At 53.3% G+C, this 121,896-nt stretch overlaps 4 protein-coding genes across 7 annotated transcripts in view; 2 read left to right on the forward strand and 2 right to left on the reverse strand.

Moving 5' to 3' along the window:
• Positions 1–9,306, reverse strand: part of BEST1 (bestrophin 1) — an 11,227-nt gene extending 1,921 nt beyond the window's left edge. Inside the window, exons 1-9 of the mRNA XM_055311932.1 lie at positions 9,264–9,306; positions 7,769–7,956; positions 5,741–6,528; positions 5,054–5,208; positions 4,411–4,488; positions 3,720–3,872; positions 2,229–2,309; positions 1,773–1,924; positions 1–112 (exon numbers count right to left, since the gene is read on the reverse strand). The exon at positions 1–112 is cut by the window's left edge and continues 512 nt beyond it. Of these exons, the coding sequence (XP_055167907.1) occupies positions 1–112; positions 1,773–1,924; positions 2,229–2,309; positions 3,720–3,872; positions 4,411–4,488; positions 5,054–5,208; positions 5,741–6,074 (1,065 nt within the window). The 5' untranslated portion in view covers positions 6,075–6,528; positions 7,769–7,956; positions 9,264–9,306. The remainder of the gene's footprint in view (positions 113–1,772; positions 1,925–2,228; positions 2,310–3,719; positions 3,873–4,410; positions 4,489–5,053; positions 5,209–5,740; positions 6,529–7,768; positions 7,957–9,263) is intronic.
• A 25,172-nt stretch (positions 9,307–34,478) lies between these two features.
• Positions 34,479–56,483, forward strand: RAB3IL1 (RAB3A interacting protein like 1). 3 transcript variants are annotated; one of them, XM_055312001.1, is made up of 10 exons: positions 34,479–34,630; positions 45,447–45,681; positions 46,056–46,151; positions 46,248–46,325; positions 46,997–47,215; positions 48,831–48,959; positions 49,047–49,159; positions 50,794–50,893; positions 54,551–54,617; positions 55,414–56,483. In XM_055312001.1, exons 1-10 carry the CDS (start codon positions 34,479–34,481, stop codon positions 55,494–55,496), a joined length of 1,272 nt encoding a protein of 423 aa, XP_055167976.1. In that variant the 3' UTR covers positions 55,497–56,483. The 3 variants fall into 3 exon arrangements, with proteins under 3 accessions (XP_055167976.1, XP_055167984.1, XP_055167991.1); XM_055312009.1 differs by lacking the exon at positions 34,479–34,630 and adding an exon at positions 37,081–37,185; XM_055312016.1 differs by lacking the exon at positions 34,479–34,630 and adding an exon at positions 43,419–43,465.
• A 5,200-nt stretch (positions 56,484–61,683) lies between these two features.
• On the forward strand, positions 61,684–75,762 carry FADS3 (fatty acid desaturase 3). Of its 2 annotated transcripts, none has more exons than XM_055311989.1 (12): positions 61,684–61,993; positions 69,680–69,790; positions 70,309–70,506; positions 71,284–71,385; positions 71,521–71,643; positions 71,984–72,044; positions 72,634–72,710; positions 73,100–73,197; positions 73,601–73,697; positions 73,836–73,915; positions 73,987–74,138; positions 75,412–75,762. In XM_055311989.1, exons 1-11 carry the CDS (start codon positions 61,787–61,789, stop codon positions 74,102–74,104), a joined length of 1,272 nt encoding a protein of 423 aa, XP_055167964.1. In that variant the 5' UTR covers positions 61,684–61,786; the 3' UTR covers positions 74,105–74,138; positions 75,412–75,762. The 2 variants fall into 2 exon arrangements, with proteins under 2 accessions (XP_055167964.1, XP_055167955.1); XM_055311980.1 differs by having other exon boundaries at positions 61,687–61,993; positions 74,013–74,138.
• Positions 75,763–80,312: 4,550 nt separating this feature from the next.
• Positions 80,313–112,547, reverse strand: FADS2 (fatty acid desaturase 2). The gene is made up of 12 exons (XM_055311968.1): positions 112,268–112,547; positions 103,921–104,031; positions 101,961–102,158; positions 101,735–101,836; positions 95,896–96,021; positions 89,327–89,387; positions 88,951–89,027; positions 83,614–83,711; positions 83,303–83,399; positions 82,956–83,035; positions 82,369–82,494; positions 80,313–82,086 (listed from the first exon to the last, which is right to left on the reverse strand). Exons 1-12 carry the CDS (start codon positions 112,472–112,474, stop codon positions 82,035–82,037), a joined length of 1,335 nt encoding a protein of 444 aa, XP_055167943.1. The 5' UTR covers positions 112,475–112,547; the 3' UTR covers positions 80,313–82,034.
• Positions 112,548–121,896: the final 9,349 nt, after the last annotated feature.

The following is a 121,896-nucleotide window of genomic DNA, read 5'->3' on the forward strand; positions in this document are numbered from 1 at the left end:
CTTTGAGTTTGTCCGGGGGGGTTGGTGGTCGTGGGACTGCAGTCCTAGGAAGCGGCCAATGATGCCAGCGTGAGTGCCTTCCTCTTCCTCCTCCATGTCTTCCTTATGCAGACTGGAAAGAAGCAGGGGTTACTTGAGTAGGGGACAAAGGACCAAAGCAGGACTTGACTTCTCTTGTACCCTATCTTTTCCCTCCTTTTGGCCCAAAGCCAAGGACACACAGTGTTCTCACAATGCCTGGACTCCTCTCTTTCCTGACCCATCCTGCCCTGCACTGACCTCTTACTCCTTCTGGACCCAGCTCACCTTGAGGTTCTGTGGTTCCCTCTTGCCCATGTTTACTGAACTCCCTGGACTGGCACTTATGGGCTTTCTCTTTATCTCCATCTTCCTTTACCACCTCTCCCTTCAAGTGATCTGAACTACTGGTCCCCGGGTCAGAGGAGGCCCAGGAGTGACTCTGGGTTGGCCAGGGGTTTGTGGTTCCAAGCACCCACAAAGAAGTGTGGTTTCTTGGGAGCCCAAAGCCTTTCACTCTGCAGGAGAAAGCCCATTGTCCCGGAATGTGGCCTGCCCTTGACTGTGTCCATATTCTCCCCATGCTTTAAGGGTCCAGCTGGAGGCCACCTCCCAAGCCACAGATGGTCTCTGTTCTATGTTCTGTCTCTCTCCTAGGCATTCAGTACCTTGTACCTTGTGTCCAGAGTTTGGGCCTTGGGTTTGAGCTCCCTCACTAAATGGTGTGTTCCTTGAAGATGAGGTCTATTTATCATTATCCTCTGTTCCCCACCCAACCTTCAGCTGCTAAAGCACAGATCATATGGAATTCAGAAGCAACTTCCAGAAATGTTTCTGACCTAAGCAAGCCTCCATCCTTCATTTGATCACTTTTTCGAACCTTCCTCACACCCACTAGGGACTCTAGCTAATTCGAATTATGGCTTAACAGGCAGGATATTTGGTTTCTAAAGGATAACAGTGCTTAATACTGTGGAAGAAAACCTGGATGATATGGACCCTGACATGCAGAGGACTCTCCAAAGTCCTCTCTGCTGTCCTCCTGGGAGAGGGGGTTGTTTGGGATGGCCCAGCTGCAGCTCACAAGGGAATCAGACCAAATCAGGGAAATGGGAATCATGTGCAGGAAAGTTTGGCCCCTGTGGGTGACCTGAGGCCTGTACTCTAGCACAGAGTCTACCCAGAAGGTACCTGTGATGAATCAGTCTCTTGCTGGCACAGGCTTGCCTCTTCCCCAGCCAGGGACACCCTCCACCCCCTTTCACTCCCCATTTAAACACCCTGGCTTATCAGAAAGCGTAGTTCTGGACCAGAGTCAGGAACCAGTGTCCGACATTTCAACTGCATCACTGATAACTGTCAGCCCTTGGGTAAGTCCCAGTTTCCAATTCTAGACTTGGGGGACTTAGGCCTGAGTTACCTAAAAGCCATTATAGCTTTAAGAGTTATTAAGCAGTACAAGGTAAGGATTAAGGGGGTGGAGATAGAAGCAGGCATACATCCACAGGTGCGGCTTGCTAACTGTGTGACCTTGGGCTGAGCAACCTTCTTAACCTCTCTGAACTTGGACATAATCATCTGAAAACTGGAGATAACCAAATCAGGATTATTGGGAAGAAAAATACAGTTTATATAAAGAGCCTAGTGGAGCTCCCCACCCTCAGCATGCATCTGATACATATTAACTAGTGCTTTCCTAAGTCCTTGCCCTTGGGCTTTTCTACTAAACAAAGTGGTTCCTTGGCACTGCTCACTTGATGTTGAAAGTGGAGCCTAAAAAGGAGGCTCGACGATACTGGGCAGAAGCAGCGGTGTAGGGGGGTTGTGGTTCTGGTTCATTCCAGTACATATCCCGCTCCATCGGGGGCAGGTCCTGGTGCATCTCGTCCACAGCCAACAGGGACACCTGGTTGCCAGGCACAGAAGGAGAAGTCCAACAGAAAAGTCAGCCCAAGCAGGACTGTAACCTTGCTAGATGACTTGGAGAGGTCACTTCCCTCTCTCTGGGCCTCAGTTTCCCTACTTGTAAAATGGAGAGACTAATGCTTATCTGCAGCCTTATAAGTTGGGGTGAGAATCCTGTGAGTGAAGAGTGGGCCAGGAGGTGGGGGGCAATTCACTATAAGGCCTCCCTATGGAACTGTGGGGTCCCCTCCCTGGGTCCAATTCAGGGAAGGCCCACAGGACAGGCTCCCTCTCTCCCCAAGTACCTGGAAGCTCCTGTCGACAATCCAGTTGGTCTCAAAGTCATCATCATCCTCTCCAAATGGGTTGATGAGCTGTTCTGCCACCTTGGGGAGAGGTAAGGCTTTGGAAGTCCTCAGGTAGACTCCCTGCGGTCTTGCTCCTTGCCCTTAAACTTCTGTTCCTGCTCATTACACATCCCACCCCATCATGCCCCTCCTGCCTGACCACCATCTCCAAAGCCAGTATGTAAGGCCTCCAGCCACCCACGCTCCTAGGCACCTGCACACAGTCCCCTTCTCTCAGGACACTGAGCCTGAGCCCCTCTCTGAGCCAGCTGCTCCCTGAACACCCAGAGCTGTTCTTCAGTCTATCACGTGGCAGAGTCACCACTGGTACCTCCCCTCACTGTATCTTCCCTGGAGTTCCATAATCTATGCATTCATTCATTTATTTACTCATTCAAGTCTTCCAACATTCATATATTCATTATTTTCAAAGCCACAGAGTTTATATGTGGGAGGCTGTGTTCAATTAAAGGGTGGCCCAGGCAGGCAGAGTCCTTCCTAGTGCTAACCTCTGAGGTCCCCTGACAAATCTCCACAGTAGTGATGGACTGTACTAAGCATTCAAGGGACATCCTATAAACCACTAGGGGATTTTGAGCAGAAAAATGGTGTGATCTGGTTTGATGTGCAGCGGCTGAAGATGACTGCTGGGACGAGGGTGTGGATAGGGAGGGACTGCACACATGCACACATGCTCCATACATGGACAGGAGGGATAGAGGGAGGAGGCAACCTATCATCACTGCCAAAAAATACCATCCTCCCAGCACCACTACCAAAAAAAAAGAAAAAAGAAAAAAGGGAGAGAGAGTGGGTAAGAAACAGGAAAGATAAAGAGATGGAGAGAAAACTGTGTTATTCAGAACTCTTGTTAGGAAGAGCCCTGGATGTAGTGGGAGTAATACCTGGAAACACCACTTAGGGTGGGGATGAGGCACCCCGCCCCTCACCCCCATCACAGATGGATATCTTGAGTAAGGAGAGGTGGTGCTAATCTGCCTTGAAAGGGTGGGGGCTGGGGCAGTTAACATCAGGACTTTGGTTTTACTAAGCAAAGGGGACAAATTTGGGATCAGAGCCTAGGGCACAGAGAGGAATTGCCTCACCAGCAGGGCCTGCCACAGACATTCTCAATCCATGCATTTTCCTTTTTTCTGGACAAATATTTGGGGAACATTCTCTTGAGGGGGCATCAAACGGTTTGACAATTGAGCTTTCCCTGTATCTGCCCAGCCTGCTAAATTCGAGGACTGTGGTGCAGCACTGGGATCAGACACCAGCCTCAAGCTGGTCCCACTCCTCTCTGGGTCTCAGTTTCTTCAAATGTAAAGACACGGGGAAGGAGTACACAAGAAGGTCATGGTGGGGGCCCTGAGATCCTCCTTTCCTGGTCAGCCATGACCCTTCTAAAGCCATGACCACAACCAGTCTGGTTGCAGAGAATCTTACCTTCAGCCAGCCAGCATAGAAGAAGAACTGCAGAAATGTGAAGACAGGCACAACAAGGTCCAGCTCGTGGCCAGGGTAGGCCTTGGCTGGGTTCAGGAACTGCCGCCCAACCAGGCAAGCCAGGAAGAAGCTGTATACAGCCACGGTCACCACCTGGGAGGAAAGGAGGTGGCAGCAGAAATGCACTGGCTGGCAACCTGGGGTCAGGAAGCTCCCTAGGCTGTGAGGATGAGCCCTTGCTCTGATTTGCACAGTCCTGTGACTTTGGCCCTCTGTGATCTCTTTATTTTCTTAAAATTGTATTTATTTATTCATGAGAAACACACAGAGAGAGAGAAGCACAGACACAGGCAGAGGGAGAAGCAGGCTCCATGCAGGGAGCCCGACGTGGGACTTGATCCTGGGTCTCCTGGATCACGCCCTGGGCTGAAAGCAGCGTTAAACCACCGAGCCACCAGGGCTGCCCTGTGATCTCTTTAAAATGGGGATAATTACACTCTCTCCCCTGGGCTGAACCAGGCAGGAGCCTGGACTCTTCAAAGTTGTCACTAGAGAGAATCTGCAAAGTCCAGACCTAACTCCCGGGATGGGCCTCCTAGCCCCCAAGTGAGCCCTTCCCATCACAGGCTGTTTTCTGAGTCCTCCCAGTCCCGGCTTCCCTAAGGGGCAGCTTCACTGGCTTAGTCCTCACCTGCGTGTACACCAGCGGGATACTGATCCAGTCGTAGGCAAACAGGTGTCCACACTGAGTACGCAAGATGTTCATCTCCTGGGGAGCAGGAGGGAGGGTTGGGGTTCTGACCACCACCCATCTGCTCTCCCAGGCTCAACCCCCAGCTCTTCCCAAGGTACTGGGGTCTGGCTCTGTGATCATGGGCAGCTCACTTAACCTCTCTGTGCTTCAGTCTCCTCATCTATCAAAAAGGAATCAGGATAGGGTACCTGGGTGGCTCAGTTAGTTAGGCTCTGCCCTTGGCTTAGGTCATGACCCCAGGGCCCTGGGATAGAGCCTGCATGGGGCTCCCTGCTTAGCAGAGAGCCTGCTTCTCGCTCTACCCGCCCCCCCCCCACTTGTGCTCTCTATCTCAAATAAATAAAATCTTAAGAAAACAACAACCCAGGAACCAGTATTTCTGAGGCTCACTTTAGAGAGGAAGTAGGAGAGGAATTTAAGGGACCGGCCACCATGGGTTGTGGAATCCCCTCGGTCAAAATCCTCCAACCCCAAAGCAGGTTCTAGGCAGACTCTCAAGCCTGCTCTTTGTAGGAAACTGTTCTACCCAGGGCACAACCGTCCCCACTCTGCACCAGCCCCATCTGTGTGGTGAGCTCACGTCCAGCAGGCTCTGGAGCAGGACAGGGTCCCGGATTCGACCTCCAATCCACGCCTTCATTGACAGGTTGGCAAACCACACCCAGGGCACCCAGAACGTGTTGTGCGGCAAGCTCAGCTTTTCTAAGTGCTTACATTCCGCGGGGGTCATAAAGCCTGCGGGATGGAGTGAAGAAGGCAGTGGATGGGGAGAGCCCGCAGAGCGGCGGGTTGGCAGGGCTGGCCAGGATTCAAGCCCCAGTTCATTGGCACCACCGAGCTCCTTTGCCATTCAATAGTTACTAAGCGGCCACTAGACGCTGTTCTGGCCTGAGCACGTGAGAAGGCTCCGTTTTACCAATCAGGACCGCGTTAGGGAAGGTCGGGGACGGAGGTCACGGATGTGCAGCCTGAACACCGCACCACCAGAAAGGGCAAAGGGAGGAGGACCCTTACGCTCTCATCAGCTCCCAAGGCCCCGCCCCCGGCCCTCGGTCCCCACTGTCCCCCCGTCCCTCCAGGGTCCTTAGCCCCGTCTGAAGCCGCGTTCCCGCGCGCTGTTCCAGACCTCGCCCCTCCCACCTTCAGGCACTCGACTCCGCCCCGGCCGGTTCGACCAGGTCCCGCCCCTCCCCCCGCCCGCTCCTGGCCCCACCCAACCTTCAGCCGGGAGGCCTCTGGCTCCACCCCCTGCTCCGGCCCCGCCCACCTGCTTTCACCAGGTGCTGGGAACTGGGAAAGCGCTTGTAGACCGCGGCGCTGACGCTGCGCAGGATGAGCACGTTGCCCAGGTTGGCGTAGCGGATGAGCGTGCGCCGCAGCAGCCGGCCTTGCTCGTCCTTGCCCTCCACCAAGCCGGACACCAGGTTCATGAGGCGGTCTGGCCACGGCAGGTTCTCGTACTGGTTCCACCAGCGGGTCACGACCAGAGTCACGTAGAAGCCTGGGCAAGAGAAGCGTGGGGGAAGGGGGCGAGGGGCGGGGGCCCAGGCTGCCCAGGCTGCGGCCAGAGCCGAGCGAGGGCGTTGCCTCCGCGTCTCCATCTTCGTTGATGGGAGCGCGCCGGGCCCCAGCCCTCCTGGAAGGCGCTCGGGAGGGGAGGACCAGCAGACCCGCGGGAAGGTGCAAGATCCTCCAGTTCTCGCTCCCAGGGGCCCCCTGTCTATCCCAGAAGTCTGCCCGCCCTCCCCTCCTGCGCAGACGCTCCAGGGACTGTCATTGCTGCCCTCAGAAGCAGGAGTCTTGGGTGCTAACAGCAGGACGTCCTTCCTAACGTCTGACCTCCGTCTGGCTGCAGCCCTGAACTGCTGAGAGGCACTGACGTGCTACTCTCCGTAGTCCACCTTTCTGGAGCCGGCAGCACCACTGGGATCCCGAGACGCGGGGGGGTCGGGGGGCTCACCCAGCACGAAGGAAATGGGGATGAGCTGGATGTAGCTGTCGCAATACAGAGTCAGTTTCTCAAACATCACCTGCTGTTCCTCCGTGAGGGCCATCCTGGTGGCGGGGGAGGGAGGCGGATGTGTACACACTGGGAGCACATGGCTGAGACAGGTACGGGGACCAGCCAGGCCTAGGGTGGGAGTGTGGCTGCCTCTTTGCTACCCCACCACTTCCCTGTCTCTTTCACTGGCCCCGCCTGAGGGCCCCTCCTCTGGCCTGAGCCAGGTCCCACTCTAGCAGCCCCAAGCCCCAGCTGGGCCTCTGCTCTGTGGCTGCAAGAGGTTTTCTGTGAGGTATAGGAAGGAAGCTCCTGCTGAAGGACTTACTTGTAGGCACCACTGACCCTTTTAAAGCATCCAAAAAATAGTTTGAAAGCAGGTTCAAACAAAGAGTGTTTGGTCTTTAAAAAAACTTATAGTAAGGAGAGATGAGTAAGTGTAGCCCAGAGGGTTTTTAGAGTAGTGAAACTACTCTGTATAGTATAATGGTAGATACATGTCATTATACATTTGTCCAAACCCATAGAATGTACAACACCAAGAGTGGACCCTAGTGTAAGCTATGGACTTTGGGTGATAATGGTGTGTCCATGGGGATTCATCTTTGATGACAAATGTGCCACTTTGCTGTGGTATGTTGACAGTGGGGGCAGCTGTGTGTGTGTGTTTGAGAGGGTATATGGAAACTCTCTACGTTCTGCTCAATTTTGCTATAAGCTTAAAAACTCTAAAAAATGAAAAAAAAAGTATATTGGTGCCTGAGTAACAACTAAAGAAAACTGATGTGCTTTGTTATTGGTATTGTAATTTTGAATTCAAGAACTTTCTGGATTTAATAGTTTTTCAATCCATTGCAATCATTAAGGCTTTTTCCATTCAAAATGCTTTCATATATTCTGTGGTTTTTATCCGTCCTTTATTTTATTTAAGTAAACACTTTTATTGGGGTACAAAAAAATATGTCCTGGACCTGTGAGCTTGTGTGGAACTCAGGAGAACAGGATGGCGGAGTGGGACCAGGTAAGGCCCTGGTGCCAGCGCCTCTCCCTGGGTTGGAGGAAAGACACTCTGGACTGCACTGAGCTGTCTCCCAGGCTGCCTTCTTTGATCTCCTCCCCAGCCACAACCCCCAAACCCCGCCGCCGCCCCCCCCCCCGCCCCCAGGGCTTGGCCAGGAGGAGCTCAGATCAGCCTTACAGGTCTCTGGTACGTCGGCCCCCCTGAATGGCTGGCTATTTGTTCCAAGACCCAGCTGTACCCCTCCCAGGCCCTGGCCCCAGCCTGTCCCCCTGCACCTGTAAATGAAGCGAATAGTATAGTAGCTGAGCAGGAAGATGAGGAACTCGCCATAGAGCAGCTTGTAGATGCTGCCTCGCCAGCACAGCAGCAGGCGGGAGAAGGAGCCTAGGCGGGCATTAGCCACTTGGCTTGAGTAGGTGACGGTCATGGCCGGGCACTGGGCTGCAGCAGGTGCACTTGGGTCCTAGTAGACAGACAGGGAGGTACACTGGGGGGCTGGGAGGGAGCAGGGGCCTTGGTCGAGACTTGTCTGGGCCTCATAAGTGATCTTAGCCAGGACTCTTCCCTGCTCTGGGCTTTAGCTTTCCTGTCTGGACACTGGGAATGGGATGAGGTAGCCTGAGAGGCCCTTTTGGCTCTTACTGCCTGTGGGACATGGGAAGCCAGTGAAGTGAGCCCAGAGCTGTCCACAGCCTTGGCAGAGGAGACAGATACGTCTGTGCCCTAAAGTTATGACAAAGGCAGTGACAACAGTAATAGCAAAGTCCACACACTAGGCTTAGTCCTCTGAGCCAGGCAGTGTTCTGAGCCCCTCCTGTTCATTAGCTCCCCAGGCACCCTCAGCCATCTTGGAGCAAGATTGGTAAGGGGCCTGATCAGTCTTGTCCACTGCCCTGTCCACAGTGCCCAGAGCAGAGTCTGGCTGGTAGAGATGCTCAAATCACTTTCACTGAACAGTGACCCCAGGGCCTTTCCACTTGCCAATCCTTCCACCTGGAAGATTCTTTCTTTCTTTCTTTCTTTCTTTCTTTCTTTCTTTCTTTCTTTCTTTCTTTCCTTTTCTTTTCTCTCTCTCTCTCTCTCTCTCTTTCTTTAAGAATTTATTTATTTATTCATGAGAGACATACAGAGAGAGAGGCAGAGATATAGCAGAGGGAGAAGCAGGTTCCATGCAGGGAGCCCAATGTGGGACTCGATCCCGCCACTCCGGGATCATGACCTGAGCTGAAGGCAGACGCTCAACCACTGAGTCACCCAGGCGTCCCGAGGATGCTCTTTCTAATCTAACTGTATGGTTCATTCCCACTTCAGGTCATCTGCTCAGAAAGGATGTTCCCAATGACTGTCCCTGCAAATAGCATCCCAGTGCTACTGGTACTCTCTGTCCCCTCATCTTGTTGATTTCTCTACATAGTGTTTATCTTATTATACTTGAAATCATGTTTTGCAGGATGTCTGCTTGTTTACTGACTATTCCCTCCTTGTGTTCTCATAGGAGAGATGTGCGATAAAAACTTCTTGAAGCAATGACGGACACCCACCCTCTCCTTGCTCACTCTGACAGAGCTGCAGTGGCTGGGCTGTCTTTGTGCCTAGTGCACACCAAGCTCATTCGCACTGCAGAGAGTTTGCACACACGCACAAGTGCCCCCACACCTGCACACACACTGCCTGGCTGCGCACATCACATGCACTAATGCAGGGATGGCCATCCACCCCACAGGCCCTCAAAACCCCAGCGCAGCCTGCCTGGGCTGATAGCCTACTCACGGGAGGGGCTCTGGTCTTCTCAGGTGATACCACAGCAGTTCTGGCCACTGGACGGGTGGGACTCTTGGGGGTCCTGTGGCCAGCACCCCTGCCCACACTTAGGGGCTGGCCCTGCCTACGCTTTTGTTAAGCAGTCACTTGACTCCCTAAGCCAAGGCCTCCACAAAGGAGCCTTGTCTGGCCCCTTCTTATAATCTGCACAGTAGCAGCCGCCAGCACGGCCTGGCCAGGGCCCATCTAATTCCTGCTGGGGCCGAGGGGGGTGTTTGGAGGGGCTGGAACCAGGGCTAGAATTTGGGGCAACTTCCCTCCACCGTGGGCCCAATCCTGCCATCGTCTCTGGGCCCTCAAATAACAGAGATCGAAGGGTCTGTTCCTGACCATTAAGGTCTTGCGGGGAGAGCTGTGGGGGGGGGGGTGCTGGTCCTCATCTCTCGTGCCAGGAGCTGCGCAAGAGAGAGGCCCTATGGGGCTTCGGCGGCAGTGAGGGCAGTGGAAAGAACACTGAAGTCCTGGCTTCTAGTCCTGGCCCTGCGACCCGTGTGTGATGACCCTAGAGGGTCTCCGCTCATCCGTAGGTCTCCGAGTCCCAGTCTCCAAAAAGGCTGGACGGCGTTGCTCCAGCCCTCGGCACCTGTCTAGAGCGGCGGCGGTCGGCCTCTGCGGCTGAGGAGCTCGGATTGGCTGACGGTGACGTCATAGTTGCCCAGGCTGTGATTGGCTGGCAGAATCCAGTTGGGAGGTTGGGTCGCGGCTCTGGAAGCAGGCGGGGGGTGGGGGGGAGGGGGCCCGAGGGCGGCGCTGCTGGGTGGGGGCTGGGCCTGGTGAGGGATGACGCCGCAGCCCTGCTGTTGTGCTGCGGGAGTGCGGACCCCGGGCCCCAAGGGCCGCCCGTTAGCCCCCGATTCCAGACATTGTGATACATCGATCCATACGCTAGGGCCCTCGTGAGCCACTGGAAGTGATGGGTGTCTAGGACGGGCTCCTCTTGTGAAGGCTTGAAGCCGCAGTGGCTATTGGTCTTCCGTGAACGGCTGTGAGAATGATCTGGAATGTATAGGAGACGTGCCGCTTCTCAGGGTCTTTCTCCAGAGTCTGATTCCGCCACCTGGTGGGAGGTCGGGGGACGGGGAGCGCTGCGCTTCTAATGAGCACCTCGGGGATCATAATGCCCGTGGTTTTCAGATGGCGCTTTCCGAAGCCTTGATTTACAATATGACCTTCAGCCTGGAAATGAATCCACTCCTTCCCTCCCTTCCCCGTCCCCATCCCCCTTCCTCCCTTTCCCTGACACACTCCTCAGTGTTATCAATGAGATCGCAGGTGACTTCTGTGGACACCACTTTTGCCTTTATAATTCTCTGTCCTGGGGACATTATTTCACAACAACGCCTTGGATGCTTTTCTGATCACAGCAAAAATAATGCCATCGCGGTTGTGAGGGGGTCCCTTCAGAGATCAGGAACAGCCTGGTAGGGATATTTGCCACACCCCTGCTGCCTGTGCTGTGGGAAACATCTTTCCCATTGCTGTCCTTAACTTGGGCCTCAGGCTCCTCGTCGGGGAAAATGGGACATTAACACCTCCCTCAGCAATGAGAATGCTGGGTAACAATTTAGTCGACTCTCCAAACCAGCAGTTCTCATGCCTGGCTGCCTGCCGCTGATGCCCCTACCCCATTCCCCCAGATTTGGTTGGACCTACTAGGGTCCCAGACGTTGATATTTTCTCAAGGTGCCAAGGGCAGCATAGTTTGAGAATCACTGCTGTAAGGGGCAATTCCCTACCTTGTATTCCCTTTTCCCCCACCAAAAAATATCAACACTCAAGAGACAGCTTTCTACTTAGCAGAACGATCAATAGGTTTTTAATTAAAATTGAAACACGCCTGGCACGCCGATGCTCACTCCATGTCCGTTGAAGGAATGAATGAATCACCTCTCTTTTTGCCCGGTCAGGTTCCTGCCTCGCCTATGGGGACCACCGGAGGGCGCCCTTGACTAGCTGGCTCTGGCCCTGGAAGCCCTGTTGGCTGGTGAGTCTGTAGGGACCCCGGAGCTGATGCTGGATGTCTCCTTCATCTCCTTGACCCTGACCAGCAGCTGTAGAGCCAAGAGAGGGAGTGGGAGACACGGTGGCAACTGAAGTTCTCCTCTCTTTTCCTCGGATATTTTTCAATATCCCAAAAGGCCCACTAGAACCAGCTGACAGTGCTGTACCATCCCCCTTCTCCTCCCAGACACCCCAGGACATTCACAGAGACACCCCATAGGAAGCTGCTCCTGGCCACACCCCAGTGCTAAGACAGACCCCAGGTATAAGCCAGGGTCTCCTCCACTGGGTCTTGGCCATGAAAATGTCCCCAGCCAGCCATGTGCATCTCAGGCACACAGCAAGGCCACGGCAAGCACTGACTGACCCACACCATGCTTGGACAAAGGGCCCCAGGATTGACCCCTGCAAGGATGGTGTCCAACCCAGTCAAGGTCAGCCTATTCTGATTTCTCTTCCACAAAGCAATCATTCAACAAACCATTTCTGATGCCAAACTAAGCCTAATCTTATTCTTGCCTCCCAAAATTCATGGTCAAATAAAAATGAAGCAAACAAATAACATTAACACAAAATAGCCAGTCTTAATATTCTGTGTCAAGTCTACAGAACTCAGAGAAACGTTTACAGAGAAGGGAGCATCTGAGCTGGGTCTTGAGGCATGGGTAGGAGTTGGCCTGAGCTGAGAAGGATGGAAGGGTATTATGTAGAAGGAAAGCCACACAGGCATTCCTGAGGGACAGTTCAATTGGGTATTGTCATCTACATTTTACAGAGGAGGGCACTGTCTTAACCAGGGTCACATAGCTCTAAAAGGCCTGGCTGGAACTGAAGCCTGGGTCTTCTCATTTTGAATCCTGAGGCTTTTCCCGAGACTTACCATCACCTCTCTGGTGGAGGTCAGTTTCTGAGGGGTGGAGGCTTACCTGTTAGGGTAGTGATTTCTGCTGGGGTCAGAGGGAGGTCCAAAGGATAGGGGATATGCAGAAGACACGTTGACTGCAGCAGAGCCTGTGCTCTTGAGGACACCAGCAAAGAGCCATCTCTGGGGGCAGGCAAAAGAGAACTGGAAAGATGTGTGGAGGTTCTAGAGACAGAATGCTATGGCCTTCTCATCTAGGATCACCATGGCAATAGGAGCATCACAGAGGGCCTGCTACTGTGCCCTTCCAGACCCTGCCTCAGCTGGGCAGGAAGAAGAGGACCCAGCTTGACTGGGGGCGGTGGGTAGGGGGCCTTTGGGTGAGCCAAGCAGCCCCAGATGCTGCCTCCGGACTCTATGTAAGGTAACTGCCAGCCCACACTCCCCTCTTCGGGGCAGAAATCAAGAGAGTAAAGGAGGGGGCTTGGCATATCTGGTCAAGGGGCAGGAGGGACACTGCCAGCCTGGGGCCTGGAAGCAACACAGACGATAATACCTTTATACTGGGGCCAGCAGCCCTGATCCCTAAAAGGCTGGATAGACTCAACATCCCAAGGGATGAACACATGAGCTCTGGTTCCTGCAGAGAGACAATAAGGACTGGGAGGGACCAGGACACACTGGGTCCAGCTTCACCGAGCCCAGTCCTGCCAAAGACAATGAAATAGCATGGAATAAGCCAGAGCCGGCCCAACTAGAAACAGAGGATTCACCGCAGCCTCAGGGAGAACACTGGAATCTCCAAGCTGCCCTCTCCCCATGGATTCCACCCCACTGAGGCCAGCCAGGTGAGGCACAGACCCCATCCACAATCCCCCTACCACCACCACCCCCCTCGTCCCAACTCAGAACTGGGGCTAATGAGAGGCTGCTCATTTTGCAAAGATACCAAGGCATAGAGAAAGAAAGGACTTAACCTCAAGTCACAAAAAATTAGAATCAGAGCTGGAAGGTGTAACGAGGTCACCTATGTTGGTCAGAGCACGTGACTCTTCACTGTTCCAGAATGTTCCTGCCGTTTAGCTCTGTGAGCACACACATTGGTGTCAGCTGTGCTCAGCACTGTGCTGGGCATTGTGGGAGGGAAAGAGAAGAAAAACAATGGTTTCCCCAATATGTCGAGCATTTGCTGGGTGCCAGACAGTGCGCTAAGCTAAGCACTTTTTAGATAGGATTTCATCCTCATCAGAACTTGGGAATGTCATCTGTTAACAGGTGGATGTCGAGGCCTAGACACAGTTACTTACTCGTCCATGCCTCCTCTCAAATCTAAGTCAGCCTGGTGCAAATTCCTTGCAGTAGTGACTGTGCAAACTGCCTCCTATAGTTACTGGCCATGGGTTGGTCAGTTGGTAAGCTGCCCTGTAGTGGTGACCTGGAGGGGACTCCTCGCTGTGCGGTTGGACCAGGTAGCCAGCCCGTTCCAGGAGCCTTCCCCGGGAGGTGGCCAGGCAAGTGAAATGGATCCAAGGGCAGTAGGGGAGGAAGGCACCTGGGGTGAGCCGTGGTGGTGGCTGCCCATTAGGTCAACCAGACCACCTAGCAAACTGCTCTTACTTTCCTTGAAGTGCCTTGGGAACAGGTCGCCTGGGCAACCACAGCTCCAACCCTACCCCACTCGGGGCTTCAGAGTTAGCAAATAAAAAATAGAGGATAGTCAGTTAAATCTGAATTTCAGATAAACAATGAATACTTATTTTAGTGTACATATGTCCTACCCAACCCAGGCCCTGACGGGAAGGCATCCAGAGGCCACCGTCTTTTCTATGTCGGCAGCACAGCTTTGGGAACTGCTTGCTCCATCTGTCCACCCCCTAGGGCTGCGGACTTTTAGAGCCTGGCTGCTCAAAGGGAGGTCCGGGGGAGCTTGCTGGAAATGCAGATTCTCAGGTTCCTCCCTACACCACTCAATCCAAATCTGCACTTTAACCAGCTCCCTGGGAGATCTGTGTGCACTCGGGACTTGGAGAGGCTTGCTTTACTCAATGACTAGAGAGATTTCAGTTTATTACTATACTACATGTTTATTGTAGACAGATAGGAAAATGCAGAGCAGTGCAAAAACAAAATCACCAAAGGTTATCATTTTGATGTATTTCCTTCCTGTCTTTTTGTAAAAACATTGAGGTAAAATTCACATACCGTAAAATTCACCACTTTAACCATTTTGAGTGTACAATTCAGTGACTTTTACTTCATTGAATCATCACCACTAATTCCAGAACATTTTTGTTACCTGAATGGAAACTCAGTACCATCATGCAGAGTCTCCCTATTCACCCCTTTCTCCCATCCCTGCTAACTATCCATCTGCTTCTTCTATCTCCCTGGATTTGTCTTTTCTTGTCATTTCACATAAATAGAATCATATGATACTTGTCCTTCTATATCCTGCTTCTTTCACTTGGCATCACATTTTCAAGGGTCATCCATGTGTCAGTGCTTCATTCCTTTCTGGGTTGAGTAATATTCCATTGTATGGATAGACCACAGTTTGTTTACCCATTCCTCAGTTGATGGACATCTGGATTGTTTCCTTTCTCTTCTCTTCTCTTCTCTTCTCTTCTCTTCTCTTCTCTTCTCTTCTCTTCTCTTCTCTTCTCTTCTTTCTCTTCTCTCTCTTCTCTTCTCTTCTCTTCTCTTCTCTTCTCTTCTCTTCTCTTTTCTTTTCTTTCTTTTCTTCCTTTTTCTTTCTTTCTTTCTTTCTTTCTTTCTTTCTTTCTTTCTTTTTTTTGGTCTACTATGTATATACGGGGCAAGTTTTTCTTTACACATGGCTTTGGTACTTTTGGGTATATACCTAGGAGTGGAGTGGCTGGGTCATATGGTCATTCAATGGTTAACTTTCCAAGGAACTACCTGTTTTCCACAGTGGCTGTACAATTTTATACTCCCACCAGCAAAGGAAGGAATTTCAGTTTCTTCACCTCCTCACCAATGCTCATTATGCCCCTACCCTGCAAAAAGCCATCCTAGTGAGTGTGCTGTGGTATCTCATTGTGGTTTGCATTTCCCTAACAATAAAGGATTGTTGAACCTCTTGTGTGCCTGTTGATTATTTGCATGTCTTTATTGGAGAAATATTTATCCAAATCCTTTGCCCATTTTAATTAGATTATATTCTTATTGTTGAGCCATAAGACTTGTTTATATATTCTGGACAATACTTATAGGATACATATGATTTACAAATATTTTTCCTCATTCTTTAGGTCATTTTTTCACCTTCTTGAGAATATCCTATGATGCACTAAAGTTTTTTTTGAAATTTTGGTGAACTTCAGTTTATTTTTTCTTTTGTTGTTTGTTCTTTGGTGTCCTAAGAAATCATTACCAAATCCAAGGTCATAAAGATTTATTGTTAATTTTTCTACAGTTTATAGCTCCAGGTCCTACATGTGGGTCTTTGACCTATTTTGAGTTAATTTTTGTATGTGGTGTGAGGTAAAGGTCCAACTTCATTCTTTTGCATGCAGATACTTAGTTTTCCAAGCACTATTTGAAAAGATTATTCCTTCCCCATTGAATGATCTTGGTGTTCTTGTTGAAAATCAATTGACAGTGGATGTATGGGTTTATTTTTGGACTCTCAATTTTATTCCATTACTCTATATGTCTATCTTTATGCCAGTACCCCACTGTTTTGGTTGTGTAGCTTTTTAGAAGTTTTGAAATTGGGAAGTGTGGGTTCTCCAATTTTTTCTTCCCTTTCAAGATTTTTTTAAAAGATTTTATTTATTTATTCATAGAAACATACACAGAGAGAAGCAGAGACACAGGCAGAGGGAGAAGTAGGCTCCATGCAGAGAGCCCGACATGGGACTCGATCCAGGGTTGCAGGCGGCGCTAAACCGCTGCGCCACCGGGGCTGCCCTCAAGATTGTTTTGACTATATATGGTCCCTTACAATTCCCTATGAATTTGAGGATCAACTTGCTCATTTCTGCAAAAAAGACAGTTGGAATTTTGATAGAAATTGCATTGAGTCTGTAGATCATTCTGTTTTCTTTACAATATTGTTTCTTAACAATCCATGAACACAAGGTGTCTTTTCATTTACTTAGGCCTGTTTTAATTTCTTTCAACAATGTTTTGTAGTTTTTGGGGTACAAGTCTTATAACCCTTTTTAAATTTTATTCCTAAATATTTTATTTTTTGGTAATGTAAATGAGATTACTTTTCTAAATTTCATTTTCAGGTTATTCATTGCTAGTGTGTAGAAATACAACTGATTTTTGCATGTTGATCTTATATTTTGTAACTTTGCTGAATTCATTTATTAGCGATGATGGTTTCTGTGTGGGTTCTTTAGGATTTTCTATATATGATTTCACCGTCTACAAATATAGTTTTTACTACTTTCCTTCCAATCTGGATGCCTTTTACTTACTTTCTGCTATGGCTAAAACTTCCAGTAAAATGTTGAATACAAGTGGCAAGACCAGAGGAGCCTGAGGGGCTCAGTGGTTAAGCATCTGCCTTTGGCTCAGAGTGTGATCCTGGTGTCCGGGACTGAATCCCGCATCAGGCTCCCTGTAAGGAATCTGCTTTTCCCTCTGCCTATGTTTCTGCCTCTCTCTCTGTGTGAGTCTCTCATGAATAAACAAATAATCTAGAGAGAAAGAAAGAAAGAAAGAAAGAAAGAAAGAAAGAAAGAAAGAAAGAAAGAAAGAAAGAAAGAGAAAGAAAGAAAGAAAAGAGGCAAGACAAGATATCTTTATATTGTTTCTGATCTTTTTATATATATATTTTTTAATTGTTTCTGATCTTAGGAGTAAAGCTTTCAATCTTTCACCATTGAGTATGATATTAACTATGGATTTTCTTTTTTTTTTAAAGATTTTATTTATTTATTTTTAAAGATTTATTTATTTATTTACTCATGAGAGACACACAGAGAGAGGCAGAGACACAGGCAGAGGGAGAAGCAGGCTCCATGCAGGGAGCCCGGTGTGGAACTCAATCCCAGGATCCAGGACCACGCCCTAGCCAAAGCTAGACCCTCAACTGGTGAGCCATCCAGGCATCCCAGATTTTATTTATTTTTATTTGAGAGAGAGAGTGAGCAAGAGAGAGAATGAGCGTCCGTGGGGGGAGAGACAGAAGGAGAGAGAGAAGCAAAATACCCTGCTGAGCAGGGAGCCTGATGCAGGACTTGATCCCAGGACCCCAAGATCATGACCTGAGCCGAAGGCAGATGCTCAACCACTGAGTCATCCAGGTGCCTGTTTTATATGCTTTAAAGGACAACTACAATAATTATAAATCTGGGTCCTGGCGTCTTGTGTCCTGAAAAGAGTAATAAAATTGATGCATTTTTAGTTAGAACAATAAAAAGAGAGAGAGAGAAAGAGATAAAAGACTCAAATTACTAAAATCAGGATGAAAGTAGGGCATCACTATCAACATTACAAGATACAAAAAGGATTACAAAAGAATATGATGAATAATTGTAAATCAACACACCAGATAACCTAGATGAAAAGAAAATTTCCTAGAAACACACAAATGACTAAGACTGACTCAAGAAGAAACAGAACATCTGCCTTCAGCTCAGGGTATGATCCTGGGTCCCAGGATCAAGTCCCACGTTAGGCTCTCTGCATGGAGCCTGCTTCTCCCTCTGCCTATGTCTCTGTCTCTGCCTCTCTGTCTCAGTGTCTCTCATGAATAAATAAAGAAAATTCTTTTAAAAAAGAAAGAAAAGAAAGCTGAATAGACCCATAACAAGAGATTAAATAAGCAGGATGCCTGGGTGGCTCAGTGGTTGAGTGACTCCTCTTGGCTCAGGATGTGATCCGGGTGGGGGGATCAGACTCCCTACAGGGAGCCTGCTTCTCCCTCTGTCTATGTCTCTATGCCTCTCTTTGTGTATCTTTTGTGAATAAACAAAAATCTTTAAAAAATAAATAAATCATATAAGAAAAAATATGTTCTAAAAATACACAATTGCTGACTTTAATCTACCTATATGCCTGTTATCAATGTTCATTTCTTCATGTGGATTTGAGATACTTATTTAATGCCCTTTCATAGTAGCCTGAAGGACTCTCTTTAACATTTCTTGTCAGGACAGTCTACTAGTGACAAACTGTCCTAGTTTTCACTAATCTGGAAATGTTTTGGTTTTTCCTGAACTCTTGAAGGATAGTTTTGTGAGATATAAAATTTCTGGTTGCCTTGTTTTTTCCTCTCAGACTTTCCAATATATTATTCCCTTGCATTCTGGCCTCCAAGGTTTCTGATGAGAAATCAGCTGTTAATCATAGTGAGGTTGTCTAGAACATGATTAGTCACTTTTCCTGCTTTAAGGATTCTCTTTTTGTTTTTGGCCTTTTGCAGTTTAATTATGTCTTGGCATGGATCTCTTTCTTAGTATATGTGCTGCCGAAGCGAGCACTCTTTGAGTTTATCTTACTTGAAGTTAATTAAGCTTCCTGAATGTGTAGGTTATGTCTTGTACCAAGTGTTTAGCCATTGTATCTCCAAATATTCTTCCTTATCTCTCTCCCACCTCTCCTGTTGGACTTCCTATGCATATGTTAGTATGCATGATGGTGTCTTACACATCTCTTAGGTTCTGTTCATTTTCCTTCATCCTTTTATTCTTTTTGCTCCACAGACGGGGTAAGCTCAATTGACTTACCTTCAAGTATGCTGGCCCTTTCTTCTGCTTGCTCAGATCTGCTGTTGAACTGCTCTACTGAAATTTTCATTTCAATTAATTCTCTTCAAATCCAGAAGTTTTGTTTCTGTGTTATAGCTTCTGTCTTCTTATTGACAGTCTCTGTCTGGTGAGATCATGTTTTCCTTTAGTTCTTTGCACATGGTTTCCTTTAGGTCTCTGAGTATATTTTAAATAGTTGATTTATTTTTTAAAAGATTTTATTTATTCATGAGAGACAGAGACAGAGACAGAGAGACACAGGTAGAGGGAAAAGCAGGCTCCAGCATGGAGCCTGATGTGGAACTCGATCCTGGGACTCCAGAATCACGCCCTGGGCCGAAGGCAGACGCTCAACCACTGAGCTACCCAGGTGTCCCTAAAATAGTTGATTTTAAGTCCTTGTCTACCATATCCAATATCCAATATCTGTGCTCCCTCAAGGACAGTTTTCTCCCCATGTATATAGGCCATGCTCCCTTTGCATGCATCATAATTTTTTTTTTCTAAACTAGACATTTTTAGTATTAAAATGCAACAACTCTGGGAATAGGATTTCTTACCATGCTAGTACTTGTTGCTGCTGTTGTTGAATTGTTTGTTAGTTTAGTGACTTCAGGAACTAATTTTGTAAAGCCTATTTTTTGTAGTGTGTGGCCACTGAAGTCCCTGTTATATTAGCTTGGTGCTCTGCTAGTCATTTGACTGAGATTTCCTTAAATGCCTAGAATAGCAACAACAAAAACCTCCCAGTCTTCGCAGATGAGCTCTGTATGTGTGTTGGGAAATTCCTTCAACACTTATGCAATTTAGAACTCTGCTTTAGCTCTCATTTCCTGCTTGCACAGAGCCTGATCACCAGCTAGAGATAAGATCTTAGGGCCTTCTCAGATCTTTTCTGAGCATGTACCCAGCCCTGAGCATGCATGTGGACCTCTACTCCCAGGAGTGTGTAGGAAATTTTCAAAGTTCTTTTCCCTAATCCATTTCACCTCCCAGCTTTTCTTCCTAAGGTTTTTTTTTTAAATCATTATTCATTTGTTGTTTTCTCCAAATGTGGTCCCTTGTCCTAGATGGTAGCAGCTAATACAATTGCCTTTATGTATTTTCAACAAATGCCCCCTTGGTAGCCACATCAGTCCTGTGAGAGTTCTGAATTAGGCAAAAAAAGGCAAGCCCTTTGAACTAGACATTCAGAGGGCCATTAGACAGGTCAAAACAAACAACCACAATGCTTTCAGTAGCAGGTCTGTCTAGAAACTTATACCATGAACATTGTCTTCAAGGCTGCTGCAGAACTGGGGGATGGAGAAGATAAGTGAAATTATAATGGAGTTTTCTTACTGAGATTCAGTGGTTTCACTTGGTTGATGTAAACTTTGAGTTGTTTCCAGAGTTCTGATAAAGCTGATTCTGACAGTTTTTTTTTAAGATTTTATTTATTTATTCATGAGAGACACCCACACACAGAGGGGAGACATAGGCTGAGGGAGAAATAGGCTCCCTGCAAGGAGCCCAATGTGGGACTCGATCCCAGTTCCTGGGATCACAACCTGGGCCAAAGGCAGAAGTCCAAACACTGAGCCACCCAGGCGTCCCTGATTCTGAAAGTTTTGCCAGTTTATTAGCTGTGTTTGTGACAAGATGGACTCTTGAAGTTCCCTACTCCATTTTCACTGACATCCCCAATATTTTTGCGTAGTATTTTTCATGTAAAAATAATTATTTGATAATTGAATTTTGCATTTATTTAAAAAAAATTTTTTTTAAGTGGGGGTTGATTCACAATCCTAAGATCAAGACCTGAGCTGAGATCAAGAGTTAGATGCTTAACCAACTGAGCCACTCAGGCACCCCCACAATGATTTGATATTAAAAAAATTGTATGCTGTTTTTTTTCACCTGATGTTATACCATAAAATGTTTTATTTATCTGTATTATTCTTCATATAAATATCCATTTTAGTAGTTCATTCAGCAAATATTTATTGGGTACCACTTACCTGGTGGTCACTTTTCCAGGGACTGAGTATACAGCAATGAGTGAAGTAAGGCCCTGCCCTCATGGAGCTTACATTGGAGTAGGGAGAGAAATGGATGGCATATAAATATTCATTGTTACTGCCGTTTAATGTTCCATCATAAGGACGTAACTATGATAGGACGAAAAATGGCCCCCCAAAGATATCAGATCCTAATCCTAGAAACCTAGAAACCTGTAGATGTTACCTTATATGGAAACGTGACACTTGTAGCTGCGATTAAGTTAAGGATCTTGAGGTATGTGGATATTATCCTAGATTATCAGAGTGGGCCCCAAGTTCAATCACATGCCTGCATATAAGAGGGAGGAAGAAGGAGATTTGACATGGACAGAAGAAGAAAAGACAATGTGACAATGGAAGCAGAAATCATAGTGAAGCTAAGGCTGCCATAAGCTGCCCCAAACTGGAAGAAGCAAGGAATAGAGTCTCCCCTAGAGCCTCCAGAAGGAACCTGGATCTATGAACATCTTTTTTTTTTTTTAAGACTGTATTTATTTATTTGAGAGAGACAGAGAATGCCATGATTCTGGAGCATGCACAGCAACGGGGAGGGACAGAGAGAGAAGCAGATTCTCCACTGAGCAGGGAGCCCAGTGATGTGGGACTTGATCCCAGGACCCTGAGATCATGACCTGAGCAGAAGGCAGATGCTTAACCCACTGATCCACCCAGGTGCCTTGGACCTATCAACTACTACTACTTCTTCTTCTTCTTCTTCTTTTTCTTTTTTAAGATTTTATTTATTTATTCATGAGAGACACACACAGAGAGAGGTAGAGACATAGGCAGAGGGAGAAGCAGGCTCCATGCAGGGAGCTGGATGTGGGACTTGATCCCGGGGGCCCCAGGATCATGCCCTGAGCTGAAGGCAGATGTTCAACCACTGAGCCACTCAGGCATCCTGGCCTACTATTTCTCCTCCTCCTCCTCCTCCTCCTCCTCCTCCTCCTCCTCCTCCTTTTTAAGATTTTATTTATTTATGAGAGACACAGAGAGAAAGGCAAAGACATAGGCAGAGGGAGAAGCAGGCTCCACGCAGGGAGCCCAATGTGGGACTCAATCCGGGACTCCAGGATCACACCCTGAGCCAAAAGCAGATGCTCAACCGCTGAGCCACCCAGGTGTCCCTACTAACTTCTTGGTTTGGGCACGTGATAGTAATTTTGGACTTTGGGCACCCAGAATGGTATGAAATAAGTTTCTGTTGCTTAAAGCCATCTAGTTTGTAGTAATTAGTTACAGTTACCATAGCAAACTAACACAAATTTTGGAACCAAGAGCGATGTGCTGCTGTAACAAACACCTTAAAATATGGATATGGCTTTGGAATTGGATAAAGGGTAGATGCTAGAAGAATTTTGAGAAGCACAAGAGAAGTACTTGTACATGATGAACTTGGATTTTAGCTGAGGTAGTTTCCAAGCAAAATGTTAAAGTTGTGCCCTGGTTTCTTCTTGCTGATCATCATAAAATGAGAGAGGAGAAAGATATACCAGGGAAAGAACTGTTACACCAAAAGGAACCAACAAGATGATGGGGGAAATTTGCAGCCTCTCCAGATTGTGAAATATACTAAAATTAGCTGATTTATGTTAGAAAAATGTGCTCTGGAGAGAAGGCCATGGGTGTGGTTGAAATAGCCTTTTGCTGGTGTTGAGGATATTAGGTGTGTGACTCATGGATCCACTCAACCATCTCAGCAGAAGCCAGCAATAGGGATAGAATTATCCAGGAAAGATATGTGGAGGACTCTCTTGTTTAATGATGTGAATCTATGTGACATACAGAGGAGACCTAACAGGGTTTCCAAAGTTATATCTCTCAGCAGAAACACTGCCATCTTGAATGGAAAGGGACAGAGACAGAATGGAATGAAGGAAAGCTGTTGGACTACCACAATTCTAGAGGCAAGAAATCGGTTTATAAAACAACTCAACTTCAGATACGTGCCTACTGTTAAGAAAAAGGAAGCATGGGATGCCTGGGTGGCTCAGTTATTGAGTGTCTGCCTTTGGCCCAGGGTGTGATCCTGGAGTCTCGGAATTGAGTCCCACATCAGGCTCCCTGCATGGAGCCTGCTTCTCCCTGGCCTCTGTCTCTGCCTCTCTATGTGTCTTTCATGAATACATAATTTTAAAAAAAGAAAAAGGAAGCATGACAAAAGAGAATAGCCTCAGGCCCAGAGGGCAGAGCCTTGGACCTGGAAGTCAGAACTATAGATGCAGAGGCTGGAACTGTGGGCGACAGAGGATTAGTCCCAGATCTCGAAAAGTAGAGGAATTTGTCCTGCTGGATTTTGAAATTGGGACTAGCGATCCCTTTCTTTCTTTTTTTTTCTTTTTTTTCCCCTTTCTTCTATCCTCTCCCTTTTGGAGTAGAAATATCTATAACTGTTACCCTATGCCTATCCCACCATTATGTTTGGGGAACACATAACTTATTAGTTTTACAGTTCCGGAGATGGAAGGAATTTTTTCCCCAGCAAGGATCATATCCACAGTCTTATCATGCTTGGTTTAGATGATGAGATATGGGGCTTTGAGCTGATTATATTTAGGTGAGATTTTGGGCTTGAGTTTATATTATAATGGGTTAAGACTTCTGGAGATGTCAGGATGGGGTGACAAACTGATGGCCGACTGTAGAAAACTGAAAAAGAAAATGTCCCCCCATATCAAATTCTAATCCCTGATCTTCTATAAATCCTGTGAATCCTGCCTTTTATAAAAACAGGGTCTTTGCAAATGTGATTAAGTATCTTGAGGGCAGCCCTGGTGGCTCAGCAGTTTAGCACGCCTACAGCCCGGGGCCTGATCCTGGAGACCTGGGATTGAGTCCCATGTCAGGCTCCCTGCATGGAGCCTGCTTCTCCCTCTGCCTGTGTCTCTGCCTCTCTCTCTCTCTCTCTCTCTCTCTCTCTCTCCTCTCTGTGTATTCTCATGAATAAATAAATAAAATATTAAAAAAAAGAAGTTAAGTATCTCGACATGTGGAGATTATCCTGATTTTCAAGTGGGCTGTAAATACAATTACAAGTGTCCTTATTAGAGGGAGTTAGAGGGAGATTTGTCACAAACAAAAGAGGAGAAGGCAATGTGAAGATAATGGAGAAGTGGTATGGCTACAAGCCAAGGAATACCAGACCAGCTACCACCAGACACCAGAAGAGACAAGGAACAAACTCTCCCCTTGAGCCTCCAGAGGGAGCATGGACCAACTGACATCTTCATTTAGGTCCTCGTTTTGGACTTCTGGCCTCCAGAATGGTGGGAAAACAAATTTCTGTTGTTTTAAGACTCCTAGTTTATGGTAATTTGATACGTTTTCCATAGGAAACTAATACAATAATAACAATGCATTTATCCAATTCCTGCTCATTAGACATTTGGATTATTTGGGTTGCTATTTTTTTAAGATTTTATTTATTTATTTATTAGAGAGAGAGAGAGCGAGCGCACATGAGCAGGGGGAGGAAGAGGGAGAATCAGACTCCCCTCTGTCATCCCAGGATGGAGCTGGAGGCAGACATTTAACTGACTGAATCACTCAGGTGCCCCTGGATTTCTATTATGAACAGTTTTGTACATGTTCCCTGGTGTAAATGTGCTAGACTTGCTCTAGCACATATACCTGGAAGTGGAATTGCTTGGTCATAGTATATGCAAATATTTGATTCTACAAGGTAATGAGAAATTGTTTACCAAAGTGGCCACAAATTTACACTTTTACCAACACTATAGTTCCTGGGGATACACATTTTTGTTCATCACTTGGTGTTATCAGATTTCTTTCTTTCTTTCTTTCTTTCTTTCTTTCTTTCTTTCTTTCTTTCTTTCTTTCTTTCTTTCTTTCTTTTTGTGTGTGTGTTATCGGCTTTTACTGTGAGCTACAAACCTTACCTAGCCAGAAACCTTCATATTTAGGATGGTAGGAAAGACATTCCTCATTTAGGCAAGTAGAATTCTATTTCAATTCTTTTCTTCTGAAATTTTTTTAGAATCTTCTACTACCATATCCACCACTTCCACCATCAGATCCATAACCACCACCATAGGGACTGCCCAAGCTTCTTTCACCAAATTGGCCCCTTCAATTTGGTCCATAATTTGATTTCTGTTGTCCACTATAATTTCCAAAATCATTATAGTTTCCACCACCACCATAGTACCACTTCCAAATTTTCCTCCTTCATTGTAACCATCATATCCTCCATCACTACTACCATATCTGCTTCCTTGGTTTCTATATCCTGGTCCACCACCATTATAGCCTCCTCTACTATTCTAACCAGGACCACCACCATACTTATTATGGCCACCTCCAAATCCATTATGTCCACCATCACCTTCTGCATAACTACCTCTGCTGCCACCACTGCCACCACCATAGCCTCCTCTTCCACCAAAGTTTCCACCATGGCCAAAATTACCACCACCTCCAAAGTTTCCTCCATGACCCATGAGGTTACCAAATCCACCTCTATGACCTCTTTGTGATACAACAAACTGCATTTCTTGTTTAGAAAGGGCCTTTTTCACTTCACAACTATACCCATTAATAGTGTGGTGTTTCTGAACAACAATTTTTATCAACTGTATCATGATCATCAAAAGTTACAAAATTAAATCCTCTCTTTTTTCTACTCTGCCTATCTTCCATAACTTCTATGGTTTCAATCTTGCCATACTTTTCAAAGTAGTCTCTCAAATTATAATCTTCTATATCTTCTTTAATACCACCAACAGAAATTTTTCTGATAGTGTGAGATAGGGTTCCAATTATTTTATCCACATAGGCTTGATCAGGTATTAAATGGTCCCTTCCTTTCCCCACTGATCAGCAAGACTGTATCTGAATATCAGAGCTCCAACTATGTGTGGGTCTTTTTCTGGATTCTCTATTTGATTTTGTCAATCTACTTAGGTTCATTCTTTAGCTAATATCATACTGTTTTTATTACTACAGTTTTATTAGTCCTGATAGCTGGGGAGTAAGCAACTGCCTCATTCCCCTTCAGGGATGTCTTAGATATTTTTACTCTTCTATGTGAATTTTATTTTATTTTTTAAAGATTTTATTTATTTATTCATGAGAGACATACACAGAGAGAGAGAGACACAGGCAGAGGGAGAAGCAGGCCCCATGCAGGGAACCAGATGTGGGACTTGATCCTGGGACTCCAGGATCACTCCCTGAGCTGAAGGCAGATGCTCAACCGCTGGACCACTCAGGCGTCCCTCTATGTAAATTTTAAAATCAGCATGTCAGTCTCTTCAATAAATGGTGCTGGGAAAATTGGACAGCCACACATAGAAGAATGAAACTGGACATTTTCTTACACTGTACACTAAAACTCAAAATGGGTGAAAGACCTAAATGTGAGAAAGGAAACCATCAAAATCCTGGAGGAGAACGCAGGCAGCAACCTCTTCAACCTTGGCCACAGCAACTTCTTGCTAGACACATCTCCAAAGGCAAGGGAAACAAAAGCAAACATGAACTACTGGGACTTCATCAAGATAAAAAGTTCCTGCACAGCAAAGGAAACAGTCACAACTAAAAGGCAATATACAGAATGGGAGAAGATATTTGTAAATGACATAGCAGATAAAGGGCTAGTATCCAAGATATCTAAAGAACTTACCAAACTCAACACCCAAAGAACAAATAATCTAGTCAAGAAATGGGCAGAAGACATGAACAGACATTTCTCCAAAGAAGACCTACACATGGCCAACAGGCACATGAAAATATGCTCTACAGCACCTGGCATCAGGGGAATACAAATCAAAACCACAATGAGCTACCATCTCACACCAGTCAGAATGGCTAAAATTAACAAGACAGGAAACAACAACTATTGACAGGATTGTGGAGAAAGGGGAACCCTCTTGCACTGTTGGTGGGAATGCCAGCTGGCTCAGCCACTCTGGAGAACAGTGTGGAGGTTCCTCAAGAAGTTAAAGATATAGGGCAGCCCGAGTGGCTCAGCGGTTTAAGCGCCGCCTTCAGGCCAGGGCCAGATCCTGGAGACCTGAAATCAAGTCCCACGTCGGTCCCTGCGTGGAGCCTGCTTCTCCCTCTGCCTGTGTCCCTGCCTCTCTCCCTCTCTGTGTGTCTGTCATGAATAAATAAATAAAATCTTAAAAAAAAAAGAAGTTAAAGATATAGCTACCCTATGGCCCAGCAATTGTACTACTGGTATTGACCCCAAAGATACAAATGTAGTGAAATGCCGGGACACCTGCACCCCAATATTCATAGTAACTATGTCCACAATAGCCAAACTGTGGAAATAGTCTGGATGTCCATTGACTGATGATGAATGGATAAAAAAGATGTGGTCTATATACACAGTGAAATATTACTCAGCCATCAGAAAAGATGAATACTTACCATTTACATTGACGTGGATGAATCTGGAGGGTGTTATGCTGGGGGAAATAAGTCAACCAGAGAAAGACGCTTGTCATATGGTTTCCCTCATATGTGGAATATAAGAAACAGTGCAGAGGATAATAGGTTAAGGGAGGGAACCCTGAATGGGAAGTCATCAGAGAGGGAGAAAAACCATGAGAGACTCTTGACTATAGGAAACAAACTGAGGGTTGCTGGAAGGGAGTGGGTGAAGGGATGGGGTAATTGGGTGGTAGGCATTAAGGAGGGCATGTGATGTGTTGAGCACTAGGTATTATATACAACTGATGAATTATTGAACACTATATCAGAAACTAAGTGTGTACTATCGATTGCCTAATTGAATTTAAATTAAAAAAATAAAAGCAACACGTCATATTTAAGAAAATCCCTATTAGAATTTCTTTTTAAAGATTTTGTTTATTTATTCATGAGAGAGAGAGAGGCAGAGACACAGGCAGAGGGAGAAGCCGGACGGACGTGGGGCTCGATCTCGGGTCTTCAGGGTCAGGCCCTGGGCTGAAGGCGGCACTAAACCGCTGAGCCACCCAGGCTGCCCCCTATTAGAATTTTGATTGCAATTGCATTGAAGCCATAGATCAAATTGGAGAAAATTGACATTTTTGTGAAATATCTAATTTTATAATTTGCATCATTTTGATATTTTTATTATTTAAATAATTTAGGTTATATAATAATTCTAGATTATATAATAATTGTATAATATACATACAATAGTGATTATAATTTTATTTATTTTTATTTTATTTATTTTTTTTTTTTATTTATGATAGTCACACACACACACAGAGAGAGAGAGAGAGAGGCAGAGACACAGGCAGAGGGAGAAGCAGGCTCCATGCACCGGAGCCCGACGTGGGATTCGATCCGGGGTCTCCAGGATCACGCCCTGGGCCAAAGGCAGGCGCCAAACCGCTGCGCCACCCAGGGATCCCTGATTATAATTTTAAAATTTATATCCAAAATTAAAATTTTCTCTATAATAAATATTGCACATATTTTATTAGATTTATTAGGGGATCCCTGGGTGGCTCAGCGGTTTAGTGCCTGCATTTGGCCCAGGGCGCGACTGTGGAGTCCCGGAATCGAGTCCCGCATTGGGCTACCATGGAGCCTGTTTCTCCCTCCTCCTGTGTCTCTGCCTCTCTCTCTATGAATAAAAAAAAATTTTTAAAAAAGATTTATTATAGGGGCAACCCCGGTGGCGCAGCGGTTTGGCGCCGCCTGCAGCCTGCGGTGTGACCCTGGAGACCCAGGATCGAGTCCCACGTCAGGCTCCCTGCATGGAGCCTGCTTCTCCCTCTGCCTGTCTCTGCCTCTCTCTCTGTGTGTGTCTATGAATAAATAAATAAAATCTAAAAAAAATAACATTAAATTAAAAAAAAGATTTATTATAGGTGCTTATCATTTATTGCTATAATAAATAATGTATTTTTAAAAAATTCTAATTTGCTAACTTTTACCAGTGTACAGAACTGCAAATAATTTTTTTTTGCAAATAATTTTATATTGATATTATGGCCAACCTTTTTGCCAAGTTGTCTTATTATAATAATTTATCTGTGGAATCCTTTGGATTTAAAATGTAGATAATCATCTGTGAAAAAGAACAGTTCCAGGGATCCCTGGGTGGCGCAGCGGTTTGGCGCCTGCCTTTGGCCCAGGGCACTATCCTGGAGACCCGGGATCGAATCCCACGTCGGGCTCCCGGTGCATGGAGCCTGCTTCTCTCTCTGCCTGTGTCTCTGCCTCTCTCTCTCTCTGTGACTATCATACAAATAAAATAAAATAAACAATAAGAAAAAGAACAGTTCTGGTTTTTCTTTTCCAAATTTTATGTCTTAAATTTCTTTTTCTATTCTTACTGAACTGGCTACAATCATCAATACAGTGTAGAATAGAAGCAAGGATAGCAGCCATGCTGTCTTCGTCCTGATTTCAAAATAATGTTTCTAGCATTCCACCATTAAGAATGACATTTGCTGTGGGGTTTTAGTGGGTACTATATCAGTTTAACGAAATTCCCTTTTATTCTCAGATTTCTAAGTATTTTTTATTTTTATTTATTTATTTATTTTTAATTTATTTTTTATTTTTTAAATTTATTTTAAATATTTTATTTATTTATTCATGAGAGACATAGAGGAATGAATACAGGCAGAGGGAGAAGCAGGCTCCATGCAGGGAACCCGATGTGGGACTCGATCCCGGGACTCCAGGATCACGCCCTGGGCTGAAGGCAGGGGCCAAACCGTTGAGCCACCCAGAGATCCTCTGTAAGTACTTTTTAAAAATAATTTATGTCTGGGCAACCAGGGTGGCTCAGCGGTTTAGCACTGCCTTCAGCCCAGGGTGTGATCCTGGAGACCCAGGATCGAGTCCAGTGTCAGGCTCCCTGCATGGAGCCTGCTTCTCCTTCTGCCTGTGTCTCTGCCTCTCTCTCTGTGTCTCTCATGAATAAATAAATAAAATCTTAAAATAAAAATTATGTCTTATCCATGAATATCTTCTCAGCACCTGGTTCAGGTGCTCATTACATGTTGCTTGAATAAACGAATGAATGAAGGCACAAGCATGTTTATTGCGCTGTTTTTTTTTTCTCATTGATTTTTGTGAATTCTTTACATATTAAAGATGTCAACACTTTGCCATTTGCTGGAGATATTTTCCCTAGGCTATTTGCCTTTTAATTTTGGTTATTTTTTGGTGGAAGGAGGATGATGGAGAAGTTTTAAATTTTAATGTCAACAGATCTATTGATTTTTTCTTTTGAGGTCTCTTCAAATGCATCTAAGTTTAGAAACCCTTTACCTCTCTGGATATTTGATAAGTGTTCATTTCTATTTTCTATGCACACTGCTGTCAATTTAATCTTCTCTTAGCAGGGTTTTGATCACGTCACCCTTCTGCTCAAAAACGTTTAACTGTCTCCTTGGAGCCTTTGGAATAAAGTCCAAACTCTTTAACTAGGCCACTAATTCTCTTCATGATTCATCCCGAGCATGCCTGTCCAGTCTTTTCTCTAGTGTTCCCCAAATCAGCTTAAGCTCCAGCCAAAGCGAAGCATTTGCTTCTGTTTCTGTGCCCTGCTCTGTCCCTGCTTTGTTTCTCGTGTCCCTGGGCATAGAATGCCCATCCTCCATTCTATATATTTAAATCCTGCTTAGTCTTCAAGCTCTCTTTTCTAAAAAACAAAAACAAAAACAAAAAAACAGCCTCACCTTACCCTTTGAGAAGGTGAATGGTGAAGGGATAATAACACGAGCTTTTGGGGTCAGACAGTGTGGATTAAAATCCTAATTCCTTACTTGTTCCCTGTTGCCAAATCCCTTCCTCTTTTCCTAGTCTTCATTCTTTTATCATTAAAATAGGAACAGAAAGGAATGAAGGACCATCACATCAGGTGGTTTGAGAGTGAACTAAATGGATCAAACTAAATGGATCAAAGGAGCATGTGAGTCTTGGTTATGAGTTTGAGCCCCATGATAGGTGTACAGATTACTAAAAAAAAAAAAAAAAAGAAAGAAAGAAAGAAAGAAAGAAAGAAAGAAAGAAAGTAAACTTAAAGATCCTACCTCCATTTTCTGCCTTATCCTGTCATTTTGGAAGGGAGTCACCAGCTGTGGGGTGGGGACAGACCCACCCTCCTCTAGTTCATATCTGACTCTGAAGGTTTGGCTGGCTAAACCTTGGGTGGGTAAAATATCCTCCACAGGACCTGGGAATGGCCAAACAGGTTCCACCTCAAGGAATCCAGCCTAGGCCCCCAGGCACCTTGATGAGACTCCTACAACCTTCTGGGCTCAAAGGAATCCCCTCCCTCCTTTCTTCACATGAGCTCCAAGGGCTTTATTTCTAGGACATATTTAAGTCTCCCAAGGGCTCTACTGGAACCTTCCACTCCTTGCCTTCAGCAGCCACAATATAGTGGTGGGTCAAGTAGAGCAAAGACAATCCAATTTTAAGGTGGGTAAACTGAGGCTTCAACTCTCTTCCAAATAGTTGGTTCTAGAACTCATGTGTCTTCTCAACTTTAGTCAAGGGGCTCTGGGAGGCCTGAGCGGCTGTGTTGGGGAATCTGGTAGAGCTCTAGCCCTAGAGTCAGAGATGGTGCCAGAATCCTGGCTCTTGGGGTCTCCACCTCTTGTCCACAAGTAGGTTAATGCTCTCAGAGGCTGGCAGTGAGCTTAGCGTTTGTGCATTCTCTTTGTGAACATGGACTACTCAACTTACATAGGTTATTTTGTCTATGTCTTCTGCAGAAGAGCAAGGATGGTAATTCACTGGCCGGGGTGCATGTGTCCCTGGGGCTGGAGGTGAGGGTAGGAACAGCCTGAATAATGAGAAAAGCGAGCTTAGGATCTGGAGCCCTGGATTCTAGCCCAGCTCTACACCCATCATGCTGCTTCACTGAGGTTGATCTCCTACTCTCTCTGGACCCCAAGAGTTCTATCTGTGAAACAGAGATGGTAGAAGATGGACCCATTTCTGTTACAGAATCTTAGCAATCTCAATGATGTTCTCAAAGTGCTGTCCTGGGCCCTGCCCCTCCCTGAGCCCAGACTGTCTACAGAGCCTGACTTCACCAAGTTGGCCTCACCAGATCTCTGACACCATTTGTCTGCCTCTACCCTCTGTCCTGTTCTCCCAGGGGCATGAGCCTGACTCCAGCTCTCCACCACACTGGGGGCTGGGTGGCCAGTGGCCTCCCTCAGGCCCGGGGTGGGCTGGGAGTCCGGGTGGGGAGTGGGGAGGTGGGCTCCAGACTCACCTTTGACCTCTTGAGTCTCCTTCCCTCCCCCTGGAGCCAGCATCCTCTCCCTCCCCTCTTGAAACCTGAGCTCAGGGATCCTGGGAGGGCTGTAGTTGCAAAACATTCCATCCAGTTGTCCAAACATTCTGCACAGCTGGCAGAGGGAGGGGCGGCCAGAGCCCAGCCCCCAGGGAGCCCCTGTGCTGTTGCTTTGGAGTCTGCGGAGGGCCCCGCAGGAGTTCAAGGGGCTGAGTTGGTAAAGGCAGAGCCCCCAACGGGCACACTCCTGGGCTCGCCCCCGGCCTCGGTCCCCAGTGCACAGCCCCTGGCGGGGAGGATGCAGGTCTGCCTGGCCAGGTACTGCGGCTGGCGGCGGCCTTGTGAGCATCCTCGTGACTGTGACCGCCTGGCTAGGCTCCGCGGCTGGGTGGGGGAAGGGCAGCGGGAATGCCGATGAGGTAGCAAGCCCGGGAAGTGACTTCAGTGACTTCTTCGAGCCGCTTTTACTGGCAAGCAGTCCCAGGCCTGACTGTCTCTTGGCTCTGACTCACAGGTGACCCCGGAAGGACAGGGCTTGGGTCTCTTCTGGCTCTGATTTTTTTAAGTCACAGCCGCTGCCAAAGCCCTACTAGCTCCCGGTGAAGTTCTGGCTCTGCCTAAATGTCCAGAAAGTAGCATTTTTTTTCTAGACACTCCCCAGGACAACTCTGACTCAGTTTCCTCTCCACTCCACCCCCCAGGGGCGGGCTGGTGCTTGGCAGTGGGGAACTAGCTTTCATACGCTTTGTGAGCAGCTGGGCTGAGCTCCTTCCCCTCCTGCCAGGTCGTGGGGTGATGGGGAGACCCTCCCCTCTTTCATACTTCCTGTTTTCCATCAATTGTTTCCAGGTGGGGGGGGGTGGTTGCCCTGCAGAGGAAGGTGGGGGCATGGCAAGAGAATTTCGCAGGGTATCAGTGAGGAGCAAAAACAGGAAGGGGGTGGGAGCCGGCCATGAAAAATTCTCTGCCAGGAAAGGCAAGGCCAGCATCTGGTTTGCATTAGGCTGAGAGCTTGGAAGCCCGAAGCCTGAGTGGGAGATATCGTTATCCGCAGGGTAAGGCTGGCTGGCGGGGGTGTGACTGCTCTGCAGGAACTGGCAGCTTCTCCCGCTCAGGAGGTCGGAGGCTGACAGGAAAGAAGAGGGAAAGGGAGGGAGAAAGCCAGAGAACACTCATGTCAAGCGTGGCAGACCCTTCCCCGGTACAACTTCATTGAAGACAGTTGGTCCCCTTTTACAGATGAGGAAACTGAGTCCTAGGGAGGTGAAGGGACTTGTCTCAGGTCACACAGCCATAGACCAGCAGAGCTAGGATGAGTTTTCAAGCCAAATGAAGCAGGGTGGAACGTTCAAACCATCCCGGTGGACTGATGCTAACCGTGTCCCAGATAAGGGGGTGCTGAGGATTTGGAGGTCAGTGTGGGCCAGCCTCTGCCCACAGGGTCACTCAGTTCTTGTGGGGGTGTCAAATAGGTCTACTCCGTCATGACGCAGGTGGATATGTGCCTGAGGGCTTCACCCCTGTGCTATGGGGGGAAAACAGTCCTCAGGGCAGAAGGCTTCCTGGTGAAGGGGTGGTATAAACAAAAAAGATTTATCTGCAGGGGGTAGGACTTGCGTGCGCAGAGGGTCTTGTGTGAGGAAAGGCGTGGTGTAGGGCATGTCTAGGCAGTGGCAGCTGGCTTGGTGTGCCTTAGAGGGTGAGATTTCCTTATTATAGTTGGGAAACTGAGTCACAGAGAGAGTGGCATGCCCGAAGGCTCATAGTCTGGAGTGGGGTTGAATCCAGCCCATGTGACACCGGGCCTGTGTTCTTAACTGCTACACTGAATTGTGCCTTTTTATTGGTGGTTATAAGCTTTAAGGGGTTATTGAGACCAAGGACGGGGCCTGGAGCAGGCAGAGGTGCTTGCCCAAAGCCACACAACCAGCTAGTGATAGTGTCTGTGCTGGATCTTTCCAACTGGCCAACCTGGCCAGGCAGGGGACAGGCAGCTCCTCCTTCGGGCCTCGTGGAAGCTGGAGGTCTCGGGCATGTGGAAGAAAGCTCCCACAACCCCTCAGGGAGTCTCACCTTCCCAGGGAGAAGGGCCCCAGCACCTTCTGCTGCCCGCTGAGCCATAGGAGTTAATAATTATGGGGCTTCAGGAGATAGAGGCTTGCTGGGAGGGGCCTTTCTCCCAGACTGCTGCTCCTCAGAGATAGCAAAGGTTAGCGTGAGGCTCTGCGCAGGGTTGGGGAGAAGGCTTCTGCCACCTGCCTGCCTGGCGGTCTCCAGAGGGACCCTCGGGCTGGCCCTGGCATGGATGACCCCAAGGAGCACAGCAGGTGCCCTGCCCGAGGATCATGCCCCGTGTTCCTGGCACTGAGCTCAGGGGCTGTCCACTACGCCCCATCGGTTCTGGGCCCCACACCAGAGGGTAACTTGGAAGAGGAGCCCTGGGACACAGACAGGTGAGCCAGTGACCTGGGGCACAGAGGAGGGGTTGGCAGGCGGGGAGTCTTGCCACTCTGGAGAGACATTGGGGGAGGAGGGAAGAAGAAGCCAGGCTTGGGACAGGGGACGGACTGAGAACTCTGAGGAATTTCATGAGCCTCCTACAAGGTCAGTGTTGAGGAGTGACCCTGATTGTCTAACTTGGTGTGGTACAGACACAGAGTCTGAGGATGAGAGACGGCAAGACAAATACCCTGAGTCATACGGTTAGTTGAGGAGAGACTGAAGTCAGAATTGGGGCCCCGGGTCATCCAGGCTGGCAGTTTCCTGTTCCTCATCTGCCTCCAGCCAAGGCTCTGTGGTCAAGGCTGTCAGGTGGGGAGGGGGAATATGGGGCGGTGGAGTAGGACCATGGTTTGAAGCCTTGACCTTTTACTTCTCCCTCCCCACCTGTTGGCCAGGCCCCTAGGAAGCTTCCCTTTTTGCCTGACAGCATACTGCTGCAGCTTCAAGTGAGTTCTCTAGTTTCTGGGCTATTTAGAAAATTAGTGTAAGGAGGGGTCACAGGCTCACCGCCCCTGGCTGTGTGACATGGGGTGAGTTCCTGAACTTCTCTGAGCCCATCCTTCTCAGCTGAGTAGAGCTCACTGGGCTGTGGGAGGAGCTAGTGAGGCCTGGGAATTGAAGGTCACTGGATGTATAGATGATGTGATATTTTTAGGTAGTAACTGGGATGACAGCATTCCCAGAGTGGTGACCCCACATTTGTCCTTGGAGGCCTCACTTAAGGGCCTCCCACAGCCCACTGGCCCTCCCCTGTCCTGCTAAGGACTCTTCCTCTGGGGCCTTCGCCTGGGCTGACACCCCCTCCATGCCTTATCTCCCACCAGTCTGGGTTACTATGACTTGGACCAATCTTATCTCCTGCCCCGGCTTGTGAAGTCTTGGAGGGTGAGGGCCCTGTCCTGAGCGCCTTTTCTTCTCCCCTTCCCCTAAATAATGAACAGAGCAAGGGCCAGGAAGATAGCTGTTGCTCAAGACTTAGATGGTATAGGATTCAAGTCAAACACAATGACATCTGCTTTGGGCCAGACCCTGGACTAGGCTGGGATAGGTCGAGAGCCCCACTGCACTGAGGAGATGGCCCTGCCCTTGGGAAACCACAGTCTGAGAAACAGTTGCCCTGTGGAGTGAAGGGCATTGGAGGTCTGGGCAGAATGATTCTGGTAAGTCAGAAGGGATGTCACAGTGGGCTGCTCAGGTTGCTGGCACCTTGTGCAGTGAGTGAGTTAGCAAAGTAAGAAATCCATTTAGCCTATCCTCCACTCACCAAGTCCTACACCTTGGCATGGGCTATGCTCATCTAGGAAGGCAGTACCATCTTACATTTTTGACAAAGACACGTGCACTTAGTAGAGTGTGTCCAGGGTGGCCCTGGAAGTGGAAGCCCTTGTGAGTGTCTCCCACCCCCACCTCCTTAGCACATTGGAACCCCAGGATGACAGGGCATGTGTCTGTGCAGTTTCCCTTTGGGTCCCCAGGCTTTTTATGGTCCATAGTTTGTGCCCCGGAGGGATGGATGAATGGATGACCAAACCAACAAAAAAAAGGATGAATGAAACAAATGTGTGTCCCCAGTGAAGACCTGACAAATTCAAGCCTGGGGTCCCAGCTCTGTGGACCTGGAAGAGTCCTGTCTTGAGTTCTGGTAGCATCTGGAAGGGGTGCACCTTCTTTCTCCTGGCCTCCTAGGCCTCTCTAGACACAGAGGGTGGGAGCCACGGTCCCTGGCAGAAGATAAAAGGAGCTATACTCATTGGATCCAGCCCCAGGCTGAAGATGAGGCCAGTAGTCCAGGCTCAGGACCGGTGACAGAGGGATGGAGGGACAGGAAGACAAGTGGTCTGGGATGCAGGGAGAGGTTTTGCAGAGGACCTAAAACCAGACCGCTGTGCGCTGTGCGTGGTGGGGGTGCATCCCCCCCCCCAGTAGATGCTGGGCAAAGGCAGGAAAGGGATGGGCAGGGGGTGTTCAGAATAGGAGGGGTGGGGGTGAGGAAGGGCTGGGCTTGAGGCTGAAGACTTCCGCCGAAGGTGCGTCCATCCTCCCGGGCGCTAAGCACTCAGAGTGAACCCAGGAAACTTGTTCTGGGGACTGGCCCGTTCCCCGCCGTTCCGGAGCCAGCGCACGGGGGGGCAACGGGGCCGGCGGGCGGGCGGGGGGCGGGGGGCGCGGGGCGCGGGGGCGGCGGCCGGCTGCCGAGGACCGCCCGCCGAGGTTCGCGAGCCGCCGGGTGCAGGGGCGGCAGGGGGACCGCAGGCGCCTCGGGGCGGGGCCGCAGGACGCGCCGCCCGCGGGCTCCTCCCCTGCTCCAGCCTTCGCCCGTCCCGGGGCGCGCGGCCGGCGGAGGGCGGGGCCGGGCGCGTGTCCTCGGGCCACCCCCTCGGCCACGTGACCCGCCGGGTCGGGGACAGGGCGCGGGGGGCGCGGGCGGGCCCGACGGGCGGCGGGCTGGGATCCGGCCCGGGGCGGCGGCGCGGGGAGCTCGCGGCGGCGCCGGGATGTGGAGCGGGTAGGAACGCGGGCTCGCCGCTCCCGGCCCGGGCTGCGGGGGCCTCGGGGGCGGGCGGCGCGGGCACGCGCGGGCCAACCGGCGGTGGAGGTGGGAGGACGCCCGGGGGAGCGGGGAGACGGGGCGGGGGGCGGCAGACCCCAGACCCTCCCGGCGCGACGGCGCCTGCTCCCCGCGCATCTGGAGTGCGAGTGAGAGAGACGGGGAGGGAGTGAGTCTGGGGTGCGCACCTGGAGGAGGGGACCTGCGAGCCCGGAGGAACCTTGGAAGGCAGCGCAGTTGGGACAGGGGGCGGGCTCTGTCAGGGTCTCGGGTAAGCTGCTGAACCTCCATCTGGGGCTCCTGGCTCCGGCCTGGCACCGAGGTGTGGGGCAGTACTTCGCTGCAGTCTGAAGGAGGGCACAGCCCTGGGTCCCAGCGTAGCGGCCCCTGTCCCCATGACTGTTTTGTTGGCCCTCAGGGGTCATCCCAGTACCCGGCCAACCTGGTGTGGGTCCCCTGCCCTGTACATGCAGAAGGTTGTGGTCTTCTCTGGGACTCCAGCAAGCACTTCCTTTTCCCCAGTGGCCTGGAAAGGCCAGGTCCTGGAAGATGTGGCCAGAGTGGGGTGGGTGGTATTCCTGAAAGTTACTGGGTCAGCTGGGTGAGTAGGGGGTCCCAGGACAGGGCTATTTCCCAACCAGAGCTGGGGAGTGAGAGAAGGTCTGGAGGGGGGCAGATGCGCTGGCAGGCTGGAGAGGCTTCTGATGCAGGCAGGTCCACATGACTCCATGGCCCCTAGCAAAGCCTCGGCTGACATGCTAGGGAGTAGTGGGGCTTTGTCCCCAGCAGGGGGTGCTGAGAGAAAGGGCTCCTAGGAGGGGTGAGGTGTGGAGAGGCATGAGATCCTTTAAAGGGTGAAAGGTGAAGCAGAGCCTGTGTTGTTTGGAGAAGTTCTACACCCCCCTCTTGCACCCCCTCCCCCTCAAGAAGACTGAGTTCAGGGAGAAAGTTGTTGTGTGGGACCTGGTGGGGTTAGCACAATCCTGTGTGGGGCTAACTGTGCTTACGGGGCAGTGCCATCTGGAAGAAACTTCTGACTCCATGTGCTGGAGGCACCCAAGCAAAACAGTCACTGAGTTGCTACGTGATCTTGAGAGTATGGCTTCACTTCTCTGGGTCTCTAGGTGAAATGAGAGTGTTGTGGGGTGTGGGGCAGGGGCTGACCCATGCCCAGAGTGCCCCTCCCTGGAGGTACCCAGGTCAGGGCCAGACAGACAGGACTGGGAGTCATCAGTAGATAGATGCTCTCTTTAAGGACAATGTCAAAAAGACTTGGGGTCCTGGAGAAGATCCCCCCCCCCCAGTCCAACCTCCCTGCCCTATTCCCAAGAGCCTTCTGGATAAACCAGGCTGCCAAGCTGACCCCTACGTGATCCTCAGTATAACTCATTTCATTTTTTTTTTCATTTCATTTTTTAAAAAAGATTTATTTGAGAGACACAGATAAGGAGATAGCACAAGTGGGGGGAGGGGCAGAGGGAGAGGGAGAAGCAGGCTCCCTGCTGAGCAGGGAGCCTGATGCGGGGCTCAATCCCAGGTCCCTGGGATCATGACCTGAGCCAAAGGCAGGCACTTAACTGACTGAGCCACCCAGGCGCCCTATAACTCACTTCTTGCCTATATGTTTGGACCTCCAGGGCCTAGTCAGGTACAGAGCACCTAGTAGGTGATTTATAAATGCAGATGGAAAGCATGAGGGGTGGAGGAGGAGCTGGACACCTGAGAGTGAGAGGTAGAGTTTGGGGGTTACCTTGAGCACTGCATTTTAATGGACCCCCGCTCAGGTATTGGAGGCAGGGACTGAAGGATCAGAGGCCAAGCTGCCAGGATCCACTGGGGGCCTAGTGTCCTAGGAGCTCATCTAGACCCCAGCAAGAGCCAGAAAGGACCCTGCTTGGGTTCACACTTGTCCATGTAAGTCTAACTGAGCTGCTTGGGCTTGCAGCCCCTACAGGCTCAGGATAGTCTGGTAGGTGTATATCTGGACCTTTCGTTCTAGACTATGAGGAATCTGGCATCAGGGGTCATTGGCCCTGGCTGAGCTATATCAGTGTCTCTAGGGCTTCTTTCCTCATCTGTAGGTGAGGGATGGTTGCTGTTAATGGCTGGGTCCTGGTGCACTGGACCCAGGGCTGCTCCTCTAGAGTGAGTGACAGTGGCAGGACTCTGTGGGATCCCAGGTGGGCCCTCTTTTCTCAGGACTTCTTGAGCAGGAGCCCTGAATTCTGAACCCACAGGCAGCTCCCCCAAAAGTGGGATGCTCCCCACCCCATTGTTTCCTGTGTCCATAGTCTTGGGTACTAAGCCTGCTCCGGGTAGACAAAGGGGAGAGCAGCCTTGGGTGTCTTCAGCTGACAGTGCTGGGCACTTGGGGCTTGATCAGCAAAGGCCAGAAATTGAGTTCTGCCACTAAGTGGCCACATGACACTGGTGCAAGCCCCCTGGTCTCAGTTTCCCTGTCTGACAGATGGGACTAATCGTACCAATCTCTAGGGAGGGCCAGGCTCTGATGACCTGCTCAGGAATGAAATGAGATTCCCCACCCTCCCAGAGATGGAGCACTGTGTCTTTGTAGCAGGCAGGATTTTGGGGAAGTCCAAGGCTGCCGACAGGCTGGGTCATCTTGAGGAGGTCGGTTAACTGCTCTGGGTTGTAATTACCCTAAAGGGCTTGGATTTGTGAGCTCCTGCCTGTTGGGCCTAAGTCACAGGGGTCTGTTGGCTCAGACTTTGTCCCAAGTATGGCCTGGGGGCTTCAGGGGCAAGAAGGTAGACCTGCCTGGGGAGCAGTTGTGCACCTTTCCCAGCTGTGTCTTTCTGGAAACCCTCCTTGATCTAACTACCTACCTTGCCCCCTCAGCAGGTGGAGATATATCTCCTGCTGCGCCTTAATCTGTACAGGTGTGGAGCTCAGACCCTCATTAGGATCCTGCCTATCCTAGACTCTCCCCATGTCTGCCCAGGATTTGTGCCCAATAGCGCTGCGGGGGGGTTGGAAGTGGGGAGCAAAAAGATTTAGAATGTGATCAGAAGGGGGCTCGGTGATGTTGCTGCTAGAATCTGTGCAGTCATGCAGATGCGGCAGATTGGGGTTGATGGGGTGCCTAGCATATCATAGGTGCTCACTCTGAGGTGTGAGACTCTTCTAGGGCTGAGCAGGTGGGTGTGAGGCACGTGCTGGATGCCCTGCTCCGCACCAGCACAGAGTGAGCCCCCACCCTCCCAGGCCTTGTGCTGGCTCCCTGTGGAGATGCTGGGCTGGCAGCCCTGAGGTTGTGGTGAGGAGAGTCTGGCTTGGCCTGGTCCACCTGATTTCAGGTGTTCCAGCCTCCCTGCCTTCCCTCCTGAGGCTGTTCCTGACCTCTGCCCTCCTGTTTCATGTTCTACAAGGCACACACCTGCGTCCCCCTTGCTGGAGTTGTCTGGATGCATCTGCCGCCACCCCCTCCCAACCCCTGGGGGGTCCTGCTTTGCTTCTGTGTGTGACATATATGACACTGTTGTCCCATACTGGAACCCTCCCTTCCAACCCTGGTGATGGCTGCTCCAGGCTGGCTCTCTGGCCCTAGGCTCCTCTGTTACTCCTCTTCTGGTGCAGGCTCAGACTGCAGCTGCTTCCTCTGGCTGGGTGCCTCCCCTCAACCACCTATAGGACATGCCATTCATCAGATACCTCAGCCACCCCTTTTCCTTTCCCTGAAAGCTTCCCTTCCAGTTCCTATTGCCATCATTGGCACCATCTCATTATGTTAGTTAATTACTGTAGGTTTGTTACCACCCCCCACCCCGTCACCCTCTCCAGCTCCTGGTCCTGCCGCAATACCCCCCTCAGTGTCCCCTCTGCATGCCCCTTCCTAGCCTGGGGCCTGCCTGGCTTATGCAGCAGCCTTGAATGGAACCCTCCATCCCCACCACCACCGCCACTGTCTCAGGCACTATCTCAAACTTCTCAAATCCCATCTGCATCCTGCCTCATTTCTCCAAAACCACCATTCATCCCCTTTTCCTCCCATCTGGATCTTCTCTGGGTGACAGGTCACATGATACAAGAAAACTGCAATTCTGGGTTCTGTTCCTACCCTGCCACTCTTTGCTGTGTGTTCCGGTGAGGTCGTCATACCTCTCTGAACATCAGGTGCCTCACTGTCTAGACCAGGGCTGGGGAGAGCATCTGCCTGCCGTGGCATCATGAGGTTGGGGCACTGGAGTACTTGAGGGTTTGGAGCTGAAGACTTCGCCCCTCTCTGCCCTGTGGCCCCTGGACAGGACAAATCACTTGGCTGTCAGCTTCAGACCATTCCAGGCTTACTGGAATGCCTGTGGGTGCAGAGGTGTGAGTCTGAACGGGATCCCTGTGCCATGGCACTGCCCTGTAGACCAGCTCACCTTCAGCCACCCTGTCAGCCCCAGGTGGAGGGTGAGTGGTCCTAGGTGCCCTCCCAGCCTCTCTGTCCCCCAGCTTCAGAGCTGCCCTAACTAGTTCCTTCCTTTTTCTTTATTTTTTTAAAAGATTTTATTTATTTATTCATGAGAGACACCGAGAGAGGCTGAGACACAGGCAGAGAGAGAAGCAGGCTCCCTGCAGGGAGCCCGATGTGGGACTCGATCCCAGAAGCCCAGGGTCATGACCTGAGCCAAAGGTAGATGCTCAAACATTGAGCCACCCAGGCTCCCATTCTTCCTTTTTCTTTAATGAACCCATTGTGCGCATTAGCACAGGGATCTTTGATTCCAAGAAGTGACCTGGGCCCTGGTCAGAGGGACAGAAAGACCTCATGGCAGGCAGGTCAGGCTGGATATGGGAAGAGGTAGGTCCGACCTAGTAGCCTCTGGTCAGGCCCTCCTGGCCCAGTGGGGGTTGTTGGGTGACTGGGGACAATAGAATCTGCGGGTCCTCATTCTCATTTGTGCCATTTTTGTGTGCTGGGACTCCCAGGGCAGGACAGGGGGGGTGAGCATTGCTGCATCCACCCTCCCTTGTGTGTTTCCTGGGGAAGTGACCCGCTGGGGCCTTTCCTGTGTAAACTGCTGTGGGCTCTAGGCAGCAGAGCCAGCTTCAAGGTGGGGGATGTTGGATGCTCCCACTTTCCTCTGACCTTGACTTTTATAGTCTCCTGCCCCTAACCTCTCCCAGTGGCCCTGGGTCCTGCTACAGGCCTTCCCTGTAGCGTATTCTGAACTCTGGACTCTGTTTGTGTAGGAAGTGGGGGCTGAGAAGGTCCGAGCAGAGGCCCGTGGACCTGGCCTGAGGGGCAGGGAGGGGATGTGGTGCAGAAGAACTTAAGTGGAAGCCCATGCTTGTCTGAGGAGTGAGTTCCCCAGCACCACGGGCATTCCATTCGAGGTTTTCCAGCCCCTGGTCCAGGATGCTGAAGTGTGTGAAGACAGAGGATACTGGCTTGGCTGGATCTATGGGGCTTGGGGTCCCTCGTTCCTCTGAAATTTCTGAGTTGCCTCATGGCCCAGAAGTGCGAGGTGGGGCCTGCAGATTCCCACTTCCCTCCCAGTACAGGGCAAGCCCATCTTTCCTGAACCCCCAGCCCAGGCATTGAGCAGTTGGTGACTGCCAGGTGGTCCTATTCTACCCACGCTTTCTGCCATTAGGATTTTCAGGTTGGGCTTTTATGCTGGGGATGGGGGCAGAGCCTGTTGTCTCTGGCTGCAAAACTGGGCCCTATCTTTCCCAGAAGTGGGCTGAAGTGAGAGCCTGTTGGGAAAATGATGGGGGACAGTCCAGCCATGACCCCAGCCCCTACCCTCGGGACCAGCAGGAGAGTTAGTGTCTTTCACTCTAGTGGGAGGCCCAGACCACACTGGTGGCCCTCGTGGGAGGCACTGGGGGTCTTTTTCTCCTAGGCAGGGGCGTGGGTGATGTCTGGGATGATGTCCTTACAGAGGAAAAGACACCAGGGCTGGGTGTCTAGAACCTGGGATCCTGCCCTGTGGCCCATGCTGTCCCTGCTGGTTACCCCTATCCTTGGCCCACGTTTCTGGCTCATCATGTTGAAGCATTCAGCTCCTGAGTTGGAGTCTGCTGTCCCTATCAAACCTGAGCAACTAGGGCCATCTAGCCTCTCTCACCTGAGGGATTGGCCCTGGTCCCCTGCTGAGCTGGGAGCCTGATGTGATGCAGTGCTGGATCCCAGGACTTGGAGATCATGACCTGAGCCCAAGGCAGACTCTCAGCCATCTGAGCCACACAGGAGCTCCTCCTCCAGATTTTTACTCACATCCCACAGGTAGGAAGCAGCTTCAGAGAACTATAGTGCCATTCATAGGGCTGGTGTGTAAGTACCCAGCTCAGAGCCCAGTGTGGACCTGGCCTTGTCTGCCTCTGGCCTCTGCTCGCAGCCACAGCTCCCCCAGTCTGGCCTGCCCTCCTGGGAGGCAGTTTCTGGGCCTGAGCAGAAGCTGAGAAGTCAGTCGGGCCAGAATTGGGTCAGATTTCCCTGCTGCAGCCAAGGAAGAGTCTCCCAAGTCTGCCTAGGACCAGCAACTCTTGATCTGGAGACAGATGCGCTGATTCCATCCTCAGCCCCCACCTACCAGGCGGGGGATGCTTTGGGTCTAGACCGAAGCCCTGGCTGCCTAGACAAGTTTTGCACCTTTCAGACACTCTGTCCCTCATCTGTAGGATGGGGACAGTCCCATGAATGACATCAAGAGCTGTAAATGAAGGACATGAGCAGAGCAGCCAGGTGGCACCTGGCACAGTGTGAGTCCACTGGGTGTAGACCCCAGTCCAGGGCCACTGTAGCACTGCCGCAGCTCCTCCTCGAGCCTCAGGAGCCCCTTGCCAAGGGAGGACCCTCTCCCCCTCCCACCACACACACACGAAGGTGTTAGGAAGCATCCCTGTCTGGATAGACACTGTAGATGGAGAAATAGATGTGTTTCCCCACGTCATCTGTCAGAGCCTTGGGTCCCTGCCGGTCAGGACCCAGCCAAGGAACCATGAGGCCGCAGTCTGGGCCCGTTCCAGAGCAGAGGGCAGGCTGGGCTGGGTGTAGGGACAGAGCTACATGAAAGGTTGGGAATGGACTCATTGCTGGGGTCCCTGGGCACCCAGTCCCTTTGTGTTCCCTGGGGGGGAGACTGAGGCTTAGGGGCAGCTTGGTGACTGTCTCAGGGTCCTGGTGACAGGAGGGACTGCTCTCTGGTCTTGCTTTTCACACTTTTCCCTGAGAAAGCCTGAGTCCCATGACCCCTTGGCCTTGTCTTTCCTTCCCACTGTATGGGCCCCCCCTGAGCCCCCTCCACTCCCCCCCATCCCCCACCCAGCCCCTCACCCTCACCCTCAGCATAGCCACAATGGCTCCAAAGCTGCTGGCTCAGGAGCCACCAGCTTTTGCTGAGTGAGCAAGTCCAGAGGTGCTGTCTTGGCACAAACCACTGTTGGCTGAGCCCTCTCCCTTCCTGTCTCCCTCCCTCGGCAGGGTCTGTTGCAAAGGGGGAGGGTGGGTGTGGGGGTTTGTGGATGGACAGTGTGTGGGGGGGAGGCGGGGACAGAGGCTGCTGGCCGGGGCACCACCCCTAGGGTCTTCCGCTTCAGGGAGAGGAGGGTCCTGAGGCCCAGAGTGGGGTGTTTGAGGTCATGAGGCCAACCGGCGAGCGCCACCCGTGGAGGGCCAGGACCGCGCCCCGCCAGGTTCAGGGCACAGGAAGGCAGTGGGCCCCGTCCCGGCTGTTTGACAGAATCTTCCTGCCCCATCTCCTGGGCCTGGCTGCGTCCTCCCTCCCCTCCTGCCCACCCTGAGTGGGGTAGGATTTGCATCAAATCTGCATTAACAATAGCCTAGAAGGCAGTTCCTTTAAGAGCCTTGTGTGTGCCAGGGTTTTGTGCACGTCAGATCCGCTTGGTGACCCTCGAGGTAGAGCCGTGGCAATGGTCCCCCGCCTTGTAGAAATGGAGACCCAACGCATTTCATCATCTGCTGGACGAACACAGACTGAGCACTGGCTCTGTGCCGATCCCAGCCCTAGGCCCTGGGCTGGAGAGGGGGCTGGCACAGATGAAGGAGTCCTGTCCCTGCCCCAAGGAGACCCTGTGTTGGGTCATCCTGCCCTGGTGACAAGCCAGTGGCAGCCTTGCGGGTAGGGTTGCTGTTTTACAGAGGGGCCCAGGGCAGGCTCAGAGTGGCAGGCGTGTTGCTCAGGGCTGGTCCTTGGCCCAACGCTGGGGCTCCGAACCCCACCCTGTGTTTGCTATTTGCCTCACAGCCAGCCCCACCCAGACGAGGGCCACCCGCCGCCCCTTGAAACCGTCCCGGTCTCCTGGAAGGGCTGCAGGGAGTCCCCAAGAGGCCTGGCAGAGAACCCTGTTGGGGAGGAGGCCCAAGGTGAGGAGAGCCCCACGGCTGCCCAGCTGGACGTGTTGCGCCTGCGAAGCTCTTCCATGGAGATCCGTGAGAAGGGCTCAGAGTTCCTGAAGGAGGAGCTGCACAAAGCCCAGAAGGTGGGGCTCTGGGGGTGGTAGGGCTCGGGGCCTACCTGGAGGCTCCCTGAGCACCCAGGGAGCCCAGCCTCCCTGTCAGGGCCACCTGCCTGCACAGATGCTGGGGCTGGGCCTGAGGGAGGCACAGAGGAGAAACAAGTGCTTGTGACTTCTGGAGGATTTTTTAGGAGTCTTGACTTCTCCGAAAGCCCATTCTAGGCAGTTGGGGTTTCAACATCATGCCACAAGCTAAGTGGGAACTGCGTCGTCAACTGCAGGGCGACAGAGGAAGGGGGGTTGGGGCCCAGGGCCAAGGAAGAGGACCCCCTGGTGGAGCCTGATCAGTCGGCCTGGAGCCCCAGGGGGCTGACAGCCACTCTCCCCAAACCCCCCAGGAGCTGCAGCTGAAGGACGAGGAGTGTGAGCGGCTGTCCAAGGTGCGGGAGCAGCTGGAACAGGAGCTGGAGGAGCTGACGGCCAGCCTGTTTGAGGTACTGTGGCCTGCTGGCTGGGGGACAGGTTGGGGAGCAGGTCTGTGGGGGTGCGCTGGCCCCTCATCACTCACGCAGAGCCTCCCTTCTTCCCAGGAAGCCCACAGAATGGTGCGGGAAGCCAACATGAAGCAGGCAGCGTCAGAAAAGCAGCTGAAGGAGGCGCGGGGCAAGGTGAGGTCCCCACCACTCAGGCCCAGCCAGAGCCCCTATCTGGCCTTCCAGCCCCTCGAGTCAGCTTTGGCTACCTGATCGGACCCTCGCACCCTTGCATGTCCCAGGGTTGTGGGGCAGTGGGGATGGGCAGACCCTGCGGCCTAGGAAAGTGAAGCGGGGGTCTGAGATGCTACGGCTGAAATCCAACTCCCCAGCACTCGGGCAGTATTTCCAGTGCACCAGAGACCTTTCTGGGGCTTACAAGGGCGGGGAGGATCCTGTAGTCCTTACAATCTCTTTCCTGCCTGCCATACTCTCCTTACAAAGCAAAAACCTTGTCTGGCCATGTGAGCCAGGGCAGGGAAGTTCTTCCTCTTTTCGGAGTCTGTTTGCACGTCTGTCAAATGTGAGGGCTGGGTAGTTCCTGGCTCCTGGGCCCCTTGGTGGGAGGCCCAGCCACCTCCTGGACAGGTGCCTCCCACAGAGCCCTGGCATACTATGTGACCTCGGGCAGGCCACAGTTCCTCTCCAAGCCTCCCTGGCCCTCTCTAAAGTGGAGGTCTCATGCTGTTCTAAGGATGACAGGCCGGGTTACATGCCAGTCACTGCTGGGACAGGTTATCCTGAGCTGGGGTGGCTGGCGGTTGGCAGCCCACATTAGGCCTTGACAGCCATCTCATCCCGGCCAGATCGACATGCTGCAGGCTGAGGTGACCGCCTTGAAGACCCTGGTCCTCACATCCACACCAGCCTCTCCCAATCGCGAGCTGCACCCACAACTGCTGAGCCCCACCAAGGCTGGACCCCGCAAGGGCCACTTGCGACATAAGAGCACCAGCAGCGCCCTTTGCCCCGCCATGTGCCCCACTGCCGGACATCCCCTCACCCCGGACAAGGAGGGCAAAGAGGTGAGGGGTGGCAGGAAAGGGAGACACGGTGTCAGTGTCAGCCAGGCAGGGGGGCCCAGTGGGGAGTCCTGACCCCTCGCTGTGTGACCTGGAGCCTGGCCTGCCATCTCTGGGTCTCTGTGACCCCTCTCTGGGAGGGCTTGGCAGGTTTTTTGTGATAGGAGGTTTGGCCCTCAGCCTATGAATGTACCGTGTGTACCCCTCCTGTGTACCATGAGGGCCTGGTAACCCCTCCACAACCCTCCAGTAGTAGGTGGTATTCTGTGCACCTGAGACTGGCCTGGAGCCTGGGGGTCTGGCCTAGGTGAGGGGGATGGGGAGAGTTCTTCAGGAAGACATATTCACTGAGCCTAAAGAGGCCACTGCTGGGCCTCTGGGGACAAGCTGCTTGGGCCCTGCATGCCCATAGCCCTGAGGTCCAGGACCGGCTTGTGACATCCCTGGATTTGAAGGTCCTCAGTGCCTCTGGCTGTGGTACCTGGACAAGCACAGACTTTTGGGGCTGTCTCCCTCCCTGCCTCTGAGCTGGGTACATGGGGTACTTGGTCCAGGCGGGCAGTGGGCTCTGATGTCCTTGGCCGTAGGTCTTTGGGCAAGCAAAGGCACCTGCCAGAGCCTCAGCTTCCTCACATAAGTAGCGTCTCCTGGGGCCATGCAGACCCACAAGACCGGGGTGTTGGTTGCTCAGCTTAGGGCTGCACCCAGTGAACCCTACCAGGGCTGCAGGGGGACCCAGGCTCCTGTGAAGCAAGGCGGCCACCATCTCCATGCTGCCCCTTGTCTCTGGGGCTTCCAGGGAGAAAGCGCAGGCTAGGCCTCTCCCCCATTTCTGAGTCCTCGGCTTCTAACTGGACACTAACATCTCCTCCCTACTGTCTGTTCTGTCTCTGCATCTGTCCGTCTGTCTCTCTGCATCTGTCCGTCTGTCTCTCTTTATCTGCCCCTCACCCCAGCCTGGGCTGCCCCCCTTCCTCTCCCTGCTCCTCTGCGTGGTCCCCAGCAAAGCTGTTCAACTCACCTATGAGCCAGCCTGGCAGCTCCTGCCTGGGGAGCCACCTACGGCCCCCTCCTCTGCTACCTCTTTCTCCTTTTCCCAACAGGTAATAGCTCTGGAGAGGGGCCGCCCCTCTGCCCCCCGCCCAGCCTCATTCTCGCTGCACATGCCCCAGGGCAACCAGCTAGTCATCCGTGCCCAAGGAGGCAGCCCGTGTGTGTTCCTTCTATGTGCGTGGGCCTGTGTGTGCCATGGTACCTGCGTGTGGGGGGTACCTGCAGGGCCAGTCTTCAGCTTTTCCTCCTTCAGGAGGCAGAGAGGTTGTTAGGGACGAGGCCCTGGACCAAAGTCTGTAACCTCATAGAGCCGAGAAGCTAAAAGCACACCTAGATATGAAAGCTTGAGTTCTGAGGCCTTCAGTGCAGAGGGAAGGAAATAGTTCTTCTTTGGAACTCTGCCCCCCTGCTTAGCCACTGGGGACAGACCCGCTGGGAGGCTGGGGCCTGCCCTGCAACCCTCCTGGCCCCTTACCTCATTCAGTTCTGCCTATCCCTGCCATGCTGCCCCCCTGCCCCCCGACCCGGCATCTGACTGCCCCATCAGGCTCACCCTCCCCCACAGGTGGACACAACCCTATTCGCAGAGTTCCAGGCCTGGAGGGAGTCACCCACCCTGGACAAGACCTGCCCCTTCCTCGAGAGGGTGTACCGGGAGGACGTGGGCCCCTGCCTGGACTTCACGATGCAGGAGGTGAGGCAGAGGGCAGCTGGCCCCAGGCCCAGCCCCTCACGGAGGCCAGCCCCTCACTGACCCACCTGCTGCCCTGCTCTGCCACAGCTCTCAGCACTGGTACGGGCCGCCGTGGAGGACAACACGCTCACCATCGAGCCCGTGGCCTCGCAGACACTGCCTGCAGTGAAGGTGGCTGCAGTCGAGTGTGGCAGCACCAAGTGAGCTTGGCGTCCTTCCTCCTTTCCTGCCCGCCATACCTAGCCTGATGCTCTGCCAGCTGGGGACTGAGCCTCAGGCCTGCCTCCTAGGGTCCTGGTGTGGGTCCTGCAGAGGGTGTGGCTGGGGACTGAGCCTCAGGCCTGCCTCCTAGGGTCCTGGTGTGGGCCTGCAGAGGGTGTGGCTGGGGACTGAGCCTCAGGCCTGCCTCCTGGGGTCCTGATCTTGCAGGGAGTAGTGGCTGAGGACTGAGCCTCCTGGTGTGGGTCCCCCGTGGGTGAGGGGGCGCACAGGCCTGGCTGGGGAGGATTGCAGAGGCATGCAGGGTGGGGAGGCATCTCTGGCAGAAATTCCTGCCTCTAGTCATAGATCCTCGGGCCTTCCGGGGAGCCCGGGAACTGGAGCCTCCCTCTTCTTGGCTGGCCTGACAGGCATCTCTCTCCCACAGTGGGTTCTGGGCTCCGACTGATGTGTAAGTGATGTCAGCTGCCAGCCCCCCTTGTGCTAATAAATAACCAAACAGCCCTGGCATCTTGTCCTTCCTGCCATTCAGCTGCCATCGAGCAGGACTCACAGCAGAACAAAATAGCTAGGGTGGGGCAAGGGGCAGAGATGGGGAGCACTTTACTTCGGCAGCCCAGGATTTGACCTGCCAGGGATGCCCCACTGGGGTAGACTTGTCACAGAGGGGAACATTTGAGCTGGGTTTTGAAGGATGGATAGGAGTTTGCCAAGTAGGGAAGGGCCTTTCAGGCAGAGGGAAAAAAAATGAATGAAGGTTTGAGAAGCTGGGGTATTAACGGAAACATCACTGGATTTGTGGGCAGAGCAGTAGGTGGGTAGGGAGATAGGGCTGAGGCTGCAGAGGCTGTTTGGGGCCAGAGTGTAAAGGGCCTTGAATGGGGTTTGGGCTTTGACCCATTAGGCCAGCATTTCACAAAATCATCAATAGACGTTTCCTGAAAAGAGGGCTGCTGAATCCAATCAGAGTCCCAGTGAACCTGGAGACAGCAAGGCACTGACAAGTCCTGCAGCCAGGAGCCTCCTTAACCTTCCTCTGCTCCAGAGTCTCCATAATGGTTTCCTGGGCAGTAGGAAAATGGCAGGGAAAGATGATGAGCTAGATGGGAGCTTTTGAAGGAGCCCCTGGCTGTAGTGCAGAGAAGGGGAGAGGCAAGGCAAAGGGCTGGTTGGAGGATCCGAAAGGATTCAAGCAAAAGCCCCTGCTAGCATGACCTTGCCTGAGGACTTGCTAGCCAAGTGGAGGAGAGAGTGGACTCGTTCAGTTGGGGAAGGAGTGACGAAGTCCAAGGGCCCCAGTAAAGTAGGAAGTGTGTTTGGAGGGCCTGCAGAGAGTGGAGCATTGGTATACCTGGCATGAGGTTGACAGAGCTCTCCTGCCCTCCAGGGGCAGCATAGGTGGTTGAGGGGTGGGATCCAGCTTAGGTCAGAGGCCTGTCCCAGGTCCCTCCTTGGCCTGGCCCTGGGGTCCTGGGGAAGCTGGGGTCGAGGGAGAGAATGCCAGACTGCACACCTCAGTCTGCTGGCCTCTCCCTTCCTCTGTGCATGCTTGGTGCATGAGCCGGGCAGGCAAGCCCCCCCCCCGGCCCTCATGGCCCCCTCTGCTTTCTTCTAGCACCTGTGCCCTGAGCGGACTGGCTCGTGCCTGTCGCCACCGAATCCGGCTTGGGGACTCTGAGAGCCACTACTACATCTCGCCGTCCTCCCGGGCCAGGGTGAGTCATCCAGAAGGAGTGTCACCTGGCTTCTTAGGGGCAACTGGGGCTGGGACGCTGGTCCCTAGGCCTGAGAGCGCAACCTTGATCTGCAGAGTAGGGCCTGGGCTCAGAGAGATCTGGAGACTGGCTCAGACCACGTAGCCAAGCCTGGTGAATTAGTTGGTGCATAACCAGTTACCGTAAACGGAATGGCTTAGAACAACCCCCATGTATAACTGTGGTCTCCCCAGGGCAGAAGTCAGCCTAGTTTCGCGGGTTCTTCTGCTCAGGGCCTCATGGGCTTGCGGTCAAGGAGCAGGTTGGCCGCGTCCTTCCTTGGAGACGGTGGTCCTCTTCTGAGCTCACACGGCTGTTGGCAGGATTCAGTCCCTGTTGGCTTGCCGAAACCTAATCGTGGGAGTGACATTAGAATTCAGGTTAGGGCAGCCCGGGTGGCTCAGTGGTTTAGCGTCGCCTTCAGCCCAGGGCGTGATCCTGAAGACCCAGGATCTAGTCCCACGTCGGGCTCCCTGCATGGAGCCTGCTTCTCCCTCTGCCTGTGTCTCTGCCTCTCTCTCTCTCTCTTTCCCCCCTCTGTCTCTCATGAATAAATAAATAAATCTTAAAAAAAATAATAATTCAGGTTAAAGTTCCAGGTTCCTGCCTCCCAGCTCAGGCTCTGGCCCCAGGCTTTTGGGAAGGTTCTGGGGCATGTGTGTTACTCGAACCTGACAGCCAATGGTGGGTGCCACAAGGCTTCCAGGAATCCCAGAGTCTGCCCTCACTTGCCAAGTGGCACAGGTGGGGTCAGTGGACCTCACTGAGCTGGGGGGTGAGGGGTGATAAGGTGGGGTGGTCTCCGTTCCTCTGTCCCCTGAGAAACTGTGAACAGGATTGTGAAGAACCAAAGAGAATGCATTAGAAGATTTTGAAGCTTGGTGCAAAGGTGACACTGCATGGGGCCCTGTTTGAGGAACCATCTCCCATCCTTGACCTACTAGAGAGTGCTCATTGAAGGGACAGATGGCCCCATTGTTGGGCAGCTTGTATGGTCCTGACAGCTTCTGCAGGGCATCTGGAATGTTGTCCTGACACATCCCACAGCAGTGAGCCAAGCTCCTGTTTGTGGGTGGGGAGTCTGTGCCTTAGAAAGGAGGGTGTGAGGGATGCTTGGGTGGCTCAGCGGTTGAGCATCTGCCTTCAGCTCAGGTCGTGATCCCGGAGTCCCAGGATCGAGTCCCACATCAGGCTCCCTACATGGAGCCTGCTTCTCCCTCTGCCTCTCTCTCTCTCTCTCCATGTCTCTCATGAATAAATAAATAAAATCTTAAAAAAAAAAAAAGAAAGAAAGGAGGGTGTGTGTGGCCTAGACCTGGGGCCTCCCCATTCTGCACTCAGTCTGCCTTCCCTTGCAGCCTCTGCCCTGCACTTCTGTGCCCCGAGCCCTTTCCAATGGTCTCTCTCTGATCCCTACCAGGGCTCAACAGAAGGAGCCGCGCCATTCGGTCCCTGGCAAAATTATATCTAGAACTGTGTTTCTTCCAGGCCTGCTTGTCTCTGCCGGGCAGAGCTAGGATGGGAGATGAGGATGGTATGAAGTTTTAGGATGTAGTCTCCACCCTAAAGAGACTAAGGAATGTGGCATTCTTAGGGAGAAGAGGTTTCTTTTTAATATTTTTTTCAAAGATTTTATTTATTCATGAGAGACAGAGGGAGAGGCAGAGACACAGGCAGAGGGAGAAGCAGGCTCCATGCAGGGAGCCCAATGTGGGACTCGATCCTGGGTCTCCAGGATCATGCCCTGGGCTGACGGCTCCAAACCGCTGAGCCACCCAGGGATCCCTCTGTTTAATATTTTTTTTAAAAAAGATTTTATTAAAAAAATAATAAAATAAAAAGATTTTATTTATTCATGAGAGAGAGAGACAGAGGCAGAAGGAGAAGCAGGCTCCTTGCAGGGAGCCTGACGTGGGACTCAATCCCGGGACTCCAGGATCACTCCCTGCACGGAAGGCGGATGCTCAAACACTGAGCCACCCAGGCATCCCTAATCTTTTTTTTTTTTTTTAAGATTTTTATTTATTTATTCATGAGAGACACAGAGGGGCAGAGACACAGGCAGAGGGAGAAGCAGGCTTCCCACGGGGAACAGTACAGCCCTGGGGAAAGAACTCAACTGCTCGCTGCCACTGCTTGCTCACCAGCCTCCTCTCATGGGGGCCCATGGACCCTTGGGAAACACCACAGCCTGACACACAAGCTTCTCCTGCCCCACCCTCTGCCCCCCACCCCAGCCCACTGCAGCCCCTCCTGAGCCACACTGGGTTAGTCCCTTGACTTGGGCACCCCCCCCCACCATGCTTCCCTGCTTTTGCCAGGGCCACCAATGCCCCTGCACCCACTTCATTCTCCTGGCAAGGATTCCTATGTGTTGAGGGCCTCCAGGACTGTTGCCCCCTTGCTGTAACTCTGGACCCCGTGGGCTCCCACACACTTGAAGTCTCTCCCCAGAGTGCTGATGTTCAGTCAGTGCTGTCGTGGGCACAGCTGCCAGCTGCCTTCTGCCCTGTCTTACATGGGGTTCCCTAGAAGCTGAGCCGAAGATGAAGATCTCATGCCATTCTTAGGAGGAGGGAGGGAAACAATAGGGGGTCGGGTGGGTAAAGGAGGCTATGGCCTCAGCTGGAGTCTGGCTGCAACCCGCTCCATGGGGGCTCTGGAGCCCAGGGTGGGTTCCACCCTGAGACAAGGGAGCTGGCCTCTTACATGCTGCATGCCAGCCAATACGTGGTACGGAGGGATACTGATGAGCCGCCAGTGGCCGGCAGGCTTCAGCAGTGGGAAGAGGCCTGGGCAAGGTACCAGCAGCACCCTCTTTGCAGTAGGAGAGTCTTCATGGAAGGGCCCACGTCTGAGCCAATGTGGGGTCCATGGTGCCCAGCACAGGGCCTGGCATGGAGCGGGCCTCCGGCCAGGTTGAGGGCTTCAGGCCTGGGGATCCAGGGCAGCCCCAGGGAGCAGCTTCTGATCTCCCTGGAGCAGCGTTCCAGGGAGGCCAGGGCCTTGGGCACCCAGAGCAGGCAGGGCCCTCAGGATGAGCGGGGACTCTAGGGCAGGCTGCTTGGTTTCATTTTCCAGCTCAGTCACTTAACTATCTCTGTGGCCCCTGTAATTGTCATCTGGTAGCTCTGTTTCTGGAGTCTGTTTTCCTCATGTGTAAAATGGGAATGATATGCGTGTCTGCCTCCCTGGGTGCAGGTGCTGGATCAAATGTTAGTTGCTGCTATTGTTTTTATTGGGAGTGGTAATAACAGCACTGTCAGTAATTAAATTATTTTAAAGCTTTTTTGTTTTGTTTTCTTAAGATTTCTTATTCATTTGAGGGAGAGAGAAAGAGAGAGCACAAGCAGGGGGAGGGGCAAGAGGAGAAGCAGACCCCCCACGGAGCAGGGAGCCCAAGGCAGGCTCTGTCCTGGGACCCTCGCATCATGACCTGAACCATCCAGGCGCCCAATAATCAAATTTTAAAGCCCAGCCCCGTTCAACTCAGGGAGCATTATCTAGCTCTGATGCAACGTGAGGTCTCCCACTCTGGTCTCCGATCTGCCCTGGCTCTTGGGGGGGACCCTGAGCGTGAGAGCCTGCGGGTCACAGTCTCCCGGCTTCTGCTCACAGATCACCGCAGTGTGCAATTTCTTCACTTACATCCGCTACATCCAGCAGGGCCTGGTGCGGCAGGAAGGTGAGCGCCCCCTGGTGGCCCCTGGGAGGGAGCGGGAGGGCCGTGGCGGTGGGGTCAACTTGGGGCGGGCTGGGGAGGACTCTGCTAGGACTCCGTCCCACTGCCTTCTCCACCCAGAAACTTCTCCAAGACACCAGGGCCCGTGGGGATTGCTCCCTATGAGTGGCCTGGCCTTGGAAGCCTGCACGATGGGGTGTCCCTTGTGGATCTCCCCACTGGGGGCGGGCTGGGCTCTTCATGCTGCCACCTCCCACTTCACCCTTGACCAGCAGGCCCTCCATCTACTTGTTGTCCCCTCTACCCCTGTTCTGCAAGGCTCAGCATCCCGCTCCTTTCCCAAACTTGGTTTCCTGCTGAGTCTTCTCCCGATTCAGTTTTGGAGTCAAGCCTCTCTTTCCTGGCTTGGGGCATCAAGGCCCCAGAGAGGAACTTGGACACATCCCATGGCTCTGCTGACTGCTTAGGGTCTCTGAGACCCCAGGGAGACAGGGTTGGAAGGCGTTTGTAGCCTGCCAGATGGGTATCAACGTGCTTGTGCATGTTGGTATTGGGCTGTAGGGGTGATGCCACCTCGGCCACCAGTGTGGGGGTGCATAGTGTGCTCAGCACTCCACAGTTTTGCAAGGCCTCAGTGTGGAGCCTCAGAGAGGTCCAGCCATTCACAAGGTCACCTGTCCTGGGGGACTGGGAAGCCCTGGGTGCCTGCCAACTGCCCTGTCTGAAGCCAGGGGAGAGGTGCCAGGCCATTGGCCTGAGTCCACCATTACTAAGCTATCCACCTTCTGTCTACCTGCAGTGGAACCGATGTTTTGGGAGATCACGAGGCTGCGGAAGGAGATGTCACTGGCCAAGCTCGGCTTCTTCCCCCAGGAGGCGTAGGGCATGGCCCAGGCCTGGAGGGGAGCTCTGATCCATAGCCAACACCTGCCCCAAGCACAGACAGACAGGAAGACAGGGTCCCAGAGCCAGCCCTGAGCCAGAAGCTGAGCAGATGGACAAATGGCCAGGCCACAGAAGCCTTGCTGAGCTGGTACCAAACCTTCAATCCAGGACAGACGACAGGAGCTCATGAACTGACCCTTCTCTCTTCACCAGTGGCCCTGTAGCCACTGGGAGACCTTCAGGGAAGCACTGAAGACCAAGGATCTTGGGCCCATACTCGGGCTCAGCCCTCGGGAAGGGAAATGTGCATCTGCACCCCCTTTGCAGGCCTGGGAGCTGCTGCTCACAGTGCTTTGTTGCTGCCTCATCCTCAGAAGAGGACCACTGAGGACCACACTGGGTGGCCTGACCTCCAGGGTATCGCCCCCACCTCAGTTCCCGAGCCCTGGGGCACCAGCACCCCCTGGTTGCCATCCCTCATCCATTCCCCGTGGCCTCCCTGTTGGACTGCCTCAATGGGCCCCCGCTGTGTCCAATGTCCGTCAGGAAATGGGGCTGTCAGGGACTCTCACACCAACCTATATCTGCTTGAGGACCATCCCCAAACTGTTCTTCAGATGGATCAGGCACTGATCCTTGCACTTGACCCCATCCCCCACCTGAGCCCATGCCCCAGGAGGCTCTGAGACCCCCACCACCATTGGAAGGATTAGGATGGGTGGGTTTCCCCCAAAGTAAAACTCAGGGCCTCAGGACACCCATGTCTATGTTCAGCTGTGAGTGGCCATTCAGACAATGGGGGTTGAGGCTGCCTTGCCCTGCACACAGGACTGGGGTAGGGTGGGCACACCCCAGGCCCGCTCCTCACCCCGCACAGCCCATTTAGGACTCAGGTCCAACCTGGACACATCCCTCACCACAGCTGATTTCCTTTGAATGGAATGTAACACAATCTCTATTTAATAAAGGAAGGCTTTGTTAGTAGAGGCTGGGCAGCCACGCGCCTTCACTCCTGCACCCCGGGGCTCGGGCCAAGGCTTGGGCATCTGAGGGAATGAAACCAAATCCTTCCCTAGCCTGACCTCGTGCTTGGGATTAGGCCCAAATCCTGAAGGGATTGCTGGAGGGAGTACCACTTGAGTCGTCCCCAGCCGTCTGTGGGGCTGTGGGCTATCAAGGCTGAGCCCGGCTTCCTCTCCGCCACGGGGTGGCCTGCTGTGGGGAAAGCATTGGTGCTGAGGCTGGCTCTCACGCTGTCTCGGGAAAACCTTGAGCACATCTCCCCTCTGGTCCCCTTGTCTTTGACAAAGAGTTGGAATTCAGAGGCAAATTCTTGAGGCTGCTTGGCGAGTGCAGGACAGTGGCAGGATGGGTTGGTGATGTCTGCTGGCAGCAGGGGCAGGGATGTGGGGACTCTGGCTTTCCCAGGCCTGCTCCTAGATGGATTCCTAGCAAGAGCCAATAATCACCAGGTGGACCTGGGGAGGTAGCTTGTGGTTCCAGGTCCCCCCTCCACCTGTGGGGGTATGGGTCCGGGCCCAGGGGTGTCCTGGGAGAAGGGGAGCATAGCAGCTTCTAGGTCAGCCTGTGCTGGGACTGGCAAGGAGGTCCCCACTGGCCTGAGGCCTAAGGGCCACCCAGCTGGGAGTCCATCAAGGCCACCCAGCCTAGCCCTCTTGCCCTCTCCAGCCTTTCAGCTCATGGTCTCCTGCCTCGAAGATTTCCCTGTCTTTCCCTCCCCAACACTGCCTCTCCCCCTCCTCCCTCTTCATCTGTGACTTGAATCCCCTCCCCCTCCTGGCCCCTCAGATACCCATGGGGCAGGTCCCCTGTTACAGACATCCGCTCATCCCCTTGGGGCAGCTCCTCTGCCCCTGATGCTTGTGCAGGAGCTGGGCAACTCAGCAGGGGGGTGGGGGGTGGGGGGGGACACTACATGGCAGGTTGTGTCTCCAAGCCGTCTTTGGGTGGGGCCCGGAAGCGCTTGAGGGGTGTCAGGGAAGGACAGGTGCAGCTGTGTTACCCGGGGTGATCCTGGCATCCTTGTCTGCATACCTGCCTCTTTCTTACTCTCAGTCTGTCCTGGGTCTGCTGGGGGAGAAAGACAACGAGGGTCTGGGCCTGGAGCTGCCCAGCCCTGCCCCCAGCTCCTGTGGCCCTGGGCAAGATACACCAGGGCCTCAGAGAACCAGGCCAGGGTTCAGAGCCCTGGTAGAGAGTCCCACACCCCAGACTCACTGTGCCTGCCCCTGGGGGTAGGGGGTGGGGATTTCCTGTCAGGACGAGTGGGCCGTGGTGGGAAAATAAGAGTGGAGATACTGGGGTGGGGTGCTTGTGAGGGACCCAGGGCCACACAGTCTGGCCTCAGGACCTCCCAACAGTGGCTAATATCTGAGCACTAATATCAGCAGCCCCAGGGCTGGCTCCATGTCCTTTAAGGGACCCAGTGCACTTAACCCTCAGAGCCATCCCGGGAGGTACTACTATTATCCCACTTTGCAGAGGAATCCCCTGAGGCTGCAAGAAGTCACACAGACAAGGGTGCCCCCAGGATAGGAATGTGTGGGCCCAGCTCCAGAGCCAGCATCCAGGACTCCTTTTACTAAACACCTGTCTTGTGCCTGGTGCTAGATGAGTCCCCTCCCTGTTTTTCAGAGTCTCAGGCAGTAGCAGAATGGGATCTTCATTAGGTTTGTTTCCCCCATTTTTATCTGGTTTCAGCTGCCCTCACCCCCCACTCTTCAGGCTGCTGGGGTTGGGGGTGAGGCTTTCTGGAGGGAGGGGCTCAGGGCTATGGCTCTTGGAGAGGAGGGTCAGCCATCAGCCAGACAGGAGTTTTTCCCATAAGTGCATTTTCTAGAGAACTCAGGCCTCTCTTAAGTGCACCTGGCACATGTGGCCACATCTTAAAAGCTAGCTCCAACAATGGCCATTGAGCCTGAGCCTAGCTGCACAGCGGCCTTCCATGTTCTCCTACTGGGTCACGTTTTACAGCCTTCCACACCTGCCCTGATTTGATGCTGCCCGGACTGTGGACCTGGGCAACGGGCTCCTCTCTGGGCTTCAGTTTGCTCCTCTGTGAGTTGGGAAGACGACCACATGACCTTGCAGCAGCTCCCCACCCCTTCTTCACTTACTGTGGTAAAAAGAACATACGATTTACCTTCTCCATCCATCCACCCCTTCCTTGCTGGGCATTTGGGTTGCTTCCACCTATCTGCTACTGTGAACAATGCTGCGATGAACACAGGGGTGCAGTTATTTGTTTGAGGACTTGCTTTCAGTTCCCTTGGATATTAACTGAGAGGTGGGAACGCCAGATTATCTGTGGTCGTTCCATCTTCAATTTTCTGAGGAACCTCCACACCGTCTTCCATAGAAGTGGCACCATTTTATGATCCCACCAACAGGGTACAGGGGTTCCGGTTTCTCCACATCCTCACCAAAGTTTGTTATGTTGGCAGTTTTTAAATAATTTCCATCCTACGAAATACCATATTGGATGCCTGAAACTAATATAACACTATGTTAACTACTTGGAAATTAAATAAAAAATTTTTAAAAGCCAAACAAAAAGTTCCCATCCTAATGGCTGTGAGGTGATACCTCATTGTGGTTTCAATGTGCATTTCTCTCATAATTGGTGGCATTGAGCATCTTTTCAAATGCTCATTGGCTACTTCCAAGCAGCTGGTTCTCACTAAGGGGCATCATCGGGAGGAGCCCTGTGTACCACAGTGATGCCTTCAGGGAGAGACTTGCGTGGCTGCTTGTAATTCTGTGGCTCCCGGCCCCCCTCAGACGGCACCCTTTACAGAAAAGTCATGTCCAGGGACTAATAACCAGGCCCACAGTGTGTGGTGAGCTTTAAGTCAAAATCAAGTTGCAAAGCTCTGACTTCAGCCCACTTTTTGTCTGCTGTGGAACACATGCCTAGATTATGTGACTGTTCTTTCTGGTTGGCTATAGAGCTCCCCGTGCCCCCACCCCCCGCCCACCTCCAGACACACAACGGGCCTCCTGCTGCACCTCTTGTCTGAGCCCTGCTGGCCTGCACAAATATTGTTTGGTTCCTTGGCAGTGGCTAGTGGTTCCGTGGGGGTGGGGTGGGGGGGGTGGAGACTTGAGCGTGTCCAAAAGGAGGCCTGTGTGCCAGCCAGCTCATGGCCAGGAGAAGCTCTGCAGGGGCTGGGCCAGGGGCCAGCCACTGGTTTGAGGGGCTCCCCTTAAACCTCCAGCACATGATGCCCGCCCTCCCTTGCCTTCTGGTTAGTTCTCCCCTCCCCCTGCCTCAACCCGATGCCAGGCTGGCCCAATGGCAGCTCAGGAATGTCAAGTGGAGCCTCTCCCTTTCAAGTGGTCTGAGAGGCCTGATGCCCTGACAGGGAGGGTGCAGGGATGGGGATAACAGAGTCTCAACTTCTCCCAGACCCCCTGATTTTAGGAGAATTGCACGGTCCACTGGGTTGAAGCCTGGAGTGGTAAAGTCCCCTATGGAAAGCCCCTAGGCCTGCAAAGAAACGCTGTGGGAAGCTGCTGGTTCAGCTCCGAGAAAGAGGGAGTTCAGGCCTTAGAGGAACACAACCACAGGCGGCCAGGAGAGCTCGACCACCTCTCCCTCCTTGCTGGGATCAAGTGACTGGAGGGGTGGCAACTCCCCAGGCCCTGCTCTTGCTTTACCTCCTGGGGGACCCTGTGCAGGCTTTCATCTGCCTCATCTGTCAGGAGCAGCTGCGGTAAGTGGAGGTTCTAACCTACTCCAGTCCCCCAGCTGCCTTGCACAGGGCTGAGACCAGGTCAGGGTCCAGGGAAGGTGTTAGAGGTCAGCATCTGGATATCCGGGGCCGCGGAAGTGAGGGCTGCCCCCCTTGTGTAGGGGCAGATCAGTCCAGGAGGTTCAGTTCCTGTAAGAGCCTGCCCCCCCTTATCTTTGTGCTCTCAGAGGCGAACATGGTGGTGGCCCAGGTATCCGCAGTCACCTCCCACCCTCAGCCACCAGCCACACACCTCTGCCTGCCACCACTGCCCACCTCCACCCCCGCCTCCCAACACACTCTCAGGGAGAGGGTTCAAGGACACAGTGCTCAGGCAGCCCAGGGCCATGGTGGCAGCAAGGCCTTATTGTTGTCTTGGCAACTGAATAGAGGTCTCCTGGTACCAAGGAGAACCCAGAGGCCCCTTCAGCGTTTCTTGGCGCCCTGGCCCTGCTGCCCCAGAAATAATGACTTCCTATAAATTGTTAAACCAAGATGAACGGTTAGCATATCAGAGAAATATACTTAGTGTTTTCAAAGTGCATTCCCTGAAACAGCACATCAGCATCACCACTCTGCGAACTTGTTCCAAATGCAATTCTCTGCCCCCAAACCAGCTCTCGCGGATCCCACCCTGGAGGGGGTTGGGGGTGAGCGCGCCGGTCCTGCCTGAACAGGCTTCCAGGTGATTGCGCAGTGCTCAGGTTTGATACCTGCTGCCCTGCAGCGGAACCTTGGCCCGATTTCATTCCATGTTGAGTGCCAACGCTTCGCTTTCGGGAACAGGTGTCTTTAGCTCAAAAACACACAAAAAGTAGTTTGGGGAACACCTTACGCTCTCAAAAGGACTTGGATTTATTTAAGGAAAACTGGGGGAGGTCCCGATCCAGCAGAGCAGCCAGCGAATGCGGGCGCCCGGCTGCCCGTTCCAGGCCCCCACGCCCGGGTCCCCCAGCGGCCGCCCTCGCACCGCACCGCACCGCACCCGGCAGGCCCCGCTGCCCCGGCCCGACGGCGGCCCCGCTGCGCAGACGAGGCCGACGGCCGGGAGCGGTTCACGGGCGCCCGCAGGCGACTCGGTGCGCTCGGACTGGCCGTCTCCGGACGCGGGCCTGGAAGCCCCGCGGGCCGGCCGGGCGGCCCCGAGCCGCGAGCCCCGAGGGCGCAGCCGCCCCGCCTCGCCCCGCCCCGCCCCGCCCGCCCGGAGCCCGGGGCCGCCCGCGTCGCCGCAGCGCCGGGCGGGGAGGGCCCGCGTGGACCCCGCCCTCGCGGGCCCGGAGCGCGGCGCAGCCAATGGAGGCCTCGGCGCCGCGCGGGGTTGGGGCGGGCGCGGGGCGGGCGCGGGGCGGGGGCGGGCGCGGGCGCGGGGCGGGCCCGTCTGCGCGGCTCCAAGGGAGGGAAAAGTTCCTGCGCCGAGTCGGGCGGGCGCGCGCTCTACGGCGGCCGCGGCGGCAGGGCGGGGCCGCGCCTCGCTCCCGGGCTCTGCGGGGCCTCGCGGACTCGCCGCGGCGCGGGGTTGCGGCGCTCGCGGCCATGGGCGGCGCCGGGGAGCCCGGCGAGGGGTCGGCACGGCCCGGGGCGCCGCTGCCCACCCTCCGCTGGGAGCAGGTCCGCCGGCACAACCTGCCGGGCGACAAGTGGCTGGTCATCGAGCGGCGCGTCTACGACATCAGCCGCTGGGCTCAGCGGCACCCGGGGGGCAGCCGCCTCATCGGCCACCACGGCGCCGAGGACGCCACGGTAAGGCAGCCGCCGCGGCCCTCGCAGGTCCGCACCCTCGCGGCTCTTCGCTGGCCTTCGCTCTCCCGGCGCGGGGGCCAGGAGCGGATGGACGAGCCAGCGCCCGATGCTGGCGGGGAGGCCCCGTCCCTGCGTGGGGAACCTGCGCACCAGGCCCGGAGCAGGGCTGGGCTGAGCGGGCCTGTACGGGAGTCGGAGTCGGAGTCGGAGTCGGAGTCGGGGGCTCTGGGAGGTGGGCGTGCCAGGGCGGCCAGCCTGCCCGAAGAGCCCTCCCCGCGCCTCCCCCCGAGCCTCCCCTCTCCGTTCTGGGTCCACCAGACCAGGTTCCCTTGGCTGAGTGTCAGGGGTAGGGCGGGGTGCCCCGGGGGACTGGCCAGGATGTGCCACCAGAGGCAGAGGCTGCGGGCTGGGCAGCAGAGCTTGGGCAGGGCCCAGAGGTCTGTGGCCTTCCCAAGAGCTGCTGTAAACTGCTCCGAGGGGCAGTGACTCGCCTCTCCTGGGCCGGCAGCCGGCAGCCGCACGTGGGAGAACTTGGTGAGCCAGGCTGGGTGGGCCTCCTTGGGAAGCACAGCCACCCCAGGAACAGGCTGGCCCTTGGGGACCCTGGCTTCCCCTTCCCAGCCCATGTCTAGGCAGGTCTTGCCAAGAAGGGATATGGCCTGCTCCGCTGGGACTGTCTGGCCATTGTCCAGGGGTAGAGCGGGCTGTCGTGGGGGAGACTCCTTTCTCACCATAGTCCAGCGGTGCCCTATCCTGAGACTGGGAGTTGTGATGCTCTGATCTAAAATTCTAGGTCGACCGTGCTGGGTACTAGGAATCTTAAAGGCTCCAGGAGCTGAATCCCTAATTGGCAGAACTTTAAGGAGCAGAACAGCGTGTCCTGCCCCATGAGGTCCAGTGTCCCTGTTTACCAGGGCTGCCGGGTTGGGCAAGCTCCATGGACTCTTTAAAGGGAAAGGTTTCCCTTCCCCACTTGCATCCTAAGAAGCTGAGAGTTTAGTCAGAAGCCTCCTGAGAAGAGCCACAGAGCTGAAGATGACTGTGGGTCACCAATTGAGTGGCCACGCACGGGCCCATATGTGTGTGAGCACTGTACACATTTGCATGCTTGGTCGTCCGGGTGTGCGTTTCTGCCGGGGCATGGGGGGGGGGTGGTGGCGGTGGTATGAGATCCCACGGCCCTGGCCGCTCCTCGAGGATCCTGTGGGTGTGTGCTCCAGCCTCACTGAACTTGAACCTTGGGGCTGAAGGGTGGGATGGATGCAGGAGAGAGGAAGGATGACGCAAGGTATTTCTCAATTAGTGGTTCTTTCTCAGTGCCCAGGCCACTGCTGGGGGGGGCTCCGACGTGGGAACCCCATCGTACAGTTAGCTCTTGACCCTGACACCTCCATCTGACAGTTTTCTCACTGGTTCGTCACCAGTGAGGTCTTTTGCCCATCTCCAAAAAGCAATCTGTCTGCTCCCTGGCTGGGTCCTGGCTCTGCCACCTGAGACTCTGAGTGACCTTTACAGGTGTTCCTCCCCTGAGCCTCAGTTTCTTCATCTGTAAAGTGGAGACAGCTGGGCCGGCTACAGGCAGGACCGTGCCTTCGCAGCTCTGTGGCCCCAGGGCTGCCATGTAATTGTTCCTGGCTGGTGTCTGTTGCTGGTTGGGAAGCATGAGTGCACCCTGCAAACCACACAGTGTAGTGGAACAGCCATGGTGTAGCCACCCCCTTGGCTGGATGGCCTTGTCTATCCATGTCTGTAATGGGCAGGAGTTGCATGCATTACGGCCATGTTAGCTTCCTCAGGGCTCCAAACACTGGGCTGGATGGAGTTGCCAGAAATACCTGTTCCGTTCAGGCTAAATGGGCTGTGAGGTGGTTGGGGGGTGAGGGACCCCAACCTTTGTCTCTGATGGGCCCACAGCACAGATGACAGATCAGACCAGCCCAGGGCTGTGTGTGTGGTTGAGTCTAGGCCCCAGGTACCCCATTCCATGCCCTGGAGTGCAGGTAGGGGTGGGGTAGCTGTCATGCCAGGGCTGTGTTCCCCGGGCCACCACTCACTAGCCCCAGCCACCCATCAGCTGTTCTCATGTCCAGGCAACAGAAGCCTTCCTGCCAGGAAATTCCCAGAGTTCCTGTGCCATGAAGTCAGCCTGTGGCGATCCTGGGATACAAAGCTGGGTACCCTGGGGAGAGTGCTCTGGGCACTGATCCAAGTCTGCCTAAGAGTCAGAGGCAGCTTGAGACTAGCTAAGGCAGCCAGGGAGGGGCAAGGCCTGGCTGCTGCCGATCAAAAGCATATGGGCACTAGGCCCTGAGAGCCTACTGTGTGCCACGCTCCAAATGCAGCAAAGAATTTATGGACACTCTCTTAATCCTCAGGTTACTCCTATGAGGCAGGTGCTATTAAGTGATTTTCCCACTTTACAGATGGGAAAACTGAGGCTCAAAGAGGTAAGTGACTTGAAATTAAGTGGCCGGTCCAGAGATTTGAACCCATAGACCATCCTCTTAAGCACCTGCTGCCCTGTGACTTAACTGTTTTTTTTTTTCCCATTCATCCATCCTTCAATTACTGAACCATTAAACCCATCAGCAGGTATTCAGTGAGCATACCCTATCCACCAAACTCTGTTCTAACCTCTGAAGACATAGCTGTGAACAAAACATGGCAAGGATGAAATTCCTTGGCAGAGAGGGGGATGAGCTGGAACAGAGGCTCCAAGGTGGGAAGGTACTCAAGAGACAGCAAGGCTGTCAGTATGGCTGGAGCACACAGTGGGGAGGGGGCAAGCAGTGAGGTCCAGAGGTGACAGGAGCTGGCTCCTGCTGGGCTTCTCTGTCCCTTCTGTGTCCCTTCCAGGGGTCCCTGGAAGCAGGACTTTGGTTTTATTCTAAGGGGATCTTGGAGGGCAGAGCTGGGAAGGAAGCCGAGGGAATCTGATATACATTTAAAGGGACCCCTAATATAGGGGGGAATGCAGAGCCCTCCAGTTCTCCTTGGCAGGAGGCCAAGGGAAGAGATGGTGGGGACCCACCATCTCCCAGGGGAGGTCACTCTGAAGAGCCAGGGCAGAAGGCAGGAGCTGGTGGGGCACAGGTGCACCAGGGGGGAGCATTAGGAGATAGCTTTGGCACAATAACCCATTGAAGGCAGGTATGAGTGACAGGCTGAATGTGGGTGATGTGAAAGAACCTTCTTGGGGCCTTCAGGGGGAAGGCGGGGCAGATCGGAGGCCCTGGAGGAAGGGTGAGGCCTCAGACAGGGCCCAGCCAGGAACACAGGCCACAGGACTCTGAAGCCCACGCTGCTTCCACCCACCACTGGCTGCCTGGAAAGCCCTGCTGCCTAGTGGCACTTCCCATGAGTGTGACCTCCCTGGGCTCTATAGGTGGTTTCCCACCCACTCAGGCCCCTTCCCGGAGTAGTTGCTGTGCAGGCTCCTGCCCTGGGAGAGTGCTGGGCAGGAACACAGTGCAGAGGAGGGATGCTATCACCCCGGCACCTGGCACCCGGCAGCCCTCTGCTTTTCTTCCTGAGGGCGCCCAAGCCTTGCGGTTTCACATGTAACAGCAGGGAAGGGCCAGAGCTCGTGGGGTGAGCCGGAGAGTGATAGTAGAGAAAGGACCCAGTGTCAGAGCACCTGGCTGCTTGGGGGGGGGACGGACTGACATTTGTGAAGCTAAGGGCCCTGAGTGGAGCCCTAATGTGGCTGCCAGCCCGTCCTCAGGTTCACCAGGAGCAGCTTTCCAGCAGGGTCTGCCCTTGTGCTGGCTCGGCTGGTCTGCACGGGGACTTGGATGTGCTGTGGGCAGAGCTGTGTGTCCTTTGACCTTTGTGTCCTCGTGTCCGCATCTATAAAGTGGGGACATGCTAGCATTTCCCCACTGGCTCTGATGAGGAATGCAGGCAAGGGATGGGAAGGAGCAGGAGTGCTGGGCATGAGGGCCTGGGAGAAGTGGGGATGGAGGGATTCCTGGGGTGGCTCCTGAAGCTTACCTCTCTGCCTCCTGTCGTCACAGCCCACTGCTGCCTCCTCAACAGAGGCTTATGCAGCACGGACAGACCCAGACCGCCTGAGCCCCCAACAGCCCTGCTCCATTCCCTTCCCGATCTGGAACACTCCCAATTCTTTGGGGAGTGACCAGAAGTTGTCCCCATTCCCCACTGTGTCTCAGTTGCCCAGCCTCAGGCTGGCCAGGGCTTGACCGGCCACTCTCCTGCCTCACACCCGCAGCCTGCACCCTCCCCCCCCTTCAAGGCCACTGTATGTGAGTGAACTCAGGAGAAGGGTGAGTCAGGCCAGCGGGGGCTCTCCCAGCCAGAGCTGGATGCCAGCCCCTTCTAAGTGCACTTCTACCTGCACTGACTCAGTCCTCCCCGCAGCCCCAGGAGATGGGCAGCAGTGATTTCTGCTATGCTGATGAGGAAATCCAGAATGGAGGGGCATACGATCTTGTCTGTGGCTCCGATCTTGTCTGTGGCTCCGCAGTTTGGCTCAGATTCCATCCCCAGCCAGCTGGCTGCAGAGCACCCCAATCCTGCCCCTTAACCGGGCTGCTACTCAGGGCTCACAAGGGGCTGTGGAGCAGGCCAGGAGCCACTCTGGGGGTCGAAGCAGGGCTGGAAGGGCATGGACATCACAGATTTACTTGGGTTTAAATCCCAGCTCTGCCATGACAAACTCCGACTTGGGCCAGTATCTCTACCACTCTGAGGCTTTGTTCCAGTAAAATGGTTTTTAGCCCTTCCTTGTGGGCTGTGGGAGGGTTGGCTCTTTTCCACTTATACACACCTGCTGTCCAGCCCCTGCTCTGCCAGATTCGGGACAGCCCTGTGGACACAGCCTGTCACTGCCACCAACAACTTATGTTTAGGGATACCAGCAGTCTCCCCCAGCTCTGTTCCAAGACCTCAGGAGGGACCTGGAGTGCCACCCTTGATATGTTAAGTCGGGGAGGATCATAGGATGTTTCCAGGTGTGCCCGGTGTAGGTAAGGGTGGGGTCTCCTGCAGGGCCCTGAAACCCTAGCAGCCCAAGAAATGCCAGGACCACCTTCCTGTTCCTCACAGTCCAGTCTCCAAGCAGCCAGGTCCTTGGCTGTGTGGGATGGTGGTCAGCTTCGTGGCAAGGGCCACCCTGCACACCCCCTCCTGCCCCCTGCCTGGGAGACCCACTGCACAGTTTTACAGTCAGACTGGATTCTGATCCGATCTCCATCAAATGGAGCTGTGTGACCTTTATAATGTGGCTTAACCTCTCTGGATCTTCTTAAACAGTGGCCCAGAGAGGATCTGGTCACATGGCCCCAGCAAGTTCCAGCAAAGGCTGTCTCCTGGTACATTAGGTTTGGGTGTGAGGCCAGCAACCCACCTTGTTGGTACTGAGAGCATAAGAAGAACAGGCTGGGGGCATCTGCATGGCTCAGTCAGTTGGGCATCTGACTCTTGGTTTCGGCTCGGGTCATGCTCTTATGGTCATGGCATTGACCCCCGGGTCGGGCTCCACACTCAGTGTGGAGGATGCTTCACATTCTTTCTCCCTCCTCCTCTGCCCTTCCCAGCTTGTGCTTGCTCTCTCTCTCTCTCTCTCTCTCTCTCTCTCTCTGTCTCAAATAAATAAATACAATCTTAAGAAGAACAGACCCAGCAGTGCCCACCTGCTTTCCAAGGCCCTGCCACAGCCCTGCCCATCTCCTCCCATCAGCCAGAGGAGCCTTGTCTTCGAGCTTTGGGATTGTCTCACTGGCCCTTCTGGGACTCCCACTTCCCCTTGTCACACCAGGAGATAGACCTGGCTGGAGGTCCCTCGGTGGCCCTCTCCCTCAGTGCATCTCCAGGCCTGACCTGGGTGCATCAGGACCCAGGGAAAGAGTCTGGGTGGCTGGCCTGCTCCTGCTGCTCCTGCAGCTCCTCAGCTCAAGGGCATGGCCTTGGAGCATCTGGGGGGTCTGCTGGGTGCCAGGGTGGCCCCAGAACACACAGAGGATGGGGGAGAAATAAGACTGGAAGAGGGGGGAGGAAATCCTGGTGTCGCAGTCATGTACGCACGTCGGGGGCCTCATGTGCTGCCAGGGGAATTTCAGAGGAAGCCAAATGGAATCAGAGTCCGTGCTCATCAGCCTTCGAAAGGAAGGGAATTTTGCCACCTGCTACCACAGGATGAAGCTTGAGGACATGATGCCGAGTGACAAGTTAGTCACCAAAGGATGAATATGTTTGATTCCTTTTATTAGAGGTCCCTAGAGTAGTTGAATGCATAGAGACAGCAAAGTGGGGAGCTGCGAGGGAGTTGGGGGGAGGAAGTGTTTCAAGGGGGCAGAGATGAAAAAGTTGTGGAGGTGGATGGTGGTGGTGGTCGCCCAGAAGTGTCAGTACACTTAGTGCTACTTAACTGTCTGCTTGAAAATGGTTAAAAGGGTAAACTAAGAGGAAAAAAAAGTTAATGCTCTGAGTCCATGGAGAGCCAGCAAGGCGCTGGAGGCTTGGCCTCTGCTGCCTGGTCCCAGCAGGAGGACAGGCTTGCTCAAGGTCACAGTGAGTAGGGGCAGCCACCCCAGAGCAGGCCCTGCTAGCTCCCCAGGAGGACAGGGCCAGGCAGCTCCCTGCCCCCCATGGGGCCAGCCCTCCCTCCACCTCCTCTCCCAAGTCAGGGTCAGCCCAGAGAAGGGGAGATCTGATCAGTGCTCTCCCCTCTTAGGAGCTCAGGGAAGGCCCCAAGTCTCCTTCTCCAGAGCCTAAGGTACTCTGGGGGCCAGAGGGGCTCGCAGTGCTTCCTCCCCACAGGACCACACGGGATGTCCAGTAGCAAGTGTAGGGGCCCAGCTGTCTGTCTGAACGCCCACCAGAAGCTGGAAGGCTCGTTAGCAAGAGAATAATAGGAGCCCCCCTGTTCTCACAGCCTTCTTCAAAGCTGTTTCCTTTGGCAGCCGGCAGCCGCTTCCCCAGGCCCAGGGCACAGCATCACCCACCCCAGTCACTGCTTATTTCTGTACTTCAGGCAGCCGGGTGGCTAGGTAGGGCTCATTCCTTCAGAGAGAGCCTCTGGAAGTTCAGGGATAAAGATCCAGGGAAGAGCTGGGAACAGTAACAAGCCAGTGTCCCTAGGATGAGATCAGCACGCCCGAGGGAACCCGGAGGCACAGGTCAAGTTTGTTCACATTTCCAAGCTGCGGGGCAGTTTCCCAACTGGTCCCTGTCCCTAGCGCTTTGTCTGTGGACCTCTAACCCTTGCGGCCTAGCACCCCACCCCCACCCCCAGCTGTTACAGAGAATCCTGAGAATGTTCGATATTTAATTTGCTTTAAAAAAAGTGATATTTTCCACTTCTGCCTTTAAAATTAAATGAGTTTAACTGTTTGTGAGTGTCCTCTCAAGCCTAAGAACTCAAGTTTCTGTGGCCTTTGACTGATTTTTGGAGAAGGGGCCTTCTGTGCTGCGGAAGGCAGCTGGAGCCCGGCAGGCAAGGCGGCTCCAGGCAGGGCACCCGAGGCCTAGGGAGGACCCAGCTGGGCCAGTGGGCAAGGCTGACCAGTGCGGCCTGACATATGTGACCACTGAATAGTCAGCTGAGTCTCTGCCCACCTGCGCCCTGCCCTTCCGTCAGTGCTCCTCCTGCCTTGTCTCTGCCTGCCGCCTCTGGGTGCTGCTACTGCCGCCTGCCTGTCCACCTGACTGTTGGCTCTCCCTCAGGATGCCTTCCGCGCCTTCCATCAAGACCTCAATTTTGTACGCAAGTTCCTGCAGCCGCTGCTGATTGGAGAGCTGGCCCCAGAGGAGCCCAGCCAGGATGGACCCCAGGACGTGAGTGGGGTTCCAGGGTGGAGGCCAAGCCCCCAGTGGAGGGCTGATGGGGTGGGGGGACATCGGCAGCAGCAACTCTGTCCCCATTACCCCCAGGGGACCCAAGGCTGGGTCATCCCTTTGCCATCCCTTCCTGGGTAGGCAAAGCAGAGCTGGAGGGAGGGAGACCTGCAGGAGCCCAGGGCCCCCGGGGCTGGCTGGGTCAGCATTTGCTGTGGCAAATGCTGGGCCCAGTCTCCCCATCCACACGGAGGGTTTTGACACACGAGGCTCTAAAGGTTTTCCCCGCTCTGGCTTTTCTGCTTCTCATGTACCACAACACCTTTTGCGGGATGAACCTTTGCCACCAGCCAGCTCCCCAGCTCAGACCCATGTCTGGTATTCTCACCCCTCCATCCTCTGACCGTACCCCTGGGGCCTGGCACAGGGACTGGCTGAGGCATGGGTCACTGTCAGGGGCTCCTGGGGGATCACTGGGGCCTCGATCCTGTAGCCGACCAACCGTTCCACCGTGGCAGGCACAGCTTGTCAAGGACTTCCGAGCCCTGCGCCAGGCAGCTGAGGACATGGAGCTGTTTGAGGCCAAGCCAGCCTTCTTCGCTCTCCTGCTGGGCCATATCCTGGCCATGGAGGTGCTCGCCTGGCTTATCATCTACCTCTTCGGCCCGGGCTGGGTGCCCAGCACCCTTGCTGCCCTTGTCCTGGCCACCTCGCAGGTAACTCCAGCACTGTTTTGCCACCACCTAAGCTGTCCAGTAGACACGGGGCCTGGCAAATGAGGGCACTCTGGACATATTTGCTGAATCAATGAATAAATGAATGAATGAATGAGTAACAAAGGCTCCATAACGCATGTAACTCTAGGTCAAGTTGCATTTTATTGTATTATATTACGTTGTATTTTTTTTTAAAGGTTTTATTCATTCATGAGATACAGAGAGAGGCAGAGATATAAGCAGAGGGAGAAGCAGGTTCCCTGTGGGGAACCTGATGTGGGACTTTGATCCCAGGACCCCAGGATCACGCCCTGAGCCGGAGGCAGACACTCAACCCCTGAGCCACCCAGATGTCCCTTATTTTATTTTTTAAAATATTTTATTTATTTATTTGAGGAAGAGTGAGAGAGAGAGTATGAATGCAGAAACAGGGGAGGAGCAGAGGGAGAGGGAGAAGCAGGTTCCTGGCTGAGCAGGGAGCCTGACTCGGAGCTTGATCCCAGGACCCTGAGATCATGACCTGAGCTGAAACCAAGAGTAGGTCGCTTAACCAACTGAACCACCCAGGTCTCCTGGTCCAGCTGCATTTTAAATGAGCTCCATGACACACTTGCAAGCCCCTAGGCCTCCCAAGACGCAGTTTCCTTATCTGTTAAGGTCCTCAAATGCAGCATTAGCTGTGGGTGAGCCTCGTGCGCTGGGAGGACACCTGGGGCTCCAGGGCTGGGGCCCCCATGGTTCCCTCCTGCCAGCTCCTGATCCTGCTTCTGTCCACAGGCCCAGTGCTGGTGTCTACAGCACGACCTAGGCCATACCTCGGTCTTCAGGAAGTCCCAGTGGAACCATGTGGCCCAGCAGTTTGTGATGGGGCAGCTGAAGGTGAGGGTGGTGTGGGCAGTGGGGAGCCAGGGGCTGAGTTGGGGGTGTCTCTCATTAGGTCTGCCCAAGTGTCCAGATGCGGAGTCGTTGACCCCGCCTGGTCCCTGCCCTGAGAGCCCCTCGCATCCCCTACAGGGCTTCTCTGCCCACTGGTGGAACTTCCGCCATTTTCAGCACCACGCCAAGCCCAACATCTTCCACAAAGACCCAGATGTGACCGTGGCGCCTGTCTTCCTCCTGGGGGAATCATCCGTTGAGGTGTGTGGGAACATGGACTCTACCCAGCTGGGCCTGAAGCTCCAGGGGGACCTACCTGGCTGGGCCTGCAGCTCCAGGGGGACCATGGCCACTGAGTCCCTCACTGTGGCCCAGGCCTGGGCCCTGACAACGCCCCCTACTCTAACTCCAGGCTGAGTCCCTGCCCAAGGGGCGCGCGCCCCTTCCACACTTGTCAGCCTGCTGGAGGTGATGGGCCCAATTGCCAGAACTTGGGGTTGCCTTTGCCCCTTGGCTCCTTGGCCCCAGCCAGTCCCCTGACCCTAGCTGGGAGGAAGAGGGCCCGGAGGGCTGCTCTCCTCAGCCCCGACTGTCTCCACAGTACGGCAAGAAGAAGCGCAGATATTTACCCTATAACCACCAGCACCTGTACTTCTTCCTGAGTGAGTGTCTGTTTGTCCTCCTGGAGGTGGGGGCACAGCTGGACCCCAGACCGTGCCTGAGCCTGTACTGCCTGCCCACCCTAGACAACTTCTAGCACCGGGTAGGGGCAAACTTGTCATACCTCCCTCAGTATGGCGTCCCTATGTGCCTCTCCCAGCCCCTGCCCTGGTCACCCCACTCGGCAGACTGGGCTGACTCTCCCACGGCCAGAGACAGCCTCGGCCCTGCCGGGGGGATCTTCAGAATTCCTTCCTATACTCCCATCAGAGCAGTCCCAAGGCCTGGAGCACCCGGGGTAGTCGTTGGGATGGCTCAGGTGAGGATTTAAGGGTGGGGACGTGTGAAGCTGGCTCCGGCCTGCAGAAGGAACACAGAGATGGTCAGGTGAGGGCCAGCCTGGGGAGGCTCAGACACTAAGGGAAGGTCATGGACCAGGCCTTGTGGGTAATGTGGGGTCACCCAACTGGATGGGACCGGCACCGGGCCCCACAGGCATTCCTGGGACACCTGCGCCTGGCTCCCCAATTTCCTGGGCCTCCTGCTCGGCACCCCAGCCCCGCTTCTGAGCTCTCTGGTGCCCCCTTGCAGTCGGCCCACCACTGCTCACCCTGGTGAACTTTGAAGTGGAAAATCTGGCATACATGCTGGTGTGCATGCGGTGGACGGTGAGTGGGGGCCCTGCACATGTCTCCCAGGGAATACCGCCATGCTGGCAAGAGGTGGGGCCCAAGGGGACAGCCCTGCCCACGAATGCAAACAGGTGCACATGTGTGAGTGTGCACAGGGTGTGCTGGGGGGATCTCTCTGGGAGTGGGGATCCTCTGGGCCAAATCTGCCAGGCATTTGTCTCCCAGGGAGGGGCTCCCGCTTTGCACACTCCTCCAGGACACCTTCACTCCAGAGTCAGCCCCATGAGGCCGGCAGGGCAAGGACCCCATCCCTTTACCTAGTGGAGAAAACTGAGGCCCAGAGAGGTGCAGCAAGCAGAAGGGGTGAATGACCCCGCTCCACCTCCTGGCTCCTCCGGGCCTCTGTCCTCTACCATCCTCTGCAGGACTTGCTGTGGGCCACCAGCTTCTATTCCCGCTTCTTCTTGTGCTATGTCCCCTTCTACGGTGTTCCTGGGGCACTGCTCCTGTTTGTTGCTGTCAGGTATGGCCAGATTCAGAATGATGGGGAGTTGGAGGGGTCACACACAGGCAGCAGGGGGCCCCCCGACCAGGACCCTCCATCCTCAGGGCGTCCTTGTTCCCATTTGCGGTATGGGGATGGTAGGGCTGCCTCCCTGGGTTGTTGAGGAACACTAGCGGCAGGATCCCAGGGACAGTGGGTCTGGAGGAAGTGGCTTGGTGTACAGGCAGCCCCATGGGCAGCCAGCCTCCTGAACAGGGCTGCTCTGGGCTCAGCTGGGCAATGGGCCCTGCTTTGCTCGGCTTCTTTAGACACCAGTCAGGGAGAGGTTACCACATTCCCACGGTGCAGACGAGGAAGCTGAGGCCCAGGTCTGGTCCAGGTGGTGAGCTGGACATGGCAGGGACTGAACCTCTCCTCACAGGGTCCTGGAGAGCCACTGGTTTGTGTGGATCACACAGATGAACCACATCCCCAAGGAGATCGGCCATGAGAAGCACCGGGACTGGGCCAGCTCGCAGGTGAGCAGCAGGGGTGCAGCTGGGCAGGCTCCCAGCTAGAGGGTTGGGGGCCCTGTAGGGCTAGCAGGCTCAGGGGATGCCATGGGGTCAGGGCCTCCTGGCCGCCTCTCTCACCCGTGCCCCACCCATTCCCGGCAGCTGGCAGCCACCTGCAACGTGGAGCCCTCACTCTTCATTGACTGGTTCAGCGGGCACCTCAACTTCCAGATCGAGCACCAGTGAGTGTGGGCCCTGGAGGCCGGGGAGGTGATGGGAGGGTGGGGGCTCCCCCAACACCCCCTCCCCTCAGGTGCCAGCACACGCTCTCCCCACCAGCCTCTTCCCCACGATGCCAAGGCACAACTACCGCAGGGTGGCTCCGCTGGTCAAGGCGCTGTGCGCCAAGCATGGCCTCAACTACGAAGTGAAGCCCTTCCTCACTGCCTTGGTGGACATCATCGGGTAAGGACCCTCTGCTCATGAGAGCTCCCATCCTGGGCACCTGGCTCTTTGAGCCCATATGGGTCCCTGTCCAAGAGCTGGCATTCAAGGCCTTTTTAATCAACCTTTCTGCCCTCAGCCTATTCCCTCACTCCCTCCCTTCCCAGTGCTCTTCCTGGGCCTGGGCCCTGGCCTGGGAGCTATAGATGCAGCTGTGCCCAAGAGCAAAGCAGGTTGAGATCCCTGTCTTCCTGGAGCCAACATCCTAGGAGGAGAAACAGAAAGCAGTTAAAATAAGCAAATTACAAAAAAATGTGGGAAGAGAAGATGTGGGAGCAGGCAAAGGGATGGGAGTGCTAGGCAGGACTTGTGATTTTTAATAGGGTGGCAGGGTAGGTGGTATTGAGAAGGTGCCATGTGAGCAGAGACAGGGAGGAGGGGAGAGGACTGGTGATGGAGAGACATGGTGGGGGGAGGGGAGAGACTACTGTCTGGGGCAGGGGAGCAGCAGTGCAAAGGCCATGGGGGAAGCGTGTGCCGATGTGAGTGGAGGAGGGACATGCAGGACTTAATTGGGTTTGGGAAAGATGTCCTAAGTGAGAATGCACCGACGGGGCTCAATTTGAAGCAGAAAGAAGCAGAGCAGAGGTTCCTGCAGCTGTGCAGGTGAGGGATGGTGGGGGTGGCTGGGGCCCTAGAGTTCACCTTGGCCATGGGGAACTGAGGTCAGATTCTCTCTGCTACCTCTGCGCTTTGCCACATGCTGTTCCCTTTACGGGGAGTCCCTTCCCGTACTGGTGTTAGAAGCCCTGCTGCTTCTCCTGCATGGCCCTTCCCAGCCCCGTGCTCTGAGCCCCTGTTGGAACACTCGGCACAGAGTTCTTGTGAGTTGTTGACGCTTCTGGATCCTCTGCCTGTCACCTGGCTCTTCGTGGGCCTTACAAATGGGTCCCAGGGTCACAGGCCTTACAAATGGGTCCCAGGGTCACAGGGCCCAGCAGAAGACGACAGAGGAGAGAGCTGGGTGACAGAGGGACAGGTGCATGCTGACTGCTGTCAGGACTTGGCCTTGGTGTCCCTGACTGCCCCCATGCAAAGTCTAAACTCTATTCCAGTTAATAACGAGAGTGTCCCTCCTCCCAGTTACCCTTCTTCCCACCACTCCCACCCCAGCTGCCTGCCCCAGAGGGAAAGGACACCTAGAGGAATGGGGAAAGTCCACTACACTCACTGTCTTGGGGGGAGGGGGTTACTATTTTGCAGTCAAGACACCCACCCCATTTCTGCCTCCTAGGTCCCTGAAGAAGTCTGGCGATGTCTGGCTGGAAGCCTATCTCCACCAGTGAGGGCAGCACCCAGGGCCTCAGCAGCCACCAAGCTGGCCCAGGCAGGCTTGACACCTCTGCTCTCCCTCTCCCCCCTCTCCTTTGCCTAGGGGCCCTGCCCACCCTTCTGGATCTGCTGTCTTCACCCTCACCTGTCTGCTTGGCAGCCCTAAGGCCATAGCTTTTGGCCAAACAGGAAGAGGGCTAGGGGGATGGTACATAAAGCCACACAGCATGGCATGTTTTCCTAGAGCAAAAATTTAGGGAAAACTGTTATTTTTATATAAAAAACAAACCTAAATATATTATGCAGTATAGTACTGAATCTGCAAGAACCTTGGAGCTGGAGTCTGCCCCAGACTTCCTGAGAGGAGTTCAGGCCTGTGGGCCATCAGGGTGCTGGGAGATGGGGTGGGGGGGTGAGTGGTGGCTTTCAGAGGTCCCTCTGTGCCCTGGGTTGGGGAGTTGGCAGCTGCCCTAGGCTCAGATCTCTCTGTGGGCCTGGTTCCTCCCTTCCTGTTCTTTACCCGCTCACCAGCAACCTTGGGCAGTCATGTTGGACTCCCCTCACTTTATTCCTCTGCACAGCCGTATAGGGGCTGCTGGTCCAGCAGACCAGGGCTCCAGGTGGAGGGTCACGTCCGTAGGTTCCCCTGAGCACAGAAGGGGAAGCCAGTATGTCCCAGGCCTACACTGGCCTCCTTCCGCAGCTTTGTGATGAGGGGCCTCCTAGGGTCACCTGCCAGCATCATGCTGGTGGGGGTGCAGGTGGACTGTGCTTAGCAGCCCACAAGAGGTGACACCGGGTTTCTCCTACACCTGCTGGGACCAGGTGCTTGCGTGGTTTCAGCAGCTTAAAGAAAATGAAACACAGAGCTAGGATTCCTCTGAAGGCCTCTCTAGAGAAGGAACTGGAGTCTCCCTATCAGCCGCCCGACTGCCCCTCACTTTGTCAGGGGTTTCCTGGGCTGGGTTCTCTTCAGAATCTGGAAGGAGCACAAGTCCCAGAGGTCTTACTCAGTCCTTTCCTGGGACCCCCGGGCCCCACTCTGGCCCCCTCCATGCAGCTTCTATCTGCTTTTCTCTGGTTAGGGAAATGGGGGTGAGGGTCCCACCGCTGCCAGGACTCTAGCTGTGTGACCTTGTGGGAAGTTCAACTTCTCTGAGTGGCAGTATGACCTCCTGGGATGATGGAAGGTAAAAGGGATGCTGTGTGGAAGAGTCTTTGCATAGGGCTTGCCAGTAGGGCTCAAATTTAAAAAAAAATCATGCACAGTCCAACACCCTGGAGCCCCACTTGCTCTGACCTGGGACAAGCCCGTGGCGGTCTCTGACCCTGTTTGCTCTTTGAAAGGTCCTTCTACCTTGAAAGCAAACTCCCTATGTCCAGAGCGGATCTCGCATTCAGGGTCCCTCACCTGCTGTTCACTCTGCAGGGAGACCTCTTTGCTGCGGCCACCTCTGGGAACCCTGCTGAATCTGGGTGCCATGTGGGTTCTGGATGGCATTCCCTCCGCCCTGTGCCATCCGTGCATGTCCTGCAGTGGCTCCGATGCACAGGCGCTCATGGGAAATGTAAGCGCCCGGTACTTGGGGGTGGCGGGGCCCCCACCGTAGGGAACAACGCTGAGCCTGCGTCGCCACCTCGGGGCCTCCAGAGTATCTGCACCGCTGTGGGCAGGCCACGCTCGTGCTGCCCCTGCTGGTGGCCGCGGGCAGTGCGCTCCCCCTCTGTGAATTGGTAGTTGACTAGGACTTGCTCAGAGGACCCTTGAGGAAGCCCCCTGGCCTCTCAAGTGGCCACCCGATCTCTGCTTAGTGCCTGAAATCCCTCATTGGCGGGTCGTCTTTGCCCTTGTCCCACTCTGTCCCCCATGCTAGAGCCCCTGCAGACAGGTCATCACCCCTCTCCTGAGCTGAGGTCCCCTTCTCAGGAGGTCTTTTACACAGTCCAGGAACAAAAACTTAGGGATTCTGGGCCAGGTTTGTAAAAAGAACGAAAGATCTTGGCGGAGCCTCAAGAAACCCCGTATTCCTTCTTTATGATCTGCACAGTCTTGGGGGCAGAGGAAAAGCAGAACGGGTGGGGTCAGCCAGGACTTGCTGCTTTGTCTTTTGGTCAACCAGCATTTACTCTCTGGTGGGCAGCCTGGGCAGATGGAGGGAAAGGAGATTTCCAAGAACCCTGCCTGCAGTGTTGTGGCGGGTCTGGGCGATGAATGAACGAATGTGACAGGATGGGTCCCGGATCTCTCGCAAGTCTTTCCCATGCACCCCTCCCCGTGACGGGTGTGGAGCACCTGGCTGCCTCTTCTGCTTGGCCCTTCCCAAGCTCTCGGGACCTGTCACTAATTCTCCTGAATACTTGCTCTCAAAACAGGTGATTTGGAAGGAAGAACTAAATGGCTTCAAAATTAAAAGAAACATAATTCTGATGGCAGAGGGCAAGTAGAGATGCGGTCTTCAAATGCTACCATGCTTGGTGGTCACTTGTTGTGTATGCTTGGGTGGCCAGTCTGATTAGAAATGTCAAATGCAGCCAAGAGAGCCCCAGAGTTCTGGACCTGGGGCCCTACTTCCCTGCCAGGCCTGTTTCTTCAGAAGTGGTTGTAGGATCCACAGTTTATCATTTCCACGTCAGGTGTCAAGCCAGGGGCTCTCTGAGAAGCTGTATCCTTTCCAGAAGGACACACCTCTCCAGGGACTGTGCGGCTGGGGCAGCTGAGAAGTCCCAATAGGCCAGAGGCACTATCTATCTCATGAGCAGTGGCTGGTGACTCCCAAGGGCGGCTGGAGCCCAGGGCTGCCACCTCCACCCCTTGTCACCAATGGCCTTTCTCCTCCCAGTGGACCAAGAGGATTTCTGAGTGTCCCACCCGATGCCTAAGGAACTTGCCAGGGCACTGACCACCTCTGGGGCTCCAGGTCCACGCACAGCCCAGACTGCTCTGCCAACCCCTCCTCTGGGCCTGGCACATGTGCATGCCTCCTCCCACCCCAACTGATACTCTTCCATCAGGGCAGCCCCCTCACTATGTGCAGGCTCACATCTCCTCAAGGACCACCTCCACCATCTCTGCGCCCTCTGCCCAGCTGCTGGGCCTCTCAGGAATGTGGTCTGACATTTGGCATGGTGTGGGGGGATGCCCTGTTCTGGGAAACAGCCCTTCCCTTGAGGGAGTGAAGGAGATGCCGGGCGGAGTGCTGGGTGAGGAGCAGGGGTCCAGTTGCTGCCACCGAGCGGCCTCTGGCCAGTCCTTTCCCTTCTGGTCCCAGCCTCACCCAGGAGTGGAATCTTTGGGTCTTGTGAGCACACAGGACCTCACACTTCAGGGCCTCATGACTTTGGGAGGGGGTGGGGAAACCCAGGATTCCGTATTGGGCAAGGGCCTCCATGGAGTATGGGGAGAAGAGGAACAACAGAGAGCAGGTATGGGTGTCCCCAGCTTCTTGCTGCAAGGGTAATACTTGAGCTTTGCAAAGACAGTGTGGTGGGAAGAAGTCACAAAGAAGATCCAAGTGCCCACTAACCTGAGCCAAGATTTAGTGAGTGTCCTCAGCCACAGCATCCACCTAGCTCATTGGGCAACCCCCTAACTCTCCCCCACCCCCCAGGAGTGACTGTCACAGGGGATGAACCCTGGACTTACAGCTGGTGGGGTGGTGGGGCCTGTACAGTCCCATCCTGGGGGATGGGGTGCCACACCCAGCCCAGGTAGGAGGTGACAGGGACAAGTCAGAGGGTGGAAGGTGTGTTCTTCACAGTCTTTTAGCCTCGAAGGCCTCTAGTGGGTCTATGGGAAGGACCAGGCCAAGGGCTCTCAGTTGTGGTGACTGACAGCATTACTGCAGTGCCCCCCACCAACCCCACTGTGACTTCGCTCTACAAATGGTGGGGCTGGCCCAGAGAGCCAGGGCAAAGGACTCACCCAAGGCCACTCAGTGGGCGTCTGCCTCCTGGCTCAGGGCACCTTCTGCTGAAGCCGTGCAGCCCCTGTGGAGCCACCCACACCATACCTGGGACAGCTGGCTGTCCCTGACGGCTATACTGCGGTCACAGGGAAAGCCAAGAGGGGCCTGAAGGTCTGTTGTGGAGCTCTGTCCAGCCCTGCTGGGAGGAGATCCAAGGCCAGATGCTGGCTCTCCTGAGCCTCTTGGCCCTTCCCTGCCTTCCCTGGCATGCCTAGCTTGACCTGCCAGCTGAGCCCGCCCAGAGGCTGGGGAGCAGAGCGGTGTGCAGGCTGCTTGTACAGTGGGAGGCAAACTGTACAAGTGCCCCTTGCACAGCCCTTGGGACTTTTCCCAGGCTTGGATGCCATGGTGTCTCCGCAGGTTGTGGGGGCCACATAAGCCACGGAGCAGGGCACAAGGGCCACACGATGGAAGTGTAGGTCTCCAGGATTTTCCAAAACCCCTCCTGAGGTTCTTTTTGCCCCCAGCACTCTGTGCACAGACCAGAAAATGGGAGGACCAGGAGTCTGGCAGAAGCCAGTTGACTGGTGAGGTTGTGAGCAGACCACTGGTCCCAGGATGAACTGGGGACAGAGATGGCGGGTGTCGGGAAAGTGGCCTGTGCCAGCTCCTTGCTGCCCTCTAGAGACCTGCAAGAAAGCCTCCTGTGGCTCTGGCGGCCATGTCTGGGGGTGGGTTTGTGGGAATGCACTCAGGGAAGTGGAGAGAAGTTCTTTCCTGAGCAGAGGCAGTGGAGGACAGGGGTAGGATGACTGCAGTTGAGGAGAGGACAGCGAAAAGGTTGCTCTACCAACACGGGTCTCCTCCCTGGTGCCCAGGCCTTGGGTGCAAAGCCCCTTCCCTCCATCCCGACACCTGGCCCAGCATTAACAGGCAGGAGGACAAGGTCACCCGCTGATCAAGGAAGTGAGAATAAAATTACTTTTATTTCCAAAAAATGTGGGGGTGGGGAAGCGACATGGTAAAAATTAACATCAGTGCCCTATGGATCCATCTTGTCTCTAGGGAAGGGCAGCTCCTGGGGCCTGGGTTCTCAGTGGGAGGGCCTTGGGAACCCATGTTGCCGTGGCAACCCACAGGTGCATCACACTGGATGAGTCCCTCCTGGCTGGCCAGAGCTGGGGGACCACAGCCCTTCCTCCAAAGGCCCCCCCTTGAGTTTGTTTCTGCTCCCCTCCCCTGAAGCTAAATATTGGTTAGTGGGTTAGATTTCCGAATGCAGCCCTGGATCCCTCCCTCCCTCTCACTCCCCAGCCCCTGGCCTCCAGCGCCCAACTCCCTGTTGGCAGTTTTCACTTGGCCCTCATCAGATCTCTCTCCTGATCCCCCAGATCCTCAGGGTCACCTCCTCTGGGACTGCCTCCCCTTGTGCCCCCACTGCCCTCCTGACAGCAGTGGCCCCAGTGGGCCCCCCTGCTGACAGTTGGGGCCACTGTGGCCTCAGTGAGTGAGCCCGGCTCAGCCCACCTCGGGTCCCAGAGGGGCAGGTGGTAAGAGGTTGTCACAAGGCCCAGCCCTGCCTCACCACCCCCCCACCCCCACCCCCCCGGTCAGAATGTGTCCCTATAACAAAAGGTTAAAAAACCAGAAGACACAAGAGAGCAGAAGATAGTGTGAGCAGGTCCACATTAGCCACCCCAACACAGGGAGGGGCTGTGTGAAGTGCTCCTGCAGCTTGAAGGGCCCAAGGCCACTCGGCCACTCGGCCACTTGGCCACTCAGCCAAGCACCTAGAGATAGTTGGTACTGCCTGGCAGGTAACGGAGCACTTTGGAGAAGGGTCTGATCTCTCCAGAATCTTAGGTCTCCCAGCCCCAACAAACATCTGAATGGGGTTGGGGGTGGGGGGCGGGCAGGGCTGAGCCCTTAGGCCAGCTGAGCCTCTGACCTGGCCATGGACTCGGCTGAGTCCACCTGCAGGACTGCCCCCTTGGCTCTGAGGTCACAGGCTGTGAAGTGGAGTAGGGAAACGTGGAAGATGATAGGATGGAACAGCACGAGCCCTGGTCAGAGGGTGCCGGGAGGGCGAGGACACTTCCCCTAGGCCCCCAGGGTCTGAGCTGGATGCGCTGCAGCAGATGGAGCTGGGATCGGGGCCAGGCCCCTGGACACCCGATAAGAAGTGGTGCCAGCAGAGACGCCCAGAGCCCCGGTCCCAGTGTGGACTGGGAAGGAGACAGGTGCATCCTGCACACAGGCTCCCTAAGCCTGGGGACCCAGTCGTGGGGCCTTGTGTGGGGGGGGGTGCGGCGGGGGGCGGGCAGGCCTCCAGGCCAGGGAGCCTCCCTGCCCAACGAGGGCCCCACCCCACGGCCCGCAAGAGGGTCGGAGGGAGACCAGGGGGTGTGAGGCCTACAGGCCAGGCACCAGGGGGGCATCACGCGCCATATCTGTGGACCTCTGGTCTGGCAGAAGCTGAGGGGTAGAGGCTGGGAGAAGGCGAGGAAGGGTGTCGGGGAGAGAAGCAAAGGGCAAGCAGAAGGGAAAACGGGAGAAAGACCAAAGATGGGATCTGTACCCCAGCCTCGTGGGCAGCCCACAGAACTACAGCCCAGCCCTCCCTGTGACCAGCACTCCCACCTGCTCCCCCTTCCCCGTGGGTGCCCCAGGGGCTGCAGCTTCATTTGTGGAGGTAGGCGTCCAGCCACAGCTCCCCAGACTTCTTCAGGGACCTGGGAAGAGGAGGGGACTGTCAGGGCTCAGGCGGGGTGAGGGGGGCCGTGGAGGCTGTGCTGCGGGGCTGCAGGGGACCCCGTGAGGAGGGAGGGACTTCACCCAGCCCAGAGCAAAGCCAGGTCATTCCTAGTAAGGGGACACTTGTGCCACAGGGCTGCCCCCTCCTGCGGCTGTTGCCCCCTACTGCGGGGGTGGGTCTCCAACACGGGTTGTCCTAGCTACAGGCCTCTCAAGGATGTCAGGGGGGGCCCTGGCACTCACGGACCACCCCCCCTTACCTGATGATGTCCTGTAGGGCCCTCAGCAGCGGCTTCTCCTGGTACTTGATGCCATGCTTGGCGCATAGAGACTTCACCAACGGCGCGACCTTGTGCAAGTTGTGCCGGGGCATGGTGGGGAAGAGGCTGGGGACGGCAGGGATACGGTGAGGACACTCCTACCTCCACTTGCAGTCCGCACACACAGCAGTCAGGGCCAGGGAGATCCTGTCCATGGCTCTCCCCGTGTGACCCTCCCCCCCACTGCCCCAGGAGGCTGCCACACGGGGGCAGGGGGATGTGTGTGTGGGGAAAGCGGGGCCTCAGTTTCCCTGCCTATAAAGGGATCAATCATCCTACCCTATTAGGCATCCAGAATCAAGGGAGACTGGTGGTGTGAGCTCTTGGTAATTACAAAGCATGGGCCGCACATGAGGGATGCTTGCCATCAGGGCCACGTGAGCCCCTCCCCGACTGCAGCAGGCTGGCAGCAGAGCCATGCTCTAGGCCTGGGAGAGGTAGCCACATGTGCTGCCCACGCCCAGATGGGGCTGATGACCTCTTCCCTCCCCCTGTGCCACCCGCCTTTCCAGCCAGCCTTTGCTCACTGGTGCTCGATCTGAAAGTTGAGGTGCCCGCTGAACCAGTCGTTGAAAAAGGACTGCTCCACATTGCAGGTGGCCGCCAGCTGTAGAAGGGAGGGGTGAGAGGCCAGGAATGGGGGGCGGGGATGAAGAGCTTGGTCTTCCTGTGAGGCCCACCCTCCCTATCATACAGCCCTGCCTCAAGACCTCAGCCTGCCTGGGTTCCCCACCAGTCCCTCCCAGCGGAAGGCTACAGACAGCCCCAAGAAGTCAGTGTGGAACCGGGTCTACCAAGCAGCCAAGAGCTGGAGGCCCGGGAAATCGACCCCCAGGCTCTGTGGGACCCTGGTGACAGCTCTGGCTACCCTCACCTGGCTGCTGAACCAGTCACGGTAGGGCTCACGGTCAATCTCCATGACGATGTGGTTCATCTGTGTGACCCACACAAACCAGTGGCTCTCCAGGAACCTGGAAGAGAACACAGCTCAGCTCGGGAGCCTTGCTCTCCACTGGGCCTGGCCATAGCGGGAACAGATCCTCTCCCCTAGCCCCAAACGGCCTGGGCAGGTGCAGCCCCGACCAAGGTGCCAGGTCGTGAGGCCTAGGGCAGGAAGTGGGGAGCTTGGAGCCCTTCTGCATGGGGCCCTCGTGTCAAAGCCCCATCAAGGCCAAGCTCAGGTACCTGATGAAGTTGAGGAAAAGGAGGGCCCCCAGGATGCCATAGAAAGGGATGTAGGTGATGAAGAACCGAACATAGTAGCTCATGGCCCAGGCCAAGTCCTGCAGAGAGAACGAGGTTAGATATGGGACCACCACCTGCCCCACAGGTGCACACACAACCCCTTACATGCCCCGCTGGGCCAAGGTGTCCAAGAACCCCCAACAGGCCTGGAGGGAGTTGGGCACTGGGTCCACAGGGGGGATGTGATGCTTGTGTGCACAGGGCTGATGGGACCAACTTTGTTCCCAGGGGAATGCTGAGTGTTTGAGTGGCAGGAGGGGGCTGGGTGCCTTGCTTCAGGGAAACAGGTCAGGGGCCAGGAGATGTCAGCAAGGAGCAGCCCTTTCTTTCTTTCTTTGTTTAAAAAACATTTTTTAAAAAAATTTATTTCTTCATGACAAATAAAGAGAGAGGCAGAGACACAGGCAGAGGAAGAAGCAGGCTCCTTGCCAGGAGCCCGATACGGGACTCAATCCCAGGATCCTGGGATAATGACCTCAGCCAGAGGCAGATGCTCGACTGCTGAGCCACCCAGGCGCCCCAAGGAGCATCCCTTTCATGGTCCCAGGGATTCTGAAGGTGCATAGACCCCTGAAAACTGCCCTTCAGCCATGTCCTGCCCATCAACACCTGGGATTTCCTTTGTCACAGAGCCGAGGCCAGTGACACCATCCATCCTCTCCCTAAGGCCCTTGCAGCCACCTCAGACACGCTGATCTTCCTCCCACACTTGGTTCTCCTCCCATCATCCCCTCTCCCTTCCTGCCCCTCACTGGGGTGGCACCAGTATCCCATGCTTGCGGGTCTTCCCTCAGCTGGGCAAGTGCTTCCCTCAGCTACTCCAGCTACTCACACCCTCCACGGCAGCCCCACAAGCAGGCACTCCAGGCAGCAGGTCCCGCTCTCTCCACCATCTCACTGCCACCCGAGTCCACATGCTTCCACTGGGCCATAGCAGTGGCCTCCCACTGGTCTCCCACTTCTCCTGGTGTACCACGGCCACCTTAGCTCCAGGCAGAACCTGTCTCTGCCATAGAGCTCAGCCGATCGTCACCCAGGGCCTTTGCACTGATTCCTCTCCCCCATTGCTCCTCCTCTCCAGAGTCTCAGCAGGGTAGTGGTCAGAGCACAGGCTCCGGGTTGGCTGTGTTAGTCTCAGCTCCACCACTAGCTCTGTGGAGCTATGGGTGACTTCCTCGGCTATGCCCCCATGGCCTCATCTGTGGGACAGGGAAAGGACCTCTGCTGAGGCTGTTCATGGGTCAACCATGTATTGCAATGGTGAGCACAGCCCCAAAGGATAAGCTCTAAACGACTCTAATCCAGTTCCTTTATACTTTGTCACCGGGGAGATCTTCCTGACCTGGATCATGACACTGCCGTGCTTAAAGCCACCACTCGCTGCCTCCTCCTCTGGGGGATAAAGGAGACAATCCAGCCCCGGGGTAGGGCACATGGCCCTTCCCAGGCCTGCCCACTGACCTTGCCTCCTCGTGCAGCCAGCCAGACCAGGTTCTGTCACAGTGTAGTGTTGTTTCCACCTGGTGGCTCCTTCTCCCCTTGTCTGCTCTGCTTGGCAAACTCCTCCTTAAGTCTATGTTCAGTTAAGCTCCCCAAACTCTGTGACTGCTTCCTCTCTAGCCGGGGCTGAGTTGGGTGCTGGGAGCAAAAGGAGGTCCTTCCCTACATCTGGAAGGACAGGCTAATAAAGAGGTCCCTTCAATATCGTATGGAAAGTGACAGAAGCGAGGGGAGTACGGGGGCGGTCCTGACATGATGTTTGGATTTAGGAAGGGCATCCGTCAGGAGGGGGTGTCTGAGCCGGGCTGGGACACCACAGAGGTCAGCCGAGCAAAGAACAGTAGGAGACATTTGCAGAATGACAACAATAATGAAAAAAAAAAGGTGGGGCAAGGGAAGACAGTGGCGTGCATTACGGGAGGCAAGTGCAGACCCTGTGTCCCACGCACTCCAGCTCAAGTGCTTGCTGTGGGGGTGGGAGATGTGGCCAGGTCCCATCTGCCTCAGGATGCTGACCCGAGCCTCTTGGGTGGGCAATGGAAAACCGAGGGCTTTACATGTTGGAAGAACACAGTCACATTGGAATATTAAAATAGATCTCTGCCAACTGGAGATGAAGGCATGAGGTAGCCTAGACAGGAAATGATGGAGACCCAAAGCAGAGCCCACGGCCCCAAGGAGGAGATACAGATTCCAGAATGATTTAGGAGGCTGGAGTACTTGCATCTGGGGATTGCTTAGTGGTGAGAAATCCAGGCTGCTCCCCACATGGGTGCCATGAGCTGAGGCAGAGGGGAGCGTCTAGGAGGTCTAGGGGAAGGCAGAGGCTGGAGGGTTAGCAGCAGGCCCAAGGCATGACCTGGGATCCAACGAGGGGTCTTTCAGGGGGTGAGAGAAGCAAGCCTTATAAGTTCTGCTCCTACTCTTCACGTCCACATTCATTTTTGTGTGTGTGTGTATGGAGTGCAGTAGAAAATGCATGTCGATTGATGGGGTGGGCGCTTTTTTTTTTTTTTTTTTTTTTTGTGCAGAGTGACACACGACCACAGGACCACTGGTTTCAGGGGTCGGGTATGAAGCAGACGCAGGGGAATTGAGAAGTGGAGGAGAACCAGCAGATGTGGGACTTGAAAGATGATGGGGAGAATTCCAGGAGAGAGTGGTTATTGGTGTTGGATGTGGAGAACCTCCAGGGAGGGAAGCTGAGAAGCATCTCCAGGATATATGGTCACTGCCAGTACCACCACCGCGGTAAAAACCTCCCTCCTCAAAGCTCAAAGTGTATCACCCCCTTTCCTCCACATGACTGGCATCTGGAGCTGGACAAGTCCTCGCTGTGGGGGGCCGTGCCATGCATGACAGGATGTTCGGCAGCTTCCCTGGGTGCCCACCAGGTGCCAGATGCCAGGAGCACTCAATCTCCCCTGCATTGTGATAATCGAAAATGTCTCCAGATATTGCCAACTGGCTCAATAGAAGCTCCTGTTGGCGACGACTGCCCCAAGCCGCAGGTGCACTTGGCACTGAAGCTCGCTGTTACCATAAATCAGAAAAGCACAGTACAGGATGTACCTCTGTGCCACGCAGCTGGGGACCCCTGGGGGTAGGGGCACTGAATCTTGCCTGCCCTGAGTCCCCAGCACCAAGTACTGATTGCAGTCAGCTGTTTCATAAGAGGAGCCCAAGGCTGGAAGACTGTCCCTCCTGCCCAACTTGAAACCTACTGCCCAGCAGGGCAATGGCAGGGCTGCCCAGGATCCCTGCCACCAAGCGGGCCCTGGAAGACCTGAGGGGTCCTATCAAATTTCCCTGGGCCTGCCATCTGATCCCATCCAGGTACATAGTCTTATTCCCTTCCCTACCATCCTTGAGTGCTTGGTCCCTTGGGGAAGCACAGAAAAAAAAAAAAAAAAGGTAAATATTCAGGCAGGAGTCATCTGCCATAAAAGCTGATTAAAATACCCTGGGCAGTACCAGGAAACCCCACGCAGCAGGGCTCAAGTTCCTTTTCAACTGTGGGACTCCTCCCAAGGCCCAGGGAACCCAATGGAAACGGTAATTACCATAGGCAGGAGATCCGGGTTCAAATCCCCACCGCTTAACTGACCCAGAAACTCCGTCCCTCCAGCCCATGTCATTTAACTCATAAACCGGAGTAAAATGACACAATGTAGGTGGCCGTGCTAGAACACAGTGAGTACTTATGAAATGCTCACTTCTGGAAAAATACCGTGCGGTGGTACAGGTTCTAACAAGACATGACTGGCAGAGACTTCCAGAGTCCCACTGCCTCACTAACCATGCCACCGGCTCCGGAGTCTCAGTCCTGGACATTAGCAGCACTAAAAGATACGGCCGTTATGCCCACAATTTCAGTGTGCAAGGACAAGGCAAAGCACTTTGAAGCCCTTCCGAGACGATAGAAATATGAGGTATTTGTGGTTGAAGTCGGGGGACAGAACAGGATATGGTCTGGGTTCTCGTGCCGGATCCACCCCTTGATGTCACCCTGGGCAAGTCTCAAACTCTCAGAGGCTCGATATTTTCATTTATGAAACTGGGTTGTGAAAAGAAAAGAAAAGAAAAAAAAAAAAAAAAAGACCAGCGATACCTAAGTGACCTTCCACTTGGTCTCCAGGGCAGGGGCCCTGTCCCTGTCCCAGTGAACCCTGCTCCGCCACAAGCATACTCTGCCTGCGGTGATGGGTCCCTCCAGGTCATTCTATCAACCTTTTATGCAGAATGACCCGTGCAGATCTATATAAAGCCGGGGACCAGAGAGTGCACCAAAGCCGTATGGCCCCTGTGCACAGTTTGCTTCTCTCTCTCTGGATACAGAATCTGGAGAATTGGTGTGACCGGCTGGACTGTGTCCCCTAAGATGCATATGTTGAAGCCCTAGTCCCAGGGCCACATGTGACCTTATTTAGAGATAGGTGTAATTCGCTAAACTGGGGTCAAGAGGGTGGGCCCTAGTTCCCTGCCACTGGCATTCTTAAAGAAAAGGGGAATTTGGACACAGATACAGAGACACAGGCAGGAGATCCAGCCGTCCACTAGCCAAGGCCACTGGCCCAGACCAGGTCCTCCCCTAACAGTCCTCAGAAGGACTTATGCTGAGGGCACCTGGGTGGCTCTGTGGTTGAGTGTCTGCCTTCAGCTCAGAGCGTGATCCTGGGGTCCTGGGATCGGGCTTCCCACAGGGAGCCTGCTTCTCCCTCTGCCTCTCTCTGTGTCTCTCATGAATAAATAAATAAAGTCTTAAAAAAAAAAAAGAAGGACCCATGCCGACAGCATCTCGTCTAGGACTTGTAGCTTCCAGAACTGTGAGCACTGACATCCCTGTTGTGGAACAGAGCAGCCACTCTGTGCTTTGTTGTATGGCCTGAGCAAACAAACACACATGTCCTCTCACCCAGTGCCTGGCTGCTCTCCATTTGCCATGTGGAGTGAGGTGTGCGCTGGTTCATGGGGTCTCAGGGCTCCACAGGAGGCAATGGCCAGGGTGGAAGACAGGTGGGCCCAAGGTGGCTCTCATCACATCACCTTCAGGGGCTTTCTGAGGGGGCTCTGCGAAGGCGGTGGCTGCCTACTGACCCCACTGTATGTGTGGTGGTGGGGGAGGTGTAGGGCTGTGGCCTCCCTGGCTCCTGGCAGTCCCAGAGGAAGTCCCTTCCTGAGTGTGATGAGGCAGCCCCTCTGGGAGGCAGCCGGGCCCACCCACCCCTGCCCCCAAGGGTTCCCAATGGCCCAGGCTAGCTGGACCCCTTGACTCACCACCCAGTCTCTGCGTACGATCATGGTCATGATGATCTGGTACTGGAAGTACACAGGGATGAGCAGCGGCGGCCCGACTGTGGGGAGAGCAGAGGCGCTTAGAGATGTGGGGGGCCCAGCTCTGTAGCTCACAGGCAGAGGCAGCGACCTGTGCCTGAGGAGGGGCTGGAAGCAGATGCCCCCCATCTCCCCACCCAGGGACCCCTGAGTGTGGGGCCCCAGGCCTCTGTGTCCCCTCTATCCCATGGGCCAGGGGCAGTTTGCTTGGATGGCTGCTGCAGCCCTTCCTGCTCTACCAAGCTTAGGGGTGATCGTGGGGTCTGAAGGGGTGGCAGGTGTTCCAGGCTGTGATTGGAGAGTGGCCCCCAGCACTCACTCAGGAAGAAGTATTCGTGCTGGTGGTTGTAAGGCAGGTATTTGAGCTTCTTCTTGCCGTACTAAGGAGAGAGAAGAGAAGGTGAGCACCTGGCACCCCTGAGGCTCCAGCCGTCCGCACCCCCTGCCCATTCTGCAATCACTGCTCCTGTCTTGTCAGCCCACACCCTGGTGCCCTGAAGCCTGGGATCTTGTGACTCAGAGCCCACATGAGGGGCACTAAATGAATGTTTGTGGAGTGCATGCCAACCAAACGACTCAGATGGGTGTCCACCGAGGAGCTCCTTGGCCAGTCTCTACCCATTTGAGAGTGAGAAAAGCTCCTGGGGCAAGCTGGGGAGCTGCCCAGAGCTTGCAGCAGCCTGAGGAACCCAGATAAGCACCTGGGGAATAGTTAACAGTCACCAGGCTGGGAATATCTACCTCCTGAGAGCCTCTTGCAACTTTCAAAAGCTAATCCTTCTCCCAGGCAGTTATTTTTCAGTCGAGGATGCTGGCAGGCTGCTCCCCCGCACCCCCCCCACACACACAGGGTACCCTGATACCCAAGACAGTCACAGAGTATGGAGGGTAGTGCCGGGGCCTAGACATCCTACTGCACAAAGCTGCTCAGGCCATGCTGAGCACGAGCTGGTGCGGGAAGCCCCTGCCCCACGGGGTCCCTGGATCCCTTTGATGCTAGGTCTCAGCCCTCTGCAGACCAGTCCATCTTGCTCCTCGGGGCCTGAGACCAGAAGATGTTGCTCAGAGAGTGGCTCCTGCTCTTATATTCGGTACTGAAAGGCCATTGGGGGGCGGGGGGGGCTTGGAATCTGCCAAGATCACCTGCACAGATCGCTCAGCCCTCATACCCCCAACCCCATTCGGTACCCAAATCACCAGTTGTTAAGAGGAGCCAATGAGAGCACAGGCAGAAATGCCAGGGGCTGGCTGCTGGGACGCAGCCCCTCACTCGCCCTTCCCCGGATCCAGCCCTGTCTGTTTCCACTTATCACACTCAGGAGATGAAAGCACATTACGGATAGAGAGACCCTGGATGTTGGCTAAGCCAGTACCCATCTCCAGGGTAACACAGAGAGGGAAAGGACTGCCAGAAATGCAGGGAGGGCCCACGATTCCTGAAAGGAGGAGCCCTGGGTGGGAAGGAAGGCCAGCCTGTCTCCAGGCCTGGCATCTTGGCGCCAGCAGCCACGGTCACAGCACATCTGGCTGAAATACCACTAGAATTGAGCCCTTTGTTCTGCGTGGCCTCCTGTGCCTTGGCAGCGGTCTCACTTATCCCCAGAAAGTGTGGCCATTTGCACAAGGACAGTCACCAAGGCCAGGGCTGAGGCTGGCCTTGGAGAGGTCCCGGCCAAGGCGGCTTCAGAGGCAGCTATGGAAGATTTCTCAGAGGAGGGAGTAGGGGGGCAGGACTACAGGTGCACCCCTCAGTGGCCAGTTGCTGTGGTCCAGGATTCCAGGGAACATGTGTCCTGTAGAACGGGTTCCTGGATCCTGCTCTAACCTCCTCCCAGAAGCCAGGAAACAGGCCCACAGGCCCAGCCTCTCAGGGCTCCCAAACAGGAGCCCTCCCTGCTGCAGCTCTGTCCACAGATCATCCTAGGAGGTGGCCGTCAGCCCTAAGGGTTAGACTCTTGGGAGGTGAACACTTGGGGTGGCCCAGGCAGGTGGGCAGACCAGAGAGTCTTCATAGAAGGACCTAGGGGTACTACGGGGCGGGGGAAGGGGGGCACACCAGGTAATTCATTTGAAGTCATATTTCCATAGTAAGCATGCTGTTTTCCTTGATTTATGGTGACCTCTGGGGAGTGACAGATTACATAGGCTGACACTCCCCCAGCTGCCCCTAAGCCAACAGGCAGTCCAGGCTCCCATGTGTGCTCCTTTGTTGCTGTAGACTATCCTGCAGAAGCTGCTGGGTCCCTGGCCTTTCTCTATCAGACCCTGGGTGTTCCAAGGTTCAAAGGAGGCAGGGCCTCAGGATTCAGAAACAATTCAGTATTTGAGCAAATTTCTTCCCACACACCCTCCTCTGCCTTGCTATGAGCTGAGGATTCCCTCCTTGTCAAGTGGGGGTCTGATGGGCACCTGCCAGGGCTGCTGAGGGACCGGCAGCCGCGGTGGGTAAAATGTTACTTCGGGACTGTGGACAGAACCAGGAGCTGTAGTCATAATTCCATGTGTGACTGTGTGTGCTGGCACACATAATCGTCACTGCACATCTGTTCCCATCTTGATGACCTTAGATGAAGCAACTGCAAGGCCATCTGTCAGGGTATGGTTGGCCCACAGTACCAGTTTTCCTCAGAAACCAGAAAGCACACGCACAGTGTAACAATGCGTGGTGACTTGTTGGCTCGGCTCTTTGCCAGCATCCAACCACAGAAGTCACAGGTGCGGAGAGGATCAGGGTTCTAGAACATACCAAGCTGGGAGGAGCTACTCCTGGCATCTCAATTCATCAGGAACCTGGAGTGATCCAATAAGCCCAACTCCCTAGGGTCCAGCAGGTGGTGGCCCTGGGCAGTTTCTTGCAGAACCCAGAAGCCCTAGCTGGAGCTGGATGGCCTGGGAATGGAGCTGCCTTTTCCTCAAGCAAGTTATCTCCTGTCCCTTGGCGTGAGCCTTTCCATCTATGAAACGGGCATGAAGATAGCTCCTGCCTCATGGTTAGGCCAAGATTAAGTAATGTGCTGCACGCTGTGCCTGGCACAGCGCTCGATGTGCAGATTCAGTCAGGGTCTGCCCTGTTCGCCACTGGGGGCCACTGGGTCTGGAGGACCCCCTGCATCTCTTCTCCTCCAGGAGAGTCCTCATCATACCCAGGGAAGAGGCTCGGGTGGCAGGGCAGCCATAGAAAGAGAGGGTGCTTTTACTCAGGCCAGGGGGCTTCTTGTGATCTAGAGATGAACATGGAAGCACACGGAGGGCTCCCTTTGATTCATGCCCAAGCAGAGGCTCAGGGGTGCGGGGGGACGCAAACCAGGGTTGAGAGAGTGGGAGCCCTCCTGGCCCTGGTGGCCTGGTTTCTTGGAGATCCCTACCCCTTTGGCCAGACTGGGTTGACCCTCCTGTGCTCAGCCTCTTCCCAGACCGCAGGCCAAGCCTGGATTGTAGCACATGCCAGGGCCATGTGCAGGGGACTTTGCAGCTTTGGAACAAAATGTCTGAGGAATGACAAGGGCCTTCCTTGTCTGTTCAGGGTTGGGGGAGGGGAGCTGTCGCCAAGCCCAGTCCCTGCCTCTGGGAACCTGCAAACTCAGAGATAAATGAACTCCATGGCCAGGCAGGGCATATGCAGAATGGCAAGGCCCCAGTCCGTGGGCCCTGAAAGGACAACCTGAAGCAGGAAGCCTGGAGGCTTGGTGGCAGATAGGCAGTGGGAAAGGGAGAGCATCCTAGATGAGGGGGAAGGCAGGACCTCACGTGGGGAGGCATAAACACTCCTGGCTTCTGAAAAGCCTCCTTCTAGGGCCACAGGGATAACGGCCTCACTGTTCCCCTCTGGGATGTGGCAGGTGACTAAAAGGGAGGGGTAAAGACTGCCACTGACCTCTATTTAATTCTATACCAGAGGGTCCGGGAACCTCTTCTAACCCAAATCAGAAATAAGAGGGTGGAGCTATGAGAAAAAAAGTACATTTTCATCACTTTCAAGGGTACAACAGTCTACCCAGGAAACTCAAAAGAATCAACTGAAGGACAACTAGAATCACAGGCCTGAGTGGACACCAGCTGGACATAAGCTAACCATCAAGTATCAACAGCTTCTGGAACACTGGAGAAGCGCCGATCCCAACAACACAAGTAGGAAAGATCCATGCTTGAATTGGAAAGGAAACCCCCACAAGACGTGTAAAGAAGATTATAAAGCTTTCCTAAGAGAAAGAAAAAGAAGTTTGAGGAACTGGAGAAAGAGACCTTACTTCAAGCTGGAAACACAGAGTATGAAGATGGGAACTGTTGTTGCCGGCCAGCGATGGAGGGCCAGGGGTGGATGGAGAGCAGATGGCGCCCTGCAGGAGGCTGACCACCTCACCCAGGTATATGGCTCAGGGGCACACTCCCCCACCCCAATGGGGGTGCTGGGGAACCTGGCTGCCTCCAGACAAAGGTGAAGGGCAGCCACCAGCCTACCCACACCCCATCTGGCCAAAGTTAAATAATTCAAAAGTGAAGCTACAAAACACTGAGCCCCACACTGGGTGTAAAGATTACTTAAAAATAAAATCTTAAAAAAAAAAAAAGAACTTTTTAAGCATGAAAGAAATTAAAGGAATTTGCAGGAGGAAAAAAAATGAATACCTTTTGCTACAGAAAACAAACAAAATCCTCCCAGAAGTCATAAATAAGACCAAAAGGTAGAGAACTAACTAGGAAAGGGGCTTCAACTGTGGAGATCTGTCTACTTAATTTCTGCATAGCTGTTTGGAGCCAGTTTGTTTATCCTGGCCTGGAGATAAGAGCCTCTGGCCTCCTTGCTCTGGAAGCCAGAGGATGGCCATCACCCCAAGGTGTGGCCATTTGGGGCCAGGGCAGTGTGGGGTGTGGTATGTGGGCCTGGCATGAGACAATGCTATCAGACCCAATGTCACCACAGTCCCTTCCAGGGCAGCATGGTCTTATGGACACCAGGACACAGCTCCACCCAGTAAGCATCTGGCCTTTATCCTGCCATGTGTGTAGAAGAGGATTTCCACAGAGCACTGAGGCCCTGGCTGTGGTCTTTCAAAAGCTATTAGCAACCACACAACCAGATTTCCAAAACCTCCCACCCTAGCACCTGCCCAGCAGCCAACATTCAAGAAGTATTTAGGGAGAGGAGGTGTTAGAAGAGACTTCGCTGACCACCAGGCAGAGGAAAGAAAGCCTTCCTGCCAGCAGAGCTGGCGAGACTAGATTTCTGTTGTTAGGGACGCAGAGAACATCTGGCAGGACAGCCAACAGCTCTATGACATGAAGCCTCACGGAGAAAAGGAAGCCTTTGTCTTCTCTCATCAGAAAACCCAGAGTTAATCAGCTCCGTTATCTGGACACCACTAATCAAAGCTAGCAAACTGCTTCCAGGAAGAAGCAGGCCAGCAGCATGTACTTTGGAAAAGGATATAATCCCTGCCTGGCTAGAGAGGCTCCTCACTTCCAAAGTGCCGAATTTGGGCTACTTTCCTCTGCGTTGACAAGGTCTCAGAAAACCCATGTTTCTGCTCAGATGTTTCCTTGGGTGGAGCTGAGATGGCAAAGACAAGATATAGGCTAAGACTGAAGGAAGAGACTCTCTCATCTCCTTGTTCCAAGCCATGAATGCCAACATTGTCGGGAGTATAAGAACACTGCTGGTCATCTAAGACTCTGCTCCTTCCTCAGTGTGCTTGCTTGACAAATGCTTACTGAGCCCTTACTCTGTGCCCAGCATTGTGATGCTTAAGAGTTCATAAAAGCAGCAAGGATCTTCTAAACTTTGGTTTCCCTCATCACCATATTTTCAGAAAGCAAAGCACCTGTAGATTTCTTGGTAAATTAAGCATAGAGACTGTCCCATAGGGGCTCTACTTTCTTAAAAAAAAAAAGTGTTAAATGAGCATATTCTTTAAATGCACTGGGGGTGCTTTCATTAAAAAGAAATTGAGAATTAGCAACAAGTTTTCCTATCTTATAAAACAGCATGGCTTACATTACAGTATAGAAATACAACAGAGTACTGGACAGACCCAGGCAAAGGCCAATAATGCACTTGGACTCCCAGAAGGAGGTCCATGTTTGGCAAAGTGGCAAGTTGCAGAATAGAATGTCTCTAGGTTTTCATTCTGGCTTTTAAAATGCATATGTGTGCGTGAATAGGCACATAAAAGAAATCTGGAAGGATTTATGTACTATGTTGTCATCAGTGGCCACCTTCAGGGGTGTGATATTTGGGCCAAAGGGGGATGATGGAGGTAATAGGAGATTAATTTTGTAATGTTGTATATTTTTGTAATATTTACATGCTTGCAATAGGTAAACTTTATATTAATAATAAAAACTGAGCTAACAAAAATAAGGCAGTATGCTACAGTAGAAGGAAATGACCTAGCTTTCAGATCTGGCGCCTTATCCTAGACTAGCCACTAAAACTCTAGGATCCTGAATATATCCCCTTCTTCTACTGAGCCTCCCTTTGTCACCTCTGGTGAAGCGGGTTGGACCAGACCACCCCAAGGTCCCTCTCAGGATCAAGGACTGTGACTCTCCCAATAAGGCTTCCTTGAGCTGGTCTTTGGGAACTATGCCTGCTTGCTAAACTGGGACCAGAGTGCCCTGGCCCTCAGGAAGAAACAAGCCAGGAAATGTTCTTCCTCAGCCCATGGGAGAGAGAGAGGCATCGAACACTGATAAGCAGCTGGTCCATTATTTATATGGGAGGCCATTCCACAGAAATTCCAGCTTGAATAATTCAGAGCATCCAGTAAGGGTTTTCATGCAAACATCAGATGCAGATGTGTTCAGATGACTATCCAACCTATAGAGTTCCTTCCCTGGTTCCTGCTCAAGCCAAACACTTCCCACGTCAACACTGACCCCTCATCGTACCTCAATGGGCTGCCATTCACCCAGAACGAACACATGCAGCATGTTCACATCTGGATCCTTGTGGAAGATGTTGGGCTTGGCATGATGCTGGAAGTGGCGGTGATTCCACCAGTTGGCAGAGGCACCCTGTGGGGGGAAACAGGGTGAGCAGCATGGTTCTCTGGGGGATTGGTTCCTAGCACCGCCAATACTCAGAATGAACGTCACCATCATATACGAGCCCTTGGGCCCCCCAGCATCAAAATGAGGACCTGCCAATACGGAGTCTGGAGCGCTGGCCAGCCCCTGAAGCCAGGACTCAGGAATGGAGCCAAACCATGCCATCCCTCCGGTCCTGCTTCCCCATCCCCCACAGCAATGGCAGGTGCTTGAGTGCATGGCGAGTGCCTTGGTGGCCCCCCATGCTCTGCAGCACCAGGTGTGAGCCTCCACACCCCTCATTCTCCACCCATCCCCCATGTGCTGTGTTCTTCTCCTCATACAGTAAGAAGAGGTCTCTACTACATGGCCCAGGATTCCATTCCTAGGTGTGTACCCAAGAGAAATGAAACCATGCCACACGAAACTATACACCGATGTTCCCATTATCCAAAATAGCCAATAAGTGGAAACGACCCAATGTCCTTCAGCCAATAAATGGATAAACAAAATGCAGTAGATCCACAGGATGGGATGCTGTCTGGCCATGCCATAGAAATGTATGAAGCATCTGCTACAACGTGGACAAATCTTGAAAAATCACGCTGAATGAACAAAGCCAGACATAAAGGACCGCATATGTGATTCCATTTACATGAAATGTCTGGAATAGAGAATCTAGAGCCAGAAAGATTAGTGGTTGCCTAAGGCTAGGGCTGGGGATGGGTGAGAGGGATGAAGGGGTTGGGAGGTGGTGGCTAGGAGGTGTGAGGTTTATTTTGGGGATGATGAAGATGTTCCCACGTTGATTGTGATGATGGTTGCATAAATCTGTGAACATCCTATAAGCAATTATCAAGAGACAACCCAACAGCCAGACAGGTTTGCTGCATGGAATGTGAGGACTCAGTGAGGTCATACCCTGAAGGCCACAGGGAGGGCTTAATAAGCAATGGCTAACGGGAACAGGCATGAGTTTCCAGTGAAAGTTTTCTAACATGAAAATCTAAAAACATGATCCTAGAAGATAAGAGACATTAACTGAGTATTTTTTTCAAGGTCACAAAGTTCTGCCTCACTAACTCAAGCTCTTGACACATGCTGGAGGCATGCCTGTTCCCAAAGATGCCCTGTGGTCCGTAGAAGGAAATGGGACCTTTCTGCTCTTCACTCTCTACTAGTGAACTGGATCAATCAACGTTTTGGCCAAGGGTCTGGCCATCTACAAAAAGGTCTAATTGCTAAAACAAACATTTTACTTGGAAGATACTTTTGGCACAAACACGGTCTCTGGACACGAAGAGGCATGGGCGGGCACAGCTGCAAGAGACCTAGAAGCAGGTGGGTCTCAAAACCCAACAGAGCAAAAAAAAAGAAAGAAAAAAAAATTCAGTAAGCGAGGGCTCAGAGGATTGAGGAATTACACGACACGTTCATCTTTCCAGCCAGAAGGGACCCCACTTCTAGGAAAGGTCACATGGGAAGTCCTGGGCACAGAGAAAGAAATTGAGGAGAAAGGCAAGTCAGGGGTAAGCAGATGTTTCAAATACCCCGACCCAGAGTTGGTTGTGGAATGAATAAATGAAGGAAAGAAAGATGAGCTGTAAATACCTCGGAGATGAGTCGCTGTCTCTGTCTCTCTCTGGACAGATTAGCAACAATATGTTGTTTGATCTTGCTAGTCCTCTGCTGGGATTCTCTTCCATTGTTTGCTAGGCAGAGCCCTACTTACTCTTTTTTTTTTTTTAAGATTTTATTTATTTATTCGAGAGAGAGAGAGAGAGAGGCAGAGATACAGGCAGAGGGAGAAGCAGGCTCCATGCAGGGAGCCCAATGTGGGACTTGATCCTGGGTCTCCAGGATCAGGCCCTGGGCTGAGGTGGCGCTAAACCATGAGCCACTCAGGCTGCCCCCTACTTACTCGTCACATCCAAAAGCTCTGCCTGCCCCAAGATGATGACCAGCCCTGGGGATGATGAAGCAGTGATCCAGAGGCAAGCCCTTGCCTGGTGAGGGAGAGTAGGGCACCCCAACACACTGAGATGGGGCCGGGAAAGACAAGCAAACCCGGTGGGGAGCAGGCAGAGTGAGCATGAGGGTTGCCTTCGTGACAGAGGGCAGGGGCCAGGTGAGGGCCTTGGGGGCCAAGGAAGGGGCAGTGTGGATTGCTCCAGAAGCCAAAGCCCCCTTGGTTAGGCTGGAGACCCAGGATGGGGGTCAATAGTCCTGGGCTGACCCCTATCACCACCTGAGGGAATGGGAAAAACGTGTACCCACCGCTTGAATGGTCACAAAGGCACCAACAAGTTTCCGAATCTACTTTTTGGTTTGTCTCATTTTCAAATGAGAGGATTGCCAAGGTGGATGATTTCTCTCCACTAAGTGACAATCTTAAATAATCGAAAAAAAATTTTTAAATTTCTTTGCCGGGGAGGGGCAGAGGGAGAGAGAGAAAATCTCAAGCATACTCTCCACCCAACATGGAACCCGAAGTGGGGCTCCATCTCCCGACCTTGAGGTCATGACCTGAGCCGAAACCAAGAATCGGACGCTTAACCGACTAAGCCACTCAGGTGCCCCTTAAATAACTTTTGATTAACTTAATCCGAAGTAAAATAATAATAAAATTCTGGTTTGGTGCAAAAAATATACTTTCCCTTAATGTTGGGCCCTTTAATATACCCAACTTTCCAACTTTTATTTTATTTATTTATTTTTTTATTTATGATAGTCACACACACACACACAGAGAGAGAGAGAGAGAGAGAGAGAGAGAGAGGCAGAGACACAGGCAGAGGGAGAAGCAGGCTCCATGCAACGGGAGCCAGACGTGGGACTCGATCCCGGGTCTCCAGGATCGCGCCCTGGGCCAAAGGCAGGCGCCAAACCGCTGTGCCACCCAGGGATCCCCCAACTTTTAAATATTTCTCAACTGCTTTATAATGTTCTGAGGAAAAAGACCAACCATTAAAAAATGAATACATACAAACGTATATTAGGTCACAGATTCTTCCTTTTGCCTTAGGTTCTTTTTTTTTTATTTTTTATTTTTATTTTTATTTTTTTATTTTTATTTTTATTTTTTTTGCCTTAGGTTCTAATGTGGCCCAACACAGTTCTGATATTCGCTCAAAGTTGCTATTTTGTTCACTGTAGTTTTTTTTTTTTTTTGGCATGAATTTTGCTTAAGAAAAAGAATAGTAAGGGTACGTGGGTATCTTAGTTGGCTAAGCATCTGCCTTTGGCTCAGGTCATGATTTCAATGTCCTGGGATCAAGCCCTGCAGCAGGCTCCCTGCTGAGCCTGCTTCTCCCTCTCCCTCTGCCCACCAACCCCCACTTGTGCTTACTCTTTCTCAAATAAATAAATAACATCTTTAAAATATATATATAAATATTATTCATCGGATTACTGACTCTTTGGTGTCCCCTTAAATTTTGTACCCTCGGTGAGTGTCTCACTTGCCTCACCCTAGTCCTGGCCCTGGTGCCCTGAGATGACATAACGAAAAGGCTGTCTGTGTCCTGCTTTCCATCTCCAGATGCGGAGTCTAGATGGCACCGGCCCTGCAGTGTACATTTTATCCTAAGTGCAATGCCGAACAATTAAAGGATTTGAAACAGAGGTATGATGGCTCAGAGCTCTTTGTACAAGACTGTCTTCTGGAAGAAATGCCTACTAGAAGTGATGGAAATGAAGGAGAAGGGAAGTCGGAAGGCGGAGAGCCCATGCTGGAATTCTGCAGCAGCTCAGGCTGCCTGTAGGAAGCAGGTCCCAGCATCTCAGGCTTCCAGCACCCTGTTCTCTGCCCCCACCAGCTTGTGCTAACACACTCGAGTTGGCCAGGGCACTTGGGGACCTCCCTGCAGCCAGCCCCCTCTTTTTTTCTAGCAAAGGGACCAGAAGAACAGATGGACCTACAAGACTTGTCTGGAGCTGTGTGACTATGGAGTGCCAGGGCGATTTCAGACAAGCTGGGATCCTCCTGGCTCTAGGGCACCCTGGGGTGAGCTGCATCGTGCCTCTGGGCTGGACACAGCAAGAAGGATACCACTACACTGAGGGGCTGGCGAGCCATGAGTGCAACCCATGTCCCTGACTTCTTTTTTTAAGATTTTATTTATTTATTCATGAAAGACAGAGAGAGAGGCAGAGACATAGGCAGAGGGAGAAGCAGGCTCCATGCAGGGAGCCCAACGTGGGACTCGATCCCGGGTCTTCAGGATCATATCCTGAGCCGAAGGCAGATGCTCAACCACTGAGCCATCCAGGCGTCCCACATCTCTGACTTCTAATCCCCAAGCCCAAGTACCCTGTCTTCCCATTGTCCCAGAATCCTGACTTTATATACCCACATCCTTCATGGAGACCAGTCCTCTGTCCTGGCATGTCTTCCATCTGACTCAAAGGCTGCACTCCAAGGCCTTTAAAACCTGAGGGACATCAGGCAGGAAAGGCCTTCCCGGCTCCCACCCAGGATCTGGGAACAGGACACAGCCCACCTTTGTTAAGTGTGTGGTGATAACATAGGTCGGGAGTGAAATGTTACTTTCCATTACCGAGGAGGGTTTTATCCCCCAGAAAAGAGTATATAATGAAACAAAGCGCTCTACTATGTACACCCTCTCCCTTTTCACCCCTGAATTTCTGGAAAGAAACCAGGTTCTCAGGCCACTTCAGGCTCAGGGCCAGGCAGACCACTATGGAAATGGTTACTAGTTCGGGGCTAGTTCATCCCCAAGCAGATTTGCAGCCGGCAGGCCAAGCGCTCCCCTTGGTCTGGGTCGTGGGGGGATACACTGAACCCAGACAGGTAGCTCTTCCTGAGCCAGGGTGAGGAGGGATGGGATTCCTTAGGACACAGCCTTTCTCAGGAAGCAGCTGGGTGCTGTTGAGAAGGGCTGAGTGGGGGCTGATCTGTTTCAGAATGAGTCCTTGCCGGCAAGGACTCATTTCCAAAACCAAGGAGATAAGCCTATCGGATGAGCACAAGGTCACTGGCAAGTCCAGCCTGTCTTCTCACAAACTTGCCTTTGTGGTACTGCCTCCTGATCTGCAGGGGAGTGAGAGGGGAATTGCTGATTTATCCATGAGCTTTAAACAACTCTGGTCCTTTGGTTCAGCTATTCATTGTGCTACTTGGTTAATGTCCTTTGTTTTTAAAAAAAGGTTTTATTTATTTATTCATGAGAGACACACAGGGAGAGGCAGAGACATAGGCAGAGGGAGAAGCAGGCTCCATGCAGTGACCCCGATGTGGGACTAGATCCAAGGACCCTGGGATCAACCACTGAGCCACCCAGGCATCCCAGGATTGATGTCCCTTATCTACAGAGTTCCATGACAATATCTCCCTTTCAGACTAAAAGTAACTTATTAGATAAGTATTTAGATAAAGAGTAAACAATGTAATCCACTGAGTCAATACACAAAAGCAGCGTATGCCTGTCCTCATAACTAGTACACTGCTTTTGCAGGTCTAATATATGGAGACAGGGCTTGGAAGGTCAGATGAGGGAAGGATTCACCAAGTCCCAGAGCCCAGCGCAGCCCAGGAGGAAGGCGTGGCTCAAGGGTGGACCTGCTGTTTTGCCCGCGGCCACAGACACTGACCCGAGAGGAGACCTGGCCCTGGGAAAGTGAGACTGTGCTGTGCCAACCGCTAACTGATGGGCAGATGCCCAGGACTATTGGTATTTACCTTTAAGTGGCCAATGATGAACTTGTGGACAACGTGGTTCCACATGGACTTCTTGTAGACAGAGAGGTGGCCATAATCGTGTTGCAGCCATCCAGCTTGGGCCTGGGGAATAGAGATGCTTTCACAGAGCCAGCTTTCCCATGTCCCTGGCCCCTGTGGGCCCAAGGTACTGGGGAGGCGGGGGGGATGGGGGCTTCAGGTGTCCAGTGAGAACATGACACCTCACCTGAGAGGTAGCAAGGACAAAGGCCGTGATGACGGTTGAAATCCAGCCATTGCCAAAGTAAAAGATGATGAACCAGGCGATGCTCTCCATGATGATGATGTGGGCCAGGAGGAGGAGAAAGAACAGGTGGTCACTCTTGAACAGGTTCATGTCCTCGGCAGTCTTCCTCAGGGCCCGGAAGTCCTCGGTGATCTGGGACTGTTGAGAAGAGTGCAGGGAAGGCGTTGGACCCCTGGTCACTTTGGAGGGGCTGTCGTCTTCTAGCCGGGAGAAGCACCACATCTGTGGTACTTGCCAGGGACTCCCATGGCCATGGGGACCGCATGTTTGGTCCCAGTTAGGTGGCAAGGAAAGGATTCGACTCAAAAGCTGGTCTTGCATACCATGTTCACACAGCATTATTCGCAAGGCAAAAGGCAGAAACAACCTAAGTATCCACCAATGGATAACTGGCTAAACAGAGTGGGGTCTATCCACACCATGGAAGACTATTCAGTCTCAAAAGGGAAGGAGATGGTGACATAGAGATAGAGGCAGAGACACAGGCAGAGGGACAAGCAGGCTCCTTGCGGGGAGCCCAATGCAGGACTCGACTCCAGGACCCTAGGATCATGACCTGAGGTACCAGGGGATGAACCCTGAAGATGTCACACTCCGTGAAATGAAGCCAGACACAGCAGGACTAATAGTGTGCCATCCCACACAACTGAGCTTCCGAGAGCAGGCAAATCACAGACGGAAAGCAGAATAGTGCTTTCCTGGGGCTTCGGGGAGGGGAGAACCTTTAATGGGGAGTTAGGTGTTCAATGGGGACAATTATGACTTGGGGTGACGAAAAAATTCTGGAAGTGGATGGTGGTCAAGATCACCTAACAATGTGAATGTGCTCCAAAGCCATTGAATTGTACATTTAAAACTGGTTAAAATGGTAAAATTTATGGTATGGATATGTGTATATTACTGCACACACACACGCACACACACACAAGCTTGCACTTTTCCACTACCTGACCCTGCCCCCACTTGCTCTGGGCACTCTGTCGAGTCTTGAGCGGTTGTGGTGGGGGAGACAAAACTGCAGGCAGACGCCCCTGCCCCTAGAGAGCTCAGGGAGGCAGGACAACTGGATGGGCCCTGGGGATGTGGGGTCCAGGATGCCAAGGTGGAGTGTGCGGCGGTGGCTCTGGAGAAATGAGCATGGCTGGGAGACAGAGCAGGGAGGTGGGGGTAGGGCAGGTGTGGGGAAGAGGGTGCTCTGAAAGGGTAGATGGGGTGCTGTGGGGGTGGAGGAAGCCAGGTTTGGGAGCATGGGTGATAAGTGGCAAAGGATGTGAAGAGTGGCTAATGCCCATGTAAGCAGCAGGGCAAGAGGGGAAACCAGGTAGGAGCCAGAGAAGCACAGTCAGGAAGGAGGGAGCCCACAGGACACCCCAGAGAGGAGAGAAGGTGCCTGCCTGCAGGGGGGCTGGTGAGAGCAGAGGATGGAGTGAAGGAAGCAGGATGGAACCCCAGGTCAGCTCCGGGATGGGGTGAAGACAATCTCCTCCCTCAGCCCTGGGGAGAAAAGGGAGGGGCAGAGATGAGAGATCCAGGGATGGGGGGAGGTTGGCCTCTGGAGGACACATGGAATGGGCTGTATTTCCCAGGGGTGGAGAAAGAAAACAGTGGGAGGACTGGACCAGAAGTGAAGACCCTGTGCCCAGCCGAACTCTACTGAGACCATGGAGGTGAATAGGCTGGGGACGAATCACTCCAAGGTGGGAAGCCAGCCCAGGCTGGCAGCAAGAGGAGGGTGCTTGCTGTAAAGTCTGGGAATCCTCCTCGACCCCAGGTATCGTGCAGTGGCTCCCCAGTACTGACACAAAGCTCCCTTGGCTGACACCTGGCACTCTCTGTCTTTGGGCGGGCATCCCCTCTCCCCTCAAACCCTCCTCTCCTTCCTTGGTCTGGGCACACTCACGTTCTTGCCATGGTCCTGGCTGGGCTCCTCCGGGGCCAGCTCTCCGATCAGCAGAGGCTTCATGAACTTTCGCACGAAATCAAGGTCACGGTGGAAGGCGTGGAAGGCATCCTGGGGAGCAGGAAGGCAGGCGGTGAGTGAGGAGACCTCCATCCAGGAAGAACAGGGCTCACTAGCAGCAGCTCTCCAGTGTCCCCACTTGGACACTGAACGGGGCCTCCCAGGACCTGGCCCCAAATGCTCTCTCCAGCCTCACCTTGGCACATCTCTCAGGGCACAGCCACACCAGCACTGCCCCTGGGTCTCCACCCTGGGCTCACCAAGAGTGTGTGTAGATTCGGGATGCCTCTGGGTGAGTTGGTAAAATGCACCCCTCCAGGTAGCTGCACAGGCTGGGCCAGGCCCAAGGAGGATGAGTGCCTCCGCTGGCACCCAGGGAACCACACCACCCGCCACCCCATGCACATGGCTTATAGTGAAAAGCATGAGGCTAGATCCTGTTACAGCATGGAAAATGTACTTAGGAAATCATGTCAAACCAAAAGCAAATACAGAACTAGGTAAAAAAAAAAACATGCCTGAAGAAAAGCTTTTTCATGATTTGACAAAGTATGAAAATAATTACAAAAACAATCATAAAGAACTTTGGAGAAACCCTAAATTATTATATGTTAAGGTGGTGGCATTATGTCTTGCTTTATTTCATTACTTTTCAAACTTTCTCTAACACTGACATACCATTGCTTTTAAATTTTTTAAATGTTATATAATAATATTATTGTAATTCCAATTATAAAATTATAACATGCATGATTTGAGCAAATTCAGAGACTGTACAGAAGAATAAAGAGGAAAATAAATGCCACCCAGAGTGACCACCGTTGCTAATATTTTAGCTTATTGCCCTCTGGGTTTTTTCCTACATGTGTTATGTATATTATTACATAAATCATCTCATAACAAATATGGCATTTCCATTAGAGATGAGCTGGCATCAGGTCCCCTTCATGGACTACGGTATAAGGTCCCAGTAGCAAACAACATTTACTCTGCGGTGAGCCAAATTTTGAGACATTGCAGGATAGAGGACAAAGTCAATGACACCGTGAGAAACCAGGAGAAACATAAATATAGTGGGGGGAAAAGTGTGTGCGTGCATGTATGTGAGTGTGTTTTGGGAGGGGGTATTCAGATTTTAAAAAAATGAAAAAGATAAAACAAAAAGATTATAAAAACAGTAATGCTTGGGGCACCTGAGTGACCCAGTCAGTTAAGTAGCTGCCTGCCTTCGGCTCGGGTCACGATCTCAGGGTCCTGGGATTGGACTCCCTGCTCAGCGGGGAGCCTGCTTCTCCCTCTCCCTCTGCCCATCACCCCCTACTTGTGCTCTCTCTCTGTCAAATAAATAAATAAAATCTTTTTTTAAAAAATGGCAATGCTTGATTTGAAAGGTTCCTATTTGGAGGGGGGTGGGGAAGATCCAGCTGTTACATAAGACACTTCTGGAGTTGAATGAGAAAATTGGAATATGGACTGGATATCTGGCCACATTAAAGAGTTACTATTTATTTTCTTAATCGCAACAAAGGTATTGTGATTATGTTAAAGAATGTCCCTATTGTTAGGAGCAAGCGATGAAGAATTTAGGGATGAGCTGGAATTGTTGACACTTATTTTCATATGATTTGGCTAAAGAAAATCTCATACAAAAAAAAAGTTAGATATATGCACAGAGGCAGAATGCAAACATGGCAAAATGTGAAGATTAGTGAATCTTGGTTGAGGAAATGCAGGTGTTCACTTCCTCTTTCAACAGTTCTGCATGCTTAGAAATTTGCAAAATGTTTTTAAAGGAAAGAAGAACCGGGAAAGTACCCACAACTCATAAGCATGTTTTCAACTGCCCACCAAAGTATCTCAGGACAGCGACTGCTAGGCCTCTCCTGATTCCTTACTGTATCCCTGGCATCAAGTCTTTTTGTTTGGTCTTTATTTGAGTCTAGAACAGACTTACAAAGCAACATTTTGTGCAGTTTAAAAAAAATGTCTGTGCCCCCTACTTGAACAGAAAGACAGTAGCAGAGGATCAAATCAAGTCTCTTTTCAGAGAAGAGATGCGAGGCTCTTCTAGGGCCCTGGGCAGGTGGTAGGGACACCTGGGGGCCAGTGCTGACCAGCTCTGCCACTCTGGGCCACAGGCTCTGACCCTGGCCTCAGCGTCCTCTGCAAATCGAAGTCCCTCCCAGCACCAAGTTTGAAGGCCCTGGGGAAAGGCTGCCAGGAGCTTCCACGGCAGGGCCTGGGTGTCAGTGGTGCAGCGCCTTCCAAAGTCAGAGCCTACAGAAGCTCTTTCATTGGTCGTCCTCACATCAGACCACAGCTTTCGAGAAATGGTGGGAGGTCTTTGGTAAGGCAGTTTCCTGAGGGCCAAATGCTGTGTCTGATAACTAAGCCACCACTCTCCCAGTGAGAAGATAAAATTCAAGTCTGCAAGTGACTTTTTTCTCACCCAGCACCTACCGCCCCCGCCCTGCATCCTCCTCCCCCTCCATCCACCAGGTCCCGGTCAGGCCCTCAAGCCCTTGCCTGGGCCGGGGAACTTGGTGGAGTAGACTCCCATCCTGACCCAGGCCATTCCTTGGCCATTTCCAGATGGCTCTCAGGTGGCTTCTAACCTCCATGAGTCCAGGGGGAGGGAAGGGCCACATGACAGGGAGGGAGACAGGAGCCTTGTTTCTGTCACCTCCCAGAAGCCTGAGTGCCCTACAGGACAGATGAAGACACCAGAGTGCAAGAAGCACACATCCTCTGCTCCAAGTGACAGAGCAAGGATCAGATGTAAGTTCACCTGACTCGGGGGCTGCTTCCCTACCTGCCACATTCCACAGGCCTCACGCCTCCTACCAGTTTAGAAAGCCGAGTGCTGTTAGATCATCTTATTGCCCGTGGTACATCGGACAGCTTTCTGTGCAGGCCAGGTGAGGACCACCAGTGAACCACCAAGCTCGTGCCCACGCCAGGGCCTTTGCATGGCTCTTCCTTCTGCCTGGGAGCCCTGCTCCCAGTAGGGTCCCATGCCTGGCTTTTCCCATTCTCCAGTCCCATGTTCTCTCTTGGATATTGACCTGTTTTGCCTCCTTCCTGACAGTTACCGAATTTACAGGTTATATTACATCTCACTTCCTTATTGTCATTCTCCACAAGAATGTGAGCTCCCACAGGGAAGGGCCACAGCTGTCTCATTCCCTGCAACCCCAGGGCTGACAACAATGCTGGAGAGGCGCTCACAAGTGCATGTGAGGGCTCAGGATGCCATAGCCATGCCCCCTCTCATCCCAGGAAACTTACCCATCCTGCAATCGTGTTCAGACCCTTCTTGCACCATTTAGTGCAACCCAGCTTATGCTTCTAAGGCCCCAGAACTCTTCATCTTCTCCAGCACCCATGCTGGTGTTTGTCAAGTTGCCACAAGCTGAAATAGGGAGGCTAGCCACTGAGCCATGGGCTTTGTGTACATAAGCCACTCATCTTTACCAAACTCTTAGGCAGGTCTTATTTTAGAGACAAGGAAGGAGACTGAGGGAGGCGAAGCTGCTAGCCCACAGTCACCTTCCAGGTGCCTACATCTAGAGTTTTCCAATGCTAAGATACAGGCCTCAATCAAAACAAGCTTCCTCCCCGCCAGGAGTCAAGCACCTTTTGTGCCTTCCCCTTCAAAATGTCATGGATGGACCTCACATATCCACAGAAGGTTCCCCGTAACTTCGGTTATAGAAGTGTCTGGCTGGTGCTAGGTAGGTCACCAGGCAGGGAAAGACAGGGCCAATCCAAACATTGACTTTGGAACAAGAGTTGGAACCAGGGTCTATCCTCGTTTGACAGGGAGAGACGCCAAAGGTTTATCAGGAAGGTCTGAGACAAGGGTAAAGAGAAAGAGGTAGCAACAGCTTGGGAGCAGACTGGAACTGTCCTCAGGAGGCCAGGTGTATGGGCTGTGGGAGAAAGGGCCAAAGATTCCAAAATGGAAGACACGTATGCTGCATTTCCTGTTTCTGCCACCATCCAGCACCAATGCCAGACAACTTCTGCATGAAGACACCTTCCCCGGTCTGTGCCCACTCAGGGTAGAGCTGGCAACTCCTCCTACCACACCGAGGGGTAGATGCCACGATTTGTTTCTGGCTGAGCCCACCTTCTCTGCAGAACAAAGCTAGTCTCCAGTCCAGCTTTTATACATCTGGGCACTTAGCCTGGGGCCTGGGAAGTACAGGAGGAGCAAACAAAGGGCATTCCACGTTGCAGGTAGTGGTCCTGGGAACCAGGACTCTGCAGAACAAGGGGTTAAGGAGGAAGAACCAGACAAGGTATCCTGAGTTCTCAGCTAGAGACAGGGTCACCGACTTCCTTTCTATTGCAGAGCCCCTGGACCACGCCCCATCCCCAGGAAAGAAGCAATGGAGGCTGTGGGCCAGGTTCAGGGACCAGAGTGCCCTTGGGTGAGAGAGGGCACGTTGGCTGATGGCTGGCACACATAGCGTCCCAGGGGAGGGAAGGGCTCCACAGCACAGGGAGTAGATGCCAACAGAGGCAAGCTGACAAACTTGTCATTCTCACAAATGATGAGGGATGAGGGATGGGAAGATGCTGGGCTGGGTCCTTCCCTGAGGCTGCAGCCAGTGGGGCTGGGACTGTCCTGTCCACATCTAGCTCAGGAGGTACAGCTCCCCTCCAGGCACAGAGGACAGGTGTCCTGCAGTCGATGCCTTTTCCTTTGGTAAATATGGGGTCACTGAACTTTCCCTTCTTCACCTGCTATTTCCTATTTACTGAACTCCCTGCTCTGTGTGCTGGGAACATGCACACACATGCACACACATGCTAAGGGACGCCCAGTAATGATCCATCACACCTGTAGTGCGTCCTGAAGTTTAAAGAGTGAACTCAGGACACCTGGGTGGCTCAGGGGTTGAGCTTCTGCCTTCTGCTCAGGTCGTGTTCCTGGGATTAAGTCCCACATCAGGGTCCCCACAGGGAGCTTGCTTCTCGCTCTGCCTTTGTCTCTGCCTCTCATGAATGAATGAATAAATGAATGAATGAATAAATAGAATAGAATAAAACTTTTTTTTTTAAATAGTGAACTCATGCATAGCCCATTTGAGCCACAGTCCATTTGAACCACAGCCCATTTGAGCCTGGCAACAACAGATCTGTGAAAGCAAAGTTCATGGTAATGCCTCGCCTAGGAATTCATAAAGTTGATGCAAACCTAGGTCCTCTGCCTCTGAATACCATGACCCTCTGGCCCTGTCTAAAGGAGGTCAGAGGGGTTCCTGGGTGGCTCAGTTGGTTCAGTGTCTGCCTTCAGCTCAAGTCATGATCCTGGGGTCCCACAGTCAATCGATGATCAATGTGATCAATGATCGAGTCTGCATCAGATTCCCTGCTCTGTGGGGAGTCTGCTCCTCCCTCTCCCTCAGTCTCTCCCTCTGCTTGTGCTCTCTCACTCTCTCTCTTTCTCTGTCTCTCTTTGTCAAAGAAATAAATAAAATTTTTAAAGATGTGACTTAACGCGGATAGGGCAGGAAAAGCTGGAGACAAAGGCAGGTGTGGTGCTCAGAAGGAGAGGACCCAGCACCATGCCTCAGCTTAAGAGGGAGGGAAGCAAACCCACCAGACGCGGTTACTGTCTGAACTGTTCATCTTACAGCTTACTGCCCAGGGGGCCCAGTTCAGAACCGTGGAGACACTGAATAAATGTGTGATAAATCACAGCTGAAGATAAAAACCACAAGTAGGGAAAGTTCTGCAGTGGTGGGCCTTGGTCTTGAAGAGCAGGCATCCTTGGGACTCCCAGGGTTCCTTTTGCCCTCAGCAAGGCAAAAGGCAGAAAGTACTGGAGGGCCAGAAGTAGAATAGGAAGTCAGGGGAGGGAGGCAGGGGGAAAGGGTGGGTGGACTCTGTAATGGGGCATGGAGGACTCTGTAATGGTAGATCCTGGGCTTAGGGCTGAGCACTGCCACTTGAGCAAAGTTTTGAAGCCTAAGAGCAATGAGAGATACCTCCATGGCTTTTCTGAGGGCCAACTGCACTAGCATGCCTGAATGTGCTCTGTGAGTTGCAAAATTTAGGCACCTGTATTCTTATAGACAAGGCCAAGTTCTATCTTCTGCAGAAGTACCGAAGGATAACTGCCCTTGGCTAGGTCACTCTTCTGTGGAAGAGGTGGTCCTAAGTTCTGCGGCCTTTTCTTCAGAAACAGGAAAATCCCTCATGGAGGCCCTGAATTGTCCCAAGAAAAGCTTCCTTGACTTTCAGCCTCATAAGGAGGATATTACTGCATTGTGATCGGCTCAAAACCTGTGATCGGTGCATGCACTCAGTGCTCCAGGGCATCTGAACTCTATGGACTAGTACCTCCCCATCTTGCACTACCCAAATACTCTGTCTCTCCCCAAGCTCCAGGGAAGAAGTCAGTGCTCTGAGGGCCAACGCCACCTGCTGCTCAACAACCTAAGGCCAAGGGTCTCTTGCTAGACTACTCCAGCCTCCGCAAGCCTGCATCCCACACACCCTGTGCTGCCCATGGTCCCACCCTGGTGGGGATCTGGTCCAGACGGCGAAGAGAGGAGAATCCAGTTGCCCACTCCATGTTACTGTACTATATCCCCAGTTAGCACATACAATGCCCTAAAAACCTCATCTTGGGAGGTAGTAAGCTTTGGAAATAAAGGTTATGTAATGCGTTGCTCCAACACATAAAGCTGGTATAGATCTAAACTTTTTTCCTTGTTTATATAATCCTCACCTTCTTACTTGCTGGACTAGAAGCAATCTTTCCAGTGCTCACTTACAGCTTATGAAGTGCTTTGCCACACAATACATCTTTATCCACATAAGAAAAACATATTTCATAGTGAGAAGACCTCAACCAGGAGTCAGGTATTTTGAGAACTGCCCTTACCCAGCTTCTATGGACAACTGTGGGAAGGGCTCTGTCACATAACAGATGGGCTGGAAACCTTATGCCCACTAAGTTATGGTTAGCAGTCCAGCCCCCAGGGCTGAGCGGTGTTCACAAGCAGGTAAAACCGGACGGGCCCCAGGGTGGTAGGCACCATCTATGGTTGACCACCTTCGGGATCTTGCATGTTGCCTGGATCCTGCTCCCCAAAGCTGTAAGCCATTTACAGTCTAGATTATAGCTGCCTGGTCTGGCCTGCCTGGGTGAGCCTGGTCCAAAGAGACTTAGAAGAAGCAGGGAGATGAAAAGTTCTACTGACTCACAGGGGCTCATACAGCTAGAACAGCAAAAGCTGCCAAGCATGCGAATGACCCAGGGGCCACGATCTAGGTGTCCACCCATGGCCTCTCCCCTGTTCACCCTGCCCAAGTGGCCTCCAGGTCACTACCACCGAGGGGCCCCTTTCTTCCCTTTTAGACCCTCTTAGGCTCCCTCTCTCCCATTTGAGTCCTTTGGGCTCCAGCAGCACCTTAAAAAAATGCAAGGATTTCAGACTGGGGGGTCGGGAGGTGCCAAAGGGACACAGCCAAACCTTTAGTGCGGGTAAGATAGGGCAGCTCTGACCCGGCCGGAGGCCCCACCGTCCCAGTACGTTTGGGAGGGCAAGATGAGGGCAGGGCATTCCTGGCAAGATTTAGAAACAGAGGACCATTGAGTACTCGAGGAGTCCGAGAGTAACCCTGGCCCAGCTGGACCCGTTGCCAAGCCAGCCTGGTGCTGCTAACTCCCCGCTGCTCGCGCTCCTCTCCACCGGCCTTCGCAAACCCTCCTTCCGACTCCCCGGCCCCGGGTCCCAGGCACCTGCCCTCCAGTGCGTCGTGGCCGTCCTTGAGCGGGCACAGGGGCTCGGGGGCGGGGTCTCCCTCCGGGGCAGCCACGGCGGGCTCCTCGGCTGGGAGCCGCGCAGGAGTCCGCCCGCGGGCCGGGCCGAGCTCCCTTCCCTTCCCCGCCCCCTCCTCGGGCGAGTCCCGCTGCAGGCTCGTCTCCCGCTCGGAGCCGCGGCGCCCGGGAGCGGCCATCTTCCAGCCTGGGGCTTCCGGACCCCCGGGGGAGGGATGGGCGCGTGCGTCCCGGCGCCCCGGGAGGGGCGGCCCCGCAGGCCCCGCAGGCCCGGCCGGGGTCGCCGCCGCGACGCTGCCCCCCGGGCTCCAAAACCCGGCAGCCCTGCCCCCGCCCGGCCGGCGGCTCCGCGGTCCAGACGCCGGGGGCTCCGGGGCGGGGAACGGGCGCAGGCGGCACAGTCTCCCCACGCTCCGGCGGCGCGGGAGGTCTCGGGGCTCCCGCCTGCGGCGGGGGGACGGGGCGGGGGAGCCCCCACAGCCTTACCGTAGCGTCCTCCCCCGCGTAGTGCCCGATGACCCGGTGGCCCCCCGGATGCCGGCTGGACCACTTGGTGATGTTGTAGACCTTGCGGTCGATGACGAGCCACTTGTCCGTGCGCAGGTTGTGCTTCTGAATCTCCTCCCAGCAGAAGGTTTGCATGGGCGCCTCGCGCTCGGTGGCCCCCTCGCCCTGGTTGCCCCCCTTCCCCATGCTGCCTGCCGACCGGGGCGCCCGTGCACTGCGGCCCCCACGCCCGCGGCCCGAGTGTGCGGCCCGGGCCCTCCTGGCTTTCGGCTTTTGTCTCCCTCCTCCTCCTCCTCCTCCTCCTCCTCCTCCTCCTCCTCCCGCCGCGCCCCCTCCCCCAGCCTCGTCGCGCGCCCGCAGGAGTCCCCCGGCCTTCCCTCCCTCTCTCCCCGGCTTCCCGGTGCCCCCAAGCGGGCCCTTTCCTCCGCCCGCCAGCCCGCGGTGGACTTTTGCCTCCAGCAGAAACTCCGGGTCGTTGGGGACCGCGAAGCCTCCTCCGCCCGCCCCCCGCCCCCCCGCCCCCCCGCCGCGGCGCCGCAGCCTCCCGCGTCCCCCGCCGCCCGGGTTTCCACCGTGATCAGCAGAGCGCCTGCACCAATCCGGGCGCGTCGCCCCGCCTGCCATTGGCCCAGGAGGATCTTGCGAAGGCCGGCGGGCTGCAGTGGCGGTCCCCGGCGCCCCCGCCCGCGCGGAGTCCAGCCCCGCCGCGAGGCCGCTACGTGTCCGAGCTCCTCCCCGCCCCCCACCCCGCTCCAGCCCGCGGCCCCGGGCCTGCACCTGACGCCGGTGCGCTCCCGGGGCGGCCGGCCGGGCGACGCCCTTCCCCCGCCCGCCGGACCGGGCCCTGCGGCGTCCCCGCACGGTCCGCGCGCTCCTCGTGGGCGCGGTCCTGCCGCCGCCCTGGGGACCCTCCGGGCCCGGGCGCGCCCAGGGCTGCGACCCCCGTAGTCAGACTCTCTCAGGAAAGAACTGGGGGGCCTCTGCTCTGCTGCTTTGCGCGCGGCCCCGCCGCGGCCGGGGGAGTGCCGGGGGCGCGTGCTGGCCCCGGCTCGGGCAGCGCACCGGCCGGCGGGACGCGAGCACGCGAGGCGCGGGGCAGGAGCGCTCTGCAGACTCCGGGAAGGAAAAGATGGAGGAGTCGGAAGGGAGGCGGGAGACGCAGGCCCCGGACTCCAGCGGATGGAGACTGCTTAGGGTCGGTGCCCTGAGCCCTGGATCCCGAAGCGGGCTGAGGATAAAGCGGGCTGACGTAAGGATGAACAGAAGGAAGGAAGTGGGGGGTGAGGGCAGCCTTGGGAACCAGCACTTGGTGAGCGGCCCTCATATTTCAACGGGGTGATTTCTAGGTTCCCGGTTGCTGGCACACTCCCCTCGGTAGCTTCTCAGCCACCCCGTGAGGTGGCCGCGTAGCAGGACTAGCTCCATCTTGAATCCAGTTTGCCGAGAACACTTCTCCCTCCCCTGTTACTCCACTGTAGACCTGTTTGCACGCTGTAAGCCCGCTGGGGAACTAGCTGACCTTTAGGTTTTCATAGGAACACTGAATTAAGACAGAACACATGGCACAAAATAAACTAATCGGCGTATTCTTGCAGACCACCCCATAAGCACACGATAAGCTTATATGATTCTGTTTAAAGTTTCCTAGGGAGCTTGAACCTGATGCACGTTCACTGAAGACCTCTGATGGATTGCTCAAGCCCCTGTGGCACCTTAGCCAGTTTCTGTTTCCTGTTTCCCTCCCCCTTTCAAAGCCCCTCTTTGTACCCATAGGAAGATGGTTTCTTGGGACGTCAGTCCATCATCTTTTTTGTTAGATGGCTTTCTGGAATAAAGTTGCTTTCATTGCTGCAACACCTGTGTCTTAGCTTACTGGCCTGTGTTTGGTGGCAAACAGGACCCACATTGTTATATCAAACTACAACGTGGAGACACTGAAGTTTAAGAAAGAGGAAATAGGCAGGTGCTTGCTGCTAGCAACTAGCACTGCCAGGCAGTCTCCAGACATCACCCTGCCTCTCCCCTAATGAGGTCAGTGGAAAGGATTCATTGTAGAAACTTGTCTGGGGAGCAACCTGATGCCGGGTGGGTAGGAAGATCATGCTAGCCAACTGGTGGGGGGCAGGGCAGTGGAGGCCCCACAGGGTCCCCTTCATGCCATGGCCACAGTGGTCGGCCTCCCCCATGTCATGCTGGTATCAGTCCCGAGCAGGCTTCATTCATGTCTCAAACTTTGACAGGAGGAGAAACAAGGCCTCTCTCTGGCTTTAAAGAGTAGCAATAGGCATCTGAACCAAAGCCCTTGCTCACAGGATGAGAAAGGATGAAGCAAGCTCCCCAGGAGGATACACTGACTTTTATGCGTGTTAAAGGTATACTGAAACAGTAAGCAAAACTGATTTTTTTTTTTCGGAAGGGGGATTATCACAAATACATAAATTAATGAAAAAATTCAAAAGGCCAGGAGCTCAGGAGAAGTGATAGTCTAAAAGGGGGAACCAGGACTCTGTCATGGAGGAGTCCCGTGGGCTCAGAACAGCACCAGAAGGCACCAAGGTGTAAAAGGTAGAGAGTGCAGCTGAGGATGGGCACATAGTGGAAACCCACCAGGGTGTGGGGTGCCCAACAGGTCCCAGCTTACTGCCACCCAGAGTAGTCTCAGAAAGACAGTTGCTGAAGATGTGAATGAGTGTGTGAAGAATGCAAAAGAACAGAGAGGAATGGCTCCAGGGACAGTGCTGGTAAGACCTGCCACAGCCAGGGTTCAAATGGGGAAAGCCTCGAGAGCTTTGCCAAGGATGGAGGACTTTATTCTGGAGGAGGTGAGGAGATTCTTAAAGTGGGAGCGTTGGCTATGACCAGATCCACAAGAGACCTTGGGAGGGATCCAGGTCTGGGACTAGATGTGGAACGCAGGGGTACCCTGCAGCGCTCCAGAAGAGAATGGAGAAGGGCTGAAGTGGGAGGGAACTTCAGAAGGCTGGAGCCCACGGCAGCAGACACTGCCTTGCCCCCATCTGCCCTGCTCCTGCTCCATTATTTATTGTTGTCACTACTCGGAGGGGCTGATAAGACTGTTCTCTTAGAGAAAACCCCACAGCACCCAGATGACCCCAGAGTTGCTTAGGAAAAGGGGTGATCTCAGAGAGGGTCGAGGTTCCCATGGTTTCCCCCTGGCCCACAGAATCCCTCCTCCCAAGAACAGCAGCTTCCTGGGGATCTTGCCAGGACCTCACAAGTGTGATCACTGCACTTTATCAGTAACAAAAGAAAAGAGCCTGGGTGGCATGGTGCCCAGGTCCTCCCAGCCAGCCAAGTGAGGGAAAGGCTGGGCAGAGTGGGGGAGTGCCTTTGGAGCCAGGGTCTGAGAGCTGGAGCCCGTGCAGCCAGGCCCCACAGAATGGCTGAGGGGGCCTTTGGGTCTGTGCTCACAGAGGGGGTCTCTCAGGTATGCTGGTGGATGGAGCAAGGTCACACGAGTGAAGAGACAGGTTAATCAGAGGGAGGGTGAATGTGGAAAACACCTTTGGGAAACAGCAGGGGTTTGGGGTAGGGAATGCGGGGGAACACAGTTCTGACACAGAGCCCCTCAGAGGCAGAGGGCCAGTAGCTGAAGCAGCATGCTCCTCCTGGCTCCTTCTGGCTCTTCCTTTCATTGGTTGATAAAGATGGCCAAGACACCACTAATCTGTAAGAGGCTGTCACTGGTGACTTTCTGTCAAGCCATGGCTCCTGACTTTCACAGTTCATGCGTTGTCAGGTTTTGTGAATGAACAGTCAACCGTCTCTGGGTCTCCTTCCTGTCTCCCATTCATTCCTCTGATCGTTACCAGCTTCTCCAATTTTAATAATGGTGGTAGTGATCCCTCGTGTTGACCTATTGCATTAGGGTATCCAAAGGACTCTCAGAGGGTAGACAAAAGCTTTTGGCACAATGCCCAGGACAAAGGAGGCATCAAAGTGGCTCTTGTCCTTCCTCCTCTGGATCTCATTTCTCACAGCAAGGCTGAGAATAGGTACTCTTACTTTGCAGATGTGAACATGAACACTCAGTGTAATGACAGGTCTGGCCCCTCAACCAGCAGATAGTAGACTGAGTCCTAGAATGCAAACCCTAGATTCCATCAAATCTTCTAGAATCCTCTCTGAAAGGTCATCAGCAAATCTGACTGCCTTTCTCAGACCTCTCAGAGACTTCTGGCAGGCTGACATCCTTTCCTCTTGCTGTGTGATCCTCTCTTGGTTCCTTGGCAATCCGCGATCCCAATTCTACCACTGAACCACCCCCTTTGTGGTCTCCATTTGCTTGTCTTCCTCCTCCTTCCCTCTAAATGTTCTTGGCTCTTGGCTCACCCAGTATTTCCTTCTTCAGGGGCCACAGTTGGGATGTGACCGCCTCAGAGATGACTCTGGATCTCAAATCTACATCCACTTCCTACACAGGCAAAGCTGGATGTCCCACTAGCACTGCAGACTCAACATAACCTCCCAGAGTCAAGAATTAGGTCTCAGCAGGTGTGTCCTTTGGACCTAGTCAGGTCTCACCTTCACTGTTTTTGATGCAAAGAATGAATTTGATGCTTCCCTTCCAGAAGACAGCCCTTCCTTTTAACTTCCTCATTTCTATTAATGACACCACTCTGCTTCCTGTCACTTGGGTTCAGAATCTCAGAATGCCTTTTACTTCTCTTCTCTTGCCTCTAACCTTTGTAAAGAAAAGTGGTTGTGCTCAACAGATTCTACCTCTCCCAGTGGTTCCTATATGCCCCTTCTATTCCGTTGCCACTGCCACTGTTAGGGCAGAGGGTGTCTGACACTCAGCCATCGCTGCACACACTATGGCAGTGTCATTTTGCTGAGTAGGACTCCTGCCCATGGATTCTCGCTGCCTAGGGAGTTAAGCAGGGGTGAGGTAAGGAAGGAATGCATGTAAATACTAATAATGTTCCCTGAAGGCATTGGCTTTGCCTGCAGCTCCAACTCAAATGGCTAAAAAAGTATAGGAGAGAAAGGAGGATGGGGTAAGTGGGTGATGGGCATTAAGGAGGGCATGTGATGTCATGAGCACTGGGTGTTATGTAAGACTGATGAGTTACTGACTTCTACCTCTGAAATCAATAAGACATTATATGTTGATTAATTGAATTTAAATAAAATTTTTTTAAAGTATAGGAGAGGATGCTAGGAGAATGTTACCTTATTTTTGTACAAAATCATAGTAGGAATGCTCCGCATAGTTCTGATCATGAAGCCAACCAATGACTAAGGAGATGGATGTTGTAAGTGCAAAAGGACGCTCCCCTGTTAGTCTGCAGATTGAACGAACTGAGAAAGGATAAACTGGGGGAAATCAGACTTGTTCACTAAGTCCTAGAATACCAGAATAAGAGGTGCCTCCTTGAGATCTGAGAAGAGCTAACACAATGATGCATCTCACAAGAAGGCTTACTTTATATAGTTGGAAACCAGGGTAAGAATGAACGGGTAGGTAATGCCTGCTGTGGACTACTTGAGTAACCCAGGCTGGGTGCAGTGTGTCTACTCTGTGACTCTCACCACAGATAAGATCATCATGCACTTTTATGGTGTGTCTCTCTTTGTCCCTGTCAGGGAAGGAGAGTAGCCTGATGGACCATGAGCCAGATCCTGGAGAATCCAGGTATTAGAAGGGCCTGGATTCAGGGCACCCAGCCAGCTCAGTTGGTGGAGTGTAAGACTCTTGATCTTGGGATCATGAGTTCAAGCCCCATGTTGGGCATAAAGATGACTTTAGAAAAAAAAGAAAAAAAAAAAAAAGAGGGAGGCTTGGATTCTAGTCCAAGCTCTGGCCCCTACTGGCTATGTGACCTTCCTTGACCAAGTTACTATTTCTCTGAGCCTCAGTTTCCTCATCTGTCAAATGAAAGTAATACATACCTCACAGGATGATAAAGATGAAAATCAGGCAAATATAATAAAAACTAAAAACACTTGACAGTTTATGAAGTGACATACCTGATATAAGGGATTTATTCTTATTATTTTATCAGAAGTGGCAGGTTTTTGGTATCACTGTCCATATCTGTTTCTCTGGCTACCAATACTGATAATTAACATTTCTTGAGCATTTGCTATGCACTAAGCACTATGTTAAATCCCTTAAATCCTTATCTATTTTAATTCTCATAACAATCCTGCAAGCACCACCAAAGACATGCAGGCTCAGAGAGGTTAAGTAACTTGCCCAAGGTCCCACAGCTTATAAGCAGAGATGGAATTTGTCTGATTTTTTGGCTCTTGCTCTTTGCACCAAAGTGCACTACCTTGATGAGAGTAGTGTCCAACTGGTAAATGGTAAAACACAAAACCATTGATTCCTTCATGCAACAGCTATTTTTTGAGTGCCCCCTCCTGCTGGGCTCAGAGTAAGCAAGCAGATTGTGTCAACGAGCCAAACAGTCCTCCTCCAGGAGGAAAAGTGGCACCTGAGACCTTAGGTTCTGCTTTCAAGTTAGTAAGTTCAAGTGCATTTGTTCATTTTGTAACCTCATAGTCTTTAGAGCTACAAAGACCTCATTACACCCATAAAATGGCTAAGGCCTAGAAAGCATGAGGGGCTTGGCCAAGGCCACGTAGTAAATTAGTGGCTGAACAAGGACTGGAAATTCAGAATTTCTAGGGCACCTGGGTGGCTTAGTGGTTGAGTGTCTGCCTTTGGCTCAGGTGCTGATCCCGGAGTCTTGGGACCAAGTTCCCCACCAGGCTCCCTGTAGGGAGCCTGTCTCTCTCTGCCTATGTCTCTGCCTCTGTCTGTGTCTCTCATGAATAAATAAACAAAATCTGAAAAAAAGAAAAATGAAATTCAGGTTTTCTAACTCAACAGTCAGTGTCTTTCATATATGATCTTGTTGTCAGCACTACCCACGACAAATTTGTACAGTGAGACGTGATATGCTGCCACAAATCATGCACACACATTTGAGTATGATGCTCATGGAATCCAGGAGCTCCGAAGTGTCCGAGCCTGGACCCTGAGGGTTCCTCCTGCCCTTTGCTGCATCTGGTCTCTATCCCCTCACCCTGCAGAGACCCAGGGTTGGAGGCGCCAGTGTGCTTGGTGCTAGGGCTTGTGGAGCCTCAGCAGAGTAGCGCCCAGGCCCCATCCCCAGCTTCCAGCTCGCCCCACAGCTGGCTCTTACTGCCAGTTCACAAACATGAGGTGACTTCAAAGAGGGAACACTCAGAGAGTGGGTGTGACCTTACTGTCCCTATTTTATGGTTGAAGAAATCGATAATCAGTGAAGTTTAGTAACTGGCAAAACTAGGATTTGATTTTTAGGTCTAATTCCAAAGTACAAACTCTTTCCAAACTAGTATCACTTCACGCAACTCATTTAACTGCCATTGTGACAGTTGCTCAATATAATGGATAGAAAAGTACTTCGAAATTGTTTTAAATAGCAGTTAAATAATGCAGGTGCACATCTATATATAGGTATAACATTTACATACATCTATGTAACATTGGAGCTGGAGGCAACTTAGCATCTAAGCTAGTCATGTGATGTCACCATGGGTGGTTGCAGAGCCCTGGGACTGGAGTTTTTGTCTTTGGGTTTCTATTTCAGGGCTCTTGTGCCAGGGGCTGTCAGGAGTCAATAGAGCTGGACAGAAACGTTGTCACTGTGCTTCGGTGGCTTTCCACCCACATTCATTGTCAGGCAGGACAGAGTTCGGCCCGTGTATGAGTGGAGAAAGGGCAGAGGGGGAGGCCCAGGAGCTGAAACTCTGGAGGAGCACAGTCATAGGGGGCTCAGGCAGAGTGTCACCAGGGTATACAGCTCGAGACGTAGGCCAAGATGGGACAGGGTGGCAGGAATGCCGTAACTTGGGGTGGAGAGGAACCTTGCAATGATCCGTTCTCACCTTTGAGACAGAGGCACGGAGGCCCAGAGATTGGCTTATCCAAAATCATCTGGAAGTTAGGAAATCTGAGGGGTTCCCATTACTAATATGAGTTGTCTAGGCACCTGGATCCACCCTCAAGGACGTGCAACAAAAATCTTGGATCAAATGCAGTAGCCAGTGATTGCCTCTGCCCTACAAAGGCTTGTCAGTCCTTGGGGGACCTGTCCCTGTGCTGACAGAGCAGCATTCCTCACGCTGAGGCCAGGCTCCAGGAAAATGACATCCTGCTCTGGCATCACCTTATTAAGGTCCTCAGCATCTCTATATGGAGGCCAAACGAGGCAGTGGACCACCAGATTAGTAGGTGTGCTGTACAGGTGTGCTGTACAGATGTGCTGTAGTGAGAACACCAAGTGGGGGCACAACAGACCCATGTTCATGGCCCTTACTCAACACCTCTTGGCTCTCTCCTTTCTCAGAAAGGAAATAGTTCCTTAAGTCACAGAACTTGTGATTCAACTTTTCTCCAAGAGCAGTAGGTGGCTTTAAAGTCAAAGCCCCACATTCCCTCATTTTAAGGTGGAATTGGGGCATTACAAGCAGGGGCCAGCCCATCCCTGGAGCTGGCTTATGGGAGGAATTGTCTTGCCAGTTTTCTGAGTCATCTGTGGGCCTTGTCTAGGCTGGTTCTGGTAGACTAGGAAATGTTCTTTAAAAAAAAAAAAAAAAGATTTTACTTAATTATTCATGAGAGATGCTGGCTCAGAGCTGAACCTTGGGCACAGGGCACATACTAGGTGTGTTCATGGTGCATTTGTACCAGCTCCAGGTAGAGCTTCGAGGAGAGACGTCTGAGCAGTGCAGTGGGGTGTTCTACCCTGTGGCCCCATCACAGAGCTAAGCAGCCAGGACCTCTCCACAAGTAACTGTAGCACGGTGGAAAGTCCATGCTTTGTGCTAGAAGGCCACCATTCACATTCCAGCTTCACGTCTCAGTTGCTTTCTCTGTGCCCCTGGGCAATCACTTCAACCTTTCATTAAGCATTTATAGGCATGGTGGTGGCTGAACTGCATTTCTCGGAATTCCCTTCTTTCTAGGGTCCTGGCCGTATTGGCATTGGCCACAGGAGAAATGTGTGCAAGCACAGCTGTGGTGTTACGCTCTGAAAGTGATGTGGACCAGTCCCACCAGCACGGGAGCTCTGACTCCTTATTCTCTATGGCTTACAGAGCTTCGGCTTCTCTGATCAGACCTTGCCAGATACTCTGTGGCAGGCATCCTTCTGAGGCATGAGAGACAGAAAAATAAACAAATTATCCTTCTTCTGGTCTTGGATTCCCCACCTATACGATGGGGAGGAGGGACGATAAAATGAAATAAGACTCCCAATGGCTCTGTCAAATGTCTGACTGGACGAGCCCCCAGTGAAAGGCACATGGAACCACCCATTGCAAAGCCTGCGGGTTTAGGGAGGCATTCCCTTGGAATGGGCTCTGTGAGACCAGGAGCCCCAGGGGCCAGGCTTCTGTGACCCTGAGATGTGTCTGCTCAGGGCTGAATGAGGGACCTTTGGGCTCAGTCCACCAGTTAGTCCAGACAAACAGCCATATGTTACTTCTCTTTCTATAATCCTGAGGTCAAAGACCTTCCACGCTGTGTGTGGGAGGCAGGAGGCACACAGCCTCTACCGTGCTTGTGCTTCTCCAACTATTGGTGGTGA

This window comes from Nyctereutes procyonoides, unplaced genomic scaffold, assembly GCF_905146905.1.
Source record: "Nyctereutes procyonoides isolate TBG_1078 unplaced genomic scaffold, NYPRO_anot_genome, whole genome shotgun sequence".
Taxonomy (NCBI): Eukaryota; Metazoa; Chordata; class Mammalia; order Carnivora; family Canidae; genus Nyctereutes; species Nyctereutes procyonoides.

Excerpts from the sequence above, each read along its gene's own strand:
- RAB3IL1 (XM_055312001.1), top strand. The coding sequence starts at position 34,479 with ATGGATGACCCCAAGGAGCACAGCAGGTGCCCTGCCCGAGGATCATGC. Across the intron at positions 34,631-45,446 it reads GAGCCCTGGGACACAGACAG|CCAGCCCCACCCAGACGAGG; the intron begins GTGAGCCAGTGA and ends TTTGCCTCACAG. Across the intron at positions 45,682-46,055 it reads AGCTGCACAAAGCCCAGAAG|GAGCTGCAGCTGAAGGACGA; the intron begins GTGGGGCTCTGG and ends CAAACCCCCCAG.
- FADS3 (XM_055311980.1), top strand. The coding sequence starts at position 61,787 with ATGGGCGGCGCCGGGGAGCCCGGCGAGGGGTCGGCACGGCCCGGGGCG. Across the intron at positions 61,994-69,679 it reads ACGGCGCCGAGGACGCCACG|GATGCCTTCCGCGCCTTCCA; the intron begins GTAAGGCAGCCG and ends GCTCTCCCTCAG. Across the intron at positions 72,711-73,099 it reads TGGTGTGCATGCGGTGGACG|GACTTGCTGTGGGCCACCAG; the intron begins GTGAGTGGGGGC and ends CATCCTCTGCAG.
- FADS2 (XM_055311968.1), bottom strand. The coding sequence starts at position 112,474 with ATGGGGAAGGGGGGCAACCAGGGCGAGGGGGCCACCGAGCGCGAGGCG. Across the intron at positions 96,022-101,734 it reads TCATCATTGGCCACTTAAAG|GGTGCCTCTGCCAACTGGTG; the intron begins GTAAATACCAAT and ends TTCCCCCCACAG. Across the intron at positions 89,028-89,326 it reads GCACGAATACTTCTTCCTGA|TCGGGCCGCCGCTGCTCATC; the intron begins GTGAGTGCTGGG and ends CTCTCCCCACAG.